Source organism: Phyllostomus discolor, chromosome 14, assembly GCF_004126475.2.
Source record: "Phyllostomus discolor isolate MPI-MPIP mPhyDis1 chromosome 14, mPhyDis1.pri.v3, whole genome shotgun sequence".
NCBI lineage: Eukaryota > Metazoa > Chordata > Mammalia > Chiroptera > Phyllostomidae > Phyllostomus > Phyllostomus discolor.
In genome coordinates, this window is record NC_040916.2 from 46,858,669 (window position 1) to 46,992,988 (window position 134,320).

The 134,320-nt window shown below is 43.0% G+C and overlaps 2 protein-coding genes and 1 long non-coding RNA gene across 11 annotated transcripts; 2 read left to right on the top strand and 1 right to left on the bottom strand.

Annotated features, from left to right (window-relative positions):
- The first annotated feature begins 1,737 nt into the window (after positions 1-1,737).
- On the top strand, positions 1,738-15,415 carry CELF3 (CUGBP Elav-like family member 3). Of its 9 annotated transcripts, none has more exons than XM_028502959.2 (14): positions 1,738-1,810; positions 2,587-2,692; positions 3,919-4,001; positions 8,913-8,961; positions 9,389-9,517; positions 9,653-9,732; positions 10,760-10,903; positions 11,065-11,206; positions 11,446-11,595; positions 11,936-12,001; positions 12,229-12,357; positions 12,624-12,767; positions 13,684-13,821; positions 15,325-15,415. In XM_028502959.2, the coding sequence occupies exons 4-13, from the start codon at positions 8,913-8,915 to the stop codon at positions 13,809-13,811; spliced, it is 1,161 nt and encodes a 386-aa protein (XP_028358760.1). In that variant the 5' UTR covers positions 1,738-1,810; positions 2,587-2,692; positions 3,919-4,001; the 3' UTR covers positions 13,812-13,821; positions 15,325-15,415. The 9 variants fall into 9 exon arrangements, 8 of the variants coding, with proteins under 8 accessions (XP_028358760.1, XP_035871773.1, XP_035871772.1 ...); XR_004900774.1 differs by lacking the exon at positions 1,738-1,810 and adding an exon at positions 14,579-14,640 and having other exon boundaries at positions 1,822-2,692; XM_028502936.2 differs by lacking the exon at positions 1,738-1,810 and having other exon boundaries at positions 1,822-2,692; positions 12,232-12,357.
- A 6,215-nt stretch (positions 15,416-21,630) lies between these two features.
- Positions 21,631-107,365, bottom strand: SNX27 (sorting nexin 27). The gene is made up of 12 exons (XM_028502593.2): positions 106,924-107,365; positions 72,068-72,299; positions 55,101-55,293; positions 50,459-50,523; positions 48,829-48,933; positions 45,265-45,343; positions 42,453-42,616; positions 37,977-38,066; positions 27,226-27,375; positions 26,758-26,886; positions 26,295-26,354; positions 21,631-25,409 (listed from the first exon to the last, which is right to left on the bottom strand). Exons 1-12 carry the CDS (start codon positions 107,229-107,231, stop codon positions 25,362-25,364), a joined length of 1,623 nt encoding a protein of 540 aa, XP_028358394.1. The 5' UTR covers positions 107,232-107,365; the 3' UTR covers positions 21,631-25,361.
- On the top strand, positions 77,504-97,377 carry LOC118498193. The gene is made up of 4 exons (XR_004900716.1): positions 77,504-77,514; positions 77,958-77,960; positions 80,896-80,902; positions 97,286-97,377. It is a non-coding gene; the product is annotated as an uncharacterized LOC118498193 (long non-coding RNA).
- Positions 107,366-134,320: the final 26,955 nt, after the last annotated feature.

The following is a 134,320-nucleotide window of genomic DNA, read 5'->3' on the forward strand; positions in this document are numbered from 1 at the left end:
AGAAGGACATTGGAAAGAAGGACATCTCTCATTCAGGGCTCAAATGAAGGTGCAGGAAGAACAAAGGACAGGCTTAATCACTCTCTGCATTCCCACTAGGAGCTTTTGATGTGAGAGAGAAAGGCATGGGCTCAGGAGCCGGGCTGCCTGACTCTACTGTCAGCTAGACCTCTTTCTAGCTGCATGAACTTAGGCAAGTCATTTACTCCCCGTGCCTTGATTTCCCATCTTTATTTATACATAATAATTGAATCTATGCCATAGGATGGTGCTGAGCTTTAAACAAGTTAGTAAATACGTAGCAGTTGGAACCATGCCTAGGGCACAGTAAATACCGTCCAAGTGCCATTACTATGGCTTCCAGGAGAGGAGCCTGCTTGCCATGACGGCTGAGGAGGGGGCTGCTGGGATGCAGTTGGGACACTTTTCAGACACACCTGCATCGCTGTGGAGACATTAGTCCCACTCTGGGGTGAAGCGGAGAATGACAGAAGGCAGTGTGTTCCACAAAAGCTTTCAAACCCCCGTTGGGGAGCCTCTGATGCCAGGCAAACCTCCTGCCCCGTTCAGGAGGTTTGGCGTCAGCAGATACTCCCCGAATCGAAGGGGATGAGTGGGCTCAGGGCATGGAGGGGCTGGACTCCCTCAAGACTATGAAGGAAACCAGTCATCCCTAATATCACTGTATAGGGGAGTAACAGCCCCCAAAGGTGCATCTCCCACCCCTCTTCACTACCGGACTCAATTAGAGAGTCCCGCTCAAGGAACCTAAGGGGAAAGGGGCACAACGGGGAGAAAAGAAGTAAGTAATTCGGCTTCCTTTGCCCTAAAGGACAGCGTGGCAGCTATGGTTCTTCCATCCGGAGGAATTGAGACTCTACTCTGTCGGAGGTTCTTTGCATCAATCATTTGTTTATTCAAAAAATATCTGTTAAGCACCTACTACGTATGATCAAGACACTGTGCTAGACACTGCGAACAGTAAAATGCTGAATTACACGTTGTCCTGGTCTTCAAGGAGCTTTCAAGTGAGAGCCCCCACCGTCACCACCGCCTCCCTGCCCACGCACTTATACACACAAACCCCCCAGCGGGAGAGAAGGGGGCGTCGGCAAATGCCAGCAAGATGTAGTTTTTCTTGGTTCCTTTTCTGGAAAATATGCAGTCCTCTCTCTGGATTCATCTCATTCGCCTCTCCCCCTGCCAGCACCCTTTCTATCTCTCTTCTCTGGGTCCCTTCTGCCCTTCCCCCCTCACCCCAGGCTCGGTGACCTGCTTCCCTCCCCAGTTACACATCCCTCCACCCCACCCCCCACCCTGACCAACTGTTCTTATACTATTTTCCTTCCCCTGGGTTCTTTCATTGACTCCCCAGTCTCAGTCTCCCCAGATGCCGGCTCTCCTCTTCTCCTCCCCGCTGGTCCCCTCTCATGGGGTCTTCTCTTCCAGCACCGGGGACAGCTCCAGCCCCCGGAACAATGAACCCCACCTTAGGGCTCCTCTATAAATTCTCCATCTTAGTGCCTTGCCCAACTCGTGACTGGGGAGTAAGATGGGGGAGGGGTTCTTATCAACGGGACCAGCTGCTCTTCTGGGGGCGGGAAGGGAGTCAGGGAGGAAGGCGATAGGAAGAGGGCGTGGCTCTTGTCTGGATTGTGCGTCCCTCTCCAGGGTAGGGAATTTGTATTCCACCCCTGAGACTGACATCACTGATGTCAGGGGAAAGAAGGTGGGAGTGGGGAGGGGGGTGTGGAGGGGGGAGGTTTTTGTTGAGGAGAGCGCGGCCGGAGAGCAGAGCTCCGGGACCCAGGTGACCGGGAAAGCAGACAGCCCCAGCAGCGGGAGCAGCCGGCAGCAGCCCAGGCCCGGGGACAGGGGTGGGGGCGGGAGGGGGGCTGAGGGGAGGACCTGAAGGGGGGCGGCAGGGCAGAAGGGACCCCCGGAGCCCTGCCGCCATCAGAGACCAAGCAACGGGAATCAGGGATCTTCGGACCCAGCAGAAGGATCAGCCACAGGGGAGGTGTCCTCTCAGGGAAGCCAACGAGAGCTCCACCTGCCCCACATCAGGAGTGCCCCCCCACCTCCCACCCTCACCCCCACCCCCGCCTCCGTGCTGACAACCACATCAGGCCCCTAACCCCTCAACCTCCATCCCCATTGCCCTACCCAGGCCCTTTCCCCCACCTCCAGCTCTCCTCTCAGCCCCAGTTCACAGCGCCCCTGATACCGCCCTACCCTTCAGGTCTTGGCCACACTGACCCCCATCCTGGGATATTTGCCAAACCTCTGGGAGGAGATCATTTGTTTGGGCTATGCCCCCTGGTGGCTTGACAGTGCCTGCCTAGACCCTTGACCCCTAGCCCTCAACTCCCTGGCCTCCTTTGTGTGAGAAGAGCTGCCCCTCCGCTCAGCACTGTGGTTGGGGGCCCGAGGGAAAGCCGGCCCGCTGGGCCCCTGGCGCCCACCACTTGCCTACTTGCTGGGAAGCTCCCCCTTGCCTTTGGGCCTCTCCCTGCTCCCCTCGGCCCCTCCTCCTGGGCCGCCCCAATGAAGGAGCCGGATGCCATCAAGCTGTTTGTGGGGCAGATCCCGAGGCATCTGGAGGAAAAGGACCTGAAGCCCATCTTCGAACAGTTTGGTCGGATCTTCGAGCTGACTGTCATCAAGGACAAGTACACCGGGCTGCACAAGGGTGAGGGGTCAGGCCAAGCTGGAGAGGCTTCAGGGACTGGGCTGGGAGGCTGGGGGGCTGGGGGGCTGGGGGGCTGGGGGGCTGGGAGGCTTTGAGGAGGGTGGAAGTAGCTGGAGGGATGGAGTGGCTGGAAAGGGCCAATCCAGAAGGAAGAGAGTTTCTGGGCTGAGAAGTGTGGTGGAGGAGTTAGAATAGGACTTAGCTAGGATGATCAGGGGACCCGGATGGAGGACTAAGGAAGGCTTCTTTGGGGGAGGAGTTGTCAAGGGGGCTGCAGAGATGTGGTTCCCAGAGATAAGGGGGTGAGGTCATGGATGAATGCGGGGAAGGACGGAGGAACAAGAGAACTGGTTTGGGAGATAAGGAGCTGGGCCGCCGTGGGTGTGTGTGCAAGACTGAGAGTCTTAGTAGCCTCAGACACTACTGGGACGGAGGTCAGGACACAGGGTCAGGCGCTCAGCAGGAAAGAGTAGACATGGACTGGGCAGGGTAGCTCCAGGACTAAGGAGAGGCACCTGGGAAGCAGGGTGTGAAGGACAAAGATTGGAGAAGATCTGGGAAGTGTGGGGGACTTGAAAGTTAAGAGCTGGAGGCAAAGAGAGGATGCACCTCGGACCTGTCCAAGTGCTGAGTGGCTCAGCAGGGTCAGGCCCAGCGTCAGGACTTGGAGAGTTCTAGGCACTGGGGTCAGAAGGGCCACACTGCCTTCTCCTCCACTGGGACTTCCACTGATCCTCTTCCTTTCCCTTCTCTATTCTACTCTTGACCTTCCACCTGCCTCCCAGAGAGATGAGGACATAGGAAAAATGGGAGAGGAAAGGGGTGATGATGACCAAGATGGAGGGAGGCGGAGGCAAAGAGAGAGGAAAGGAGATCAGCTAAGAAAGAGAGGAAACCACACCACATGCACTTGTCTGGCGGTCACATGTCCCTTCTCCTCCCCCCACACAAAGCCCATCTCCCAGCAGCCCCAGTGCTCTCCTGCTCCTATCACCACCACCGGTTAAGCCTCCTGGCCTCTGGGTCTCAGCTCCAGGCTCATCAGTCTAGAGATCCTCTGGGCAGAAGGTCACCCCTCTCTGAGACACTTCCCCACCCTAGCAGGTAGAAGGTGGCAAGAAATAACAAGTTCCCCAGACCTCAGCCTCCTGTGGGGGGTTCCTCTTAAGCAGGGGAGACCTGGGACTCACCGCCCACCGGGTCTCTCTGTGCCTGCCCCTCCTCAGGATGTGCCTTCCTGACATACTGTGCCCGCGATTCAGCCCTGAAGGCCCAGAGCGCCCTGCACGAACAGAAGACGCTTCCAGGGGTGAGTCCCGGCCTATCCAGGGCCAGGGGGCTGAGAAGGGCCTTAGTCGAGCCAGGGGGATCAACACCTTCCCAAGACACTGCGTATATTTGCCATCTCCTCTCATCACCGGGAAGTCCCTGTCTCCTTCTAGGACCCCTCTTTCTTGCTGCAGATGCATGCATTTCTTCTCACCTGGGGAGAAGTGGTCAGTAGAGGAAATGTGACCTTTGCAAGACATGGATGCAGCCCCTCTCCATTCCCCACCTGCCCTTGGGCAGCACTTTGAGGGAGAACTAGCCGATTGGGAGGCAGGGGGAGAAGCCCTTGGACACCAAGTGAGGGGCAGAGTGAGTGGAGGCACCAGGCTCTCTTCTTTGGCTATGGGGGAAGTCTGGCCGTGAGCTGGGGGAGGAGTGCCTGCTGCCCGAGATGGCCAGCTGGGGCCTGCTGGCCTGGCATCTCTGTGCTGGCTTCTGAGCTTGGGCAGGCTCACCTCATGTCACCCGAGGAGAGAAGAGCAAGGGAACAGAGCCATAGGGCATTAGGGCGCAGCAGGGCCTGTGTGGGCCTGGGCTGGGAGAAAGCCTGGGGGCAAGCACATCCTCGTGGGGAATCAGGCCCTGTCCCGCCAAGTGTGGCCTCAAACCTACAAGGTCAGAGCTCTTGGTCTCTTCCTCTCAGCCAGCCTTGCAGATCGCCCCGGCCTGGGCTGGCACGGGCAGGAATGAAGAGTCTCAGACACCTGCCCCCACCTCTGTTGCACCACCTGGGAAGGAAGCCCTGCCATTCACTTTTACTCTCTATCTTCTGTTGTCACTAGCTCAGTGGACCCCAGGAAGTACTTCCTGAGAGCTAACTCCCTGCATCCTTTTATCAGACGTTTTCTAAGCACCACCTGGGTGCTGGAGACACACCTGTCCCAGCCCCTACTCCTCCCCCCGGCAGGAAATGGAGAATGGGTTGATTCTCCATCTCTCCCTGGGAAGGCAATCGACAAAAGAGGTGGGGAAAGAGGGTGGGGGATCTAGGGAAATTAGAACTGCTTCCACCACTCCCGACTTCTCTCGGTGGCCCTCAACCGAGGAGCTGAGTACCGCTAGGGCAGCAGATCAACAGCCAGCTCCCTGCTGCTGCCCACTGTCTGGCCCCTATAAGGTGGTGAGGCAGCCCAGGACAGCCCTTGCTCACAGAGTTAAGGTCCATACATGTGTGCCAGCAAGCTTGGAGTCCCAGGAGCACGTGTGCGCACACACGCACACATGTGTGGGTAGCGGACAGTCAGGTGTGTGGGTGTGGGCCCACGCATCCCTGGGATGCCTGGTTCCTATCACTTCACATCGCAATTTCTTCTCTCTCCCTTTTCTCCCTGGTGGCCCCCACAAGTCAACAGTTTTCTCTCCACTGCTGTTTCTCTGTCTTCCTGTCATCTCCCCATTTTTCAGATCCGCTGCAGAAACCAGAGGGGTGAGGGAGGATGCAGCTGGGGGTGGGCATGAGCCCCAGGGCCCTCTGGGCCAGCTGGGGGCTGTCCCCCTCCAGCTGCGCTTGTGGCTGAGGCTGAGCTCTATCCTGGGTGCGGAAAGGCGCCGCCTCCCCTTCCGGAGGAAACCAGGGAGAAGGCACCCGGTTAATGATTGCCTAGCCTACCTCCGAGCTCCCGGGGCAGGCTGTCTTCCCTGATTTGGCCTTTGCCCCGAGAACAGGATGCAGAGGGACCTCTAGTAGGAAAGGAGGGGTCCCGTCCTCCAAGCGGGGCCCTTGCTGGAGGCATGGGGGGCTGACCAGGGCAGTCTAGGGAGCAGATATCTGTGGCCCTTTGTGTCCCCAGGTCTTTACCTGCCATCCTGGCATCACTGTTTCCCCTCAGACAGTGTGTGTGTGTGCGTGGTTGAGTGTGTGTGAGTGTGTGTGTACACAGTGTGCCAGCTCTTGCACAGTTGTGTTGGAAAGTTCTTCCTGCTGTCCAATCCGCATGCCCTCTTACTGCATGTTCTTTTTTAATGGGGCCATTCAGCCTTCTCACCTTTCTCTCCATCTTTGTCACTCCAGAACCTGGAAGGTGCCACCGTACTGGGGTGATGCTTCAGGCTGCAGAGAAAGGATGGGGGCTGGGCCTATGCCTGTAGAGCTCCACTTCCTGTCCTCTCCCCTAAGAGTCCCCAGAAGTGGCTCTGCCACAGGTCCCTGGACTCTGCCTGTGAGCAGGGTGTGACCTCCTGGAGGTGGTGGTGTGAGGGACTCCCTCTGGCCTGCCTTCCCCTCTCTACTTGGGCCAAAATCCCACTCTGGGGACATAGGACCCCCATCACCTATCTTGGGTGCCACACGGACTGTGGCCCCATAGAGAGGGCCTGTGTGTGGTGTGGGACACTGGGCGAGTCTGGAGCCAGGAGGGGCGGGGCACCAGGCCTGTGCCCGCAGGAGACAGGAGAGCTATTCTTGGAAGTGGGGTCTTTGCTATTGGTGAGAAGGACAGGGGCCTTACAAGTGACCCTGTTGGTAAGGGGGGTTCTCAGTAATACTTTGTTGGGGTATAAATAGCCCCTTCTTCTTTGGGAGGCCCTCAGGGAAGGCTTATCACCTGGTGGGTGGTAGCTAGGGAAGAGAGGCACCCAGGCTGGGTTGCTAGGTAAACAGGGCCCAGCTGGACTCAGGGGAGGGGGCAGGTGTGCCTGAGCTGAGCTAACAAAGACTAGCTTTCCCACAGGAAGTGCCAGGCCGGGAGGAGGAGGCTGGCAATGGGGCACTGGGGGCCACCAGGGGAGGCTGTCTGGGAGGGAGTGTGAGGGAACCTTCTGTCAGTGTGGTCTGCGCTGCGGCCTGTACACTCTTGTGTGCCTTTGTGCAAATCCGTATCAGCTGTGGGTATTTATTGATGTGCTATTTTGGGGCCTGGGAGCCTATGCGGGGAGGAACCCTTTCTCTCCAGCCCCCAGGTCCCCCATCCCCAGCTAGAATAGTAAATCCCCAGGGGCCTCTTGGGAAGGAGTTAGTGGCAAGCGTGAGAATTCCCCGACACTGCGACCCTGGTTCTGATTCTCGTGTGTGTGTGTGTGTGTGTGTGTGTGTGTGCACACTGAGGTGCCTGTGAGGGAACTTCCTGCTTGCTTGGGTGACAGTACAGAGCAGAAGGAGGGTGCAAGTCCAGGAGTCTGCGTGTCTGACCCCACTCCTTGCTATACACATCACACACACTCTCTCTCTCCTGAGGAGATTGAGCCTCGGATGGGATAATCCCAGATTGGTGGATGATAAAGCTGGAGGAGATTGGCGGGAGGATTTGTGTGGCCCCCTTCCCTACCAGCTGCTCTCATAGCCAGAGATGGGGGGAGCAGGGGAGGCCCATCAGTTGAGGTGGGGCTTAGATCTGATCCAGGGCTGGGAATCCCCAACCAGCAGAGCCCAGTTGGACCAACTGGCATAACGTGACACCCAGGAAGAAGGCCGGGTGTGGGGTGGGGGACTACCATTTCTGCCCTTCTCTGGGTTGCGTGATGACACACAGCTCTCCATGCCGGAGTGCTAGAGCTGAGGGCAACCTGGCCCAAGACCACCTGACCGAGCTGCTCCCCAGACGAGAGAAATGACTTGTCCGCGGTCACCCAGCTAGTGAGCGGCAGGGCAGCCCTGCGAGTCCAGTGCCTTCCCTGAGGGGAACTTGAGCTCTGCCCTCATCAGAGTGTGGATGGACAGTTTCTTTTGTTCGTTTGTTTTTGGTCCCCGGAACTAGGACTGCCGCACCTCGGGATGCGGGGTGACCAGGTGTGGCGCCACCGGTCTGTCCGTAACAGCAAAATAGTTTCAGACACGGAGGACTGAACCCGTCTGCTCCCTCTCCAGCTCCTAAGGTGCTCCCCACCCGGGATAAGGAAATCAGCCTGCAGGAGTCTCTCCCAAGTCTCCGGCCCGGGGCCAGGGTGGAGGGTGGCACTGGCGCGTCCGCGCTTCCACTGGAGGCTGAACAAAAGGGAGATGCCGCGGGACTCGGGAGAGGGGACAGCTCTGGAGGACTTCCGGGAACGGGGAGGATCTTGCAAGAGCACGGGACAGCAGTCCTCCTCAGAGCTGTCTCAGCTGTGAGACACCAAGGATTTATCTGGAGGGGGAAGGCAGAAGGGGCAGTAGGGCCCCCCGCAGGGCCAGCTCAGCATGCCTCCCTCCAGGAAGCTCTTCTGGGCCCCTCCCCCACTCCCAGCCCCCACCAAATCCTCCACCCCCAGCATACCCTGTTCCCACCCCCCTTCCCACTCCTGTGGGTGTGTGGAGCAGCAGAAGTGATGACGTCACCACGGTCGCCAGGGCGACGGGGAAGGATAAATCAGGCTGAGTGGGCGGTTGCCATGGCGTGCATTCTCCCGTTGCCACGGAGACTGGGCATCTGCTCCCTTTGTGCTGCCCGAGTGCCTTCCCCCTGGGGTCAAGGGATGTAGGGGGGCAGAAAGAGAGGCAGACACACCTCTAGGGGTCAGAAGGAAGTTGGGGCATCTGTGGGGTCTCAGTCTGAAGTCTTTCTTGGCGCTTGGTGATGGGTGGCCTCCGTCGCTCCTACTGTGTAGAAGAATTCAGGCCGCTCTTGTTGAATAGCCCACTGGTTGGGCTCTATCTCAGGACCCAGGTCCATTCTTGCCCTCAGGAGAGCAGCACCTATTCCTGGCTAAGTCATCTGGGGCCCCACCCGAGCCTGGTGCCATGCCCCATGAGCATCCTTCTTTACATCCTCTCCTTCCGCAGCCTCTGATCCTCACTGGTCCTGATCCTGAACAAATTTAGGCCCCTTCCCTTCCTTCCCACCAAATATTTAGAGGGCTAGAGAAACCTCTTGGTCCTGGGGTTTGCTCCCTCTTGCTTCTCTGCAGGTTCTGGCCTAGGGAGGGCTCTTGGGGTACTCAGGGGAGGTCCCCAGCAGTTGCCTTCTCTTCTCTCCTTCAGATGAACAGGCCAATCCAGGTCAAGCCAGCTGACAGCGAGAGCCGTGGAGGTAGGTTCCGTACCTCTAGATTCAGTCCCTTTCCCTCGTCCTGCAAGCCCAGGGCATGGAGTAGCTGTGGGGCAGCCTTTCTTGAGGAAGAACGTCAGATTTCCAAAGGGTTCCCAGTCAAGGCTGGGACAGGCATCAGTGTGACCAGAGGGGATGTTTCAGCCCACCGTGGGAATGGCAAACCCGAGGCCCAGAGTGGAATGCGAGCCCTTCAGAGCTGGGACAAGCCCTCTGTGTAACGATACCCCCTAACCATCACCTCTTTCACACCTAAAAGCCATTGGTCCCCAGGGTGAAGGGCTTGTCTGGAGCTCCAGGGAAGAGCTAAAGGTAGAGGGTGGGGTCTCTGCCCACCCCAAGCTGGACAGAACTGAAAAGCAGCCGGGAGGCCTTGAACATGCCCTTCCTCCTGTGCCCCATCCCCCAGAAGACCGGAAGCTCTTTGTGGGGATGCTCGGGAAGCAGCAGACAGATGAGGACGTCCGGAAGATGTTCGAGCCTTTTGGGACCATAGATGAGTGCACTGTGCTGCGGGGGCCGGACGGCACCAGCAAAGGTAGCCCACGCCGCACCTCCTCCTCGCTCCTAGGTCCTCGCCCTCCTGCCCCTGCACGGATTTCTTGGGTAGTGTGGACTGTCGGGACTTAGAGGTGAGCACTCATCCTTTCCTCCTCTCCTTTGAATTCTCTAGGCTGCGCCTTTGTGAAGTTCCAGACGCACGCCGAGGCCCAGGCGGCTATCAACACCCTCCACAGCAGCCGGACCCTGCCGGTGAGCCCGCTCCCCCCACCCACAGGCCTCTCCAGCCCCTCCTGGCCCACCCCCAGGCCTGGCTCAGAAGGGGCAGTCCATTCCCAACAGGGTCTGTGAATTTATTTGGATAGAATTTTCTGGCAGAAGAATCCAACCTCTTAGGGACACCTTCGCATTTCAAATAACATCTCCCTACCTCTTATCCCCTGTCCCTCACCCTCGGTCCAAATGCCCTCACCCTCCTCTCCTGCCTCCTCCATCCCTCAGCCCTCTTCTGGTCTCCCACCTCTTCTCCACCTTCCCATACCCCCACCCCCATTGGCTAGGCGTCAGGACACTTGCTTAGAGGCCCCACATGCCCGCTGCACATTTATTCTGCTGCCCCACCCATGAACAGTGGGCCAACTGACTGTCCCCGCGGGGCGGAGAACAAGCATGTAAACCACAACTCTCTGGCTCCCAGGGAGGTGAGCGCCCGCTAGCCTGAGGCTCTCCAGCAGAGGTCCAGCAGGGACTGAGCAGGCGCTTGCAGCATCGGGCGGAGAAGTGCATTTCAGATTCTAGGCTCTACGACTATCCTTGCAGATAGTTCCAGTTTGGTGTTTATTTGGTGGGAGCTGGTATTGAAATTTGAGGCTGCTTCCCCTGAGCGTGAGGCCTGGGGGTGGGGGCAGGAGTCCAGGTAAGGGGTGGGGTGGCAGCAAGGCATGACCAGTCTGAGATTAAGCACGCTCTGTGGCTGACCCACCCTGGGCAGGACATCTGGTTCCAAACCCTCACGGAGAAGCCAGGCATGCTCTCTGCCTTCCGGGAGCCCCTTCTCTTTTCAAGCACGTGGCTTCACACTCCTCCGCTCTTTCTGGTCTCCCGAACATCCTGGTGCAGGGGGAGGGAGAGATTCAGATCTGCCCATCTGACAGGGGCGCACTGATGGCTGTCCTCTCAGAGGCCAGCCCTGAGTGGTGGACTTGAGCCAGGTCCCGAGGGCTCTGAGGAGGAGAGACCCACCTCTGTCCCTCTGTCCACTTCTGGGGCCTGTGCCCAGGGTGCCTCGTCCAGCCTGGTGGTGAAGTTTGCTGACACAGAGAAGGAGCGAGGTCTCCGCCGAATGCAGCAGGTGGCCACCCAGCTGGGCATGTTCAGCCCCATCGCCCTCCAGTTTGGAGCCTACAGCGCCTACACCCAGGCCGTGAGCACTGCCCCGGGGTGCTGGCCCAGCCCATCCTCTCTCCTCCTGGCCTCCTGGGTCCTGCCCCCACCCTCCCAATGCCAAGGCCCAGGGTTGGACAGGGAGTGAGGCCAGGGCGCCAGGGGGCCTGGCCCCACTCTCCTCTCTTGCCCTGCCCCCAGCTGATGCAGCAGCAGGCGGCCCTGGTGGCGGCTCACAGTGCCTACCTCAGCCCCATGGCCACCATGGCTGCCGTGCAGATGCAGCACATGGCCGCCATCAATGCCAATGGCCTCATCGCCACCCCCATCACCCCATCCTCAGGTAAGGTCTGGGCGGGGCTGGGCTGGTGGGGATGGGGTAGGTCAGGGAGCTACCGCATGGTGGGGTGGGGACTGGGGCACAGGGCATGGTTCAGGGAAGCATGGTTGGGGTCCAGGAGGAGCTCAGGGGTCAGCAAGTAGCCTGTGTCCTTCCCCAGCCTGCAGACTTGCTGACTGGTTCTCTGCATTTGTGTGTATGTTGGCTCTTCTGCTCTGTTTCTGTCGCCTTTTCCTCCCCAGGAACCAGCACCCCTCCTGCCATTGCTGCCACACCTGTCTCCGCAATCCCCGCTGCCCTGGGCGTCAGCGGCTACAGCCCAGTGCCCACTCAGCCCACCGGGCAGCCTGCCCCTGATGCTCTGTATCCCAACGGGGTTCACCCCTACCCAGGTGGGGTTCTCTGCTGCCCAGTCCTCTCCCAGCCACCCCCCAGCCACCACTCCCCTTGCCGGCAGCGGTGGCACACACCTTCCGTCTCAGGGCTGTGGGTTATAAGGCTTTTTCCTGCTCTGTCACCTGGGCAGGGATGTCCTTTCCCATTCTCAGCCAGGGGAGCTGAGACACAGAGAGGCAGAGGGACTTGTCCAGGGTTGCACAGCCAGTCAGACCGAAGTCTCGCTAACGCCAGGCTCTGTGCATGTCTGCCCTCTCATCTCATACCCGAGCCCACAGGAGGCTCTCCTCCCCACCTGCCAGCCTCTGCTCTCACAGTTGGTGCTGCTCTCCCCAGCCCAGAGTCCCGCGGCCCCGGTGGACCCCCTGCAGCAGGCCTATGCAGGGATGCAGCACTATACAGGTGAGGAGCCCGCCTGGCCCAGGCGGGAGGGATGGCACAACCAGGAGGCAGGGGTGGCAACATGGAAAGAGGCCTGGAAGCTGGGTCTGGGCTAGCTCCTTCTCTGACATCTCTCAACCCTGCCAACTCCGCTGCCTGGGCCAGGGGCGGGGAGGCAGGGCTGGTGGGGAGGGCTGGGGCCGCAGGCATCTCAGGAGCCCCAGTAGCTCTCTATCTTGTCACCCCAGCAGCCTACCCGGCAGCCTACAGCCTGGTTGCACCTGCGTTCCCGCAGCCTCCTGCCCTGGTCGCCCAGCAGCCCCCACCACCCCCCCAGCAGCAACAGCAGCAACAGCAGCAGCAGCAACAACGAGAAGGTATGGCCTGGGGCCCAGCAGGGAGGCTTTGGGGACTGGGGTGCCCTTGTCATGGGCTCGGGACTCTCTTGTGCCTGATCTAAGTCCAGCTTTGACCCCTTGGGTGGGGAAGAAAGGGAGTGGGATCAAGGTGGCTGGCACCCTGGCCCACGTGTCACGGGCTGGGATTGCAGGGTCCTCCCAGGACCTGCTTTCCCTGGAGCCCTTACTCCTCAAGTGTGCCCCCCAGTCACCCAGCTCTTACTTTTGCCTCTGCTGCCACCCAGGCCCTGATGGCTGCAACATCTTCATCTACCACTTGCCCCAGGAGTTCACTGACTCGGAGATCCTCCAGATGTTCGTCCCCTTTGGCCATGTCATTTCAGCCAAAGTCTTTGTTGACCGGGCCACCAATCAGAGCAAGTGTTTTGGTAAGACTATGGTGACCTAAAGGATAAAATATGACATGACACATTTCTGCCAAACTCCAAATGAGAACAAGGTCTGATACACTTTAAGGCACTTACGGTTGCAGTGTGCCCAATATTTGGAATCCACATTGTCCAAGAGTCCAAAAATATTTTCCTTTCTCTTTATTTATAGATTTTGGGCGGGGGGAGGGGGTGGGGGTGAGAGGGAGACCGAGAGGGAGAGAGAGAGACAGACATCTATTTGTTGTTCCAGTTATTTATGCATTCATTGCTTGATTCTTGTATGGGCCCTGACAGGGGGTTGAACCCGCAACCCTAGTGCATCAGGACAATGCTCTAACCAACTGAGCTAACCAGCCAGGGTCTTTTTTTTTTTTTAACATACCTGGTATCTTATGCCAGCTGCTGCCCAGACCCACCTCCCCTCCAGAAAACCACAGGTCCATCTTTTCTCCTTAAAACCCAGTCAAACCCGTGCTTCCATGACGTCTAGAAGAGGCTCCAAAATGGGATGTTTGGTTTCCAAAAGGAAGGCTGAGGAGCCGGGCTCAGTTGTCTTCAGGTCTTTGCCTGCAAGACTGCTTCAGGGCAAAAGGGGAACATTCTTGTCCTCCCTGCTTCAGAGGTCATTTAGGGTCTGGAAGTGGCGCTTTCAACAGGCAGGTCAGAACCACCCAGGCTGAGGAAGGGGCTGCCCCTCGAAGGATGCTGAGAGGAGTGACCCCGCATGGGAGAGTGGCCGGGCTGCATTCATTCACTCTGCAAGTCAGTCAGCAACTACTACCGAAGGCCAGCTGGGTGCTGGGCAGTTTTCTAGGCCTTTGGGGACCTGCAGGCCATAGGGTGGTGCCGGGGAACCAAAGTGCACAGGAGAGTGAGGTGGGGCTGGGCCGGCCTTATGCCCCTGTCACCTCAGGCTTTGTGAGTTTCGACAATCCAGCCAGCGCCCAGGCTGCCATTCAGGCCATGAACGGTTTCCAGATCGGCATGAAGCGCCTCAAAGTCCAGCTGAAACGGCCTAAGGATGCCAACCGGCCCTACTGAGGGCCCCCAGGTGGGTCCTGCTCCTGTCCTGTGACCTCCAGCCTCCACACACTGCAGCCAGGGCCGCACTTGGACTACCTCCACCCTCTTCCGCCAGCCTCAGGGTGCCCTGACTCTGGTTGTTTTCCCACCACCCAAGTCTTTTCTCCTCCCCCCACCACACAGACTGACCCCAGAGAGAGCCAAGTGTTTACATATCTGTGTCCACCCCCGCAGTCCTTCCCCAGCATCTGTCTCATTTGTCTTGTCAGTGTCCATGTCTGTGTCTCTCTCTGGTTTTCTCTTGTGGGGGGTGTTGGAGTGGGAGGGTTTGAGGATTAAGAGGGCTGGTTTAGGCTGCTGGACCGTCACAGAATCCTTGGCTCCTGGAATCTCTATTCTGAGAAGTAGGGACATCAGGTCCTTGGCGCCTGGACTCCAGGTGATCTTCTTATGCGGCAGTGGACCCATGGGACGGTGGAGAGTGCCCAGAACAGACTGGGGGGAGCCCCAGCCTCAGGCCCCTCGGAGCAGCTTTGGCTCAGGTGGAGGAGGCTGAAATGCTGGACCGCCTATGACTTGCACTGAACAGGTCCCTCCACCCCACTGCCCGCCACCACCCCAGCCTCGTGGCCTAGAGCTGTGAGCTTTGGTTACTTTTATGTGTAATCTCCTTTGGACCAAACCCCTGAAAAAATACAACCCAAGAACAATATCCACATTTTCTGTTTCTCCCCCTTTCCCCCCAATCCTGGCTGCTTAACTCCCCCCACCCTGGGGGCCCCCAGCCCAGGGCCCGTGTCCATTGTCGGCCGAAGCCCCCATCCCTGGACCCCTGCTCCGGGCCCCTGTAAGTTGCATGGAACGAGCGTGTTGTCTTTGGAGCCACTTGTTTGTTATCTGGGGAGGGGGCTATGGAGGGAAGCACCCCCCAGCCCAGCGTCAGGGCCGGGGGCAGCTCGCGGGATGTGCTTGGCTAGTAGTGGTTGGTGCCCGTGGTCTGTGTTCTGTGCATTTCTCTCTGGCTTTCTTCGTTCCTTTCCGACGAGGAATGAGGGCACTCCCTAGGGCCCAGGGGTCTGACCCATGAGACTCCAGCCCCAGCCCAGCCCTGGGCTCTCCCTGGCCTGCTCCGCCCTCCCTTTGCGGATGCCCCTGCTCTCTCCTCAGAGTCCATCCCGACACGGCACCCCGCTCCTCCTCTCTCCGAGTTCCCTCTGCCTGCCTGTTCGCTGTCTCATTTCTTTGCCTCTCTCCCCCTCTAGTCTCTATCTTCTGGCCTTTCTTTTTCCCATGGGCTGTTTGAATATTTCCTTCCTAATATCTCTGGTTTCTCACATCACCCGTCCTCACTCCCATCTCCTCCATCCCTGCCCCTTATCCGAGGGCCGAGGGGTCGCATTGTTCAGTTTGGACTGAGGCATTTCTGCCGACCTGCCTTCCTGAGCCACTCCAGCTGCATCTTCCCCAGAGCCCGGACCTGCACCGGCTGCTGTCTTCCCCACAGCTTCACCCATGTTTCCTTCCTTCACAGGTCTGGAGGTACCACGGGAAGGGGCTTCTCACCCCTTCTTCCCACACCTGGCCCAGCCCTTTCTGCACATCTGCCCTGGGCCTCAGTTGGGCTCTGGGGCAAAAGCTGCTTCATGGCTCTGGGGCACAGGACGCCGGCCCACTCCCACCACCCTGCCTCTCTTCAAGGGCCTGTCTCCTCCCAGGTGCCCTTTTGGCCTTTGTGAGGGAGCAAGGAACAGGCTCGAAGGCTCCAGGGTATCTGCCTTCTGCTGGGGCTCCTCTGACGGGCCTTCTGCGCCCAGCTTTCGCCCGCCTTCCCCACCTGCGGGCCTGTTGTACCCGCGCAGCCCCGGAGGGAGGGCAGCAGATGCCTCCGACACCCTCCTCCCCCCACCCTCCTCCCAGCCTCTCCCCCACACTCGGGGGTTCTCAGAAGCTGGTTCTCAGACTCCCTGCCACCCTCAGCTAGAGGTAGGATATCCCTGAACCCTGGGCTCCCAGCCCTAAAACTCACTGCCTCCCCCAAGGGCCCCCTCTAGGGAGGGTGTGGGGGAGCCCTGAGGGCTGCTGCCGTTCTGCCAGACAGCCACAGAGACCCTCCTCCTTTCATGAGGAAAAGACCTCCCCGAGCCCCTGAAAATGTTTACAGTCTCTGCTGGTCCCCTCCACGTAAATGCCACCACCAGCCGTGCGTTATCCAGCCCGGCCCGCCCGGACGCTGCCATCTCTCTTTCTGGGAGTTTAGACAATGTTTCCCTTGGATTTTTTCTCTCTTGATTTCTCCCTTTGCTTTGGGGGTGGTAACTGGGTGTTTGGGAGGGGGGAAAGTGGGAGGGATAAAGGGGTTTATTACCTGATCATTTTCTTTAGGAAGAGGTTTTAGGGAAAAGAGATGGGGTGGGGGTGGGCGTGGTACGGGGAGACTGGGGAGTCAGTTTCAGACACTTCTCTATGCTTAACTTATTTATTTATTGCATTTTACTTTTAAAGAGTTCATCTTTTCTGTCTAAATAAAGAAAAAAATTAAAAACATCAAATAAGAGTCCTGGAAGGTGGAGGGTAGGGGTCTGTGCACACGGGGAGGAGGAGGGAGGTAAAGAGAGCAAGGGTTTGTTTTTTTGTGTTTTTTTAAAGATTTTATTTATTTTTAGAGAGAGGGGAAGGGAGGGAGAAAGAAAGGAGAGAAACATCCATGTGGGAGTGAAACATCGAATGGTTGCCTTCCACAGTGAAATTGGGGACCAAACCTGCAACCCAGGCTTGTGCCCTGACTGGCAATCGAGCTGGCGGCCTTTTGCTTTGCAGAACGATGCCCAACCCACTGAAGCCACACCAGTCAGGGCGAGTGAGGTTCGGGAGGGAAAACTACCAGGCAGGACCACCTCTTGCCTTTGAGCAGTGTCCGGGCCTCAGCCCCATTCTTTTGCCATCTGTGGGGCTTAATTCCACAACACTCCGCAGAGCTGGACACAAAGGGGAGAAAGGAGGCCAGCAGGCTGTCCTGTATCCAGCCCTGTCCCTTTGAAGGCTGATGTGCAGCCTCACATCCCGACCTCCACTGCCCCCTTGTTCACGGAGGTGAGCCGCCCCTGTCCTGGCCAGTGGGGACACCAGGAGCTAGCTGCACTACCACCGTTACTAAACATTTACTCTTAACAGGTATTCCTTCATTTAACCTGTCATCAACCCTGTGAGGCAGGAAGTAATTTTAACAGGGAAACGGACGCTCTGGAGGGTGACCGACCACCTTAGCCGCAGTCACGAAGTTGCAGGGGTCGAACCCAGTGTGTCACATCCTCAATCCCATGATGCTCTCCTCTCACAGGTTTAACTATCTGTTCTTTGACTTGAGGCAAAGGTACCAAGAAGCATCAAGCAGGCTGCAGCAGTGACCCCATCAAGCAGAAGGTGGACTAAATGAGCCCTAAGTCTGTCCAGCTCCTAGATTCTTCTCTGTGACTGCATTACGGCTGGGTGCGGGGGCTCACACAGGTGTAGTCTTTACGACTTCACGGCACATGGGCCATCTGCTTCTAGGCAGCTACCTGCTACCCACCTCATTAAGTTCCTGCTTATAAACCTGCTCACCTTCCCGCAGCCATCTGGCCTCAGGCCAGAGCTGTTTTGTAAGAGGATGTTTTTGCAATCAGCACAACCCACCCCATCTCAGCCCCATACTTTGGTCTTCTCTTAAACTGCCCAGAACTAAGAACAGTTTAAAAGAGAAGCAACACACAAAGTACTATAGAGACCTATCTGTGGATGCTGTTTTAGGAAGAAAAGTCTCTTGGATAGGTAGAGATCAGGGACAGGGCCTTACTCAGAAGGAAGGGAATCCAGTTAGGATCTTAGCCAAGTACACAGTGCCTGAAGTCTTAATTAGGAGATACAGGTGTTTGTGTGTGTGGTCAGAGACGGCAGTGTGTGTCGGGGGACAGCAGGAGTCAGTATCAACATCATTCTTTTTCCCTTGCGCTGTCTCACTGTGGCCTCACAATAGTTTCTAAGTCAGGACAGAAAGACTGAAGGGGCGTTCTAGCCCAAAGGGCACCTCCCAGGATGATTTCCTGGTTGGGCTTCTCTCGGGACCTGGGGGCCGGGATATAGCAAGCCTGGGCCTTTTCCTCCTCCTGGGCACCCTCCTGCACCCTCCCGGATCTCGGGTGGCCCCTCCCACAGACACAGAATTCTGACTGACTACACTTAGGGTCTGTCCCTGCTCATAGCTGCCCCCCCCCCACCTCACCAAGGCTGCAGCCAGCTTTTCTCCAGAGAAGCAGCAGATAATTGAGGTTGAGTGATGGGGATGAGGGAGACACAGGAGTCTTCTGGAAGAAACAAAACTACTGGGCAGGGATTCTTGCAGGGGTGGCCAACCTGCGACCCGCAGGCCACGTGCAGCCCAGGATGGCTATGAACACGACCCAACACATAATCATAAATGTACTTAAAACATTATGAGATTTTTTTGTGATTATGTGTTGCAATGCGTTTAATGTGTGGCCCAAGACAGCTCTCCTTTCAGTGTGGTGTGGAGCCACTGAAGGGTCGGACACCCCTGCAGGTCCTTTGCCAGCAGAATGTAGGAGCCCATCTGAGACAGAAAAGGAGGCTCCTAACTTGCTTGTATCAACACATTTTTCAAACATACTGGATTAAATATAGTAGGAAGGGTATGCTGGGTAGTTCTGTTAGCTATGGAAGTTCACTAACACCTCTTCTGAGCAGAAGGGGCCTCAGTAATAAAATGGGACAGCACAAGAAATAGGAAATGATGAAAGCAAAATGAAACTCAGCACCAGTTTCTCCTAAAATAATGAAGTTACTGCTCAAATGTTAATGGCAGCGTAAAGTGGGAAGGGAAGTAAGTCCTCGAGGCAGAAGAGTGGAGCTGTCAGGTTAATAGTAGGGACTTGGAGAAGCCTTCCAGTTATAGAAACAAAAAGGCACCTAGAAAAATATCCTCAGTCAGGGGGCCTACGGAGATGAGAGCGTGGGCGGGGCAGGGGGCCTGGAAACTGCTTCCAGGCATTCCCGTTCCCCATCTGCAGTTCAGAGCCTCGAAAATGTACAAATGTCAGGCAAGGAATCCCAGTTCCTTCGGGTCCACCCCTGCGGTAGCTTGAGCACCTCAGCCTCTCTGACTTTCAGGGATGCCTTTGTCTTCAGTTCTGCTAAAACTTCAAAGCCTTTCACAGCCGCAGCTTCCTGTATTGTGACCAAAGGAATCACCACCCATGGCCAAGCCTCATTCTCTTCTCCATATCTGAGAGCTTGAGTAGCCCTGATCCAAGCTCCTGGTTCTTAGAAGATTCTCATTCCCAGGCACCTTTTTTGGTTGATTCCCCTCCCTGACTCCCAGGGAGGGGTCAGCTTCCTCCCTGTTGCTGCCTGTAAACGGGGTTCCCCACAAGTATATCGCATCCTCTCAACTGCTTGATAAAAAGGACTCCCAACTACGTCTCTAATTTTTCCCCTGAACTCTGTTTTAAGCACCTTCCTCCTTCAGATTTCCTCACTAGTAAGTAGCACCAGCATGTACCCACTCAAGCCACGCTTTGATCACACCCTTTCTCTCACGTCTCCTACCCAATCCAACCGCAAAGCCCTACTGCTTCTCCCTACTCACGTCTCTCCACTTCCACTGCCGCCAACACTGTCTGCCCTTGCTCCCCCGGAGGCCTGCAGTGTCCTCACCGGTCTCCGCGTCCCCCTCCTGCTCTCCTACAGCCTGTTCTCCACAGAGAACAAGTATCTCCTACACATTTGTTCACACATAGTTACTGGCTACCTGCTCTGCCTGTTCACTGCTGCATCACCATCACCCAAAACTGCCCAGACCACTGGGGGTGTCAGCAAACGATTAAGAAACAACTTCTGGACATCTAGTTCTCGCCTGGGCCTAACTCATGTTATGGACCTGTCAGGTCGAAAGCTAAAATATTTTCTCTCCCGAAGTTCCAACCCTTATATACTTTGTCACCTACACATGAAACCTTGGGAGTCTTTTAGTCCTCTCACATGAACTTTGTTATTAAATCACAAGAGATTCACCTTCTGTAATTTTTCCCACATCCATTTGCCTCCTTTCAATGATCGCCGCCTCCAGCACTCACAGCGGTCTCCTAACGGATCTTCTGTGCATATTCCGAAACAGCAATGTTTCTAAACGGCAGCTGATTAAAAACAAAACCCTGTTCCTTTCCCTCTTCCCTCCATTCCTTTGTTGTTTTTTTTTGTAGAGCACTTCACCCTGGCAGTCAAGGGTCTTCAAAGCCTTATCTTCCATTTTATTATTACACAGTCTCCAAGTTCTAATCAAACAGGACTCTTCCGTGTTCATCTGGACAAGTTTGACCCCCCTTTCACTACCAGTGACTGGCGTCGGGCACATGTGGCTCCATCAGATTTGTTAAACACTTGCTCACTGAAAACTGGATCACACTCCTAGGGGTGTCCAACCTTTTGGCGTCTCTGGGCCACACTGGAAGTTGTCTTGGACCACACATTAAATACACAAACACCAACGAAAACCAAAAAATCTTCTAATGTTTTAAGTCAATTTACGATTTTGTGCTGGGCCACATTCATAGCCATCCTGGGCCGCATGCAGTCCACAGCCGTGGGCTGGACGCCCCTGCACCTCAACGGTTGACCTTCAGCACCACCTTCTTCCTGACGGTCTCCTTAACTGCCCTCTTCCAGAGGTCCCTCTCCCTTTTCTAGCCGTCACAGGACTTACACCTCCCACTGCTGTGGACTGTGGTCGTCTGTGAAATCTGAAGGCCGGCAGGACACTGCTGGCTCTGCTTTGTCTCTGTGGCGCATCTGACACAATGCCCCGTACCTGGGGGACCCACTAGATCAGCATTTACTGACATTAACTGCCATAGCTCTAAATCCAGAGTTTCACTTTCTACTTCTCTACGGATTCTTGAAGAGAAAAAAATTTCCCCCATTAGGGTGGTAATATTTATCAGATTCTAATTACTCAATATTGATGGGCTGAGTAAGAGCCAGAACAGTGTCTCTCCCTAAACTGTAAAACAAAACGTCAGACTTATCCTTGCTCTATGGTTTTCAACCAAGGAGAAAAGTACATGGTCAGGGGTTATAAAAATAATAAAAACAGAAAGGTTTATAAAGATGAGAAAAATGTCTGACGTAATACAAACGCGGAGCTTTCCCAGAGCAGATTCGGCCCAAGAACGAATAATGCACAGAAAGGAGTAAAACTCTGAAGAGCAGGTACTCGGGCCGCAGCCCCCGAGGTTGCTCTGTGAACGTGAGGAACGGGAGTGACCCTCATTCTCAGGGTGTGGGCAGCGGAGGCACTACCGCCGCCAGACCGCCTGTGCTCTGCTGGTGTGCGCCAGGGGTCATGCGTGCCCTGCAGTTCAGATTCCAGAGAGACGTCTTCTGAGCCATTTGAAAAATGACAGTGTGTATACATGTGGCTGGGGGGTCGGGGGATGAAGATGTGTCCCAAGGACTCCGCCAGGCTCTATGTACAACGCTGAGGAATCCTGAGAACCAACAAGGATTTGTGCAGGCTGCCACAATCAACTCTGGGACCTGAGGGAAGAGGAGGAATCTTCAGAGGAGCCACTGAACACAGAGCGTTAGACCACGGGCCTCTCAGCTTCTCCTTTTCTGGCCCTTCCCCATCGCCTGCCCCCCACAGACTGCCTCACTAGTTACTTGGGAGAGCTGGTTCAATGTGCCTTCCCATTTTCAGACTGACCATTCTAACGCAAATCTCAAAGGTCCCTTTTTACTTCTTCCCACACAACCCAAAGGACTTGTAGTCTAGGAAACCAAAGAATAGTTTCATCAATAAATCAATTTATTTAAAAGAATATGTTACAATTAATTACACTAAGTGACATTACCAAACAATTTTAGAGTGGTTAGCTCTAGAACAAGGAATGAAAGAAACACTGTTAGCCATTATGTGTCTGTGTATTTTCTCTTCACATTTCTTAAATCACAAATAAAAAATACAAGATACTGCAGTGAAAATACAATTAGAGTTTCTCTCAAATAAATTAAAAGAGTGCATGGCCTGGGGAAAACTGAAGCCCAGCTCACTGGCTTAAAAAGGGGGCATGATATAAAATTGGTGTCCAACTTCAGCAGTTGGCCACGCGCCTTCACCCAGTACCTCTCCCCTCTTCGGCCAGAGCCCTAAGCTTCCCACACACCTGCTGCTGTCCTCGTGTGGGTGAGGCCTGGTGTGATGTGCTCAGGTTTCGAAGAGGAAGATAGGAGATGGGACTGGAAGATGGGGCCCTAAAGCACACCCACTGCCTCTATTCTCTCTTTCAGCATTCAACCACCCCAGCCTGCACCCTCCAAAAGGAAGTTAATGTGACACAGTGACTCTGGTGCAGGAACCCAATGGCATGTTGGGAGTCCAACAGGCTAAATGGTTTCTACTGCTGCATCAATCCAGCCAGAGCACAATGGAGAGGAGGGAGAGCACAGCAGTCTCTCCAGGTCTGAAGAGTTCAGGTCACCCAGGATGCAGTCCCTTTTAAGAAAACTGCCTCTGAGGAGCCAGACCCATAAGTTGGCAAATTCTGAGATGAGAGAGCAGCGTCACCCCCTGTCAATGCCCTATACTGCTGCTCCAAGCACTGGGTCAGGAGCTACAAGAGGGGATAACCCAAAGCTACTGGCCCGGGTAACTAAAGGACAAAACCAGATGGGCCAGCATAGGGGTGTTGAACATTTATCTGATTCCTCCCTGAGAGCTCTGTCCAGGCCTAGGAGCTGCCCTGAGCACTCACTAGTGCTGAGCTTAGGCCCAGGGCAAGGGGAGGGCAGAAAAATGGAGAGCAGAAAAAAGTATAAAGAGCAGAGAGCCCAAAGCATGGCCTAAGGGAACCTTTCCACAGGGACAGGTTTCTCAGGGCCTGCATTTTCTCCTGATCCATAACAAACTCAAAGCTTTTACCAAAAAGGATTGAAACTGAGTGTGGAGGGGAGGACCATGGAGATCAGGGAAATTCTGCTGGCTCTGCTGGGGCAAGGCAGGGGGAAGGGAGAGCCCTTCCGTTTCCCAGAGACAAACTGCAACTGAAGCCTCCCTGGGCAGAACCCAGGACTAAGAAAGGTAGCAGGGATTAGAGAAGGGAAGTGTGGAGTAAGGAGGGAAAGGAGTGTCACACCAACACTGCTTCATGCAAAGAAGAGCTGGATCCTCTGGAGCTCCACAGCCCGAGGCCTCTGCCCCATCACAGGAGGCCTGCTGCGGGTGGGAGAGAAGGCGCTGTCCCCCGGGGCCGCCCCCTACCTTGCTGCAGCTGGGTGCTTTGTCAGTGGTACAGCTTCAAGTAGGGGCTGCTCCTACACAGATTCTGCCAATAGAGCACCTACCTAGGGGGCATTCACCCAGTCTCCAAAGCACCAAGTGAATTCTATGCCAAAAGGGGACAAAGCAGCACCTACCCACTCTAAGGGGCCTCCCTTCTAAGGGCATGCCCACTATGCCTCATATCCAGAGGTCAGCACTTGGGCTGTTGCAGGGCCTCTTGGATTTGTTCATTCCCAGCCCACTCTGAGGGAACGGGGCAAATTAATGCTATTTTTTATAGTTTGAACAAAGCTGGTGTCAAAAGCCTCTTTAGCATTTTGGAGTGGAAAATCATCATATCCTCTTTCCAGGGTCCTTTGGCTCATTATAAAATTCGTTTAAGCCAAAAGAAGTTAATCCTGTGTCAAAGCCTTCAAGTTCGGGGTCATTCTCTGCAACTTTAAACAATCAGCATTCATGCATTTTGCGCTCTGTGGTTTCACCTGGGTTCAGAGAAGCAGAGAGAAGACAGGATATCCTAATGATCCTACACTCCCCTGGGGCAAGCAGCTGCCACGATAACAGAGTGAGAGAGAGAAAGAGGCCTCACAACGATCTGCAAAAACAAGGTACAGAAAAAGAAACTTCAACCACCCCAACACTGGTCCGTGGAGTGGACTACAACCAACTACAGTTGCCTCTCAGTTAGACAAAACAGAAGATGCCACCCTGTGGAGGTTTTTGTTTAGAAGGTGGAGAAGGGAAAAAGAGAAGAAGGCTCAAAGATGTGTTTCAGCTGCATCTGAGCCTGACTCAGAGGCCCCAGTGCAGAATCTAAATACAGAGCCTGGGGGCTGAGAACGCTGCCCTGCTCTGGTCAGCTCTGGACCCTAACCCTGGGGTGAGCTCTCAGGTCTCTGAAGGTCTAACTGCAGGTCAGATGAGGAGCCCTTTAAGGGACAAAAGGTTTTCCTTCAGTCTCCTTTTAATTAAAAGTTGAGATCCAACCCAAATCAACCATATTCCTAGTGCTCCTTCCTGGGTCCTCAGCTGGCTTGGGATCCTGTCAGATCCCTCCCTACAAGCTGTTCGAGGAAGTCACAGAGAATATAAGAGTTATGGGTGGTTACTGGTCACGAATTGAGTAGGGAAAAGCTCATGTACACGGGGAATTTCTTCTTTGCCTTCCCTAACTAAGCCCAATCTTTGTGCCTAAAGGTATCAGCCTTAACTCTGGTCCCCAGTACTATCCCTGCTTCAGAAAAGGCAAGGAAATAGGAAATTAGGACCATGAAATGTTTCCGGTTCCTGTGGCATCAATCTCCTGAGCCCACCCTCCCCACATGCGAGGCCAGTTGAGGGAAAGCACACAGGGGCCCCAGTGAAGCAGGAAAGTGCGGAATGTGGGTAGAACGCCATGAGTGGGAGGGGTAGAGGTGGACCAGGAAAAATGCCTTGGAATTAAGAGTCCACACCAAGTGTGTAGACTCGCCCGCCCCTGCAGCCCTATTGCCCTTGAGGGGCACAGCCCTCTCCTCCCCAACAGTCCCTTGGAAGATAAAGAAACTATGCTCCTTGCAACTCAGACTCTCCAGTAACCCATGAGCCACAGTCTTCACTCAATACAAAAAGGGGGGAAAAAACCCAAGCAGATTGTAAACTTTTCGAGTCCTTCATGAGGAGAGGTATTTTCCCTGTATTTTTTTTTCCTTTTTCAAGTTTGTTTCAAAACAAAGAGAGCAAGAGAGAAGTCATGAATTCTAGTGAAAGGTGTGTAAAAACACAAGCTAAAAAAGGTACTGCCATCAATATGAAATTTAAAAAGAAATATATATGTATATACGTGCAGCTAATTTGTATATATATAGTTTTTACATACATACATATATATGTCTGAACAGTGCAAACGGATGGAGTTCATAGTTCCAGTTTTAAAAATATGGTACAAGGAGAGTCTGCTGGCATGAGGCCCAGGTGGAAGGACAAAGATACCTTTGGCGAGTTGGTTGGGCTTATTTCTTTTCCGACCTTAGCTCAGTTGACTCCTGGTGCTGACCAAAATGCTGTTTTCTACCGGCTCAATTCCAGAGACATGAGATTCAGAAAGATTATTAATAATATTTAGTTTAGGGCTTTTGAGTATAGTGACTTTTTTTCCTTTTCCTTCTTCTTTTGTGTTAATGGTTACTCTGTCTGACGTGGGAGACAAAAGGGGTAAGAGGATGGAGGTGAAGAGAAGGGGTGGGGACAAGGAGCGGCTAGGTGGCCACATCCCTCTGCTGTGACCTTGCCATCTGGAAAATGTTCTGAAAGGAAAAAAAAGGAAAGTTACAGGGAAGCCTCAGGTGTCCACACTGCCTCCCATTTGGAGACAACCGCTCAAACAGGATAAAAAATATACGACTGGATGATTTGATCTGACTGGCCGCTTCCCCTGGTACAACTCCCCATCTAGAATCATGGCCTTTTCAAGCTGGAAGGGACCTTGGCTATTCATCATCTGGCCCAGTCTTCCTGTTTTACATACGAGAAAAGATAAGAAAACTGGGCTCCCATGAGACTGATTTACCCAAAATCACAAGAGAAAAAAGCCAGGAGGGAATCCAGGTCTGGTTCCCAGAGCCCAATGTTCTTTCTGCTACACCAGGAATATACATTCTCATGTTCCTGGCTCCACCTGCTGAACCTCAGAAACATTTTCTTTGAGACTAAGTAGGTACTTATTCAGAAGATTCCAAATTCTGCTCCAGCACCAGCGTACACACACAGAGAGCAGTAAAGCAGGCGCAAACACCTGCCCCACCCCCACCCGTGTTCTCAGTTAGCCTGGACAGACTCTGTTGTGACTCATCCAGTCAGAGCGGCTAAAACCGAGGACAGCTGTCCTTCTGGGCCAGGAACAGCATGGAGGGTGATTTGATAAAAACAGGCAGAGGAGGGCCCGTGAAGTCACGAGAGATGGCACCAAAGGCCATCCTCCAGACAAGGGAAGAAGCAGGGCTTTTTACCGTCTGTTCAGCACCCAAAGGCTAACCCTCTCTGGAGGAGCACCCTGGCTCACATGGGATAACCAGCCTGACTGACAGTCCCAGAAAGACAGAGATGGTGAGGGTCCCAGGTCACTGGCCATCAGCCTATGCATTTAAAACAAAGAAAGATAAAAAAATCAATTCGGGATTATTTAGAATTACCTCTTTTCTCCACTTAAGCTCACAGAATACCCTCTCGAAGCATTCATGCATGTAATTGAACTGGAAAAAAAAAAGAAAGAAAAACAACATAGCAACACCCACTGACTTCTCAGGACCAGGTACCACAGGCCATGCCTTTGAACTTCTGCCCGCCAGTCATCCCACCTTCCACACTTGCTCAGCTCAGAAAAAGCCCTGACAAGCCCCACAAAACCCAGGCCTGGCTCATCCACTATTCTCTGGCTCCTTCTAGTGGTAACTGTGAGTCAAGCAGGATGGGAAACGGCCAATCCTAGCCAGGCCTAAAGGAAAGACAGGAAGAAGCTAGGGCTCTAGAATCCAGACAGCTTAGATTTCACGACCACTGCTATCTCTGCAGCTCTCCCCCACGAAGCACCTCATTTAAGGAGAACTTTAAGCCCAATCTACTTTCCCCAAGCACACTTTCCCATCTACTACTCACATATGGTGTGAAGATTTTAACCCATCGAGGCTTCTTCTCTCCTCGTGCATATTCAAAACAGAAGGCCATTCCTTCTTCATCTGTATCCCATCGCTGCATCTCATCCCACTCAAATGCTATTACCTGGTTCTAAACAAGCGAGAACGGGAGTGTTACATTTCGGAATGCTGGGGAACTTCGGTAAGATGGTTCTGAAGCAAGCAGCAGAAGAGAAACGAGTGGGGATGTCTGATCATTTAGGGGAAAAGACTGTGCAGAAGAATACAAGTCAGTGTAACACGTGAAGGTGGGGGTCAGTGAGAATCCAGGGCCTATTTATCCACCCCAGTCAAAACAGTTTCGACTCCATTATTCTTCCACCACCACCAACCACTCCCACCACCCGTGTAAGACACTAAAACAAAGTAAGTGAGTGAGTAACAATGTATCCCCAGTGTTCCGAGCCGCAGCCCCATGCTGAACTCTCACCTCCAGCTGTCCTTCTTCAGTGCAAGCATGAAGTTTAAAGTGCGTGATGCTGATAGCTGTGATAACATGCCCCTTCCTCCTGGAGTCACAGGCACAGTGGGGGAAGATGATTTCATTGTAGCCCTCACACGTTCTTAGCATGTTGAGGTACTAGACAAAGGAGGAAGGCATAATAGTGTTACTATGGAACTAGAGCTGCCAAGACGGCACAGGAACAGAGAGGACCTTCTTGCCCAACAACCTGAAGACCTTGCCCCTGGTCTCACGCCCATCCCTAAGTCGGGACAGAAGTCCAAGATGATTCTTTATCCCACTCCCAACCTCCAACCTCCCCTTTCTCTACTTAAAAGATAACACAGATGAAGTCAGCAGGTAACCAAAACTGCTAGGATTAGAAGGGGATTTACAGTGCGCCTCTGACTCTAATTTCACTGGTCCTAAGGGAGGGGAATGGAATCTATTCTTACAATTAAGAAAAGAGGCTCTCCCTGTATCCACTGAGTTGTGTGGAGGCAGAGGCTTGGGTGCGTTCAAGATTCAGCTGCACCCATAACCCACTGCCATGGAAAGGCAGGCACTGCAGGCGGAGGTGTAACGGACTTTACAACAGGTGCTGAAAACCACCCTCATCCACAATGGCCAAGTGCGCGGAATTCGCAAAGATGCCGAATCCTTAGACAAGCGCCAAGCCCGCCTTTGTGTGCTTGCACCCAACTGTGATGAGCCTGTGCATGTCAAGTTGGTGGTGGCCCTTTGTGTCAACCTAATTGAGGTGGATGACAGTAAGAAACTAGGGGAATGGGTAGGCCTCTGCAAAGCTGACAGAGAGGGAAAACCCCATAAAGTGGCTGGCTACAGCTGTGTGCTGGTTAAGGACTATGGCAAAGAGTCTCAGGCAAAGGATATATATCATCGAGAGATTTCAAATGCAAGAAATGAATAAACTTGGTGTTTGTTTCAAGAAACAGAAAAGAAGAGAAAAAGAAGAGAAAAGAGAAAAGAAAAGGAAGGGGCCTAATGTTTCTCCCTATCTCTTCTCCAGTCAGAGGTTACAGTGATCTCGGTGTTAATGATTAAGCTACCTGAGACTTTAAAAACTAGCCATTTTACAGAAACTCAGAGTTAATATGAGACTTGCTAAGGCCACAGGTAATAAATAGTAAGTGGGAAGCCAGGTTTAATTCTTGGTCACTGATCCTTTCTCTACTACTAATTCCCAAATCAGCACCGTCATTCTGTGAGTCTCCTTAAAAAGCATCTAGACCAAAATCAAGTTACGTGTATGACCGTCACAGGTACAATGCCACAAGCCTAATCCAGAGAGGTCTCTGAACCACTGACTGTTAACTCAGCAATTTGTCCCTTCTTTTCTGTAATTAAGGCTGGCCTCTCTTTCACTCAAATCACTATTTTAAGATAAGAGAGTAAAAGAAGACAAGTGGGAAGGAGACTAGAAAAGAAACAGGGAAAAGATGATTAAAAAAAGGCTCGTGGACTCTGACCTGGTCTCCTCTCAGGGAATGCCTGAGAAACAAGCAAATGGCCTCGCAAATCACACAGGAAGAGCAGGGCACATCTGGTGCCGTGCGTGGAGTGCTGGAGAGAAGACAAGGGCACGGCACCCTAGCAGATTTCAATTACAGGGCAGGGAGATCAGAACACAGCTGGAGAGTTGCCTTCTGCCTTACCAAGTGAAAAGAGAAGGACGGGGGCACAAAAAGGACCCTAGGCAACCTAAGGCTGGGTACCGATGAATGGCACCTAAGCCCACTGCCCCTGGCATCAGGGACTGGCCGGGTACTAAAGGACCCAGGGAAAAATCACAGCACATGCTCCCTACTTTCTGTTTATTCCTGCTTAGGTAAAACAGTAGCAACTTCAAAGGAGGAAAATCATTAAAGAGTCTCAAGAACATAGGGACAGGGTCAATTAAAAAGTGTCAGAATACTTCATTTGCATCATTTTTCTTCTCTCATTTCCCATTCCACCACTCTATTCCATCCCCCTTTATCACATCCTTCCTGAACCAGTGATAAATATGGATACTGTTTAGCCTTATTATTGGCACTACAAAGACAAAGTAACCCCCCGGCCACTATACTTTGATAAGTATGACAGGCAGTGTCACTGAAGAGAACTATGGGGTTACAAGAAGAAGCAAAGATTGGGGCAGGAAGCAGTACATGGAGGGGTGATCAAGAGCCTGGGCTTGCTTGAATCCTGGCCCCATCACTTCCTAACTGTTGGGCAAGTTACTTGAACTCAAGAAAATGACTAAATCCCAGGAGTCGCAGTTTCATCTTCTATAAAAAGGGAAATAACTAGACCTACTTTACACAGCAATTTGCAAGCTCTGCAGTATTTAGCACAGTATTTAGTGCACAATTAGGCATTCAATAAACTATATCTTAAAAAATAATTTTAAAGGCTCTGTTATCCTTTGCCAGAGGGCTCCCTCTCACTTTGCACAGCTTCCAGGCCTATTGGCTGCATTGGTAAGTGGCTTGACCCTGGGCTCAGCAAAGAGGAAGTTCTGTGTTCATACCACCTCCCAGCCTAAAGCCAGGGATCCATTTGTAGTTTTTGACAACTAAGCATTCTCTTCTGTACAGAATCCAATAAAAACTTCTTGTATACCCTGGTCAGTATGGACACACAGGAAGTTGGTTGGGTGTTGTCCCACCCACAAACCGAAAGGTTGCCGGTTCAGTTCCCAGTCAAGGCACATGCCCGGGTTATGAGTTTGGTCTCCAGCTGAGGTGTATGCAAGAGGCAACCCATCGATGTTTCTCTCCCCTTAACCCCTTTCCTCTCTCTCTCAAAGCAATGAAAAAATATCCTCCAGTGAGGGGGAAAAATGCCTTGTGAAATGATATGTATGTAAATTACTTTTAAAAACTCCAGGGAAAAAAGTAAATGAGTGAGACAAATGAAATATGAATGGTAGAAAGCTGAAGGCTGCTGAGGCTGGGTAATGGGTACCTGGTGGCTAAATGTATTACTCTTTTTAAAGATTTTATTTATTTATTTATTTGTTTGTTTATTGACAGAGGGGAAGGGAAGGAGAAAGAGGGAGAGAAACATCAATGTATGGTTGCCTCTCACGTGCCCCCTACTGGGGGAACCTGGTCTGCAACCCAGGCATGTGCCCTGACTGGGCATCGAACCAACAACCCTTTGGTCCACAGGTTGGTGCTCATTTCACTGAGCCACACCAGCCAAGGTTCAGCTTCTTTATATATTTGAAGATTTCTACAATATGGTAGAAGAGAGAAGTGCCCTGCAACCAGGCTTGCCTCCTAACACAGTCATCAGAAACTTTCTTCCTGTGCAGAGATGCTTAAGAACTCTGCAAAAGCCAGGAGAACACAGCCTCAAGGCTGGCTCTGCTCGCATACTTCAGTAAAAATGGCTTACACATAACATACCTGCTCAAAGTTCTCTTCTTTGAGAGGCACCCCTACTATTTAAAAACAATTCTGCCATATTCCTAATTGTGACTTTACCATATAGATTTTTTAAAAAAGAGAAACACGCTAACAAAGGGAGAAATTGGGGAAAGACATCAGAAGACATGGGGAGGTCAAAATGGTGGCATAGGTAGACATGGCTCATCTCCTCACACAATCACATCGAAATTTCAACTACAGTGTAGAGCAGCCATCACTCAGAACTGTCTGAAAGCAAGTTGAATGGAAGTCTGACAACTACAAAATTGAAGAGACCATATCCACCTAGACCGGTTAGAGGGGCATAGATGCGGAACAGGCTGGTCCCACACCCATGCGTGGTGGATAAAGGTTCAGAAGGAGTATTTTGGAAGTGAGGAGTCCCAGCCCCACGCCAGGTCCCCCAGCCCACGGTCACACATGACCTCACCTACTATGCCTCACTCCCTCTTGAGCTCCATGGGGTGACAGTGTGAAAGGCACCAGAAGGGCATGGGAGAAACAAGTATCTGGCATCAAGGAGAGCAGAGGGCATTGCCCTTTTCTGAACCTTCTCCCCACAGAGCCAGCAGTTTGGTGTCACATCCGAGACTCCATCAACATGGCTGACACTTATTTGCCCAGCCCTAGAGATCCCCTGAGACTCCACCCCACTGTTCCATATGAATGACTGGTCTTCGCTCATGCTTCACAACTTGTTAAATCATATCAAACAAGCAACCACTGGCCTCAGTTACTAGCAGCCAGGCAGTAGCAGCAGCCAGCCTAGATTCACGGCTTGACTTCTCCTGATAATCTGTAAACCCAGTGCAAGTAGCAGACATCTCAGATTGCTTTATAGCTCATGCAGGGTGGCCCAAGACAAAACACAAGTGGGGGCTGAACCTGGCCTATACTACATGGGAAACCCCAGAGCCTATGCACCCAATGGGCAGCTACAGACCACATCAGAGCACCACCACTCCGCCCCTACATAGTAGATCCTCCATGGAGGGCATAAGGTATTGGTCAGTGGTTACAGCCAGTTCTTACAGCTGACTGGCCTGGGTTAATTACCTCCCATTGATCTGCCAACAGCAATCAGGCTCAACTACAAAGGAGGGTGTACTGAGCCCACATAAAGGATGAAGTACTCAGCTTGGGTGATGGGGAAGCTGTGCCACTGGAACCTACAGCACACCTACTATATTAAGTGACACTACCAAGACATGGATTCAAGGTAGCTCTACCTAATACATAGATACAAATACAAGGGAGGCTGCCAAAATGAGGAGACAAACAAACATGGCACAAATGAGCAGATCAGAACTAAACAAAAGAGAGATAAGCAATCTATCGGAGTCTGTCAGATGCAGGGTTCAAAACACTGGTTATAAGGATGTTCAAGGAACTTAGTGAGGATCTCAACAGCATAAAAAATTCCAATCAGAAACAAAGGATACACTAATCGAAATAAAGAACAATTTAGAAGAAAACAACACAAGGATAGATAAAGCCAAGAATCAAATAAATGATTTGGAACATAAGGAAGCAAAAACCGACCAATCAGAGCAACAAGAGGAAAAAGGAATCCAAAAAATGAGGATAGTGTAAGCAGCCTCCAGGACAATTGCAAGCATTCCAATATTTGCATCATAGGGGTGCTAGAAGGCAAAGAGAAAGAGCAAGAAATTGGAACTTTCTTTGAAAAAATAATGAAAGAAAATTTCCCTAACTTGGTGAAGGAAACAGTCATGCAAGCCCAGGAAGCACAGAGATTCCCAAACAAGATGGATGCAAACAGGCTATTTCCAAGACACTTCCTAATTAAAGTGCCAAAGGTTAAAGACAAAGAGAGAATCTTTTATTCATTCATTCATTTATTTATTTATTTTTTTAGAGAGGGAAGGGAGGGAGGGAGAAAGAGAGAGAGAGAGGGAGAGAGAGAGAAACATTAATGTGCGGTTGCTGGGGGTTATGGCCTGCAACCCAGGAATGTACCCTGGCTGGGAATCGAACCTGGGACACTTTGGTTCCCAGCCCGTGCTCAATCCACTGAGCTACACCAGCCAGGGCAAAGAGAGAATCTTAAAAGCACCAAGAAAAAAGCAGTTAGTTACCTACAGGGGAGTTCCCATAGGACTGTCAGCTGATTTCTGAAAAGAAACTTTGCAGGCTAGAAGGGATTGGCAAGAAATATTCCAAGTCATGAAAAGCGGGGACCTATAGCCAAGATTGTTCTACCCAGCAAAGCTACCATTTAGAATCGAAGGGCAGATAAAGGAACTTCCCAGAGAAGAGAAAAAGCTAAAGGAGTTCATCATCACCAGACCATTATTATATGAAATGTTAAAGGAACATTTTAAAAAAAGAAGACAAAACTATGAACAATAAAATGCCAATAAATACATATCTACCAACAAATGAATCTAAAAAATAAACTAAACCAACAAGAAGAACATAGAATCATGTGTACAGAGAGTGTTTTGAAGGTTACTAGATGGGAGAGGGGTGTGGGGGAATGGGTGAAGAGGTGAGAGGATTAAGAAGTACAAATAGGCAGTTACAGAATAGCCATGGGGATGTAAAGTACAGTATAGGAAAATGAGTAGTCAAAGAACTTACATGTATGACCCATGGATATGAACAATGGTGGGGGTATTGCTTGAGGAAGGGAAGAGGGGGACTCTGAGTGGAGGGGGGCAAAGCCAGAAAAATCAGGAAAGCCGTAATAGCATCATCAATAAAATATAATTTTTTTAAAAGAAGAAATGGGGAGCTCTGTGTATCTTGAACTCTCTCTTTGTGACTTCTACCCAGGGTCTTCCCCTCTGCCATCTAGAAATAAAAGACACTGCTGTCACCCTCCCTTCTCTGATGTAGGAAAAAACATATGTTTTGGAGCCAGACAAAATGGGTTCAAATCCTAGTTCTGACAGGCTTTGTGATCTTGGGTAAGAATCTTCCTCTTGCAGACTCCGCCCCTCCTCTGCAAAGCGAGGATAGCACCTGCATGGTTGTTATAAGGAGGAAATGAGAATCTACACATCATGTCCAAAACAGTACCAAACACAAATGTGTCCTTCCCTCTATCCCCTTCAAATGAAAAAGCTGACTTAACCCTCCATATTCAGGAATGTAGTCCTTGAAAGTAAAGGACCTTCAGGGGACTTCCTAATGGCATAGTTCTAAAAATAACCTGAGTGGAAACTAAGGGCACCTGTGGCTTTGGTGAGGCAACAGAGGTAAAGTTTCAATGGGGAGACAAGGTTTTCTTTTCTTTTTTAAAAATATTTTATTTATTTATTTTTAGAGAGGGAAGGGAGGGAGATAGAGAGAGAAACATCAATGTGCGATTGCTGGGGGTCATGGCCTGCAACCCAGGCATGTACCCTGATTGGGAATCAAACCTGTGACACTTTGGTTCACAGCCTGCGCTCAATCCACTGAGCTATGCCAACCAGGGCTGGAGACAATGTTTTCAAGATACTCAGGCCAGGTAGTATTTCTCAGCTTTAACTGGGCAATCCCTACATTTCTGGACTTGCACAAAGCATGAAGAGAAGAAACACGTAAAGTTTTATATACACCCCAAATTTCTCAAAGAAAAGTGAATTTTTATTTTCAAACAGATTTGCATAAGAGTATAGCTAAATTTAAAACACAAAATTATCCTGTCCATTCTCCTTTCATATTAAATTTTGAGTAGTTAAATAGGGACCATAAATTAACTTCCTTGATTCACATACCACTCAGATGATGGCCCACATTAGGCCAGAAAAAAGGAAAGGTACAGCATGGGACATTTGGTGAATATTCAATATTTAACAAGGCAGGTAAATACAGAAATAGGACACATGAAAGCAGAGACTCAGGACTTCACAGAGCAGAACATTTGGGTGAGTATGTTGAGGTCCACTATGGAGAGCTCTGTTCTCCCGAACAACCTGCCAATGGTCAAACCAGGTGTGATATTGAAATAAGGACTTGAGAGGAACCTTGGGAGCCAACTCTCTCAAAACCCTAGAGTAGTGATTCTGAAGCAACTTAAATTTCAGAATCACCAGGGTGCTTCTGTACAAATCTTTACAAAAACTTCTAGATCCTGCTCTCGCTGGTATGGCTCAGTGGATTGAGTGTCTGCCTTCAAACCAAAGGGTTGAGGGCCAGGTCCCCAGTAAGGGGCACGTGAGAGGCAACCACACATGTCTCTCTCCCTCTCTTTCTCCATCCCTTCCCTTCTCTAAAAAATTTAAAACAAAAACAAAAACAAAAACCCTAGATCCTACCCACAGGGATTCTGACTTAGTTAATGTGAGATGGGTACAGACACCTGCATTGTGAGCAGCTTTACAAGTGATTCCCATAAAATTGATCTGAGACCATACTTTAAGAAACACCAACTTTCACATTTACTGCCTTGTGTGAAATCACTAAAAATTATGTTGAAACACGAACAGAAATTTCTTTTTTTTTTAAATTTTGTTTTATTTTTAGAGAAGGGGAAGGAAGGGAGAAAGAGGTGGAGAGAAACATTGATGTACGAAAGGAACAGATCAGTTGCCTCTCCCATGACCCCAACTGGGCACATGGCCCGCAACCCAGGCATGTTGCCCTGACCAGGAATTGAACTGGCGACCTTTAGGTTCACAGCTGGAGCTCAGTCCACTGAGCCACACCAGCCAGGGCCAGAAATTTCTTATTTGTCAGTTTAACGGTTGCAAAATCAGGCTACTCCAACATAAGAAAAACTTAAGTTCCAAATGCGTGCTGTTTGTGTGAGTAAAAAAAAAGAAATGCAAAATCTCTCTTGTATATTTCATTCTCAATCATCTATATTTGACACTTGATCTAACTCTGAAACAAAAACATTTTTGATCATATTGGATCTTATAAATTATGGCAAAGATATGAGCTGCCCTCTGTATTTGGAGAATAAGGAAACTTAGACAGAACTTATTTATCTACCAAGAACTCTGAAGTATTTTCTTAAGATTCTACTTGATAGCTGGCAACCTGAACAGTCCATTTTATAGAACAGACACTGGAACTCAGAAGTTTGTTGGATTGTTGAAGTCCTCTAATGGCTTGACTTAATCTTAGACGTATCTAGCACACTAAGTTGCTATAGAGAATGGTATCAAGACCTACAGCCTCTGGAAGGTGCATTTCAGTTGCAAGTTTCAAGGTACTGACCATGACAATTGACTAAGCTAATGTCTTTGAACACTAATAATTGAATACATGAAATTATACTTGAATAAAATTCAAACTCTGGTGGGATTTCTTTTAAAAAACCAGATTTTAAAATTATGGGGCTAGTACACACTTGTATATTGGCAGTAGGGTTTCAAGAAAATAAAATTCCATAAATATTTAAGCATATTTTATACTCAATTCCAGTGACCCATGGGAAAACACATCAATGTGCCAAATGCAATCAAGTTCTTAACTGGGTGATTCCAAGATACAAACTTGAATTTGAAAATGATTTTGTAATAGATTACCATGCTTGTTAAATTCAGATTTTTCTGTTTTGCTACAGAACAACCTATTCCTTTATCTAGCACCTAGTACTGTGCCTGGCACACATTTGGTGCTCAACATATATTTTTGGTTAAATGCATAAATAGAAGATAGCGTGTTTAGAGTAGTACTACATGTGTAAAAAAACCAATTATGTATTTTATACTGGTACTGTATTATCAGAGGCCATTATGAAATTACTTTGACTCTGTTGGCTTTGGAAAAGGCAAAGAACTACTGCACAGGTTGATAACCTTTAATATTAGGCCCTTTTCACCAAAAAGATGCAGATGTGTTGGTTGGAATCATGCATTAATACATAAAAGACAAGGCCATTATCTTACAGGACAACAAGTTGAGTTAAAAAACTGTCTCCCACATATTAAAATTCCTTTAAACAAAATTTTGCAAATTAATAGACTTAATTCTATTTAAAATATTTTTTGTTGCCTACTTCAGCCTATTGGTATGTAGAACATTTGGCGATGGTCCCCTGATCTTTGGCAGTTTACCTTTCATCATATAAGTGATAAATAACTATACCAGCAGACATAAGATTATGGGCTAAATTTCATTGCTGATTTGTATATTCTCATTCCAACTCAATTAACTTAAATGGATGAACATTCCCTCATAAAAAGTGCACAGAAGGTACAAAGAAATTCAAGTGATCCATAAGAATCATTACCAACACAATTACTGCCTTGTGTGAAATCATAAAAAATTATAATTGGAAAAATTTCAACTCCATGTGAATTTCCAAGACAGAAATTTTTCAATTCTATGAGTGAAAGTTTTGCAAGCATTCATTACAAATTTTATTTTTGATAATTTCCATCCTTGTATTTATAGCAGATACAAATTGAAAACTAATTTTAAAACATTTAAGGAATATTCTAGGCACCCTCTCCAAAAGAACTTCCTATGATGATGAAAATGTTCTATATCTGAGCTATCCAATAGAGTAGCTACTAGCTACCCAACACTTGAAATGTGTGTGACTGACAAATGCATCTGACGGATTGAATTTTAAATTTTATTTAATTTAAATACACTTAAAATTAAATTTAAATAGCCACATAAGGCTAGTAACTATCAAACTGAACAGTATAGCTCTAGGATTTCATACTAACTAAAAGCACTACTGAGCATAAATGTTTAAGCAACTGCAGAGGTTGAAGTTGTAAAAACACAATGATTTTACAACCACTGAATCACAACTAAAATAATTTCTGAGGCACAAAACCTACTATCAATTCTTATAGAATCTTATCTTTTTCATATTAAATGCTTTATACATCCTTTGTTTAGAACTTTTTCTATCAAAAAGAATTCCATTTGGTTATTATTAGTAATAAAGTTATAATCTATATATAGCAAAATAAGCTTTTTGTGTGTTAAAAAAAAGAACACAATGGACTTTATATCAAGGTCTATTTCTCCCTCCTTTAAAAAAATTTTTTTAAATCCTCACCCAAGGATATGTTTATTGATTTTTAGAGAGAAAGGAAGGGGGGAGAGAAAGAGAAAGAAAGAAAAAGAAACATCCACGTGAGAGAGAACCATCAGTTTGTTCCCTTTGGTACACATCCCCACTGGGGATGGAACCTGCAGCCTTTTGGTGCACAGGACAATGCTCCAACTAACTGAGCCACCTGGACTTTTTTTAATTAGTTAAGCCACAGACCAGGTTGTAACATCTTTCAAAAATGATGAGAACAACAGATTTAAGAGATAAGAACAACAGATTTAAGAGATAAGACATTTTATAAGGAGATTATAAGGACACAAACCTACCATGACCATTTTCCTTTGCTCGTACAGCTTCTGTAATTGGTAGGACTTTTCCTCTGCTTTGATGTAACCTTTTTTCACATCATCAACAGCCTGTCACCAAAACAAAGGCAGGGAAGAAAGCAATGTAAAAATCATCATCAAGTACATTCTTAATAAAAAGAGACACAGATTCATTTTCAGAATAACTCTTACCCAGATGGACCACCATCATCACCAGTGCACTCTGCCACATGGGTATATTTACTGGAGTAAGCATCATCTAAGCATGTACTCAACAATTGTTCTAGGCATGTGAGCAATCTGGCTTCTCATGGTAAGAGATTTAAATTTTGGTTAATTTATACATGTAAAACAATGAGAGAACACTAAAAGACAGCATATTATACTGGATTACAGGCAACAATGAAGTAGCAAAAATGTATGGTATAAATAATAAGATATATGCAGTCAGAACATGAGAGCTTATTGTTAATTATAGTTATCAAGGAAGGCTTGGTTGGACTCCAAAGGATAAGTTAAATAGAAGAAACTACTAGCTGAAGTCGGCTTAGGTGCATTCAGGAGACAGATGTGCCTGATGTGAATAAAGGGTTTATATTAAGGGACAATGAACGATAATGCTGGAGGGGCAGGTTAACAGATTAGAAGGATCCTAAAAGCAGGTACAGGATTTAGACTTAAGGACATAGAGAGCTAAAACAGCAATAAAGAAAAGTTTTTTTTTGAAAGACTGATTTACATATGAGTGTCAATGAATTAAGCTAAGGAAAGAATAAGACAGACATAGGAGAGACTGACGATGTTGTCCTACTTTAAGGATAAAGTGAAACAAGACCTTAAACTAGGGGGGCAGCAATTAGAAGAGAAGTGATACATCTGAGACCATGAACACACACACACACACACACACACACTCCCCAACAGGACTTGAAACAGGCATGAAGGTATTTAGATATGATATAATATGCTAATTCTAAACAACTGCTGATTCAGCTAAATAAAATATGCATCCCTTTCCCAAGTTCACTCCACCCCAAGAAAACATTTAAAATCAATGGAAGGAAAATCATCATTGGGAGAAAAAAAGAACACACAGAATCATTTGTCCCGGGCATTCAGAATCTAACCTCAACGAGTTACTGCAAAGACAACTAACTCTACGCTGGCATCAGGCAGGGGCCCACTTGAACTCTTATAAGAAGACTGCCAGCTTCCTTAAGGTAGAAATTATTCCCCACTCTTTCTAAGGGAAAAAAGCTATATAACAGAATGAGTTCACAATTGAAGTTGAAAGACTAGTTCAACTTCTAGGTCTGTCACTTACCAATATACACTTGAGTAAGTCACTTAAACCCTCTTAGTCTGTAAAACAGGAATAATACTCATCTCATGGGTAGACAAAATGAGATAATGGGTGTTAAGTAAAATATAGGTAAATAGTCACTATTATTGCTATTACCATCATTTAGCTGTTAATTTCTGAGAACCACACATGGATATTAACATGCTGCCTGGGACTGCCTAATGGAAAGATTATGCCCATTTCTCCCCAATCCTAGCCATACGAATGAGGGCTTACTTGGGCGCAGAGGAGCACAGTCAGGCGGTGGGGTCAGCTGCTGGGTAAGAACAGCCTTACAACGTCCTAAAGAACCTGAACCCTGTTTTTTTGTTTTTGTTTTTACCACCAAAAGACTTGACTACTCCAGGTCAAAGTAAACCAATCACTGAAAAGCTGGACAGAAGTAAAAAGGGGAAACAAACAAATAAATACTGGTCTATCTGTTTTGTTTCCCATGTAACAAATTGTTAGTTAAGGGGAATGGCTCTCTTGATGACCAAATAAAAATGCTACATTTGTTTTGTCCTTGCCCCAATACCTAGAACTGTGTGTGACTTGGAATAGCTCTTAAATGTTTGAATATTTCCCCAGGGCAGCAGTGGGTCTGAGTGAACTATTTTCACATGGGGCAGTAAAAACATTCTTTCTTCTCTTCTCTCAATTTCTAATCAAGATTATATTGCTTGACTAGTCCTGAGTAGAAGAAAAATATCATCACACCAGAGTCCTTTTTTTCTAATTTAAATTGTTTTTACTGAAGTGGAAGATGTACATACTTTTTAAAAATTATTTATTTATTCATTTTTAAATTTTATACAGAGGGGAAGGAAAGGAGAGAGGGAGAGAAACATCAATGTGTGGTTGTGTCTCGCACATTCCTTACTGGGGACCTGGCCCACAACCCAGGCATGTAACCTGACTGGGAATCAAACCAGCAACTCTTCACTTTGCAGAACAGCACTCAATCCACCAAGCTACACCAGCCAGGGCCAGGTGTACATAATTTTTAAAAATAACAATTATTACTAAAAGCCTCCTAATAAAAACAGCAACCTCCAATACCACAGCCTCATTCCACAGAAGCAACTACTCTTAAGCATTTTACCAGTTTCTTTTATGTTCCTTCCATAATTCTAAATGTCATACTTAGATGACTAATTCCAAACTTACAAATTTTAGGCAATATTGATTTGCTTTCTTATACCAAACACTCCCACTTCCTCTTCCTCCAACCTCTCAATAAAAATTACATCAATATTCAGTATTTATTACTGTAATCAATACATTATTGTAAGCACATAAACACTGTTCACAACTAAGTCATGTACTGGCCTATGACTTCCCTTCTTATACATATAGTTTTCTCTGATGTTAACTGCCTGCTGTTTTTGTGTGTAACTTTCCATGTGAGTCTCTCTGACTCTTACATAATAGCCAAACACCAAACTCCTCTCTGCACTCATTTTGTAAAAACTGTTGACAGTTCTCAGCTGCTGTCTCCTTTCCTGTTCTCTGTCTTTATAGGTTTATGCCTATGAAATTCTATTACTATTAATTTAGCAAGTCTTCAAGAAGGAGCAGCCTAAATATGTATTCACTCTGCCAGGTTTAGCCAGAATTTAAATACTTCCTACCATGAATTTCAATCTTATGAATTCTTTAAGGTAAAGGCTCATTATCATCATTATCATCTGTTAATTTCATCAACTCTAGGGTACATATTTTTTCATATTTTATCTTTTCTAAAATCAATGGTATGTCAGTTTAACTGGTAGCTCTTTTCTCTTTCTTAACAGCACATAAAATAATAGTGCATCTTACTATTGATGGCATCTTGGAACTGATGAAATACATTGGCAAATTACCCACCATCAAAATATGATACAAAAAATAACTAAAATTAAGTGAAGAGAAAAATTTAATGTTATTTTCCAAATGGCACAACTGTTTACTCAATCAAGCAAAAAAAATCACCTGAACCCTCCTGCCCTGTTGGGAATGCACAGCAGTGCAGCTGCACATGGAAAACAGCACGGCAGTTCCTCAAAGATTGTAAATAGAATTACATGACAGCAATCCCAATTCTGGGTATATTCAAAGCAGGATTTGAAGAGATACTGACACACACCATGTTCATAATAGCATCATTTATAATAGCCAAGAGGTAGGGGGAAAAGCCAATGTCCAGCCACAGATGACTAGGTAAACAAAGTGAGACACACACATATAATGAAATATTATTTTGCTTTTAAAAAGGAATGAAATCCAGTCTTTTGTTGTAACATGATGAGCCTTGAGGAGATTCTACTAAGTAAAATAAGCCAGTCACAAGAAGATAAATACTGTATGATTCCACTTACATGACCAGAAAACAGATCTCAGAAAAGCTATGCTGAGAATATACCCTATGCAGAGCCTGTACTCAACCCAGATATTCTGGCCCCCATTCCAACAACACGAGACTCTGCTATATATTCGTTAGTTACAGAGTCATAACAACATAAACACCGAGTAGTGATCTAACAAATATCATCATTTAGCCTGTATTAGGAAGATGGGAGAGACAAAAAAGATATGGTATTAGAGAGAAGGGGGATGAAGTGGAGCTAGAGCCTCATCTTTCAGTTGGAAATGCGGAGATACTGCCTGAATCTGAAAAATCAAATCGGAACAAGATAGTCAAGTTATAGCAGACATGGAGGTAAATATAAAACAAAACAAAACACAACAAAAACAAAACACAAAACAAAAACAAAGCTAAAAGAGATGAAAAGCAATTGTCTTTGTTGAGAGATAAAGCTAAGTGGGAACAAAGATCATTTTTCATAATAACCTGTGTAGAACTAACTATTTGATGCCTTAAACTCTATACATTTACATTTTGATAAAAAAATATTTGACATGGTATACAGCCACAATGCTCATTTTCTGTTGTTACAATAAATAAATAAATATCTTCAGGATATCTTCACTTCTTAAACATATATATCTGCTGCAAAATGAGATTTTACAAATTTAGCTAAGATCCAAGAGGCAAAGCAGGTTACCCAAGGACTCACAGTAAACTGGCAAATTACCCACTCCATATAACAAGAAAAAAAAAAGTCAGGCCTTTCCAGGATAAATTCACCCACCTGATGAAAGAAGTAGGTAACAGCAAGGTCATTGTCATTTAAGAGGATTTCTTCTTCTGTCGTAAAAAGCCACTTTCGAATGGTCAGGCAGGTGCCTGGCACAGCTGATGTGTAATTCTGGACGTAGAGTTTATGAGGAAATTCATTAGGTGCCAGCTTACGTACTAAAGAGAAGATAAAACAAAGAAAGCTAGAGTGAAAAAATATACAAGGAATTTCCCTAGTATAAACTGCGGATAAAGTATAAACAGGCAGGTGAAGAATGACAGATTATCATTAACCAGAACATCAGTTTAGGTCCATCACGGAGCTCTGCCTTAGGATCAAAATCACCATTTGTCTAGTCAAATCTATCCCTTCTAACTATGACTTGTGGCCAGCCATCTTCAAACTGACTGAACTCTATCACCTGAATGACATACCATTCAGGTTCATGCTGATACTGCAGAGACTTTAGTAGCTTTAACTACTACAAAGTTAATTAAAATATCTGATCCATTATCTGTTAAATTACAGTGATGTCCACTGAACATCTTTTTAAAAAAATTCTCACCCAAGGACATGTTTATAGATTTTTCTTTTAGAGAGAAGAAGGGAAAAGCGGGGCAGGGAAGCAACAGACAGACAGACACTGACATGAGAGAGAAACATTAATTGGTTGCCTCCCATAGACTGGGAATTGAACCCACAACCTTTTGGTGTACCGGACGACACTCCCAGCAACTGAACCACCCAGCTAGGGCTCCACTGAATATTTTTAAAGCAAGCATCTCCTCTTACTCAGCTGTGGTGCATTCAGAGTCTCTCATGTGGCAATTCTCAATGAACTGCTTTTATTGGTAAGAGCTGAAAGGCTCTCCCCACCCCACTCCCCAACTCTGAGACATTCATCAAAGTGAAAAGTATCTTCTGAATAAAAGTACTTCTCTCTAACAATGCAGATGCAGAATAAAACACAGCCACTTTTAATTTCTATATTGCTTTTCTTTGGAAAGGCTCAGGTTTTTTTTTCCTCTTCATGTTCACTGGCTTTAACACTACAAAAGACAGATTTAATTTCCTATTTTATTTATTAACTAAAGCTTAGAAAAGGATAAGATTAGAATCCGTGTCATGGTTCCCTAGCAATCCTTTGTAACATTTTTCTCTGCCTAGTTAGACTGCAGAGTTCGGAAGATACAGAATAGGAACATGGCTCCTTTGGGGGGAATCAAGTTGTCCTACATGGACCTGGGACAGCAAGACAACCCAAGTCGACCAAGTTGACCAAGTCTCTTCCCTTTTTGGGGATGCCATTTCTGACCTTAGTCCTGTGTGTATGTGTTGGGAACCACTGCCTGAATTCAGAAGCTATACGCCCCCATGGCTAAGGCTGAGTAAAAAGGCCTTACTGACATAAGCCACTAAGGAAAGAAAAACTTATCCCTCTTTCATATTCCCCTGCTTGGCCCCTGGAGGATGGCCAGATAGTCAATGACAGGTAAGATTCCTCAAGGGAGGCACAACCTAAGACAGGCACAGTCTTGAAGGAGCCATCAGGAAAGGACGTAGGGGACTTTAGAGAAGGGGTGACAACACTTTGTTATAGCCTGAGTCCTCATTCTATCTGTAAGAGGTCTCCTAATCTCTTGGCTGCCTTACTTCCCTGACTTAAGCCTAAAACAATGCCAGAGGCAGGTGTGGCCCTGTGCTGGAACAGGCAGTTCCCAGGGTGATCAGGCCTAAGAAAGAATGCATAAAATATTGTGAAACCTGCTTTGCTAAGAATGCCCTCAATTTAAATGTTAAGGATCCAAGCATAAAATGAGTTTGTTTCCCAAAGTTTTATAGCCCCTTGGTGTCACTCTAATTGACCCTGACCCAGAATAAACCCTTATAGTTCTTTGAATGTTATCTATTCCTTGATCATTACTGCCTGACAATGACTGATGCGCCTTATGTATATGCTCTGTATTCCTATGCAAACTAAACCCAATAAAAGCCCATTGAGAGAGAGGCTCAAGGGCTTTCCCCTCTGAGACACTGGTCAGCCTTTTCTTCCCAAGCAGATCATGTCTTGGCAGACTTATTCTCATCTGCGGCGGCCAGGGAAGCTTTGTGGGACAGAGCCCCCCATGTGTACGTACATACATATATGATGTAGAAAAGACCCATAAATGGTAGGAAATAAACTACAGGAAATCTGTCATTCAGAGCAAGCACTCAGACTTCCTCCCCTTTGTGGTCTCAATGCAACCAGTGTGACCAACAATGCCTAGCTTGTACAAAATAATATACAAGACAAGCTTCCTGTCATGATGCAATAAAATTTCCTAGGAAGAGGATATCTGTTTACAAAGAACTTAAAGATATGCATTCAAGCAATGGCTTTCAAGAAATTTATCTCTAACTCCTGAAAACAGAAAGCTATTCTTAAAAACTTACAAAAAGCATAAAGTATACTATTGTAAAACAAATTGTTGCTAAATAGAACATCCCCTCTTTTAAAGGCTGTTTTCACTGGAATATATTAATTTTGAACCTCTGATTTAAAAGAACCTCATGAAAGTATCTGCTTCAGCACAGGTGCAAGTAACTTGTACTGACAAAAGAGGAAAAAGGATCAACAGTGACCAGACAACCAGACTTGGACTGAATGGGATTTGCCTGGTCTGCTTGTTGTAGACTGTACTAATGAGAATCCCCCTAGTCTGCAAGCTCTTCTTCTCCAAGCAAATATTAATAGTTTCAGTCTGACAGCTTCTGGGAGCTTCAGTCTGACAGTATTAGAATAAAATACCCCCAAAACTTAATATTAGCCACTGGCACTTACCAAAGGAATGATTGATCACTTCAAATAAGGCAAAGTAATTCACTGTCGTACTGTCCATGCCCACCTTTGCTGCAATAGCCTGAAGTGTAAACAGGATAAATTAGTTAAAAAACAAACAAACAAACAAACAAAAAACTAAATCAGACAATGCTGTGGGAAAAAACTGATGTATGCACAGTTTTTCCCTTTCCCAGGAAAGGGAAAGAGAGGGTTTTGCCATCTTGGTTTCACATAAACTAAACTTATGGTCCATAGCTATTCTTTTTTGCATGTCTGTATACATGCACACATACATACATATGTATAAAATTAAATGGAAAAGAAAGCAAACCCTGTATTTGATCCAAACAACTATGATCTCTAAGTATGAGTCTTTCCCCTCCAATTCAAGCAGATAATAGTATCTCCTTAAATATCAGCATTCCTCTCTGAAATATAACTTCAGCCCACAAGGGTCTTTAACAGTACTTACAAAAGTGCTAGATAAGAACAGGTCTTAAGAAAAAAATAAATTCTTAAATATCCAGGGTTGAGCATTCAGCCTACATTTAATACAGGCTGTTAATGTGTACAAGATCTGTAGCTCTGGTTCTTGAGGTTAAAATACTGTATCAATTTTGTTCACACTTCACAAATTATTCTACTGATTAATCATTAAATGGAAAACCAGATATTATATATCTCCTGGTGAGAAGCAATATGAAGTATACAGTACCAATTATCAAAATAGCTGAACTCAAAATGAATCAAACCTCCAGAGAAAAATTCCATTAAAAAAAAAATATAAGGAGGCAATCCTGGACAGGTGGCTCAGTTGGTTGGAACGTCATCCCGTACACCAAAAGGTTTTGGGTTTGAATGCCGGTCAGGGAGCATACTGAGGTTGAGGGTTCGATCCCCTGTCAGGGCTCATAAGGGAAACAACCAATCGATGTATGTTTTTCTCTCTCTCCCCCCACCTTCCTCTCTTTCTGAAACCAGTAAACATATCCTCAGGTGGGGATTAAAAATAAAAAGAATTTTTTAAATGATAAGGAAACAGAAAGACACACTAAATGACACAAGTAGGTAGAAGAAACAAACAGATAAAATTTAGAATGTGGGACATTCCACAGGACACAGACCCAATTTCTGCAATAAAACAATGACATGGAAAAGAAAGCTGGGGAAGGGAAGAGAGACTGCTCTATTCTAAAACAAACATAAAAACCAAGTATGATATAAAGACCTTATTTAGATCCAGATTGTAATCAGCCAACAATAAAAATTTATTTTTTGATAATTGGGAAAATTTGACTGTCAGTTTATCATTAGTTAATACCAAGGAAGTAATGTTAATTTTGTAGGTTTGATAATGGCTTTGTGGTTATGTAAGAAGAATGTCTGTATTTTTTAGAGATGTATACTGAAATACACACAGGTCCAATAACATGAAATTTGCTTTAAAATATTTAAATAAAGGGAGAAAAAGAATATATCATACAAATGCAGAAAAATCTTCATGACTATTAAGTGAATGATGAACAGATAGAGGTTTATTGTTCTGTTCAGTTTTCATGTATGTTAAAAAGTATTTTACAATTAAAAGTGGTGCGGGGTTAATCAGAATCACTACCACTGAGGAATTCTGGTCAAGATGAAGGTGTAGGTAGAAACCCCTTTGTTTCCTTGCACAACCAAAAGGAGGATAACCACCAATCCAAAATCAATAAATAACCAGAAATGCCAGAAAATCAAACTGCATGGAACTCCAACAACCAAGGAATCAAAGAAAAAGTCAACCAGAACAACCAGACCAGTAAGAACCCACAGTGAGGCGGATAGGGCCGGATCAGAAAAACCGCGGCAAGATGGCAGACCATGAGCGTGGGGCTGGCTGAAGGCAAAACTGAGACTAAGAGTTGACTGTGGACTATGATGGTTGCTGCGGTGGGAGAAACTCCCAGTCTCACACGAGACTTCATTGGAAAGTGGGCTAGAGACGAGCAGCGAGCTGCACTGTTCCCCCCCTCTGGCCTCTCCCACACAGGCAGCACCGCAGTGCATCAAAGAGGGTTGCCCTGCTCCGGTGAATAACTAAGGCCCTGTCTCCTTACAACTTAACAGGTGCACCAGGACAAAGAAATATGACCCAAATGAGAGAACAAAGCAAAACTTCAGAAACAGAGCTAAATGATGAGGGGATAGCCAACCTATCTGATAGAGAATTTAAAGCCCTGGTAATCAAAATGCTCACAGAACTGGTTGAGCTTGGTCAAAAAATGAAGAAACAAATGAAAGATACCCAAAATGAAATAAAGCAAAATATTCAGAGAACCAACAGCAACAGGAAGGAAACCAGGACTCAAAGCAACAATTTGGAACAGGAGGGAAAAATAAGCATCTAAATGGAACAGAATGAAGAAACAAGAATTCAAAAAAGTGAAGAGAGTCTTAGAAACCTCTGGGACAACCTGAAACGTTCCAATATCTGAATTATAGAGGTGCCAGAAGAAGAACAGCAGCAAGAAATTGAAAACTTATTTGAAAACATAATGAAGGAGAACTTACCCAATCTGGTAAAGGAAAGAGACTTCCAGGAAGTCCGGGAAGCTCAGAGAGTCCCAAAGAAGTTGGACCCAAGGAGGAACACACAAAGGCACATCATAATTACATTACCCAAGATTAAAGATAAGGAGAGAATCTTAAAAGCAGCAAGAGAAAAGGAGACAGCTACCTATAAGGAGTTCCCATAAGGCTATCAGCTGATTTCTCAAAAGAAACCTTGCAGGCAAGAAGGGGCTGGGAAGAAGTATCTGAAGTAATGAAAGGCAAGGACCTACATCCAAGATTACTGTATCAAGCAAAGCTTTCATTTAGGATAGAAGGGGAGATAAAGTGCTTTCCAGATAAGGTCAAGTTAAAGGAGTTCATCATCACCAAGCCATTATTATATGAAATGGTAAAGGGAGTCAACTAAGAAAAAGATAAAAAATCTAAACAATACAATGACTACAAAGTCACAACTATCAACAAATGAACCTAAAAGAAAAGAAAACCAACAAAAAACAAAACAAAAACTAAGCAAACATTTAAAACAGGAACAGAATCAGAGAAATGGACACCACATGGAGGGGTTTCAGTGGCAGGGAGGAAGGTACAGGGAAGAAGAAGCATAATTAGTAGGCATAAAATAGACAGGGAGAGATAAAAAATGGTATAGGAAACAGAGAATTCAAAGAACTTATATTTACAACCCATGGACATGAACTAAGTGGGGGGAATGTTGGGGAGCAGGGCGGAGGGCAGATAAAGGGGAAAAATTGGGAAAACTAATAGCATAATCAATAAAAAATACTTTAAAAAAAGAAAAGAACCACTACTACCTAGGATATATATTGTATCTTCTTTAAAGGAGGACAAAGTAATTTTACATTAACAATAATAACACCAACAATAGTAGTTAACATTTAATAAACTTATGTGCCAGATACTCCAAGCACTTTTTATGTATAACTCATTTAATCTATCCTCCTTAGCTTTGAACCATGCAATGTCGAGTCTACTTGTTCAAGTTTACCTTACCTGATATACTTGGTCTGTAGTACTGTTCTTTTTAACCCTGACTGTAACTGTTGTTCCATCTGGTAAAGCTACTCTGAGCTCTACGTCAGACACACCATTGTAGTTCTAGGGAGAAAAGACACAGAGAAAGATTTATGACTCAGTATTCTTCATTCTCCTAGTAACACACTAGCTAAACAACAACCTAAAGATGGGATAGAAAGAAAGTGAATTCTAATGAAAATGAGAGAAAAGATACCTTATAAGTTAATACATTTACAAGTCATTAAGCTGACTTTAGGGTACAGCAGAAGTTAATCTTTTGAACAAGGAGGAAAGAAATATGTTGAAGTCAAAATGTTCACATTTTACAAGGGGAAATGTGTGAAACAGTCTAGATCAAACACAGATGAGATTTTTGGCCTATTTTCAAACATTAAGAGCTCACAAATAAGAAAAGACAAGTGAAAAGACCAGTTTCAACCAATATCCACTGAGTTCATGTTATGGTTAGGCATGTTAGATTGGCGCAGGTAGTACCCTAGATTCTTTTCTGATTCCTGAGATAATCATGACACCTTTGAAAGGAAAATGGATGATACTTACGAATAAGAGTTAGTCTGATGCCCAATTTTTTGTAGCAAAGAGTAAACAATTTTTATCCTCCTTAATTCAAAAGAAATCCTTTTTCATTGCTTTTGATGATTAACACATTCCTTTAACAGATTTTTTGACTTTGTAATTTTTATTAGAGACGAACAGTTATGTAAGAACAGGTCACCATCAACATTTACCATTAAAAAATACTATTCTTTTCCTAAAACCACCCTAAGCATTATTTTGTTAAGGCCCTTGTCTACAATCAAGTTATAATCTAGTTGTGAGAAGTCATATTCATACAAAATAATCTGTGGATAACACACTAGTATAGAAGCATCACATATTCACTTTTCTATCTGGTAATATTTATTAGTTTATTAAGCACCTACAATACCCCTGACATTGTGATAAGGCACTGGGAATATAAAGATGATCAAGACTTAGTTCTTGCTCTGGAGATCTCATGCACAGCATGCTGACCACAGTTAATGATACTATACTGTATACTGAAAAAAGGGTAGATCTTAAGTGTTACCCTAGAGAAGGAAGGAAGAAAGGAAAGAAGGAAAAGGAAAGGAAGGAAAGAAGGAAGGAAAAGGAGAGGAAAAGGAGGGGTAACCACACGATAAATATGTTAATTAGCATGATTGTGGTGATCACCATAATGTACACATATATCAAATTATTAAGTTGTACACCTCAAATATATACAATTCCTAACTGTCAATTATACCTCAATAAAGTTAAAAAATTATTTAGCTCTTACCTACAGGTAGCTCAAACTAAAACTATAAAGTAATAATCTGGTAATATGTATAAACATCAGAGAATGAGATAGCAGCAAGGTGATAACCATATGGTACTGACTGCAAAAGTTCTTGGTGGAATGAAATATCAATGACTTTAATAACAGGGAAGGCTTCAAAGAGAAGGTGGACAAAGCACTAGGTCTTGAGGGATAAGCAAGGCATATAAAAAAAGGAAGTTGAAAAACAGACATTTGCTATAATTGATATCTTTAATTTATTCTCCACCAGAATGAGCCACTTACCTCGTCTGATTCCGACAGGAATTCTTGCATGATGTCACTCTCACCAATGACTCGTATTGAGCATACTGTACAAAACAAAAATAGAATCTGGCATGAAGCTCTAAAAACAAGTATATAATGTCAAGTACATATCAAGGTTTAAGAGTAAATCATTAGTACCAGGCAATGCTGAGGTAGTATATCATACCTAACATATGATATTTTAAGACACGACAAATATTCCTATAAATATAAACTAAAATGGAGGAATAACAGAATGTATAAAAATATAGCTTGCAGAAAATATTAAATATAGCCAAAGGAAATCACCCAAAAAAGGAGGAATAAAAATTCAGTAAAACTTTGTCGTCTTGTGCAAACTATTAACAAGCTATACAACAGGGCATGGGTAAGGTCAATTAGAAATAAACCAAACACAAAACTGAAATACAAGAGGAAAAATATCTACTTGGCCTAGAAACAGGCCAGCCAGACCACAGACATTTTTTTATCAAAGTAATAAAAGTTCATTGTAGACTATCTGCAAAATACAGCAAAACGTTAACAAGGAAAAAAAATTAATTTGGTCATACTCAAATAACTACTACTATTCTGCATGCATCTTTCCAGATTTCATTCCAGATTTGTGTATTTTTTAAATTATATATTTTTTATTATGCTATTACAGTTGTCCCATTTTTTTCTCCCTTTGCCACCCCCCTTCCACCCTGTATTCCCTACTACCTCAGGCAATCCTCACTATTGTTCATGTCCATGGGTCATACATATAAGTTCTCTGGGTCCTCCATTTCCTATACTGTACTTTACATCCCTGTGGTTCTTCTGTAACTACCTATTTGTACTTCTTAATCCCCTCACCTCTTCTACCCATTCTCCCATACCCCTCCCATCCAGCAACCATCAAAATGCTCTCTTTATCCATGATTCTGTCTCTGTTCTTGTTTAGTTTTTTAGATTCAATTATTGAGAGATATGTATTTACTGCCACTTTATTGTTTATAGTTTTGATCTTTTTCTTACATAAGTCCCTTTAACATTTCATATAATAATGGTTTGGTGATGATGAACTCCCTTAGTTTTTCCTTCTCTGGGAAGTTCTTTATCTGCCCTTCGATTCTAAATGGTAGCTTTGCTGGGTAGAACAATCTTGGCTGTAGGTCCCCGCTTTTCATGACTTGGAATATTTCTTGCCAATCCCTTCTAGCCTGCAAAGTTTCTTTTCAGAAATCAGCTGACAGTCTTATGGGAACTCCCCTGTAGGTCACTAACTGCTTTTCTCTTGCTGCTTTAAGATTCTCTCTTTATCTTTAATCTGTGGCATTTTAATTATGATGTGTCTTGGAGTGGGCCTGTTTGTATCCATCTTGTTTGGGAATCTCTGTGCTTCCTGGACTTAACATGTCTGTTTCCTTTACCAAGTTAGGGAAGTTTTCTTTCATTATTTTTTCAAATAGAGTTCCAATTTCTTGCTCTTTCTCTTTGCCTTCTGGTACCCCTATGATACAAATGTTGGAATGCTTGAAGTTGTCCCAGAGGCTGCTTACACTATCCTCATTTATTTTGGATTCTTTTTCCTTCTTGTTGTTTTGATTGGTTGTTTTTTGCTTATGTTCCAAATCATTGATTTGATTCCCAGCTTCATCTATTCTATTCTTGTTTCTCTGTATATTGTATTTTATTTCAATTAGTGTATCTTTGTTCCTGATTGGAATTTTTTATGCTGTTGAGGTCCTCACTAAGTTCCTTGAGCATCCTTATAACCACTTTTTTGAACTCTGCAATTAATAGAATCTGATGAATTGCTCATTTCCATTTTGTTTAGTTCTTTTTCTAGAGTTCTGATCTGTTCTTTCATTTGTGCCATGTTTGCTTGTCTCCTCATTGTGGCTGCCTTTCTGGGTTTGTTTCTGAGTATTAGGTAGAGCTGCTATGACTCCCTGCCTTGGTAGTGTGGCCTAATGTAGTAGGTGTCCTGTAGGATGCAGTAGCACAGCTTCTCCTATCACCTAAGGTGCATCCTCGAGGTGTGCCCTTTTGTGTGGGCTTGAGTACACCCTCCTCTTGTAGTTGAGCCTTGACTGCTATTGGCAGGTCAATGGGAGGGATCTACTCAGGCCAGTCAGCTGTGAGTGAGGATTGGCTATGACCACTAACCACCAACCTCTGCTGTCTATGAAAGATCAGCTGTACAGGAGTGCGGTGGTGGTGCTCCAATGTGATCTGTAGCTGTCTACTGGATGGGCAGGCTCTGGAGTTACCCGTGTGGTGTAGGCCAAGCTCAGCCCCCACTCATGTTCTCCCCAGGGCCACCCTGCATGAGCTATAAAGCAATCTGAGATGGCTGCTACTTGTCCTGAGCTGGATATTTCCAGGTGAGGCCAAGCTGTGCATCTAGGCTGGCTGCTCTTAGTATCAGGCCTGGGGCCACTTAGCAAGACCTATAGGGCCTGGGGGTTTACTGACTCTGGATGTTGCTTGTTTGACAAGATAGCAAATTGTGAAACATGAGCCAAGACCAACCATTCATATGGAAAAGTCATGGTTAACAGTTTGTTTAGGCCCATAAATTGGGTGAGATGGAGTATCAGGGAATCTCTAGGGTTGGGCAAACAATGTTAGCCAGGTTGATGGAGTCTCAGATATGGCACCCAACTGCTGGCTCTGTGGCTCTGTGGGGGAAGGACTCAGAAAAGGGACAATGGCCTCTGACCACCTTTCTGTCTGGGCCAAAGCTGTCCCCCAGCTTCTCCTTGAGGCCAGACACTTCACTTCCTCCCTCTATGCTGCTGGTGCCTCTCATGCTGCTACTCTGGTGCTGTAGCTCAGAGGAGTGAGTATGAGTAAGTCTATGTGTGGGTACTTTAAGGGGGACTTCTTGGGACTCCAGAACCTTCTTCTACCGATTCCCTCACCGCTCTTTTTTTGCAGCCAGAAGTTGTGGAGACTTTTTTTCCTGGAGGTGGAACTCTGGACTGGGGGGCCTGGTGTGGGTTGCAACTCCTTGCTCCTGGGATACCATCCCAAATTTTTATCCACGTGGATGTGGAACCAGCCCATTCTGCCTCTCCGCCCCTCCTACCAGACTGAATGGGTGTGGTTTCCTTAATTGCGTAGCTGTCTGACTTCCATTCGATTCGATTTCTGATGGTTCTGGGTGGTGGTTGTTTTACATTTTAGTTGTAGTTTTGATTACAACTATGTCGTTTCGGGAGGAGGTGAGCCATGTTTACCTATGCCTCTATCTTGACCAGATGCACGGAACTATAAACATTTAAAGCCACTTGAGGGTAAATGGGTAGGTAATTTAAGTATTAAGCGGAGCAGATTTCCTCACCTCATCAATCTGAACTGCAAAACAACAACAACAACAACAAAAAGAAAGGAGGGAAGGAACAAGGAAAGCAGGCAAGCAGGTAGTTAATTGTTTAAATCTAAGAAAGTTAATTTCCTGATACTCTCATGAGGATGACAAATTACACTGATGATTTTACATCATTTTATTTTAAAAATATATAACATTTCTTATTTCCCAAGGGCTATGTTTAGAATCCATTCCAGGTTAGAAAAAAGCTAAAAACAAATGGAGAAGTCTCACTATTTCTATGGGGGAAGTAATTTTTCTTCAGGGATAAAAATCTCTACCAAAGTTAAAAAAAAATTCAACTAGGTCAATTAGTCCTTACATAAGGACACAGAATTATTAAATACCACATAAGACCATCATTCTATTAAATTAGTATTTTAAAGAAAAGCCAACTGCAGCCCTGGCTGGCGTAGCTCAGTGGATTGAGTGCGGGCTGGGAACCAAAGTGTCCCAGGTTCAATTCCCAGCCAGGGTACATTCCTGGGTTGCAGGCCATAACCCCCAGCAACTGCACATTGATGTTTCTCTCTCTCTCTCCCCCACCACCCTTCCCTCCTTAAAAAATAAATAAATAAAATCTTTAAAAAATTTTTTTAAATAAAAAAAAAGAAAAGCCAACTGCACAGATAGCAAAGCATGTTAACTCGATAATGTAGTGGGACAAGGTCTCTTCTCTGAGCTACAAAATGAACTATCTTATTTAAAACATTCTGTTATTTCACCCAACTGTCTAGATAAACAAATGTTTCAGCATCCATATCCACAGATTCCTTATGTATTGTTTGCAAGTCCTGAAATAACATGTAAGTTCAAATACTTCTACCTATAACCTGCATAGAACAAAGGGACTTTAGATTACCTACAACTCAATAAACCAATCTATGGAAACATGGCAAAAGGAATAAGGAATTTTCAAGTAGGATATGCCAGTGAATCACTTATTTCCCAAATCAGTTCAGCATGTTGATGAGTCAGTCTGTAATAATGTGTTTGCTGGAAAATAATATAACACTATAAATAAAGGTCCTTAATAGATCAAAAACTAATGATCATTTTTCTATAGTTGTTATGTGCTCAGTGAGTCAAGACAATAGGCTATTAATCACTGTACTAGACATTTCAGTCCTGGCTTCAAAGCTCAGACCACTCAACACCTATGGTCAGAAATCTGACTTACTTTCACTACTGCATTTCAGGAAACTTTGCTATGCAGTTTAAGAGTTGCAACATAAACCTAGACCCTATGTCTACTCAAGACAACACAATAGGCCGGTTTACCTTTTTCTAGATATTCTTCCAACCCTCGCCGGCGGGCATCTAATTGCTGTTCTGACAAAGAGAATGGCCACTTCCCTGGAAGTCGGGGAAATGTAAAGTTGGCAAACTCTCTCTTCAGGTTCTGGTGTAGGATGGCAAACTCCCGGTACCGCTTAGAACACAGCTGCCTCCCTGCCATGTAAACATTGTATACCTGGTGAGGGCAAAGAACAAAAAAACGCCTATTTACTACAAATTAAATCACAAAATCATCAAAAGTCAGATTCAGATTGATATTGGTGAGGTATATGCTGCTATACCCCTAATAGAGAATATGTTCAAGGTTACTGTAAAATTAAGACTTATTTTTAATAGACACGCCAGCAATTACACAAAAGACGGCTACTCCCTTAAAAGAGACCACAATCTTATTTTTGCTATTAAACTTACCCCCAACATACAGTTTTAAACATCTTCAAAGGCAATTATCAGCTTTTAAAGGTAGATTTTATTTTCAGAAAGCTAAAAGTCATTCAAAGCCAATGTGGTGAATATAGGGAATGAACAAGCACACAAATTTGGAGAGATATAAAAAGCTAGGGTTAATTTTAAAGCAATGTCATTGATATTTGTGTGTAGTCCAAACTTCCAAAGAAAATATCTGCAGATGATATAAGCAATAGTGATTTTTGTTATCAGATGGATTTTTGTAAAAACTCCTTTCCTGAAGTCAGGTCACCCTAGTTTTGCTCTTCTCCCTTCCATCAATAAAACAGGGTTAACAAGAAATTAAAGAATAAATGTACTAGAAGAATCTCCTCATAACAATAAAGTTACCATTGTCATGAAGAGATAGGTAAAAATGTTTATCTATTGTTGACAGGGGCATGCCAAGCTTCTAGAACAGGACCTGGCACGTAGTAAGCGCTCAGCAAATATCTGATGAAGAAATGAGTATGTGCATGTGCAACTGAGTATGTGGCCTTATAAAGAAAAGAGGTGGAATGCATAACTGAAAAACATCAAATAATCCAAGTTACTTTGTATTCTCAGAACATATCAAATAATGCAGAGATGGGTTTAGCAAAAATCATTCAGAGTTTTAAATGTATTCAAGAACAGGTCATCTATTTATATAATCAAGAGTTAATCACTGAGAACATATATACCAAAGCCTTTGCTTCAAGTTCAAGGAGAACTTTCCATGCTTCTGTGACTTAGGAGGTATGAATTAAATGCAAAAATAAAATAATTTACTCATTCAAATCTCCTCTCTCACAACTCTCCTCCTCTAATCCCTCCCCCAATTAAAAGCAAAGCCTTAGACTATCAAACAGGCTCCAGAGATGTGTATGATCCTGATCACTGAGTTTTCTTCCTACGATTATCATGCAAATTTGTAACTCATTGTAATGGATGACACATATCACCAAATATTGACATCACTGCTCTCTCCTAAAGGCAGGTAATCTCAAGAAGTCTCATTAAGTCAATCTGATCTTGTATACTTAGTTCTCAAACTAAACTTTCCAAATTTCTCAATAACATCACCATTCCTTTGCTTAAAAAGCAAGTCCACAACCCTACTGGCATTATAAAATCAGCCTGAGTGCCTCACACAAGGAAGGGAGGTAGGTAAGACTACCTGATGAAACTACTGGTTCAAAGATACTCTCCAATGTCTTTTTCCAAGATAGAGTACAGTAGGTCTTTGATAATGCACAGGGTGCATTTCCTCAATGGTAATCACTTGAGTAATCTCAAGTCCAGTAAAACAGTTCATAATAGAAAGAACCCTACAACGTGAGAGGCCTTTGTGACAATTTCAATAAGAAGCCCTAAAAATTGATTCAACTTACAGTTTCTTCATAAGGTGAAAAGAGTAACATCAAAGAGTCTCTTATCCCACCCCCCATTTAAATTTGAAGTCAAAGGAAACAAATATAAATAGGATGCCTGCTTGAAAGTTCAGTAATACTTTAGTGCAAGTAGACATGGCTTCCACAAGACTCAAACCATTTTTTAATTAACTGTACTTAGCAAATGAGAAACATACAAAAGGAGATCATAACAGAGACTGCTTTGTTCTTCATTTGCCCTTAAAATTAACCAAAATCTATTAGTATTCATATCCTTGGTTTGGACATGCTCATTTGGAAAAAAAGGAAAAGGGGAAAAAAAAAAAGACTGATTCACTTAGTCCCCGCTGAGGTCCTCCGCCTAAAAATCGTGAATATACATGGTCCATGAGAAATACAGTCTCATTACAAATGAGAATGTCTATCAAAAGTACATTCTCTGAACTTGAAGGGGAACATAATCAAATAGGAACTAAAGATATACACAGGCAGGCAGTGGTTCTGGAATATTTCCATCTTAATTTAAATCCTCAGACTGGTTTGTTTATACATGGAATTAGATGAATTTAGTCTGGCTTGCAAAAGTACATTGAATTTAAGAATCACTGGCCATTCTCTTCTCTGAATGACCACATCCTATAAAACTTCAAGTTGGAACGTGCAGACTTGAAGCCAGCTGTTTGAGGGTAGCAAGTTTCAGCTGCTTTGACATACTCTTTGCTTAGTTAAACCCCACTAAGAGAAATGGGATTAATTACGGCTAAGTATAAAACTTACCTGATCAGTGATCTAAATTTTGCCTCTGTATTCTGCAAGTCAAATTTGCAAAATTTATCTTTGAAATAACTTCAAAATTTCTCAATATGTAAATGTTAAAAACCCATTCCATGACATTTCTCTATCCTCATGACTTAGTTTTATAGAACGAAGGCCAGAAGACGGTAACATACATCCTTGCAATGAGCACAAATCACTGAAGGGAAAGCAATTCTAGTAATATCTGAGCTTCACAAAAAAAATGAAATCCTAGATGTCAGATATCTTGTTTTGCTGTCAGTTCCTTAACCTGCACCTACAGATTTCTTAAGGCTTTTAAATGGTAATCTCCCATATGTAGATTCTGAATATTATAATGTTCTCATTTTCTCAAACCTCTAGTAACCAACCTACAGCAATTGTACCACTGAAACCACAGAGGGAATCTCCTTATATACAATGCAAAAGTAATTAGAAAAAAAGTAAGTTTTTATTTTTTATTTTAATTTTAAAAGGCAGTTTAGTTTTATAAATAGGTTACATGCAGAATGAGACCACTTGGGACTTATTTTTTTCATTAGTCTCATCCACAATGTCATATATCTTTGTGGTTTATTCTGTTGTATATAACACTTTATTGTTTTGCTTCCTAAAAATCTGTTCTTCCACTGACAGGCATTTGGGTTGTTTCTGTGTTTTAAGTCTTCTGGGCATTTGCATACAAGCGTCCTGATGTACATGTGTAAGAGATTCTCCTAGCTATATACCTAAGACTGGAACTCCACAATATTTAGTCTAAGGAGATAATGCTAACTGTAGTCTAAAGTAGTTGTATCAGTTTATATTCCTTTAAGTAATATTAAAAAGATCCTCTTAACTTTTGTCAGTGAAATGGGTATAAAAAAATTTCTCACTGTGGTCCTAATTTACATTTCCCTAATTACTACTGATGTTGATTATTCCATCATGTATCTATTGTCCATGTGCCTCTTCTGTAAAAAACCTATTCATATGTTTTGCCTACTGTTATACTGAGTTTTTGTGCTTTGTTCATTGATTGTAGAGCTCTTCATATGTTCTCAATATAATTTTTTCATTTGTGTGTATTGTGAATACCTCTTCCTAGGGTATAATTGTCTTCTCACTTTAGAGTATCTCAATTTCAAGAGTCCAATTTATCAATATTTTTATGAGCAATGCCTTCTGTGTCTTAATTTTGCTATCCCCAGAATCTAAGAGGTATTCACCCATACTTTTTACTAAGAGGTTTTAAATTTTTGTCACTTAAGTCTTTAATCCATCTGAAATTGATTTTTCTATACAGTATGAAGTAGAGTTCTATTGGTATTACTTCAAAGCCAAGAGTTTTTAAAATTTTTTATTTAATTTTAGAAAGAGGGGAAGGGAGGGAGGGAGGAAGAAAGGAGAAGAAACATCAACCAACTGCCTCCTGCAAGCCCCAAGCTGGGGACCTGGCTCACAATCCAAGCATGTGCCCTGATTAAGAATTGAACTGGCAGCCTTTTGATTTGCAGGCTGGTGGTCAAGCCAGAGTCATAACAGCCAGGGCAAAAGCCAACAATATTTACAATCAAGTTTTACTTGAATTACCCAAAAATAAAAATATTCTGCTTTTATAGGGCAATCTGGGAACTTCTGGGTGGTTGGTAATTAACTTCTCACTGTAAACAACAAGAAAATTGGACACGCCCTGGCTGGCGTAGCTCAGTGGATTGAGTGCAGACTGTGAACCAAAGTGTCGCAGGTTCGATTCCCAGTCAGAGCACATGCCTGGGTTGCAGGCCACGGCCCCCAGCAACCGCACACTGATGTTTCTCTTTCTCTTTCTCCCTCCCTTCCCTCTCTAAAAAAATAAATAAATAAAATCTTTTTTTTTTTTTAAGATTTTATTTGTTTATTTTTAGAGAGGGAAGGGAGGGGGAGAGAGAGAGAGAGAAATATTAATGTGTGGTTGCTGGGGGTTATGGCCTGCAACCCAGGAATGTACCCTGGCTGGGAATCGAACCTGGGACACTTTGGTTCCCAGCCCGCGCTCAATCCACTGAGCTACGCCAGCCAGGGCTAAATAAAATCTTTTAAAAAAGAAAAAGAAAATTGAACACAATACAGGAAGCAACTATTTTCAGACAACAGGGAGCAAAAAACTGTGATCCATGAGAAAAGAGACAAGATGAGCCCTATCATGACCTAGGCTTTCTACCTAGAAGTAACTCCTAAACTGTGACAGAGACAGGAGCCCCAAATCAGAGTTCAGCAACTTCACTGAGTTGAGAAGGCAGAGACTGGAGTTCGGGAAGGCCAAAGCAGCTAGAATTTACAGGACACAGTACAAAAGAGGAAGGAGCTAGAGACAAAGCATAAGAAACCTGCATAGAATTTCCCTGAACTTTGGCTAAATAACAATATGAAGACAGAACTATTAACAGGGTATACTGTAAAATAGATAATTCCTATTGTTCAAAAAGGGTCTAGAATCATTTGACATCCCTCCAGCAAGAAGAGAGGCCTCCCTTGAGTCTGCATGGTATTCAGAAGAGAATTCAAAACGGCCATGCTTTAGGAGTGGGGCTAAATTACTTCTATAGTAAAAGCTACTTTAAACTCACTCTAAAAGAGCTTAAAAACACACCTCAAAAGGGTCAGAGTAATCTAATTAACTTAGCTGCATGCCAGCAAAAGAACAAAATAAAATAAACACTCTTCAAAGGAACATAACAAAACCTAACACCCAATAATAATAAATTCATAGTCTGTAATGTCCAATGAAAAAAAAAAGAAGCATAAAAATTTGACTTGCAACCAGGAGAAAAGCCAGTCAATAGAAACAGACTCAGAAGTGCCAGACACAAGAGAATCAGCAGATAAGGACATTAAGCAGTGATCACAGGGTGCTTCTGCTTCTGTTTAGCACTTGGGAAGCTGTAAGAACAGCAATCCCACCCCAGACATAAGAGAGTTCCTGCTCACTTGCATGTCTCTTCCATGGGTCTGTTCTAACAAGAATGACTAGGGACAGGACAAGAGAGTAGAGATAGTCTCCATTGGTAGTCTGGGCGTAAGGGAGGTGACTGGCAATTGTTAGTGAACAGATACAATGTATCATCCACTTCCCCTAGACCCTTCTCTTCTACTAAGCAAAAGCCTTAATACCTGGGGAATGAGCAGTGAACCCTCTCATTCAGGGGGCAAATACAAAGATCTGGGTAAAGAGAAAAAGTAACAGAAAATCAAAAGGAGAAAGTGGCCTTAAATGACAATTAGACCAAATGGATTTAACTGATATAATTAGAGCATTTCACCTCACAGCAGCAATGGAGTAGATGTTAGGCCACAAAACACATCTCAGTAAATTTAGGAAGACTGAAATCCCATAAACCATCTTCTCCAACAGCACAATGGTATAAAACTAGAAATCAATGACAAGAAAAATACTGAAAAACACACAAACACATGGAGGCTAAATAACATGCTACTAAGCAGTGAATGTGTTAATGATGAGATCAAGGAAGAAATGAAAAGATACCTTGAGATAAATAAGAATAAAGATATACCAACCCCAAACCTATGGGACACAGAGAAAGGAGTCCTAAGAGGGAAATTCACAAAAGTACAGGCCTACCTCAAGAAACAAGAAAATCTCAAATAAACAATCTAACCTTACATTTAAAGAAACTAGAAAAATAAAACAAAACACACAAACAACGCCCTAAGTCAGAAGAAAAAAAGTAAATAATAAAGATCACAGCAGAAATAAACACAATAAGAGTCTTAAAAAACAATACACACAAAAAAATCAATGACCCTTGGCCAGATGGCTCAGTTTGTTGGAGTGTTGCTCTGTACACCAAAAGGTTGTGGGTTCAATTCCTGGTCGGGGTACATATGGGGGGAACCAACTGACGTTGCTCTCTCTCTGTCACAAATCAGTAAACATATCCTTAAATGAGAATCAAAACAAAAAAAACATAAAAACAATGAAACTAACAGCTGGTTCTTTGAAAAGATAAACAAGATTGATAAACCTTAAAACAGACTCATCAAGAAAAAAAGAGAGGACCCTAATAAATAAAATCAGAAATGAAAGAAGAGAAGTGACAGACACCACAGGAATACAAAGGATTTTAAGAAAATACTATGAAGAATTGTATGCCAACAAATTGAACAATCTAGATGAAATGGATAAATTTCTAGAAACATACAATCTTTCAATTATGAATCAAGAAGAAACAAAAAATCTAAACAGACCAATTACTATCAACAAAACAAAACCAGCAATAAAAAAACTAACAAACAAAAGTCCTGGACCAGATGACTTCACAGGTGAATTTTATCAAACATTTAAAGAATTAACACCTATCCTTAAAGAATTCCAAAAAATTCAAGAGAAGGGAAAGCTCCTAAGCTCATTTTATGAGGCCACAATTTTCAATTCCAAAACCAGACAAAGAAAATTAAAAGCCAATACCCCTGATGAACAAAGATATAAAAATCCTCAACAAAATATTAACATGCACAATTAAGTAATGCATTACAAAGATTATACACCATGATCAAGTGAGATTTCTTCCTGGAATCCAATGTTGGTTTAAGATCCACAAACCAATAATGTGATTTACCACATAAACAAAATAGAGGATACAAAATCATATGATCATATCAAGAGATCAAGAAAAAACATTTGATAAAATCCAACATTCATTTATGATAAAAATTCTCAGCAAAGTAGGAATGGAGGAAATATACCTCAACATAATAAAGGCCATGTATGACACACAGCTGACATGCTCAACAAGAGAAAAACTAAAAGCATTTTCCTTAAGATCAAGAACAAGACAGTGTTGTCCAGTTTTACTCCTTTTACTGAACATAGTTTTGGAAGTCCTAGCCACAGCATCCAGACATAAATAAATGAATTAATAAATAAATGGCATCCAAATTGGAAAGGAGGAAATAAAACTGTCATTACTTGTAGATGACATATTATATACAGAGAACCCTAAGGAGTCTACCAAAAAGCTACTAAAAATGATAACTGAATTCAGTAAAGTAACAGGATACAAAATTAGTATTTAGAAATCAGTTGCACTTTTAAAAACCAATGAATCACAAAGAGAAATTAAGAAAATAATCCCAGAACTGCATCAAAAATAAAAAATACAATACCTAGGAATAAATTTAACCAAAAAGGTAAAACACCTGAACTTGAAAAACTGTAAGACACTAAAGAAAGAAACTGAAATAGATACAAATAAAGGGAAGCATATACTGTGCTCATGCATAGAAAGAGTTAACATCATTAAAATGTCTATACTACACAAAGCAATCTACAGATTCAATGCAATCCCTATCAAAATACCAATGCTATTTTTCACAAAACTAGAACAAATAGTCCAAAAATTTATGTGGAACCACAATACACCCCCAACAGTCACAGCAATCTTGAGAAAGAACAAAGTTGGAGGTAGCATATTATTTGATATCACACTATACTACAAGGCTACAGTAATCAAAACAGCATGTTAGTGGCATGAAAACAGATACGCACATCCATGAAACAAAACAGCATAGAAATAAAACGACACCCATTATGGTCAATTTATACATGACAAAAGATGCAAGAACATAAAATTGGGGGGGAAGGTGTTGAGAAAATGGACAGGTACATGCAAAAAGAAACTTATACCACCTCTTTACACCATATATAAGAATAAACCCAAAATAGATTAAATGCTTAAATGTAAGACCCAAAAGCATAGAACTCCTAGAAGAAAACATAGGCAGTAAACTTTCTGACATTTCCCTTAGCAATATTTTCACCGACATATATCCTCAGGCAAGGGAAACAAAAGAAAAAATAAACAAATGGGACATCAACCAAAATAATATTTGACAGCAAAGGAAACCATTAACAAAATGAAAAGAGAACCTACTGAATGCCAGATGATAGATATTCATTAATGATACCTTTGATAAGGGGTTAATACCCAAAATTTATAAAGAACTCATACTACTCAACACCAAAAACCCCCACAAACAATCTAATTAAAAAATGAGCATAGGACCTGAATAGACACTCTACCCTCCCAAGAGGACATACAGATAGCCAATATAGATATCTGAAAAGATGCTCAATAACACTAATCATCAGAGAAATGCAAATTAAATCCACAATGAGATATCACCTTATGACTGTCAGAATAGCCATCATTAAAATCAGCAAGAAGTGTTAGTAAGGATGTGGAGAAAAGGAAACCCTCCTATACCATTGGTGGGATTGTAAATGGGTACAGCCGCTATGGAAAACAATATGGAGGTTCCTCACAAATTAAAAAATAGAGCAACCTTATGTAACCCAATGATATTACTTCTGGGTATATAGACAAAGAAATTCAAAACACTAATTTTGAAAGACATACACACCTCTATGTTCATTTCAGCATTAGTTACAATAGTTAAGATACGGAAGCAACCCAAGTGCCCATCTACAGATGAGTGGATAAAGAAGATGTGGTATATATGTACAAAGGAGTATTATTTGACCATAAAAAAGAACAAAATATCACCATTTGGAGCAACATGAATGGACCTAGAGGGTATTATACTAAATAAAATAAGTCAGACAAGAGAAAGAACAGATGCCATATGATTTCACTTATATGAGAAAAATTAAGAACAAAATAGAAACAGACTCATAGATTCAGAGGACAAAGTGAGGGGTAGCAGATGGAAGCGGAGTAGGAAAGCTGGGTGAAAAAGATGAAGGGATTAAGAAATATAAACGGTAGTTGTCAAGACGGTGGCATAGGTAAACACAGCTCGCCTCCTCACACAACCACATCAAAAACTGCAACTTAAAACAACCATCATTCAGAACCATCAGAAATCAGTTGAATGGAAGTCTGACGACTATGGAACTGAAGAAACCACATCCATCAGGACTGGTGGAGAGACAAAGACATGGAATGGGCTGGTCTGACATCCAAAATGGTAGATTAAACTTCAGGAGGGGCATTTCAGGAGTGAGAAGTCCCAGCCCCAAGCAAGAACCCCAGCCCAGTGTTCCAGTGCCAAAAAGATAAGACCCCACAACTTCTGGCTGCAAAACCCAGCAGGGATTGAGTTGGTAGAAGAAACTTCTAGAATCCCAAGCAGTTCCTCTTAAAGAACCCACGCACAAACTTACTCAGACTCACTCCCTCTGAGCTCGAGCACCAGGGAGGCAGCTTGAAAGGCATCAGTGGCACTCAGGGAGTGTCTGGCATCAAGGTGATATCTCTCTCCCAGACAGAAAGATGGGCAGAAGCCATTGTTCCTTTTCTGAACCCTCCCCCCACAGAGCTGGCCACTGAGGGTCATATCTGAGAATCCACCAAACTGGCTAACATTATTTGCCTTGCCCTGGAGATGCCCTGAGATTCTGGCCCACCCAAGCTGTTAACAGTGGCTTACAGTGGCTTTTCCATATGAATGGCTGGTCTTCACACATGCTTCACAACCTCCCAAATCCTATCAAACAAGCAATAGCCAGCCTCACTAAGTCCCCAGGCCATGACCCTTTGCTAAATGGTCCCATGAATGGAACTAGCAGCAGCCAGCCTAGATTCACAACTTGGCTTTGACTAGGAATTTTCCAAACTCAGCACAAGTAATAGCCAACTCAGGTTGCTTTATATCTCATGCAGGGTGGTCCCAGGCAAAACACAGGGGACTGACCTTGGCATGCACCACTTGGGAAACCCCAGAGCCTGCGCACCCAGGGGATAGCTACAGGCCACGTTGCAGCACACTATGGTGCCCCTGCACAGCTGATCCTCCACAGAGAATGGAGGTTAGTGGTCAGAGGACACAGCCAGTCCTTGCAGCTGACTGGCCTGGTTAAACCCCTCCATTTGACCTGCCAACAGCAATCAAGGCTCAACTACAAGATGAAGATGTACTCAGCCCACACGAAGGGTGTACTTCAAGTAACAGCTGGGTGATAGGGGAGGCTGTGCCACTGGACCCTACAGAATACCTACTATATTAGGACATGCTGCTAATATAGGGAGTCATAGCAGCTCTACCTAATACATAGAAACAAACACAAGGAGTCTGCCAAAATGAGGAGACAAAGAAACATGAAACCCAAAAGAAAGAACAGGTTAAAACTCCAGAAAAAACCCTAAACAAAATGGAAGAAAAGCAATCTATCAGATGCAGACTTCAAAACAATGGTTATAAGGAGGCTCAAGAAACTTAGTGATAATCTCAATAGTATAAAAAAGATTCAGTCAGAAGTGAAGGATTCACTAATTGAAATAAAGAACAATTTACAGAGAAACAGTAGAGTGGATGATGCAGAGAATCAAATCAATGATTTGGAACATAAAGAAGCAAAAACCTACCAATCAGAGCAACAAAAAGAAAAAAGAATCCAAAAAAATGATGATAGTGCAAGCAGCCTCTGGGACAACTTTAAGAGGTCCAACATTTGAATCACAGGGGTGCCATAAGATGAGAAAGAGCAAGAAATTGGAAATCTTTTTGAATAATGAAAGAAAACCTCCCTAATTTGGAGAAGGAAATAGACATGCAAGTCCAGGAAGCACAGAGATTCCCAAACAAGATGGATGCAAAGAAGCCCACTCCAAGACACATCATAATTAAAATGCCAAAGGTTAAAGATAAAGAGAGAATCTTAAAAGCAGCAAGAGAAAAGCAGTTAGTGACCTACAGGGGAGTTCCCATAAAACCAGCTGATTTCTGAAAAGAAACTTTGCAGGTTAGGAGGGATGGGCAAGAAATATTCAAAATCATCAAAAACAGGGACCTATAACCAAGACTGCTCTACCCAGCAAAGATATCATTTAGAATGGAAGGGCAGATAAAGTGCTTCCCAGACAAGAAAAAGACTGGAGGGGCTCATCATCACCAATTCATTATTATATGAAATGTTAAAGGGACTTGTTTAAGAAAAAGATCAAAACTATGAACAATAAAGTGGCAATAAATATATATCTATAACAACTGAACCTAAAAAACAAACTAACCAATAAAAACAGAGACAGACTCATGGATCTGGAGAGCATTCTGGTGGCTGCCAGATGGGAGGGGGGTATGGTGGAATAGGTGAAGAGGTGAGGGGATTAAGGAGTACAAATAAATAGTTACAGAATAGCCACAGGGATGTAAGTACAGTACAGGAAATGGAGTAGCCAAAGAACTTACGTGCATGACTCATGGACATGAATAATGTGGGGAGATTGCCTAAGGGAGCTGGTGGTGCTGGGTGGGGCAGGCAAAGGGGGAAAATTGGGACAACTGTAATAGCATAAACAATAAAATATAACTTAAAAACCAATGGGTAGTTGTAAAATAGTCACAGGGATTAAAGTACATCATAGAGGTATGGTTAATAATGTTGTAATAATTATTTATGGTGATAGGTGGATACTAGAATTACTGGGGAAATAACTAAATTATTTAGTTCTCTAACTACTATGCTGTATATCTGAGACTAATATAAAATAATACTGGGTGTCAACTGTAATTTAAAAATAATTTTGGGGGGTCAAGATATGAGTAAAAGCAAAACCTCTTACTCCTGGGGAGAGTCTAGAAAGCACAGGGTGGGGGGAAAGTAGATTTATAGCTGTTCATATAGAAAATAACACAATAATTAATAACACAAGAATAAACTCTGTGTTTTGTGTACTCATAATTGTAAACCTACTTTTGCTCCACTCTGTATCTTAGGCCCAGGTTCCTATCCTGATCCTGTAGCAAAGAAATGCTATAGCCTGGGGACAGACAGGAAACTCTTTCTCAAGACTAACCAAAGATAAAGGGCTGACTGGCAGTGATAAGGAGGAAGGTACGGAAAACTAAGAAAGCCTCACCCTAAGACACAAGAACACAGGCCCTGCCTAAGACTTAGTCTGAACCAGGAAACACAGAACCAATCTTCCTCTACACAAATCTAGCCCAAGTAAATCTAACCCAAGTAAAAAGCAAGAGCAGTCTACTAGTGGGGTAGGGGCCAGAGTGTGGAGAGAGAGCCTGTCTAGGGTTTAGGCATGCAGGGTGGCTAAAAGCTGAGAGGGAGGGGAGAACAGATCACTAAGAAAACCCCTCCAACCCCAAGTACAATACAAGGTAGCCTACTGTTAGAAGAATTTAAAACCTATGGCACGATAAAGGTATTGATCACCCCTGGCTGGTGTGACTCAGTGGATTGAGTGCCAGCCTATAAACCAAAGGATCGAGGACTTGATTCCCAGTCAGGGCACATGCCTGGGTTGTGGGCCAGGTCCCTAGTTGGGGTCATGTGTGAGGAAACCAGTCGATGTATCTCTCATACATCAAAGTTTCTCTCCCTTTCTTTCTCCTTCTGTTCCCATCTCTCTAAAAATTAAATAAATAAAATCTTAAAAAAAAAAAAGAAAGAAAGCTGAAGTGGCTGTATAGTAATATTAGAGAAAGACTTCAGAACAAAGAATATTACAAGGGATAAAGAGAGATATTTCATAATGTTAAAGGAGGTAATTCATCAAGAAGTAATAGCTTCCTTATACATAAAGACAAACTGACAGAACCAAAGATTTTATTCAAGTTTTATTGTAGAAACTCCCTATAGACTAACCTTCCCAGTGATAACAATGACAAGGTCTGGACAAAATAAAACCAATTAATTACCTGAGGATTCTAACAGTAAACTAAAAGCAAGAAGATGGAGAGGGGATTCAAAACATGGAGCATTCCAGGAGTCTCCTGCTTTTAAGGGATTTTGCCCTGCTAGTGAGCATCAGTCACAAAGTAGCCTAACTTAGGCAACAAAAACTCTCATAGAAACCTGACATCTTTCTGGCTAGAGGAAAACAGGAAGGATTCTGGGGAATCATGGTTGCCACCAGGATGAGTGGAGAACTCAAGAGGAAAGAGAACCAAAGAAGAGAATCCGTTAATTCTGTGAATTAACATGCATCTTGGGCTGCTCCCTCCCTGAATGATATATACACAGGACAGTCTCAAAGTAGCACAGCAAAGGCTGAAAGAAGTGAACTGAGACTTGAAGGTGGAACAGCTTATAGTTAATTGCCAGACAAAACTAAAACATCAACATTCTTCACAGGAATATCACAGAACCCAGGATCTACGCACTATAACATTCACAATATCCAGGATACCATTCAAAATTACTCATTATACAAAGAACCAGGAAGATACTCCCCATTTTCATGGGAAAAGACACTAAACAAAGGTCAATCTCAAAAAGATGTAAATACTGAAATGTTCAGACATACAATCAATGGAACAGAATAGAGTACAAAAATAAAAGCACATATATATGTTCAACTGATTTTCAACAATGATGACAAGGTATTTCAATGGGGAAAGGATATTCTTTTCAATGTAAGCTGCTGAAACAACTAAATGTCCACATGGGAAAAAAAAAACCTCAACCCTTATATCATACGATATACAGATATTAACTCAAACTGGATCACAAATCTAAACATAACAGTGAAAAATACAATGCAGCCACTTTGGAAAAGCATCTATCATTTTTTCAAAAGATTAAACATATGATTTACTATATGACCCAGCAATTCTACTCCTAAATATGTATTTGCAAAAATTAAAGCATTATCCACACAAATACATGTACAGACAAGCTCATAGTAGCATTATTCCTAATAGCCAAAAAGCAGACAACCCAAAAGCTCATCTTGAATTCTGGGTGATATGTGCCAGTCACTGAAGGACAGATAAATCACATGTGGTGTACCAATACAATGGAAGGTTATTTGGCTGAAACAAGCTACAACATGGCTAAACCTTGAAAACACATATGATTTCATCTATATGAAATGTCCATGAGACGCAAACCTATAGAGAAAGAAAGCAGATGAGCAAGTTACCTAGGCTGGTAGGAACAGGATGTATGGAGGATAATGGCTAAATGGTACGGAGTTTCTTTTTGAGATGATAAAATGTTCTAAAATTGACTGTGGTAATGGTCACACAACTCTGTGAACATACTAAGAACCATCGAACTGTACAATTAAAATGGGCAGATTTATGGCATGTGATTCATATCTCAATAAAGTTATTACAAAAACAGAGAGCTAAAACTATAACACCTCTCTACAAGAAAACAAAAGATTTGTTCCCTCGGGTTAGACAGATTTCTTAGAACACAAAAAGCATTATCCATAAATGAAAAACACTTACCAAGTGGACAAACTGACAAAATTTAAAACCTGTGTTCTTTGAAAGACACTGTTAAAAATAAAATAAAAAGGCAAGCCACAGACTGAAATATTTTACAAATCACCTATCTAATAAAAGGCTTAAATCTAAAATACATGAAGAACTTTTACAAGGAAATATTAAGACAAACAACTCCACTTTTCAACTGGGCAAAACAGCTGAACAGATACTTCATCACAGAAGATACAAGAATGGCTATAAAGCACATGAAAATAAACTCATCATCATGAGTCACTAGGCAAAGGCAAATTAAAACCAGAGTGAGATACTCACTAGAATGGCTAAATTTTTTTTTTTAAATGAAAATACCAAGTGTTCAAGAAGTTATGGAGCAACTGGAACTCTCCCCTGCAGATGAGAATACAAAAATGGTACAGCTTCTTTGGAAAACTAACAACTTCTTATAAGGTTCAACCTACACTTACCACATGACCTTGCAATTCTATTTCTAGGTATGTATGTTCTCAAGAGAAATAAAAACCGTATGTTTACATAAATACTTGTACATTAATGTTATTTTATGGATGCTTTAGTTATAATAGCCCCAAACCGGAAGCAACCCAAACATATATCAAATGCATGGATCAATTATAGTAGATTCATCCAATGGAATACTATCAGCAATTAAAAAGAAATAAACTATTAATACATACAACGACATGAATTAATCTTAAAAGGACTACACTAAGTGAACAAAGCCAGACACAAAAGACTTCATATGGTCATTTATTTGACATTCCAGAAAAGGCAAAATATGATGACAGAAAGGTGATCGTGGCTGACAGGAGTGTGGTAGGTGGAGAGGACTTGCTGCAAAGGGACATGAGGAGACTTTCTGGGGTAATGAAACTGTCCTAGAACCATGTACATTTATCAAAACTCATGAAACTTGACATTTAACATGGGTTAGTGTTAATGCAGGTAAATTATGCCCCATAAAGTTGATTTTATAAAAAATTAATAATTTCATTCTTTTTCTGAAGTCTACAGTGATTCCCAAAGTCTTAGGTAATTTCCTCAAAGGTCTTAACATCCCATCTGCTCTATCTTAGGACCTGGCCTTGATTTCTACTTATTACATGCTTTATGATTCAAACTATAGCATCTCTGAAACACAAAACTCTAAATTTTGTGTGTAGGTTTCTGAGTATCTGCACGTCAGGCTAACATAAAACCTATGTGCTATTCATCTCCAGCTAAATTACAGATACAATCAAACGTTATTTGATCCTTCAGGAACTTTCTGGCTTCCTTGCTTGCTTTTCTCATCTCCCCACTAAAAAAAAAATTACCATAAATATCTAGTGGCTCATTCCTATATAGGGCACAAATATCAGCGTCAGAGACTACAACTTTAATCAGCAGGTCAGCTTTAAACACAGGTAATCTGTTTGCCAATATCAATTAGAACTCATTGCATTTTTTACAAAGGCAAATAAAGCATAGTGCAACCAAGTGAAAAATTAGATAGACTGGACTACAAGTGGCAATTAAGTTTTGAAGAACAAAGACATTCAGAAAAAGGGCTGGCACATATCACCCAGAATTTGAGATGGGCTCTTCTGTATATCTACAACAGTAACAGAGTGGAAATGGATAAAACAGTTCACATGAATTGCACTTAAAATATAATTAGGATCTTGGGGAAAACCAGAGTTAGAGTTAATCATTCACACAGGTATCTCCAAAGAAAATGAACAAGGTGTGGAGAGGACGATAGGGCATTTGTAGGTTCTGAAGTGGACAAACTGTATATTACATGTTTCAGAAGACACCACCTTTTGAAAATAACCTTGCTCTATAGCTCTATAGAGTCAACAGTGAGAGATGTAGCAACCAATAAAAGAACAGACAAAACTTAAAACCGTCTGGAATAATATGGAATTATGCTTAAGTTGAATAGAACTCTTCATTACTGCAGCTCACCCTCTGCAATAAATCAGGTTCAGTGTCTTTTATTTATGTGTAAACCCATCTTTCTGGTAGGCAAACTGATCTATGTTGTACTCATTTATTCTGGTGCTCTATTATATATCATAAATGATAACAGTGGAGGAAAAAAAGCTAGATGTTTGAGGGTCGAATTGGGCTGACACTCACCACAAACTTCTCACCATTCTGCTCCACATGTTTGTATGTGGGGACCGATATGGGCACTGCTTGCTTTTCTGTGTAATCATAAAATGATTGTCCCAACGAGTCGTCACTGGGATCTAGGTTATCTGCCTCATGAGGAGGTACAGATAACACAGTCAAGATCAATTCCTTCTCGCCTGCTCGGATCAGGTCCACCACCTGCTTGTGTGTCGCCCCCTCAACATTCACGCCGTTCCTAAGGGGAAAAAGGGAAAAAGACAATCCCATAAACCAGAAGGGTCCAAACACCTTGTATTTCCACCCTCCTGCCCCAACTCCAGTGTCATGTAGAATGAACCATGAAATCAAAAGATTAATCTGGTTCCAGAAGAGCTGCTTATGTTCTTAAACATCACATAAAAAAGTGTTTATGAACTTATCGCGGGGGGGGGGGGAGGGGAGTGGAAACAGGTGAGAGGACCTACCCTTTCTCTATGCTAGAATCCCACACACAGCTTCAAGAAAACAGAGGAAGGAGGGTGAAGCTGAGGAGGAAACAAAGCTTTTAAGCCAAATATTAATTCCCTTATCCCAAATAATCATGTGTATGATGCAAAGTGGTTTTTAATAATCCTGCCACTTGAACTGTACTTTGTCTTTTTTAAATGTCCTGGAGATTTAAAAAAGACTCTGTCAAAACAAATTTTCCACAAAATGCATTCCCTTAATTTGTAAAGACTCAAAAATATGACAAGATAATTCTTTTAGATTTATATCTGATTTCTCACATATCTTCAAATTAGTCAATTTAATTTTCTTTTATGACAAGTTGCATTATGTTGAGGCTTAACTGGTATATATTTTCATACACACTAGTTTCTTCTATCAATCAGTTTTTTTAAAGGCAAGGAGATAACCTCTGTAAAATTTCATTATCTGACCCAACTTTCTTTGTTCTCCAAATCACTTTTATTAATCTTTTAGAATTCTGTTTTTTGCTCTGTGCTATCTCACATAAAGCCCTGTGTTTTTAGTTTACACTAAAAAATACACATCGAAGGTTAATAGTAAATCAACTTACTCATTCTCCTTTCTGTTTCATTGTGTATAAAAGGCTGAAACTAGGAAAAGTATGAGGTTTGAAAGAACAATAATTTTGTCAAGAAAGATGCTGAGTCTAACAAAACTCACTCAGTAAACCCAACTACCTTCCCAGAATGCTGACCCAGCTTGCTGCCTCAGCAAAAATGATTAGTCAGCTAGCTGACCCAGAGGTTCCCTCCACGGCTGTCCCAAGAGAGTTTAGAAATACATACCTGGCCTTTAGTCAATTTGATAAAATCTTTTCTATTCTTTAAACTCTTTTTCACTCCTGTTCCAAACCATTAGAGTATTTCCTTCCTCGAAATGATGCTAAGTTTAGTAATAAGTCTTCTACAAACTTTTCAATCACTAGAATTGTCTTGGTCAGAGTCTGGTATCTGGAACATCCATTTAGATAAACAGAACAGGCAAGAAATTCCCCAGCTAGCCCCCTTCCTTATTTTGGGTTTAACAATCTAGCTGGTAAATTCAGCACTGTTGACATTTCACAACCTAAATAACTAGTACACACACTTATATCAGTAATTTTACAACTGGTTAGCTCTAGAAGAAAATAAAAGAGCTCCTTCCAGTGATGGAAATTGGGGCTTTCAAAATTTGGATCAGATCAGACTAGTGACCAAGTAAAAATGGTGAACTCTAATCACAGAGCAGGATGATTAAAAAAGGGAAAAAAGAGGCTTTGGAGATAGGTTTATATAGGTCCAAATCCTGACTCTGCCTTTTAATATAAGAATCAGTCTTAATCAAGTTATTTAACCTTTTTCTAGTGTTGCTTTCCACATATGTAAAATGGGGACAACAGTTAAGTCACTAGCAAGGTTGTTGTGAGGATTAATGTAAAATAAAACCTAACTTGCCTGAACACTCACATCAGAAGGTATAAAAAGGAAAGAAGTACTATGTACCACCAGCTCATTATGAAGACATTTTGGATAAAGGGTGGAAACCTAAAGTTGGGATCGTCAAAAGATTTCATCTAATTCTTTGGCCTTGGTAGTAGTTCTGAGAAAATGTTTTGCTAGTGGAAGAAATAAAACTGAAAAAGCAAAAGTTGGAAATCATCACAGAGAATTTCATCTATCCCTAGGGATCTTATCAAGCTCACAATGCTCTTGTTAATTTTTTTTTTAAACAAAGTGGGAACACTAACACTTTGAGATGGAACTTTGAGATGTATTTTATGTTAATACTATTTTATGAGATGCATATTTATAAAAAAAAAGTTTAAGAACTGATGCTCAAATCTTACTTTTAGGCTCCCTTATTTTTTTTCTATTAGAAGACTTTTAATCTGGGCTACTCTATTGATAGGGCTGGAGGTCAGTGAACACCTACAAAATCTGTATGTAAAATTGCACTTCTATGCACAGATGTATTTTTTCCCTGGGGACAGGATCCAGTTTTCATCATCTTCAAAAAGGAACATGTAATCTCCAGGAAGGTTACGAACTACTGCTTCCAATGCACCTCCACTCATTCAGTTTTCAAATTAGAATACATGACTCCTTGGGTTACTCACAGAAAAAAGCCCCAAAAATCATCAGAGAAACTTAAGCGAAGCTTACTCCAAGAGCAGCCAGGGAGTAAGGGAGCTTACTTAGGTTTCACTTCTGTATTAGGAAGACCAAGCTTCAAATTGGCTATCATTCCTAAAACCTCTTTAAAAAAAAAAAAGACAGAACTACCACTGTCACATTCTAAACACACTTGCTAGTATTTAGTTGATTCAACTACAGAAGGAATGCTTTACATTCCACGATTTAATATACAAGCTGGAAATTCCTTCATTCTTCACAGAACAAAATGAAGTCGGTAAAACCCCCAAGAATTAAGAGGCCTTTACAGTCATGAAAATGTTTATATGATTGCACCCTTTCTCCACAAGAATGCTACTATACCAGGCTCAAACTACGCATGGCCCAATTCGGATAATTCTGAAGACGTAAGTGTAAGCAAACTATTCAACAGAAATTCTGCAGTAAAAGGAATTTTCAGCAGCACAGACTTACAGTTCAAAGCATGGATTCTGGAGTCAGAGCGATTTGGCTTTCAATACATGTATACCATTTAACACATAAGACATTATTCAATCTCACTAAACCTTGACTTCCTAATCTATAAAATAGGGCTAATAATACCTATAGCTATCAAAGTTGTGAGAACTAAGATACAATAAAGCTCTAGAGAACATGGTAACCACTCAATAAATAGTAATTTTCACATAACAGGATTTGTATCAGCTATGCAAGTAAGTTAGTGGTATTCAGGCCTCCTGATAATATCAACCACCAACTCCCCTTGCCTCTCTTCTGTCTTTGCAACATGATCTAGTTGGAATTCATTTGAAAATAAATCATTGAGCTCTCAACCAATGATAATGGGGATCATAAGATGACCACTGCACCAGAGAACCACCAAGTCCTATACCACACAAAAGTACCTATGGTCCAGTAAATTCTACCCATATAGGCTTCTTCCACAAAGAAAGGCAAGAGCTTAAACACACTATCAAAAATTTTTCAACAGATATATGATTAAATACAGCAAATGTTAATTACACAATAGGTGACAGGTATGCAAATATTCCTCGTGCAATTCCTTCAAGTTCCCTGTATATTTGAAATTTTTTATAATAAAATGTGGGGAAGAGGGAGGCTACCAAAAAACTCCAACAATTCAACAAAATTTTATTTACTTAGGCAACTAAGTGATACTCAATTTACTGTGTCTTCGGCACTGTAAAGATACATTGGACAATCTTAATAAAATTCTCCTCATTTTTTACATAAGACCAAAATTTGGCCCATTTGGAAAAGATTTTAGCTGGCTAACAGGAGTGACTTTTAAAGTAGACTTTTAGTCAACTAAATTTAGCCAGCTGAGGAAATTGCAAAGGTAATATAAACACTCCCAGAAGCAGGAAAAAGCTAAATTGTCAGGATCTATTTCTGTGTAGTGCTTGTAAAGGAAGCTATACATAATGAAACTAGACATGGATGGAAACATGACAGAGCCAATCATCATATATATGTACCACAACAAGGAGCCATGCTAGGTGGTAAGCAGAATATTGTTTTGACACCCTATGGCATTCAAGAAAGTAACTAGGGTAATTAGTCCCTCAGAAGCAGCCTGTAAAAAATAAACAATGCATTCCTATAACTGAAAACAGTAAGATAAACCTTTCAATTTTATAGATTATGACACAGTGCTACATACCCACAAGAACAGTTCAAATAGAAAAGAATGACAAAGCCAAGTTTTGCTAGGAGTGTTGGAGAACTGAATTCTCATACATTGCTGATAGAAGCATAAAGCAAAAACAACCCGGCAGTTTCTTACAATGTTAAACATACATTTACTATATGAACCCACAATTCCACTCCTAGGTATTTACCCCAGAAAAATTAAAAGATGACCATACAAACAACTGTAGTTGAATGTTCGGTGAAGCTTTAGTCACAATAGCCCAAAACTGAAAACAGCCATATGTCTATCAACTAGAGGAGAACACTTAAACAAACTGGCATATTCATACAATGGAATTACTCAGCAATAAAAAGGACCAAACTACCAATAACATGGATGAATCTCAAAAACACACTGAGCAAAATAAATGAGACCGAGCCCTGACCAATGTGGCTTGGTTAGTTGGATGCTATCCTGAGAAGAGAATGGCCACTAGTTCAGTTCCCCATTTGGGCACACACCTGGGTTGCAGGTTGGGTAACTGGTTAGAGCACATTCAAGAGGCAATGGATCGATGTTTCTGTCCCTTTTTCTCCCTCCCTTCACTCTCTCTAAAAATAAAATCTTTTTTTTTTAAGTGAGACAGAAAAAAGTCTGAATGGGTCTCTACTTCTGCCCAAATTCAAAACTCTACAATTAAAAAGTATGCATTTGATTGTATTTAAATTAAGGCTCAATGAAGTTGATTTAAAAGTAAACATTACATATCCTTATTTATAAATATAAACTAGTAGTCCATCAGCATGAACCATAACCCTTATTCTACTGTTAGATTACTCTTAATTTTCTTTTTGCTTTTATGGACAATGCTGTTAGGAACCTAGGAGATGGATCCCTACACATTATCTGCAGCATGAAATTGTTCAGCTGACAAAGCACGTCCTTTTTCTTTCACCTCCCATATCTTCATGACAAATAAACCATTAATACTGGGTTGGCCAAAAAGCTCAGTTTGTTTTTTGTATTTTTTTTGGTTTGCTTTTTTTTTTCCAGTAAGTTGGCTCTAGTAGCATTTAGTTGTCTTTAACTTCATTTGAAACAATTTTGTTAGACTGTATTGTGACAGCTGTCATATCAGCATGCACTTAAAAAAACATCAAAATTGCTGAATTTTTGTGTAGCCATTTTAATATTGAAAATGGAACACATGACATTTTTGGTATATTATGGTTTATTATTTCAAGAAAGGTAAAAATGCACATGAAACACACACATACAAAGGATTTATGCAGTGTGGAGAAACTGCTGTGACTAAGCAAATGTGTAAAAAGTGGCTTGTGGAGCTTCACGCTGGAGGTTTCTTGCTGGACCATGCCCCAGGGTCAGGTAGACCAGCTGAAGTTGATAGTGATCACATAGAGACAATAACTGAAAACAATCAACGTTATACCATGTGGGAGATAGCTGACATACCCAAAATATACAAATAAATGAAGTTATTGGTGAAAATGAAAAATGTATCTTTTAAGAAACAAACTATATGAACTTTTTGTGTGAACCCATACCTTCAAGTCTTGCAAGCCTATTTCATGGAATAATGAAAATAAAATTAAGCCAGCTTGTTTTTACCCTTATTACTGCTTTCACTTTTGTCCTAAACTCCGATAAACTACAGGACACATATTTTGAGCCTACTATAGTTAAGAACCTCAGCAACAGATGATTATAAAAACTCAAGCCAAAGAGCAAAAGCACCTCTCTCAAGTTTATTAAGCGATAATGTGAGAGACAAAGTCAAATTTACTAAACACTGGATATAATTTAAACTTTGGTTTTAAGAAGCCCTAGATTGCTCTTGTTAAATTTTTATGCATTCAAGTCTATTAAAAATTTTCTTCTGACAGAGTATTTGTTTAGCCAAATACATAACATTATAAAATCTGTTAAAGATGTTGAGTACAATACACAAATGAACTATGTAATTCTTTAAAAATATTTATGAAGACTACAAACATGGAGAAGTCCTTAGATTATATTAAATGCAAAAGAAAGACTATAAATTAGGGTTTTTTTACATTTAAAATATAAAATATTGCTCATTGACAGCTCTGGGGGCAGTGGGAGGGGGTGGAGGGATCAAGCAAAAAAGAAAAAAAGAGAAAGAACTCATGGACACGAACAGTGTGGTGAATGTACGGGAAAGGGGGGGTGGGTGGAACTGGAAGAGTATATGGGGAATAAATGATCATGGAAAATACAATAAAAATGTAATAAATTTTAAAAAATACTCTTCATTGTGATTATGAGCACATAAAATTTTTTGCCCATAAAAAGGACAGTATGTGAAATATGAAAACAGTTGAGTTAGAGTGATTGGTAACTTAAAAAAATTAAGTTACATAATTATAAAAGTTTAACATAGTTGTTATATCTCTTCAATTACACAAAGGTTTTTCTTCTTTTTTAATATATTTTATTGATTATGCTATTACAGTTTCCCATTTCCCCCGTTTTACTCTCCACCACCCTGCACACCCCCTCCCACCCACATTCCCCCCATTATGTTCATATCCATGGGTCATACATGTAAGTTCTTTGGCTTCTACATTTCCTATATTATTCTTAACCTTCCCCTGACTATTTCCTACCTACCATTTATACTACTTATTCTCTGTACCTTTCCCCCTCCCCCCCTCCAACTTCCCTGTTGATAACCCTCCATGTGATCTCCATTTCTGTGATTCTGCTCCTGTTCTAATTGTTTGCTTTTGTTTTTGTTTTAGGTGTGGTTGTTAATAATTGAGTTTGCTATAATTTTACTGTTCATATTTTTATCTTCTTTTTCTTAGATAAGTCCCTTTAACATTTCATAAAATAAAGGGCTTGGTGATGATGAACTCCTTTAACTTGACCTTATCTGGAAAGCACTTTATCTGCCCTTCCATTCTAAAGGAAAGCTTTGCTGGATAGAGTAATCTTGGGTGTAGGTCCTTGCCTTTCATGACTTGGAATACTTCTTTCCAGCCCCTTCTTGCCTGTAAGGTCTCTTTTGAGAAATCAGCTGACAGTCTTATGGGAACTCCTTTGTAGGTAACTGTCTTCTTTTTTCTTGCTGCTTCTAAGATTCTCTCCTTACTTTTAATCTTGGGTAATGTAATTATGATATGCCTTGGTGTGTTCCTCCTTGGGTCCAACTTCTTTGGGACTCCCTGAAAATCCTGGACTTCCTGGAAGTGTATTTCCTTCACCAGATTGGGGAAGTTCTCCTTTATTATTTGTTCAAATAACTTTTCCACTTGTTGCTCTTCCTCTTCCCCTTCTGGTACCCCTGTAATTCGGATGTTGGAACACTTAAAGATGTCCTGGAGGTTCCTAAGCCTCTCCTCACTTTTTTGAATTCTTGTTTCTTCCTTCTTTTCTGGTTGAATGTTTCTTTCTTCTTTCTGGTCCACACTGTTGATTCGACTCCCAGTTTCCTTCCCATCACTATTGGTTCTCTGTACATTTTCCTTTATTTCACTTAGCATTGCCTTCATTTTTTCACCTAATTTGCCATCAAATTCAACCAATCCTGTGAGCATCCTGATTACCAGTGTTTTGAACTGTGCACCTGACAGGTTGGCTATCTCTTCGTTGCTTAGTTGTATTTTTTTCTGGAGCTTTGCTCTGTTCTTTCATTTGGGCCTTTTTTTTTTTTTTTTTGGTCCCTGTGCACCTGCTATGTGTAAGGGGAGGAGCCTTAGGTGTTCACCAGGGCAGGGAACCCACATCACTGCTTTGTGACACTGTATGTGGAGAAGGGGTAGAGAGGGAACAATGGCTCTTGCTCCACGCTCTGCCAGATTTCAGTCACTTCTCCCGCTACCCACAAGCAAAGTGGGCCCTTCTGGTGCTGATTCCCGGGTGTGTGGGCTTGTGTACTTTCTAGGATCCTGTGGGTCTCTCCACTGAACTCTCCTGTGAGGCTGGGAGTTTCTCCTGCTGCCGCCTCAACCCCCACAGATGTTTTCAATTGGTGGTTTGAGGCTTTATTTCCCTGTGCTGGGGCCCTGGGTTGCACAGACTGTCTCGCTCCCCAGGTGTTCCTCCTGGTTTACTGCACGTGAATGCAGGATGGTCCGCTCCACCAGCTGCAGCCTTGCCTGCCCCGCTCCACAATCCACCACTTGGCTGGGTCCATCAGCCTCCACTTTGCCTGAGTCCTCTCAGCCCAGGTGCCTGCCTCTGCCCCTCCTGCTGGTCTGGATGGACGTTTCTTTAACCCTTGGTTGTCAGACTTCCATACAGTTCAATTTTCTGTCAGTTCTGGTTGTTTTTTGTTTTTAAATTGTTGTTGTTCTTCTTTTGAAGAACAAGAGCAAGGAGGCACAGTGCATCTACCTACGCCTCCATCTTGGCCCAATTACACAAAGCTTTTAAAACAAACTCCTTACCTTCTGCACAAAATATTTTCTTGGGAATTTGGTGAAGCTCTGCAAATTGGAGAAAAAGAAACAGACCCCTGAGACATCACAAGAGAGACATTTCCTTTGACTTTTCACTGGTTTGTTACCCAGTTTTTGGGTCCAGCTATACCAGACACTAGACTATAAACTCAAGGACTGCTCTACTGAAATGTGAAGATAGGCCCTTTCCAATATTGCAGTTAAATATCTGACTGGCTTAGGTTGGCTCCTTTGCCTCTAACTCTGTCTTGCTATCTTACTTAGGCAAACAATCAAATCAGAATATTTTTATTGACTAAACTGTCTTTGCAATCATACAGTACTTTGCCCTGAAACTCAGGTTAAAAGATTCAGATAGGTATAAGCAATAAACATAAGGAAATGAAGCTTGAATGTGTCTGCACAAAAGTACCATTCTGGAAAACTAAATATCAACAATTTTTAAGAACATACAGATGGCTGATAGGTATATGTAAAGACTCAATGCTCACTAGTCATCAGAAAAATTAAAACCACGATGGGGCCCTGGCTATTACAGCTCAGTGGATTGGGCACAGGCCTGTGAACCAAAGGGTTGCTGGTTCAATTCCCAGTCAGGGCACATGCCTGGGTTGTGGGTGAGGTCCGCAGCAGGGGGTGCTCAAGAAGCAACCACACACTGATGTTTCTTTCCCTCTCTTTCTTCTACCCTTCCCCCCTCTCTAAAAAAAAATACATGAAATCTTTAAAAAAAACTCACAATGGGGTATCACCTCATACTTGACAGAATGGCTACCATCAATACATCTACAAACAAGTGTTAGTGAGGATGTGGGAAAAAGGGAACCCTTGTACACTATTGGCGGGAATGCAGTTTGATGCAGCCACTATGGAAAAGAGTATGGAAGGTCCTCAAGAAATTAAAAAGGAACTGCCTTATGACCCAGCAATTCTACTTCTGGGCATATAACCAAAGAAATACAAAACATTAATTTGAAAGAATATATGACCATTATATTCACTACAGTGATACATACAATAATCAACATATGAAAGCAACCCAACTGGTCATCAACAGATGAGTAAATGAAAAAGTTGTGGTACATATATACAAATGGAATATTACTCAGCCGTAAAAAAAAAAAAAAAAAGAAATCTTACCATTTGCACCAACATGGATAGACCTAGAGGATATTATGCTAAGTGAAATAAGCTAGAAATAGAGAAAGACAAATGCCATATGGTTTCACTCATATGTAGAATTTAAAGAACAAAAATAAATGAACAACTGAAATAGACTCATAGATGCAGAAACAGACTGATGGCTGCCAGAGGGGGAGGCAGGTTGGGGGACTGGGTGAATAAAGTCATGGGATTAAGAAGTACAAATTGGTAGGCAGTCACATAATCGTCACAAAGATATAAAATACAACATAGAAAATGTAGTCAATAATATTCCGATAACTAGTATGGTGCCAGGTGGGTACTGGAAATATTGGGGGGAACACTTTACAAAGTATATGATTATCTAACAACTATGCCATACACTTAAAACTAATACAAAATAATACAGAATTTAAACCGTAAGTGAAAAATAACACTTAAATTTAAAAAAACATTTTAGAATTTTGTTTTAGAAATAACATTTTGCATCATACATTCCAGAACACCTGCTTTATTGATAGGACAAGAGAACTACAACTAGAGAAATTAATTGGCCAAAGGGTTCTAATTGTTGGGAACTGCCCTGCCTGGTTTCAGGAGCTATAATCCCCCATGGCTAAGGCTGAGTGACAGACATCTGGACCAAAAGCCACTAAGGAGACAAGCTTATCTCCCTGGCAGGAGCGCTGCTTCTGCTCCTTGCCTGGCCCCCAGTGCTTGATTAGTTAGCCAATGATGGGTAAGATTCCCCAAGTGGGGATTCACCTGAGACAGGCATGATCACATGGAGGGCCCAGGGAAGGACTTAAGGGGCTGTGGAAAAAGGGGGTGATCGCCCCTCGCCCCTCGGCTTTGACAAAGCCCGAGTCCTCATTCTGCCTGCGAGACATCTAAATCTCCCACCTGCCTTTGTCTCCTCTGCCCGACTCAAGCCTGTGACAATAACAAGGGGTGGTGCAATCCACACTGGGGACTGCAGACTTCCTGGGATGATCAGACCTGAAAAAGGAATATGTAAAATCCTGCGAAACCTGCTTGCTTGCCAGACTGTCATCAACAAACTGTATCTGTATTCTTAATAAAAGCCCACTCTGGTGGGAAGGCGCGGCGCTCCCTCCTTAAGAGAGTGGTCGTTCCCTTCCTATTTCTCCACAGGACTCGGTAGTCTGTGTGTACGTTTCTCGTTGTCTCGGAGCATCTGAAGCATTTTTGCAATCTGCAATGTGACTACCTCATAAAATGTATGAGTTTTTTGTAAAATATGTTTTACTGATTATGCTATTACAGTTGTCACAGTTTTTTCTCCCCTTTGTTCTCCCCTGCCCTGTACCCATGCTTTCCACCATCATCCCCCTTCACCACTGCTTAGTTCATGTCAATGGGTCATACATGTTAAGTTCTTTGGCTTCTCCATTTCCTATATTATTCTTAACCTCCCCGTCTATTTTGTGCCTACCATTTATTCTTTTTATTCCCTGTACCTTTTGCCCCATTCTCCCACCTCCCCTTTCCCACTGATAACCCTCCATGTGATCTCCATATCTGTGATTCCCTTCCTGTTCTAGTTGTTTGCCTAGTTTGTTTTTTTGTTTTAGGTTCAGTTGTTGAGAGTTGTGAGTTTGTTGTCATTTTGCTGTTCATAGTTTTGATCTTCTTTTTCTTAGATAAGTTCTTTTAACATTTCATATAATAAGAGTTTGGTGATGATGAACTCCTTTAAAACTTTACCTCATCTGGGAAGCACTTTATCTACCATTCTATTGTAAATGAGAGCTTTGGTGGATAGAGTAATCTTGGGTGTAGGTCCTTTTGCCTTTCATGACTCGGAATACTTCTTTCCAGCCCCTTCTTGCCTGCAAGGTTCTTTTGAGAAATCAGCTGAGAGCCTTATGGGAACTCCTTTGTAGGTAACACTGTCCTTTTCTCTTGCTGCTTTTAAGATTCTCTCCTTATCTTTAATCTTGGGTAATGTAATTATGATGTGCCTTGGTGTGTGCTCCTTGGGTCCAACTTCTTTGTGACTCTCTTGAGTTTCCTGGAAGTCTGTTTCCTTTGCCAGATTGGGGAGGTTCTCCTTCATTATGTTTCCAATTTCTTGCTCTTCCTCTCCTCCTTCTGGCACCCCTATCATTCAGATGTTGAAATGTTTAAAGTTGTCCCAGAGGTTCCTAAGCCTCTCCTCATTTCTTCATTCTCTTCTGGTTGACTATTTCTTCCTTCTGCTCCCAATCGTTGATTTCAGTTCCAGTTTCCTTCCTGTCACTGCTGATTCTCTGTATTATTTTCCTTTATTTCACTTTGCATAGCCTTCACTTCTTCCTCTATTTTGTGACCATACTTAACCATTTCTGTGAGCATCTTGATGACCAGTGTTTTGAACTCTGCGTCGATAGGTTGGCTATCTCCTCATCACTTAGTTCTTTTTGTAGAGTTTTGATCTATTCTTTCATTTGGGCCATATTTCTTTGTCTTGGCACACCAGTTACATTGTAAGGGGCGGAACCTTAGTATTTGCCAGAGCAGGGCAACCCAGGTTGCTGCATTGTGGTGCTGTATGTGGGGGAGGGGCCGAGAGGGAACAATGCTTCTTGCTCAGCTCTTGGCTGGCTTTCAGTCACTTCCCTAACTACCCACAAGCAACTTGGGTTCTTCTGGTGCTGATTCCCAGGTGTGTCAGCTTGTATATGTTCTCAGACCCTGTGGGTCTCTCCGATAAACTCCCCAGTGAGGCTGGGAGTTTCTCCCACCACCATAATTCCCACACGTTTTTATAGCCAGAGATTTTGAGGCTTTATTTCCCCATGCTAGAACCTTTGGCTGTGCAGTTTGTCTCATTCCCCAGTTGTTCCTCCTGGTTTATCTGCATGCAAATGTGGGACTGCCCACTCTGCCAGCCACCACCTCTCCCATCCCATCCTCTAGCCACCACCTTGCTACGTGTCCTCTGCCCACACTGCCTGTCTCCACCCCTCCTACTGGTCTGGATGGATGTTTCTTCTTTAACTCCTTGGTTGTCAGACTTTCATACAGTTTGATTTTCTGGCAGTTCTGGTTGTTTTTTTGTTTTTAAATTTGTTGCTGTCCTCCTCTTGCCTGTGCGAGGAGACAAAGTGTGTATACCTATGCCTCTTTCTTGGACAGCAGTCCTGAGCATTTTCTAATAAATAGCTAATCTGGTCGACAATTTAAAAGCATAAATTATCTACATTACTTTTAACATTGCCCTGGTTGGCGTTGCCTGTGGACCAAAAGGTCATGGGTTCAAGTCCTAGTCAGGGCACATTCCTGGGTTACAGGCCAGTCCCTGATTGGGAAGCATGCAAGAGGCAACTGATTGATGTATCTCTCACACATCGATGTGTCTCTCCCTCTCTTTCTCCCTCCCTTCCCCTCATTCTAAAAAGAAAATAAAATCTTTTCTAAAAAATAAGTAAATTACTTTTAATGTTAACTTACAGCATATAAAAAATGAGATGACTATATAAAAAAGAAAAATCCTTCCTTTTGGAAAGCAATTTTCACTGGTAATGTACATTTAAAGTCATAAAAATGTTCATTCATATTATTTCAACCCAAATGGCATTACTGAGAATTTATCCTAAGGAAATCATTGAAATGTGAGCTCCATGAGGGCAAGAACTTTACAGTGGTATGTAGACCTCTCAGGTATTTTAAAAAACAAATGAAATAATCCTGAATTTTAGAAAAAGTAGGCACAAACATATTCATCATTATTTAGGTTGTTTCTGAATGTGTTATTTTTTGTAAGCCACCATTAGGGATAAATGGTCAAGAAAATTACAGCACAATAATCTGATTAACTATAAAGCATCATTTCAAATTATAAATATGAACAAAATAATCTAGAAATATTTCACCCAATGTTATATCAAAAAGTGGATTATAAAAATGCAACATCTAAAACACAACATAGGAGAAAATCTAGGTGATGTTGGGTATGAAAATGAGATTGCAGATACAAAAACAAAAACAAAAACACAATCCATGAATGGAAAACTGTTGAGTCTTATTAAAATTAAAAACCTCCTCTCTGAGAAAGACACTGTTAAGAGAATGAAAACAAGCCACAGACTGAGAGAAAAGACTTGGAAAACACATATCTGATAAAGGACCTGTATCTAAACTATACAAAGAACTCTTAAAACTCAACAAGAAAACAACCCAATTAAAAAATGGACAAAAGATTTGAACAGACACCTCACCAAGGAAGACGTATGACAGCAAATAAGCATATGAAAAGTTACTAAACATCATTCATCATTAAAGAATTGCGAATCAAAACAAGATTATCACTGCATACCTACTTGAATAGTTAACATTTTTTTAAAAACTTAGTATCAAATATGCTGTAAAGGTGTGGTGCAATAGCAACTCATTCAGTTTTGGTACGAATGTAAAATAATACAACCACTTTGGAAGGCAGTTTGATAGTTTCTTAAAAAGCTAAACATAGTCTTACCCTAAGATCCAGCAATCACATTCCTGGGTATTTACCCTACAAAGTTAAAAACTTAAGAGTCACACAAAAACCTCCACTGGATGTTTATACCAGCTTTATTCATAATTGCCTAAAACTGAAAGCAACCAAGATGTCCTTTATATGTGAATGAATAAACAAACTGTAGTACATCCACACAAACAATGGAATATTTGGCTATAAATAAAAATGAGCTATTCACCCTGGCCAGTTAGCTCAACTGGTTACAGTATCCTGATATGTCAAGGTTACAGGTTTGATCCCTGGTCATATAAGAATCAATCAATGAATACATAAATAAGTGAAACAACACATTAATGTTTCTCTCTCTCTCTCTCTCTAAAATCAATAAACAAATTTTTTTTCAAAAGTTAGATATCAAGCCACAAAAAAGACAAGAGGGAACCTTAAATACATATTGCTAAGGAAATAAAGCCAATATGAAAAGGCCACATGCTGTATGATTCCAATTATATTCCATTGTAGAAAACAGAAAGATCTGTGTGTTGCCAGGGGCTTGGAGGGAGAGAAGGATGAGTAAGTGAAGGACAGGGGATTTGGGGGACAGTCTGATTATTCTGTACGATAATGAAATGGGTGCACAATGCATCTGTCAAAACCTACAGAACTTTACAACACAAAGAGCAACCATAATGTATGCAATTTTTTTTAAAAATCAGCTAGTACATTGGAGGAATCCCAGACTATAATAAGAGAATCTAACTTTATTTCATATGTATTTCAAGCAACCTCACTGAAGTGAATGGGGAGAGGAAGCACAGACCTAAGTAATTGAAAATGAATGAATTCTGCAAAGCTAAAGACAAAAGAAACTGTATGTAAATGCTGTATTCATCAGTAAAGTTATTTCCCACAGGGGTACACATTGCTATACATGTATATTGGAATTGAACAATTATGTAAATAAATGGTGGATGTGGGAAGCCAAGTTTCTGGCTGTGTGGAAATGTACAAATCAGCAAGGGGTGGGGGCTGAAACAACCCATATGGTAATGCAGTAAAGCCATAGACATTAATAAGAACTCATGTTTAACTTAATACAGATACAAATGGTTACATACTGAAATATTTATAGATATATGTACATGGTAGGGCAAAAGTAGGTTTACAGTTGTTCCTATGGAAAACAATATAATAATTAATAAATAATAATACGAGAATAAACTCTGTTTCACGTACTCACAACTGTAAACCTACTTTTGCCCCACCTTGTACACTCCTTATATATAGGGGTTAATATTCACACCCATCTCCTTGCTCTGTTAGCTGAGAGCACTGAAAAAAAACTATACCCTAGTAACAACAACCACACCTAGAGTCCAGGTCTTAGTTTTTAATACCATTCTCTAATAAAAAGAAACAGCCCTTTGGAGAAATGGCTGATTCTAGGACCGGGGCAGGAAATACATGGATGAACCTTGATCATTTTGTAATTCCATAAAGTAAGGAAGTACTCAAAAACAAAACGAACCCACACACTGATGGGGACATAGTAAAAAGGCACAGGAGCCAACTGAAAGAGCTACCAATGGCAACAGCTAGAACAAATGGAGCAACAAAATAAAGCAGCAGTATCATATTATATATCCCAAAGTGTAAAATAAATATCCATGAGCCCACACTGATAGAAATGACTGAATAAATGAATACACGAGCAGAAGAGACGTTCTTCTATGCTGAATTTCAAAACAATCATATAGATACTACACTTCAAGGGAGGGGAGCACAAACCCCAATCCCTAAGTGTGGACTGCACACAGTGACTCCTATCCAAAGGGTACAGTATGAAAAGTAGAGAGGGGATAAGGAGAATAACTTTACAGTGAAGAAACCTGACAAACACTACTTCAGCCAGATGGTCAAGATCAATAGTAAGTCATAAATCATGATGACAATACATGTCCTTGCTCTGAGCAAATGAAAATGGTACTTCACCTCTGTGATCTTCCTCCCAAATAAACCAAAACCCCAGTCTAATCATGAAAAAATAATCTGACAAATTCCAATAATCAGGCATCCTACAAGATACCTGACCAGTATTCCTCAAAACTGTCAAGGTCATCAAAAAACATGGAAAGACTGACAAGCTGTCATAGCCAAGATGAGCCTACGGAGACCTGACAACCAAATGTAATGTTATCCTGGATGGGATCCTGGAACAGAAAGACATTACAAAGGATAAAAACTAAGGAAATCCCAATAAACTAAGGGCTTAGTTAATAACTGTCAACATTATTGTGTATGGTATGAGTGGCAAAGGAATATATGGGAACTCTCTGTACCATCTGTTCGATTTTTCTGTACATCTAAAACTGTTCTAGAAAATAAAATCAATTTTTAAAAATTAGATTATAACTTGTATATAAAAGTATGACTTTAGAGAACCAACCATTTAGGAAAACATATTTGCCAATGATACCTCAGACAAGGGTTTAATCTCCAAAATATGTAAAGAATTTATACGAATTCACTCTAAGAAGACAAGCAACCCAACTGAAAAATGGGCAAAGAACTTGAACAGACGCTTCTCCAAGAAGGACATACAGATGACCCAGAGACAAACGAAAAGTTGCTCAGGTATCGCTAGCTATTAGAGAGATGCAAATTAAAACCACAATGAGATACCACTTCACACCGGTCAGAATGGACATCATAAACAAAGCAACAAACAACAAGTGTTGGAGAGGTTGTAGAGAAAAGGAAACCCTAGTACACTGTTGGTGGGAATGCAGACTGGTGCAACCACTATGGAAAACAGTATGGAATTTTCTCAGAAAACTAAAAATGGATCTGCTTTTTGACCCAGCAATTCCACTGCTAACATTATATCCTATGAACCCTGAAACACCAATCCAAAAGAACCTATACACCCCAATGTTCATAGCAGCACAATTTACAATAGCCAAGTGTTGGAAGCAACCTATGCACCCATCAGTAAATGAATGGATGAAAAAACTATGGCACCTTTACACAATGGAATTCTATGGAGGGGAGGGGAGGGGAGGGGAGGGGAGGGGAGGGGAGGGAAGGGAAGGGGGAAGGGAAGGGGGAAGGGAAGGGGGAAGGGAAGGGGGAAGGGAAGGGGAAAGGAAGGGGGAAGGGAAGGGGAAGGGAAGGGGAAAGGGAAAAGGAAAGAAAGGAGGACAGAGGAAAGGGAAGCGGGAAGAGGGAAGGGAAGCGGAAAGAGGGAAGGGGAAAGGGAAGAGGGAAGAGGAAAGGGAAGGGGAAGGGAAGGGAAGGGAAGGGAAGGGAAGGGAAGGGAAGGGAAGGGAAGGGACTCCTACCCTTTGCAACAGCATGGATGGAGCTGGAAAACATTATGCTAAGTGAAATAAGCCAGGCAGTGAGAGACAAATACCATATGATCTCACCTTTAACAGGAACCTAATCAACAAAACAAACAAACAAGCAAAATATAACCAAAGACACTGAAATAGAGAACAGGCTGACAGTGACCAGAGGAGAGAGGGAAGGGAATTCAAGGAAAAAGTGGAATGGTTTACAGGAACAAGTATAAAGGACATATGGACAAAAACTGGGGGGTGGGGTGGGGGGGGTGGGCATGGAAATGGAGAGAAGTGGGGAAGGCTGGGGGCGGGGGCCTGGGATGGGAGTAAAAGACAGAAAAATGTACTTCAACAACATTTAAAATAAAATAAATAAATAAATAAATAAGTATGACTTCAACTTCATAAAAAAATGTGTAAATAAGCCCTGACTGACGTAGCTCAGTGGATTGAGCACGGGCTGCGAACCAAAGTGTCGCAGGTTCGACTCCCAACCAGGGTACATGCCTGGGTTGCAGGCCATAACCCCCAGCAACCGCACATTGATGTTTCTCTCTCTGTCTATCTCCCTCCCTCCCTTCCCTCTCTAAAAATAAATAAATAAAATCTTAAAAAAAAAAGAGAAGCTTTAAAAAAAATGTGTAAATAAAAGACAGCCAAAACACCAAAAGTAGTTTTGTTGTGGTGATAAGATGACGCATGAATATTCTTTTCCTTTTCCTTGGTCTCCAAATTTTCTCTAACATATTTATATTACTTTTATAACTTAAAAAATGAATTTTATACCACTACACACCTATTAGAATGGCCAAAATCCAGAACAATGACAACACCAAATGCTGACAAGGATACAGATTAAAAGTAAATGTCATTCATTGCTGGTAGGAATGTAAAATGGCACAGTCACTTTGGAAGACATTCGAACAGTTTCTTACAAAATTTACATACTCTTGCCACATGATCCAGCAATAATACTCCTCGGTATTTAGCCAAAGGAATTGAAAACATGTTCACACAAAAACCTGCACACAGATGTTTACAGCAGCTTTATTCAAATTGCTGAAACTTGGAAGCAACCAAGATGTTCTTCAGTAGGTGAATGAATAAAGGGCCTGTGGCAGATCCAGACAATGGTGCATTATCCAGCACTAGAAAGAAATGAGCTATCAAGCCATGAGAATACATGAGGGAAACTTAAATGTGTATTACCAAGTTACAGAAGACAGTTTGGAAAGGCCATACACTTTATGATTTCAACTATATGACATTCTGGGGGAGGCAATATTAAGGGGACGATAAACAGATCTGTGGTAGCCAGGGTTTGGGGAGGAGAAGGAACGAATAAGCAGAGCACTGGAAATTTTTATGACAGTGAAACGACTCTGTGTACGATAATGGTGGGTACACGTCATTATAAATTCGTCCACACAGAATGTACAATACCATGAAAAAACCCTAAAGTAAACTACAGACTCTAGATGACAAAGATGTGTCAGTGTAGGTTCATCAATGGTAATAAATGTACCCCTCTGGGAGGGGTATTTATAATGGGAGAGGCAATGCATGTTGAGGGGGCCGGAGGTGTGTGGGAAACCTCTGTGCCTTTTGCTTAATTTTGCTGTGAACCTAAAACTACTCTAAAAAAAGAAAGCCTGTCAAATTTTTCATATATTTTAAAAATAAAAAAGGAAATACACACACACACACGTGTATGTATACTTCAAAGGGGATCTACCTGTTGTCAGACACTAAAATTCACGATTCCTTAGTGAACAGTTCAAAACAAGATAGAGTAAGCTGTTTTTCTGCCATGAAAATCAAACCAAGATCTGAAATCTTCAAATCAGACAAATGCCATAGCTTTAAACAGTTAAACAGTACCTTATTTTCACTTAGGAAACTAGATTCACAAAATAATTTCACTAATTGCCATTTATCCCTATTTCTTTCCCTGCCACCAACTAAAAAAAAAAACAAAGAAATACCTGGCCTCTCTTCAGTTATGATTTAATGTAACCATTTTCTAGCCTGAACAAATGCTAAATAAATACAATTGAGCAGAAAACTATTAATCAAAGTTGTATGTTCTCAAAATTACAAATAGTTTGCCTTCTCTTCTTGGTTTTTTAAGATCATTGTCATATATTGTAAAAATTCTGACAGACTATTCTTTACCAGAAAAAGAGAATACAAAAAAATAAAGTGTCTTGACTCAAACTATAGCCAAAAAATAAAAATGAAAAAAATTTCATCTTATTCTAAGCCTCATCTTTAGCAAATGAAGGGAAACAAATGTTAATTACATGTATAGACCAGATTAAATTTTTTCCAGCCGTAGTTCACAAATCTTCCAGTGACTTCTTTTAAATATCAAAAGCAAAATCAACGTTTATACCAATATTTAAACCACCTACATCCAAAAATTTAACACTGAGCAAAAGACAGTATTAATGACAATGAAGTATGGCCCTGGCAGGGCTGAAAGATTGCAGAACTATATGTCAATTAGCTTCTGGTCTTCCCCAAGAGGGAAAAAGGAATAAATAACTTGTCAAAAGACCTGCTTACCATCACTCCAACTTGTTACCCTTGGCTGGGTGTTCTAATGACAAAGAATGCTGCCCAAGGCAGGAAAAGTACGAACAGGCTTATCTGTCTTTCAACCTTAATACCTCCAGCTAGAAGCAACAAGGGTTTATTACTTGGGCAGAAGGACTGCTAGGTTCCCCAAACCTTTAATTCCAAGGCAATCAGTTTACAAATATAATCTACACAGGTAGATTTACTTCTAAATAAACGAATCATATTTGTCATTCAGGAAAAAAGTGTACTAAGGCTTAAGGCTTTAAATTTTTAAAAATAAATATAAAATAGCCCTGGCTGGCGTAGCTCAGTGGATTGAGCGCGGGCTGGGAACTAAAGTGTCCCAGGTTCGATTCCCAGCCAGGGTACATTCCTGGGTTGCAGGCCATAACCCCCAGCAACCGCACATTGATGTTTCTTTCTCTCTCTCTCTCCCTCCCCCCCCTTCCCTCTCTAAAAATAAATAAAATCTTTAAAAAAAATAAATATAAAATTATATTCAACTATTTAGAAGAAAAGTCCACTTGTTTTAATCATCTGTAAAGCCGAAGTAACCACTGGTCACCAAGAATAAAAACAAACTTGTTCATCTCCCTCCTAATAGAATACAAAATTCCAGTCTTAGCATGCTTTTTCAAACAGCCTGCCATATTAAAATTAATAAGGCTATAAACCTGTGTTCCAGGGTGCCAGGGCACACCTAGTTTATACCTGTTGTCCTGGCATAATTAACAGGCCCCTTTCATTTTCAGAAGTGTCAATAAACTACACAGTCCTCCTAGTTTTAGTACATTTTGTTTCTGGAAGATTTCTGTTAGGATATACATAGTCCCTGGGCACTTGCATTTACTGTGTGTAGATAACTAAGGGCAAAGAAGTGCTTAGGGGACTTGGAGAATTGCTCTAAGTTTATTCATCCTGTGGGGTCGGGGAGCTGGGTAGCATCTTCATTATCTCACCCTCCCCTGGGTCTACTCCAATATTGACATGGGCTGTTATCTGCTGGACTCCCCACCAAATCATAAATTTCCCAAGGGCAAGGACTACTACATATCATTCAGCTTTCCATCCCCGGTGTCCAATCCTGCAGTGGTCATGTAGTAAGCACTCATTACATATTTTCCCTGAATGAATGAAAAAACATTAAGGCTAGCAAACAAACATAATAATGGTTTCCCCTCATGCACTTGCATAATCTCATTCCTCATTTTTAATGTTTATATTAGTGTCACTATTTAAAGGGAAATATTAAAAACATCATGTAAGCTCTACATTTTCAAACTTTAATATTAGTGATCATTTTGCTTTCTATTATGGGAAATAGCAGAAATAATGCTTACAAGTAAAATCTGGCACTTAATTATGAAAGCAATTTCAAAGTAAAGTATGTTTCTTATTCAAATATATTGGAAAGTATATTGTTTCATTAATTTTTATATATAACACTAATTCCAAGGATAGTAAGAAATAAATATGTTGACATTTAAAAAGCAAGTCTTTATTTCAAGTGAATTTTGGGAGTAATCTATTGTAATTACACAGTTTCATACCATGAAAACTAAACACACCACACTTAATGAAAAAATGTAAGCACAGTGGATTTCCTCATATGATAGAGGCTAAAGAATTACCAGTAAGGTCTTACAAGGTTCTGTTACTAAAACTATAAAAATATTGACTTATTTTGTTTTGATAAGATTTATTTTTCAATTTTTGACTTTAAAAACTTGATCAGCATATAATGACTTTATGGTTCTATTCAAATGTAAGGCTGGATGTGAAAATGGGTTACTTTATACTGTGGGATAATAAATGTTAATTATGGGTAAGAGAGTTGCTTATAGCCATAACGGTTTCCCTAACCTGTCTTACTTACTTCCCTCTTATGTACAACCTTAGTTGGCAAGTCCGGTAAATTACCAAAGAAGAAATTTCACTTTTTAAATTTCTATTTCCCTACTATTTCTGAAGTACTATATAATGTGATTAAAAGAATGATTCCTTGTGTGATCTGGTAAGTTTGTTCTGGGGTGACAGCCTGTACCCTGAATCTCAATACCCATTTCCTAAATATTCGTTTAGCCTCTGGAGGTATTATAAACTAGTGTGAAGACAACTGTTAATCTATCACTATTACTAAAAAAAAAAAAAAAAAGCAAAACCTAACAAACCAGTTCAAAATACCATCCTCTGATGAAAAGAGGATGAAAGACAGTCTATAAAAATTAATAACAAGAGATATACTTTTGAAGGGATATGGTCCTTTGTCAATCAGATATCATCCTTTAATTCAAATGTGGGCAATTTCTTTTGGAGGTAAGGAACAAAGACTGCAGTTTCTGTAAATTGTAGTCTATTTCAACATGCTGAACAAGAAGAAAGGTACATAAAACCTTTTCTGAATCCCCAATATAAAGGACAAACTGGATAGGACAGAGAAATGTAGAATAATCTATCAGCACATAACACATAAAGGAAAACTTCAGTGTCCTATCTCTTAAGATTCAAAACACCAGGTAAAGAAACTCATTGCCAGTCCTGGCTGGTATGGCTCACTTGGTTGGAGCATCTTCCCATAAACTGAAAGGTCACAGGTCCAATTCCCAGTGCATATGCCTGGGTTCTGGGTTCGATTGGGTTTGGTCCCTGGTTAGGGTACCTACGGTTGCAGCAATCAGTGTATCTCTCCCTGCTTTGGAGGGGGGGAGGGGTAGCTCCACCCACAGAGGGCCCCTCCACCCTCCATGGATGAGAATAATTCTACCAAGACATGATCTGCTTGGGGAGGAAAGGTGGCCAGTCTCTCAAAGGAGAAGCACCTTGAGCCTGTTCCTCAGTGGGCTTTTATTGGGTTCAATGTGCACAGGAATACAGGTAAAACTCATTAACCATTGTCAGTAAAGATCAAACAGTAGATGACATTCAAAGAACTATGAGGGCTTATTCTGAGTCAGGGTCAGATAGCTAAAGGGCCATAAAACTTTGGGAAACAAACTCATTGTATGCGTGGACCCGTATCAGAAAACTGAGGGCATTCTTAGCAAAGCAGGTTTCACAATATTTTATGCATTCTTTCTTAGGCCTGATTGCCTAGGAAACCGCCTGTTCCAGCACAGGGCCACACCTGCCTCCAGCATTGTTTTAGGATTAAGTCAGGTGGGGGAAGTAAGGCAGCCAAGAGATTAGGAGACTTTTTACAGACAGAATGAAGACTCAGGCTATGTCATAGCCGAAGGGTGAGAGTACATTACCCCCTTTTTCTATAGCTCCCCAAGTCCTTCCCCGAGGGCCCCATTGTGACTGTGCCTGTCTTAGATCAACCCTCCCTTGAGGAATCTTACCTGAAATTGGTTAACCAGTCATCCGCCTGGGGCCAAGCAGGGTGAGTTAAAGGAGGCAGAGGCAGTACCCCTGCCGGAAAGATAAGCTTTGTCTCCTGAGTGGCTTATGGTCCCAAGGTCTTTTTACTCAGCCTTAGTCATAGGGGGTTACAGCTTATGAAACCAGGCAGGGCAGTTCCCAACATCTCTCTCTCCCTCCCTTCCCCTCTCTCTAAAATCAATAAGCATGCCCTTGGGTGAGGAGAAAAAAACAAGGAAAAAAAAAAGAAATTCACTGCCCTTTCCAAGTAAAGACAAATGCAGGTTACATATCTTGAGAAAACAGGCCCCAAAAGTAGTTTTTTAACCCTACCAAAATCAAAATGACCATAATACTGGATGAAAAGAATTAAGTAACCCTGCAATGGTATATTTAATAGACAAACTACACTGATGACAAATTACAAACATAAGGGATGATTAAACGGATTAGGAAAATGGAAGAAATTTCCAAAACTTTCACAGAGCTCACCACATTTTCCAAGATCTCTAAATATTAAGTTAATTAATCTCCCAACTTTTAAAACATATTACAACTAGACATAGCTACAACTAGACAAACACATGGATATAATAGTACTATAGTATTTGGGGGCTGAGGGGACAACTTCCTGGTTATTCTCACTGTATAGTTCTGTAGGAGTAATCAGCCTTCTGAATGCAGCTGGGAGAATATCCACACAAGCAACTGACTCTCTGCAGACCGCTCTGTTATTTGTCCAAAAAGAAGTAAATTAATTACTTGTGTTTCAAAGTCCACAGAATACATAGATTTGTCATGCTAGTCTTTATTGAGGTCTGACATTAGAATCTGCAGTTTCAGATAGTTTAAGCAAAAACAATTTTTTTTTTCTTTTGGAGGGACTGGTTCTTTATTTTAAAAAACGCTTGTCAATTTTCAGTATCAAAATAGCTGCACTATTGGTTTCTCTTTCTCTCAATCGGCCCCCAAAGAGACCACACCAAAGGTGAGGACATTTTAAGCCAGGAAGCTGCAGGATGCGAACCTAACAGACCTCACAGAAACCTCACCAATGGGGGGGGGGGGGGGCGGGTACTGGGTAAGGAAAGAAACTTAAAGATCAGCACACTGCCAGCCAGAGTTTTCACATCCAGATGGAGGGGTCAGTGTGTCCCAACCCCAAAGAAGCAAAGTTCAAAATAATACAAATTTAAAAACAGTTTTGTACATGAACTATTCAAGCTTTCTCCAGCACTAACTGATGTAAAGCACAACGAGATGGCACTTTTAGACACAGCACCTTCAGAGGTGTCACCACCCAGAAAAGGGTGATGACATGATTTCATATGGCCAAATCAGTGGCAAAAACATAATTTTCTTTCTTTCAAGGAGGCAGGAGGCAAACAACTGGTCACTTCAACATAAGGGGCATGTGATCCATTTTGTGAACCACTGAGAAGGGGGTAAAGATAGGGCAAGGACTTGGTGTCACACAGAGGTCTCACCATTTTAATTTGTTTGGTCACTTCTGATTTTTTTAAAAAATTGCCCCCGAACACCTTAAAGCTAAAACCTGAATATCACTTTTTTTTTTTAATTTTTATTTTTTGCTGGGGGCGAGCAGGAGCTAACTTCTCCTGGAATCATCTTTCCAGTTTGGCAGGTACTCTGCACAAAGCAATGACCCGCCCCCCCCCACCCCATAGTGGAGTCCTTCTCTGGGCTCTGTTTGGCTCTCAATAAGGTAGACCCTTCCCTATTTCCCTCCTCTATGGAGAGGGCAATATGGATGAAGCTGAAAAATTACCTTCAAAGAGTGAGAAAGGGATTAGACTGCTGCTTGAGAACTGTGGAATTATTTGGAATGAAAATCAATTTTTAGACTTCCAGCCAAGATGGAGGCATAGGTAGATACACTTTGCCTCCTTGCACAACCAAAAGAAGGACAACAACAAATTTAAGAACAAAAAAATAACCAGAACTGCCAGAAAATCCAACTGTATAAAAATCTGACAACCAAGGAATTAAAGAAGAAACATTCATTCAGACTGGTAGGAAGGGCAGAGACGGGCAGCTGGGAAGGAGAGGATGCACAGCAAGGCAGTGGCTGGAGGACTGGCTGGTCTCACATTTGTATGTGGATAAACCAGGAGAACAACCAGGGAACAAGACAGACCATGCAACCCAGGAATCCAGTGCCGGGTAATAAAGGCTAAAACCTCTGGCTGTAAAAACCAATGGGTATTGCTGTGGTGGAGAAAATGCCACGGAGAAACTCCCAGACTCACAGGGGAGTTTGTTTGAAAGACCCACAGGGTTGTACAATGTACACAAACCCACCCACCCAGGAATCAGCACCACAAGGGCCCAAGTTGCTTGTGGGTAGTTAGGGAAGTGACTGAAAGCTAGCCAAGAGCTGAGCAAGAAGCATTGTTCCCTCTCGGGCCCCTCTCCCACATTACAGCACCACAATGCAGCAACCTGGATTGCCCTGCCCTGGCAAATACGTAAGGTTCTGCCACTTATAACGTAACAGGTGTGCCAAGACAAAAAAATGTGGCCCAAATGAAAGAACAAATCAAAACTCCACAAAAAGAACTAAGCGATGAAGAGAGTCAACCTATCAGATGCAGAGTTCAAAACACTGGTCATCAGGATACTCACAGAAATGGTTAAGTATGGTCACAAAATAGAGGAAGAAGTGAAGGCTATGCAAAGTGAAATAAAGGAAAATAATACAGAGAATCAGCAGTGACAGGAAGGAAACTGGAACTGAAATCAACGATTGGGAGCAGAAGGAAGAAATAGTCAACCAGAAGAGAATGAAGAAACGAGGAGAGGCTTAGGAACCTCTGGGACAACTTTAAACATTTCAACATCTGAATGATAGGGGTGCCAGAAGGAGGAGAGGAAGAGCAAGAAATTGAAAACATAATGAAGGAGAACCTCCCCAATCTGGCAAAGGAAACAGACTTCCAGGAAACTCAAGAGAGTCACAAAGAAGTTGGACCCAAGGAGCACACACCAAGGCACATCACAATTACATTACCCAAGATTAAAGATAAGAAGAGAATCTTAAAAGCAGCAAGAGAAAAGGAGGGTGTTACCTACAAAGGAGTTCCCATAAGGCTCTCAGCTGATGTCTCAAAAGAAACCTTGCAGGCAAGAAGGGGCTGGAAAGAAGTATTCCGAGCCATGAAAGGCAAAGGGACCTACACCCAAGATTACTCTATCCAGCAAAGCTTTCATTTAGAATGGATGGGAGGATAACGTGCTTCCCCGATGAGGTCAAGTTAAAGGAGTTCATCATCACCAAGCTCTTATTATATGAAATGTTAAAAGGACGTATCTAAGAAAAAGAAGATCAAAACTATGAACAGAAAAATGACAACCAACTCACAACTCTCAACAACTGAACCTAAAAAAAAAAAGAAAAAGAAAAACTAGGCAAACAACTAGGACAGGAATGGAATCACAGAAATGGAGATCACATGGAGGGTTATCAGTGGGGAAGGGGAAGGGGGAGAATGAGGGAAAAGGTACAGGAAATAAGAAGAAATTTTAGGTAGAAAATAGACAGGGGGAGGTTAAGAACAGTATAGGAAATTGAGAAGCCAAAGAACTTCTATGTACAACCCATGGACATGAACTAAGGAGGGGTGGGATGCTGGCAGGATTCAGGGTGGAGGGGAATAAAAGGGAGAAAAAATGGGACAACTAGAATAGCATAATCAATAAAATATACTTTACTTGAACAACAATTAAAAATATCAAAATGACAATAAAAATCATTGAATAAAAGAATTTTGGCAGTCAAAATGTTTTAAAAATCATTTTTGAAAAGAAGTTTTTACTAACAATGGAAGTTTCTTGAAGAAGTTCACATAAAGGTACTCAAATATAGTTCCTTATTCTGCAACTTTTAATACCTTTGAGAGACGTGTATCTCCTCCATTATGAGAACATTATTTAGTTAGTAGAAAGCAATAAGTAATAAACCAAAGAGACTACATACATACTACCTAGTATTTGAGTAATATAATACCTCAAAAAAAATTTTATAGTACCCCTTATATTACTGAGAGGAAACAAAAATTCAGTTTGTAGTCACCATCAATTCTTACTTATTTAAAGATCTTTGAAGGAATTTTGAAAGTAGACCACAGGTATAAATCTTAGTACTGTATTAAGTTCCCTGTCCTTAGTACTGTATTAAGTTACTCCCAACTACATGCTGAATGCAGAAACAAAAGATATAAATTAAAGAAGGCATCGTCACATCAGAGGAGCAGACTTGGAAGAACAGACAGTTAAAACAGCGCATCACAGGTAAGGGGTAGCACAAGGAGGCTTGCAGCATATCAAGATCAAACTTACCAACTGTAAAAACAACAGTAAGTTCAGCCATTTAAAAAAATAACAGAAAGAGCCCTGGCTGGTGTGGCTCAGTGGATTGAGTGCTGGCCTGTAACCAAAGTAGTTGGTTTGATTCCTAGTCAGTGTACATGCCTGGGTTGTAGTCCAGGTCCTCAGTGGAGGGTGCGCAAGAGGCAACTACACATTGGTGTTTCTCTTTCTCCTTCCTTTCCCCTTTCTCTAAAAATAAATATATAAAATCTTTTTTAAAAAAGGGCTCTTTAAAAAATAAAAAATAATAATTTTAAAAACAATAAAAAATAAAAGAGAAAGGAACATTTCAGAAGCTGGATTGGGCTGTGAGGTAAAATACATATACAACGAAAGGCAGCCAGCCCCTCACCAGCTGTTCCCAACTCTGGGTGTTACGGCTCAGTTGTCCTTCATTCCCTTCTTTATATAGTACAAGACAGCCCAAGAGACTAGATGCTCTGAAATTCTTCTAACAGTAATTTTTCTTTGGCCTTGGAAAATATTCAACCTCTTTGGGTAAATAATTAAATAAAAGCTAATTTTTCACAGGGAGTCCGGGGTACTAATACACATACAACTATATTCTGACCTCAGGAACAGAATAAAATCTGAACTTCTTTAGCACTGCATTCAAAGTCCTTTTTGATCTAACCTCAAGCACAGTTGTCTACAAACAGCAATTTCAGGTTCCTTATAGGTATCCTAAGAACTTTTCCTCCCAGTTTCCTGAGCCAAAAATCCGCCCCCCTTCTCTGCCTACTGAAATTATACTTGTCCTTCAATCACAGATTTAAAAGGCCTCTATGACCTATCTACCCATCAATTTTCTCAAGCATATTCACTCTTTCTTCTAAACTCCCATTGTTTTTCATTTATCTCCATTATTTCATTGGCTTCACACACAGTAAACTGCTTACACGTACCTTCCCCACTGCAGTGTAAACTTCTTAAGGGCAGGGATGCAGGCAATCTGTGACTCGCACAAACCCAACAGCACTTCACACAGTTTGTGCTTAATTGTGGGACCAGACTGAATATGCTGTGATATTAGTGGGCCAACAGCAGAAAAGTGAAGTCCTAAATCACTGTTTTTCAAACAGTGGATCACAACCTAATGAGTCATGAGATTCATGTAGTGGACCACCACCACCATTCAAAAAAACAAAAACAAAAACAAAACAAACCCCCCCAAAAACACTAAACAGACTAAAAAATACCAGAGGGTATGCATGATAGCAGTAAATAGTTTTGTGAAACTTGTTTCTGGTGCTTTTTTGTATCTATATTGGGTTGTAATACAAAATGTATCTCTTAACTGTGAATTGCAATTAAAAATATATTTTAAAACTGCCTGAATATTTTTTTCCAAATGTGGGGCTGGAATTGTGCCACCCATATATAGGCTCTTACTGGACTGCCCAAGTGAAGCACAGAGAAGTCATCTATATAACTGACTGTTGAAGAAAAGAATGACCCTAACTGGCTCTAGCCTAAACCACCACAATATCCTTTGTGCCAGTAATACCGCCATTGAACAAATGAATTCACCACAGATCATGTTTCCAAAGTATTATGCAGTGATCACAAGTTATTTATTATACATGTCTGCTTGTCGACTGAGTCTCTCTGCTTATCTACCAGATCATAACAATTATTCCCAAAGGGACTTACCTTAAAAATATAATTATCCTTAACAGCATGGTAACAAACCCTCACCTGAAACTAGTCAGTGGTGGACAGAAGAAGAATTGTTCTTCACAATAACTTATATGACCCAGTCAGATCTTCATTATTACTAACAAAAGATCTTTTCTGTTCACAGCCATGATGTAGAAGTGATTTCCAAGGAGATGATAATGCTATTTTCTTTCTTTTTTTTTCCTAGTCTCAAATTTAGTTTTATTTGTTTGCCACCACAACTACCTATGGAATTAAAAGATTTTCTTTGGGTTACAATTATGATTGTCATGCTCTCTTTGCCAATAACCAATAGATTAAAGACAGCAACAAGTAAGGACATAGAATGACTGCTTTGGTTCCCTATCACCCACTTAATTTAACAATAGAAGAGACAGGGTAAGTAAAGATGTAAGACGATTACACTTCACAGTAACAGAACCAAAGCTCAACTGCTATCCAAGCTAACAGAGATGTGACTGAATTTTAAGAATTTTAAGTGACTTAAATTCTTGATCATACAAATTCCTTGATCAAAAACCATGATTTCAAACCATTTCCAAAAACTAACCTAGAAAATCTGAGCCAAATAGAATAGAATTCTGCTACAATTAAGAAAGTAGCTCTTCAGAAAGTACTTAGCAGTCAATGTTACATGAATCACACTTAACTCGTGAAAATACTTCTTATGGCAGCAACCTGTTTTTATTCAATCATTATCAAGCTCCACATAAAGGAAGAAAAAAAAGAATGCCCATGAGATATTTGTAAGTTATTAAAATTAACTTTCAATAGTCAAATACATGGTGATAGGAAAACTAAACTTTGGGTGGTGAACACACAATGCAATAATCAGATGTTGTATTATAAAATTGTACACCTGAAACTTACATGTTATTAACCAGTGCCACCCCAATAAATTTAATTTTTTAAAAACTCAATAAACAAATTTATTTACATATGTATGGCTTTAGTTTTTCTTATGGTTTAATTTTAACAAGGTAAAGTTGATGGATATAGAGGAAAAAGACATAGACTCTCTGACTAGCATAAATATAGTATCATAATTTTGAATGGTTGCAAGCCAATCTTAGGATTCCATGCTTATGAAAGACCACAATACCCCAATGCCAAAGAGACAAATAAACCAGCCAACAGACAAATCTAATCCCTCAAAAATATACAGTACCGTATCCATAACCACTGCATACTTAAACCCTCCTAAAGGCATCTCTCTAGAAATCAATCAAGAGCCCTTGGAACTGCTTTAACCTTAGGAAAATTAACCTGAAGTTAAATGTTACTTCACATACTATATAATTAGTGCAAAGATATACTTATTTTGGTTCTATTTGTTGAAAGCATCCTTCACTCATTGGCCTCCAGGTATATACACATCAAAAGGAAGACACTCAATATATGTTACACTGGGGAGAATTACAAGGTGGAAACTAACATTGCTAGTCAAGAAACATTCCACGTGCAGTAAATTCAGTGCCCAGGGCGCCTGTTCTTACTCCAGTACCAAGCCCTCCAACATGACTCTTTCCCAAACGAGTCAGTATCTAGTCAGTTTGGAAGGGAGAAAGGACAAACTGAACCATAGTGAATTTAGTTTAACAACTGTTCCAAGAATCAATGAGGACAGGACCTTGGTAAAGACTTTGAAATACAAAGAAATTGATGCTCTTCCTTTTGCCTAAGCTTGTATTGCCTTAAATCTCAAGTTACTCTGCTTTTTCACACCTCTACAGTTGTCCAAACAACTGCAATATATGAAAAATTGGAATAAAATTATTTGTGCACAGGAGGAAAAGATCCAAACTAGGAAAGAGTCTTGGTTAAAAAGGCAATTATCAAGGTCCATACCTTTGACTTCATACAAACTACATCTACATAACAATAATCTAACTATGCCTAACCCTGACCCCACTTGGCACTTAATCAACTTAGAGAACTTTCCTGGGACAAAAGAGGTTAATTTAAGGAACTTGGGTGAGAGAGAAAAAAGCTCTAAGGAATGCTGCCTAAAGAATGCTTTAGGAAAATTAGTATCAACCTCACCAAGATCAACAAGTAGCGGACACAGATATCCCTGAAGAATCAATCATGTCTGTTTGCTTGCTGATTTCCTTCTCTCACTTGAAAACCTAAGGAAAAGATGCAGACTTTGTTTGGAAGAAGGGAAGGAAAGAAACTGTATGCAGCTGACCCCTGAAGGTAGAGGGTAAGGGAACCGACCTCTGAGTATTCGAAAATCCACATTTAACTTTCAACTTGCCAAGAACTTAAGTTTTCCCTCAGCATCCTTGGGAGTTTGGTTCCAGAACCCTCCTCCCCGCACAGATGTTAAAATCTGAGGATGCTCAGGTCCCCTGTATAAAATAGTGTGGGTCAATGCATGCAGCCGGCCCTCCACATCTGCAGATCCCAATGGCAGAATGAAAACAGTACAAGTACTTATTGCATATAAATGGACCTATGCAGTTCAAACCCTGATGTTCGGGGTCAACAGTAGTTGAGGTCTCAGGGAATTCAACAACTAGCTTGGTTTTGTACTGCAACTCTCACTATTTCCACTACAGTAGCAGAGAAACTTCAAAGTTTTAGAAATCAAAATACAGTTGGAAGGTGAGTAACCAATGTAAAGAATATCATTACAACCTCCCACAGAAAGGTTCTCGAAGCAAAAAGTGCTCTCTTTTGCCCTGCCCAATAAAAGAAACAAAGTTCTCTACTCGCCACCAAGGATGTGTCAAAATGCAATGTTTTTCCCTGTGAAAAGGAACAGACCTAGGCTGGAACCTGGGCCTGAGCAAGCCCTGTCTTAGGTCATCTGAGCAAGCCCTTTATAGCACCTAGTGTACATCTGGACTCTGCTGCAAAAACCACAATAAAGGCAAGAAGCCAGCAACTATGTTAGTTGATATAGATATATTATATATATATGAATGAAATTATCAATCACGTTAGCTGTAGTCTTCTACAAAATTGTTTTAGTTTAGTTCCTTTAGCCCCTGCAAAGTGTAATAACTTTATATTTTAAATAAATATTTTATTTTTATCTTCGCCTAAGGACATGCTTATTCATTCTAGAGAGGGAGAGGGAAGGAAAGAAACATCGATGTCAGAGAGAAACTTCGATCACTTGCCTATCACACGCTCCTGGATCAGGGACTGAACCCACAACCTAGACATATGCCTTGACCAGGGATTGAACCTGCAGCCTTTCAGTTTACAGGACAACACTCTAACCAAGTGAGCAACACCAGCCAGGGCAATAAAAATAAAAAGCTGGATCCAAAGTTAACTCTCAAAACGAAAGGAAAATGACAATTCCAAGTGATTCTATCGGAAGAAAGTATCAGCCATAGAATTTGAGTTATTTAGAAAGAAAAGAATTAGGTGCCCCAGTACAAAGCAAAGGGTCACTATTGTACTCTATATCTGAATGCCCTCACCACCAAAAGATTAAGAACATTCTGTTAAAGTAGGACATTAAGAGAAAAAGAAAGCATCTATTTACAGGAAGGATAGAGGAAAGTTAGATTAATAGCTCCAAACACTTGCTTTTGTGAGCTACTCTTTTTTGAGGTGGAAGGTAAGAGGAAATAGAGTGAGTGGATACCACAGAATAAGATCGTCAAGGATAAGGGCAGGAGGGGGCATAGTTGAGTAAGAAAGTATGAGCTCTTCTATATGCTCATCTTCAAGATCCTATTCTCCTCGAAACCTCAAGCAAACCTGCTGTTTTACTAGAGGAAAGTCTGCAGGTTGTGAAAATCATAATTAAAATAACATTTACAGGAAATGAGGAGGACTTCATGAGAGCACTGAGGAAGAGGGCAGAAGAGTGAGAAAGAATACACAAGACAGGTTCAGTAAGGAGAGAGATACGACACTGAAGGCTACTGAGAGGAAGATGTTGAGAGCATACACCACCTACCAGCCAACCAGCAGTCACTATGTACATTTTAATAGGATGTACAAAAACACAAATGTAGCTCCTGGATGAAGGTTGTGGAGAAGGTCTGCACAGATACCAGAGACAAGGCAGCATCTTGCCCCAGCGTTAAGGGATGCAGTGGGCAAGTAAGGATGAAGGAGCACACAGGGGTAGGGACTGAGTAGGTAAGAGGATGGATTATAATAGCAGCAGAAGGAAGCTAAGACAGGCAGGAAGAGAAAGCTATCCAGAGGCGAGAAAGAACAGGATAAAAGTCAAGCGTGGGATCACAAGAGGATAGAGTAGGAGAGGGAATGGCAACAGCACACCCGAAAATGTGGGGAGGTCAAAGACCCAAACGGGGATTGTCATTGTAGACTGAAACAAAAGTATGTGTGTGGCGCAGGAGTGAACATAGGGGACAAGAGGGATGCTCTCGGAGGGATGTGATGAAGACACTAGATCCAACATCATGGTGTAATATGGAGACTACTGTGAAGACAAACTACAGTGTCAAAGGCCCCACCACCACCACCGCCACCAAAACAAAACAAAACAAAAAAACCCCGCAAGAGTCTGCAAAGAAGGTATACTAGCAGAATGAATACAAAAAGGGAGGGAGGAAAGGGGCACGCTGAAGGACAGAAAAATGTATAGGGGATGCTTAACCGTAAGGAGAGGGTAACTAAGGAAAGAAAAGGAGTGCAGTGTGGAGGTCTCCGGAGGAAAAGCAGGAGACCACCGGAGGTTCTGCCTACTCGGGCCAGGGCGTAGAGGCCGGTCCCCAGGGGCTGAAGGGGTGGTGGGGAACAACTCTGCTGCTGCAGATGAGGACTTGGGGATGACACACGGGGACGGGTCGGAAGGAGATGCTGTCAGTGGGCAGCAGAAGGTTTATCAAGAGCAAAGCGAGGGGCGGCAAGGAGGGGTAAGCCAAATGCCCAAGGGGGAGGCAAAGGGGTAGAAAAGACGCCAAAGGAATGCGGGCGGGGGCCACAGCAGTAGGGGCGCAGAGAGAGACATCCACTGAAGACTGAAGGGAGCGAGGTGGGAGGTGCAGAGGGCCGGGGTGTGGGAGGTGAAAGGGTCAGCCCCAGGCGGTGCAAGGCCTGAGGCAGCCGGGGTCCCGAGGGCAGGTTCAGGGTTGGGGGGAGGTGCGGCCTGAGGGTGACAGGGGTAGAGGGGACGTGCGCGGACAGGCACAGGGGACGGGACGGGGTGGGGTGGGGCGGCGGGCAGCCCCGGATACTCACACTTCCAGAATGCGGTCCCCCTTGCGCACCCCGGCGCGATCGGCCGCCCCCCCGGGCAGCACGGCGCTCACATGCTGCAGCGGCGCGTACAGCTCCCCGTTGATGCTCCGCAGCTGCCCGCCCTCGCTCACTTGGCCCCGCACGTTGAAGCCGTAGCCGGACTCGGACTTGACGATGCGCACGACCCTTGGGCCGCCGCCTCCTCCGCCGTTCCCGGCGCAGTGGAGCCCAGAGCCCCCGCCACCACCGCCACCTCCGTTCCTGTGAGGGGCTGCGGGGTGAATCCCTTCCCCGTCCTCGTCCGCCATCTTGGAACAGGCGAGCTGTGTCCCCGCCCCCCTACGCCTCCACTGCCCCCCCCAACCCTCGTGCGCTCTGGCCCTTCGCAGCAGCTCACGCTCCGCCGGCCGCTGGGTCCGAGTGGGCCGGGGAGCTGCCGGCCGGGGTAAAGGGAAGGCAGGGGGCGGAGGGAAAGTGGACGGTGCACTGTGGGGCCTCCTGGGAGATGTAGTCGTTGACCGTGGGGGCCGGGTGGGTGCTGGGCCAGCGGAGCTGAGGTTTCGTGACGCAGTTCGGGAGCAACGCCTGCTGGATGTTGTAGTTTGTCGTTTAAATTCTTAGGTGTTCAATTTGTTGGGTGGTGAGAGTGTGGCAGACTGATTTAGCTGTTGATGTGGTGCACCTTCCCACCCCCCTTATTTTATAGCCTCTAAAACAATAATATTAGGACAGGTGAACATTTGTGATTCAGTACAATCGTAAATTATAACGAATGATTTGCTCAGTACCTTGTTCACATACATTATTTTATTTCATGGCCCCATCAATCTCGTGAGACTACTGGATCACGAATTAGTTTCTCTATTTCTTACATTAGGAAACTGAACCTTAGAATGCCCAAAGTCATCCAGTTATTACATAACAGGAACTAAGGACCAGTTATGTTTGTGCAACTTTCTTTTCCTGTATTGCAACTACATAAAAACTATGCCCCAAATATACAAAAAATATATATATATAGAAGACACTATGATCTCAGTGATTTAAAACTAGGTATTAAAGTAGCCATGTAATTTCATTTGAGCAATGATTTTTGAAGTTACCTCTATTTCTAATTCATTTTGTTTTCCCCAACACCATAGAAGAATTACTTGGAAATGGCAGCAATTCATGTATTTTCACTACTTACTCAAACACAAACTTAACAGATACTGCCCAAAATGCCTGGGAAAAGTAAGAAGTGCAAGAGCAAGTGCAAAAATAATGTAAATATCAAGGATTAATACTCAAGACTGGTATTTGATTTTACCCTAGTGGCAGTCCAATAAACTAGTCTGTTACTGTTTCATGGGTGTTGATAAAAGACACAAGATTCTTGGGTCAGAGACAAAGGACTCATAACACCAGGAGCAACATAAGCTTCAGAATGTTTGTGTCAATTCCTCTTGCCCTTAAAGTTTCACAGGGATGTCACAAAAGGCTCAGATAAATGCTTTGCCCTTTGTAGATTTGCGTCATGGCTAAGGAACACTGAGCTTTGGGAGCCTGCCCTTTCATAGGATGAAGTAAGCAAACCTGTTCTTTGTCCTGGAGGAAGACATTACTTCATCCCTCAGTTGCTCACTATAAACACAACCCTAAGCAATGACCCTAGAAAAGAGAAGCCTTGAATTCCTGGCATTCCCAGGAAGATGGGTAGAAGCATGAAAGACCCTTGAAGGACCATCTGCCTCATTATTACCATGTGCCAAACACTATACTAAGCCTTTGACATATGTAATCTCATTTAATCCTCACAGCCCAATAATATCCCTATTTTACAAATGTATGGATAGGCATAGGGAGGTCACACAGCCAATAAGCAATGAATCGAGAAGAAGCAACAGGGACACAAAGTTAAAAGACAGTAAAAGTTAACTTACAGAGGTCTCATGACTTACAGAAACAACAAGAAGCCCCCCTGAAAAGAATTTGTGAACTATGGAAGGATTTTCAGGAATTGCTCAGGGAAAGGGGAAAAAAAACAACAAACAGTAGAATAATTAAGGCATCTCACAAAATGAGGGATGAGGATTCAATGTTATTACATTAGAACATAAAAATTGCTCAGTGGATTGAGCATGGACTGCAAATCAAAGGGTCACTGGCTCCTTTCCCAGTCAGGGCACATGCCTGAGTTGTGGGTCAGGTCCCCCAGTGGGGGCTACATGAGAGGCAACCACTCATTGATGTTTCTCTCCCACTCTTTCTCCCTCCCTTCCCCTCTCTTTAAAAATAAATAAAATTTTAAAAAAAGAATATAAAAATTAATGTGACCTTATAACCAACCTAATGAAGGATTTTGATTAATTGCACAAATATGGGAATTAATAAAAGTTGGAATAAGAATTGTGCTCCAAAATAATGACATTTTGGTTGAACATGAATCATTTGGTTTGAACTTACCCACTAAAGCACAACATCAGAAAAAGGAAAAAATGAGCTTCCACTAAAAGAGCTTTTTAAAAATTTGTGTATTTGACAAAAATGTACTGAATGCCTGCTCTGTTTTAGGGTCTCTAATAGTATCTAGGGATTCAAACATCAGTAAGATGATATCTACACACTCCAAGAAGGGCAATGTGACATGGTGACACTTAATGTATTTTTTGGGCTTATAGCACTTCCCCCCCAAATTTGGGAGGAAAATGGGGGTATGTCTTATATTCCGAACACAGCTTACCTGGCTCACTGTGGGGGGACGGGGGTGGCCCATGTTATTTATGTTATAAATATTTTACCGCATTTTTTGCTTCAAAATTTTTTTCCCTAATTTCCTCCTCTAAAACCTAGGTGTCTTACAGTCTGAAAAATTCAGTAAGTGAATTCATATACTTCTCAATCTAGGGGTTCCACTTTCAGGAGTTCATCCTACTCTCACACTTGCACATGTGCGAGATGACCTTTTTGCGAAGTTAGTAATTGCAGTATTGTTTGTATTCACAAAAGATTGGAAGTAACCAATGTTCATTGGTTAAATTATGATACATCCCCAACAAAAACGGAATAACTAAATAAAGAATAAAGAAGCTGTTTATGTACTGAAATGGAATGGCCACAAGGATACTGTATGTAATTAAGTGACAAGGAAGTGCAGCACAATCTGTAGGACACGGTAATGTCTTTGTATGAAAGGGGGACCATAGATATGTTTGTGTCTGTGGAAATATTAACAAGAAACTGGTAACTCTGCCTCTGAGGTAGAGAACTGGACAGCAGAAAATGGGATGAAGTGGAAGGGAGATTTTTTGTAATTTCTGAATGTTCGGACAGATGAATATGTTGCCTATACAAAAAATAAAATATATAAAAGCATTTAGAAAGGATCAGATTGGAAGAAAAGGTGATCAGAGTGTCTATGTCAGAAAGTAAGCCCTGGCTGGTGTGGCTCAGTGGACTGAATGCTGGACTGGGAACCAAAGGGTCAACAGTTCCATTCCCAGTCAGGGCACCTGCCTGGGTTGTGGGCCAGATCCCCAGTAGGGGGTACACAAGGGGCAACAACACATTAATGTTTCTCTCCTTCTCTTTCTCTCTCCCTCCCCCTCTTTCTAAAAATAGGTAAAGTAAAAGCTTTTTTTAAAAAAGAAGACATCGTGATGGGTCTTGGGAACTCACAATCTAGCAAGAGAGTCAGCAGGAAAAAACGCAATTATAATACAGACCTTGGCACTCCTGAGTAATGAGAACTGTGATAGAAACCTACATAAGTGACTAAGAGTGTGCTTAGGAGGGGTCTTCAAAGTGAAACAGCTAGGCTGAGTAATCATAAATGAGAAGAGTTAGTAAGGCAGAGAAGGATGGTGGTAGAAGGGCATTTCTGACAAGGGGAACAGTGTATTCACACTGAGATGTGGAACAATGTGATGTGGGGTGAAAATAGCAAGTGGTTCAGTAGGACTGGAGCAACAGGAACAGGAGGAAGTGGGCAAGGGAGTGGACAGGGGAGGTGGGCAAGAATCAGATCTGAAGATATTCAACATCATGCCTAGGGGTTTGAATTTCATTCCTATTAGGCACTTCTAAATACTTTTAAGCAAAACAGCAGTATTATCAAATTTGTGCTTGAGAAAGTTCATTCTGCAGTAAATTTGGAGAACAAAATTAGATAGAAAGACCAGTTAAGAAGCAATTGCAGTGATTCAGATGAGAATTGATGAGATTCAAACTAGGGCAGTAGTGATGGGAGGGGAATTCCCTGGAGAGAAAGGTCATAGCCACCACTTAGATCTCAGGCATGAGGGTGGAGAGGAAAGAAATGTCAGACAATTCCTGACTTGATCTGTGGTTTCCCCAAGACCAGGCCTGGAAAGGAAGAGGAAGAGGTTTGCTGAGAGGATAATGAGTTCAGTTTTGGGTATGTTGGATTTGAGGGTCCTACAGGAGATCCAAGACGAAATCATCAGCAATGGGTCAGACACATGGGAGAAAGGGGAATGGGCCAGAACATAGAATCTGAGAGCCATTGGCTCTGGGTTATACGCAGGGCAGATGAGAGTCCCAAGGCAGAGTGTATAGTGAGATGAGAGGAGTGCCAAGGCCAGATCCCAGAGAATGCCCCCTCTGTCCATTAAGGAGACTTTAAGAGAAAAAGGGTCAGGTGAAAGAGGAGTCAGAGAACTGGGAGACCGAGAGAGAGGGGCGTCTTGGAAGGTGGTGAAGCTGCTTTTGGAAATAGAACCTGGAGAGTTAGCAGAGCATGTCCCATCCAGGAGCTTATTTAGTCCTCACAATAACATGTAGATAGAAGCATTCACAAGAAGCTAGGCTCAGATAACCAGCAGGCCCCAATCACACTGCTAGTTAATAGCAGAACCGAACCTTGAACCCAAATCTTTTGACAACAGGCCAAAACTATCTCCACTATGAAGCTTCCTTTCAGTTAAAGAAAAAAGCTTCTCCTACCCTTTGTCATGTATGAAGTCAGCAGGTTTCAATTACCTTTTTGTGTAGGAATTATTTAGGTGAGAGCTCCCTCCCTGCACCTTTGCTTATGTCCTTTGGTTCTAGATGTCTTGTCTCCTCTCATTCACTCTTTGCTGGCCTAAATTCTACTCATTCTTTAAACTCTAGCTTTAAAAGTCTGTACATAAAGCCTCCCATGAGGATTCTAGTTCACTCTGACATTCCTCGTTTCTAAATTCCTTCAGCAAATACACCTTCCAGTGACACCCCCAACAACCCCTCAGGCATGTCATGTGTAATCTCCTCCCTTGAGTCTGAGCAAGACTTGTGACTTGCTTCTAGGCAATAGGATATGGCAAAGGTGATGATGTGTCACTCACGTGATTACAGTCACATTACATTACACTCCCTAGCAGAATGGAGCAAGAGAGTTTCCTGCTGGCCTTTAGAAAGAAGGCTGCCGTGTGAAGGCCTATGGAGAAGCCTCCAGCAACTGAGAGTTGCCCCCAGCTGACAGCAAGAAAGTAGGACCCTCAGTCCTACACCTGCAAGAAATTCTGCCCCAAAACACATGAACTTGGAGGAGGATACTGGGCTCCACTAAGAAACACAGCTCAGCCAACACCTTGATTGCAGGACTGTAAGACCCTGCAGACAGCCCAGCTAAACTGAACCTAGCCCTAGCCAGGCAACTCAGTTGGTTGGAACACCATCCCACACACCAAAAGGTCATGGGTTCAACTGCAGTCAAGGTACAAGGTTGTGGGTTTGATCCACAGTTGGGGTGCATACAGGAAGCGACCGATAGATGTTTCTCTCACTTTTTCTCCTTCTCCCCCCAACCCTGCCCCTTCCTCTCTCTAAAGTCAATAAATATATCCTCAGGTGAGGATTAAAAAACAAAACAAAACAAAACTGAGCCCAGACTCCTGACCCACAGACACTGAGATAACCAGTGTGTGTTGTTTTAAGCTGCTAAATTGGTAGTAGTTTGCTACATGGCAATACAAAATGAATGTAACTTCTATTGCAGTTATGGTCGGTGCCACTCCATTTAGACCATAACAACTCAATAGTTTTACTTTTCCAATCTCAGCATAAGCATCTTGAAAATGAGGAACTTGCCACGTGTGACTTGTGCCCTCCAAGTGTATGAGAAGCACAAGGGAAGGAGTTCAACAAATGTCAACAGGATGTTAGTCCTGCAAAGGACTGTAAAGTGGCTAATAACACCTGCTGCACAGGAACATTGTGGGGATCAAATGAGTTATGTGGAAAACACCTAACATAATGCATAGCACCTAACTTTTAATAATACTTATTAAATAAAAATCACATCTAGACCTATTCCCTCATTGTGCTGATAAAGAAATAGCTCCCTCCACACCACCATGCAAGAGAAGGTCATATACATAAAAGAAAGCTTGCTGGGTAGACTATAAAGAATAGCTGCTATAGGGCTCTGGCCAAGATGGAGGCGTAGGCGAAAACGCTTCACTTCCTCGCACAACTGAAAGAAGGATAACAGCCAATTAAAAACAAAGAACAACCAGAACTGCCAGAAAATCATTTGCCTGGAACTCCAACAATCAAGGAATTAAAGAAACATTCATCCAGACTGGCAGCCAGGATGGAGAGGACGTGTGGCAAGGTGGTGGACTACGTGGATGATCCCACATCCACTCGCAGATAAGCCAGAAGGAAAAACTGGGGAGTGAGACAGACCAGGAAACCCAGGGTTTCAGCATGGGAACCTAAAGACTCAAAACCCCTGGCTGTAAAGTATCTGTAGGGGTTGCAGTGACAGAAACTCCCAGTCACACATGAGAGCCTGTTGGAAAGGCCCACAGGGTCCTAAAACATACACAAATCCACCCACCTGTGAATCAGCACCTGAAAGGGCACAATCTGCTTGTGGGAAGCAATGGAAGTGAGAGAAAGTGAGACAAGAGCTGAGCAAGCAGCATTGTTCCCTCTCTGGCCCCTCCCCCATAGACAACACCACAACACAGTGATGTGAGTTGCCCTGCCCTGGTGAATACGTAAGGCTCCACCCCTTATATGTAACAGGTGTGCCAAGACAAAGAAATATGGCCCAAATGAAAGAATAGATCAAAGCTCCAAAAATAGAACTAAGTGATGAAGAGATAGCCAACCTATCAGATGCAGAGTTCAAAACAGGGTAATCAGGATGCTCACAGAATTGATTGAGCTCAATAACAAAATGAAGGAAGAAATAAAGGCTACACAGAGTGAAATAAAGGAAAATATACAGGGAACCAGCAGTGAAGAGAAGGAAACCAGGACTCAAATCAATGATTTCAAACAAAAGGAAGAAATAAACACCAACTGAAACATAATGAAGAAACAAGAATTAAAAAAAAAAATGAAGAGAGACTTAGGAACCTCAGGGACAACCTCAAAACACTCCAACATCTGAATCATAGGGGTGCCAGAATGAGAAGAGGAAGAACAAGAAATGGAAAACCTATTCAAACAAATAATGAAGGAACAGTTCCCCAATCTGGCAAAGGAAATAGACTTCCAGGAAGTCCAGGAAGCCCAGAGTTCCAAAGAAATTAGATCCAAAAAGGAACACACCAAGACACATCATAATGAAATTGCCCAAGATTAAAGATGAGAGAATCTTAAAAGCAAGAAGAAAGGAGTTACCTACAAAGAAGTTCCCATAAGGCTATCAGCTGATTTCTTAAAAGAAACCTTGCAGGCAAGAAGGGACTGGAGAGAAGTATTCGAAATCATGAAAGGCAGGGACTTACATCCAAGATTCCTGTATCCAGCAAAGCTATCATTTAGAATGGGAGGGCAGATAAAGTGCTTCCCAGATAAGGTCAAGTTAAAGGAGTTCATCATCACCAAGCTCTTATTATATGAAATGCTAAAGGGACTTATCTAAGAAATAGAAGATCAAAAACTATGAACAATAAAATGACAACAAACTCACAACTTTCAACAACTGAACCTAAAAAAACAAAAACAAAAACAAACTAAGCAAACAACTAGTACAGGAACAGAACCACAGAAATGGAGATCACATGGAGGAATATCAGTGGGGAGAAGGAGGGGGAGAAGAGGGGGACAAGGTACAGGGAATAAGAAGCATAAATGGTAGGCACAAAATAGACAGGGGGCGGGTAAGAATAGTATAGGAAATGGAGAAGCCGAAGAACTTATATGTATGACCCATGGACATGAACTAAGGGGGGCAGGGAATGCTGGAGGGTGGGTGGGTGCAGGGCAGAGGGGCATAAAAGGGAGAAAAAAATGGGACAATTGCAATAGCATAGTCAATAAAACATTTTTTAAAAAATAGCTTCTATAGCCCTGGCTGGGTGGCTCAGTTGGTTATGGCATCATCCCATTGTGCCAAAGTCGCAGGTTCGATCTCCAGTGGGGACACACACAGGAAGCAACCAATGAATGCATAAATAAGTGGAACAGCAAATATTCATCTCAAAATCAATCAATAAATTAATTTTTTAAAAAGAATAGCTAGTATAATCTACCACAGGTTTAACCTAAGTGAGCATTTATATCTGCTTAGTGTGTAGTTATAATTATGTCAGTTTCCTATCAGCATTCTGTAGTTGTAGAATTTCAAAGCCCTTCATCCCATCATCTGCATCTCATGTCCTTGTCTTGCACTTGGCTACACACCACTTCTCTGACTTTGGCTGGGTTTCCCCTTGGGAAGAGGATCTCTGGCTCTTATAGCTACACTGACTGGCTTTTTTCTGTCACTCCCTTCCTCTACACTTTGCTTTCATGTTTCAAAGGGCCATTCCCAACTGATGTTTTTCACTCTCCTTCCAGTTGTGAATCCCTAGGCAATTGCCCTCTGTGAGTCACCTGTATCACTCATTTTTCTCCATGCCCACCTTTTCCCCCTCAGAATCAAACTCAGTTTTCCAGGGGTCTTGTCTTAGAAGTTACCTCCCAGAGCTAACAGTTCAGAAACAATGCAGTAGGTTGGAAATCTCATGACCAAAAAAAAACAAAATAGGGATTCCATGTCATTAGCATCATCCAGTGGAAATAGGTGGGAGACTTGGATCCTCTGCATTGGTTCCTGTTTAGCTTTAATTCTTAATATGTCTTTTAATATGCTTTTGGCTGCAAGTACAGAAAATTCAGAAGCATTTTAAACAATAAGGAAATTTATGATCTCGCATAAGTAGCAAGATTAATAGTGGGTGTTCCAGAGTTAGTTAATTCACCAACTCGTTCATACCATAAAAGATCCAGATTTCTTCCACCTCTATCCTCTGCCATCTTCACTGTATTATTTGGGTTGTTTGGATAGTTCTTCTCATGGTGGCGAGGTGGCTGCTGAGATCCAGGCATCACCCACACACATGGCCACCACATTGAAAAGCAGGGAATAACAAGTTTCTTCTTGTGTCTGTTTGTGAAAGCAGAGAAACCCTTTTTATTTTTATTCTATTTTCTTTTTTAATTTATTGTTGTTCAGTTACAGTTGTTCTGCCTTTTTCCCTATTACTCACCCCTACCCCAAACCCCCTACTCCCATTGTCCATGCCCATGAGCCCTCTATTCATGTTCCTTTGCTTGCCCCTTCTCCTTCTTTTCCCCATTATCCTCCTCCCCATTCCCCTTCTTTCCCCCATTATCCTCCTCCTCCATCCCCTCAGGTCACTGTCAGTTTGTTCTTTATTTCCAAATCTCTGGTACTATTTTGCTTATTTGTTTTGTGGATTAGGTTCCACTTACAGGTGAGATCATATGGTATTTTTCTTTCACTGTGCATAATGCTCTCCAGATCCATCCATGCTGTTGTGAAAAGTAGGAGTTCCTTCCTTCTGCTGCTAGTATTTCATTGTGTAAATGTACCGGTTTTTTGATCCATTCATTTGCTGATGGGCACTTAGGTTGTTTCCAGCACTTGGCTATTGTAAATAACACTGCTATGAACATTGGGGTACATAGGTTCTTTTGAATTAATGATACAGGATTCTTAAAGTATAGGCCCAGCAGTGGGATCACTGGATCAAAAGGCAGTTCCATCTTTAACTTTTTGAGGAAATTCCACTGTTTTCCACAGTGGCTGTACCAGTCTGCATTCCCACGGCGTATTAGTTCCCTTTTCTCCACAGCCTCATCAGCACTTATTGTTTGTTGATTTCTTAACAATGGCCATTCTGACTGGTGTGAAGTGGTATCTCATTGTGGTTTTAATTTGCATCTCTCTAATGGCTAGTGATGCTGAACATCTTTTCATATGTCTCTGGGCCATATGTATGTCCTCCTTGGAGAACTGTCTATTCAGGTCTTTTGCCATTTTTTAATTGGATTGTTTGTCTTCCTGGAGTGGAGTCATGTGAGTTCTTTATATATTTTGGAGATCAAACCCTTTCTGAGGTATCAATAACAACTATGTTTTCCCATACAGTTGGCTCCCTTTCTGGTTTGTTGATGCTTTCTTTAGCTGTGCAGAAGGTTTTTAGTGAGAAACCCTTTTTAGAAGCCTTGCATCAGTTTTCTCTCATGTCTCATGCATCAAAAGTGTACCCCCCGCTGATCCCCTAAACCAGCCATTGACAAAGGAACTGAAATCACTATGGTTGATTCAAACTAATCAACGCTCCTGGGCTAAGAGTAGCCATTTCCCTATGTGCATAGCTTGCCAGTGAATCAAAAACAAAACTGGGGCTCTGCCAAAAGAAAGAAGGGGTGGGGGGGAGGGAGTATGGGGAGGATAAATTTGGATTAAGCAGCCAATTGTATCTGATGCACTTACTTTTCTTCAACTTGGTTTCTCCAACTATAGCCTAGAGATGGTGACACCTACTTCATGTATCTGTGGAGATACTTCAAGAAATAAGATTCTGAAGGGCACACTTATGAAAATATTTTAATTAGACAACAGTGAGGCAAATGCTATAGCATGGGTGGACCTTGAAGAGACATTATGTTAAGTGAAATGAGTCGGCCACAGAAGGACGAATATTGTGTTCCTGCTACATGAGGTTCCTGGAGTAGTCAGACTCATACAGAAAGTAGAATGGCGGTTGTGGGGGGCTGGGAGGAAGAGGAAATGGGTAGTTGTTGTTTAATAGGGACAGGGTTTCAGTTGGAGAATATGAAAAAGTTCTGGAGACAGATGACAGTGATGGTCACACAACAGTGTGAATGTACTTAATGCTATAGAATTGTACACTTAAAATTGGTTAAAATGATTTCATGTTGTGAAAATTTCATCACCACAAAAAAATGAAATAAAACAATGAGGCTATTTCAGATATAGTGAAAAGGAATGGTGCTAAACTTGAAAAGTGTACAATATAAACTCACGGTTCCAGTAACTGTAACGTCAAACTTTCGTCCACGTTAACTTGTGGATGGTAACTGCTTCCAGCCTCAGCTGTCACTTCTTTCCCAGGCGTGTGCCATCTCCCGCTCACTCCTTAAACCCATTGTAACAGGGTGCAGCCAAGGGGGGGCCCAAATAGGGATTTGGAATGGGGTCCAGAACTTGGTGTCCAGGAAATATTAGAAATATATATATATATGATGTCCTCGCCCCCACAAGTCTGAGCTGGGGGATGGGATGCATGGAGCAAGGCCATTGAAAGTTGTTTTTGAATAGCAACAGTTTTGCAGATAACGTCTAGAATCGTCATTTAACATATCTATAACCTTTAACTGGTTTCGTGGATATGTTAAACAGCTGTGGCCATGCTTTGAGACAAGGGAATGGGAGTGACTTCAACCCAGGATGTGACTGGGAGGCAACTCCCCCCCGGTTACAGAGCCTGTGTAAGAGCTTGGAGATGATTGGCTCCACACCACAGGGCCACACCTGCCGGTGTCACAGGTGGGCACAGGTAACCAGGTTCTTGGTGATCAGGACAAAGAATTGAACCAAACACCCAGAGTTTATAGCAGAGAACATGGGAGCAGGCCAACTCCAAGCAGACATTGACCTCATGGGCTGGGGGGACTCTATTCTTATAGAGCAGATCCTTCCTGGCTAGTTTCAGTGGGCTTTTACTGTATATGTACAAGTAATAGTACAAGTAATAGTTTTACTGCACATTTAAAGCTACTGCACATGTAGTATCCCATGATTTCCCTAATTGGCCACCAGGGAAGAGGGTCCCACAATGCTACCGAATTGATCCCCCTTTTTCTTGGTGTCCCCCTGGACTAGGTTCACCTTTCCCTAAGCCAGAGAATTATAGCTCTCCATGTTAGAGATTGGTGAAAAGGAGAGAAATTATTTATTCAAGTTGTACAGACTTAAGAGTAATGACTTAATGTCTTCATCAAAATCCCCAAGTCCCTTAAAACACCCACAAACACACACAGTCCTTCCTTCCCCTCTTTGCCCAGTCTGGGGTACCGTATCTCAGGAAAATAGAAGTCCATGGCTCAGGCAGTCCCCGGTTCTTCCCAGTAATCCGTGCTCAGCTGGTAGGCCTCCCTCGGTTTCCGGCACCATCAGCTGTGTTGCCGGGATCTCCAGCTAAAGCCAAGTGGTGATTCTCTGCTGAAGCTGTGTGGTGATTCTTTGCCAAAGCTGCATGGTGATTCTTCTCATGGCTGCGGGGGGTGGGGGGGATTGGGTCCCCACTCTGCCAAAAGCTCGTGGTTCTCCTCACTGCCACAGCCTCACGGCACACGGTCCTCTGTGCACAATGGATGACCGCAGCCACGTGCTTCTCTTCAATGGCTGCCAAGTCTGGGTTTAAATCCCGCACCAGCCTTCCTCTGCAGCCCCATTTCCGACTCCTCCCACAATTGGCTACACTTGCCAGCACTCCCATATCCTTCCAGCTTTACTGGGCTGCCATCATGAGTCTGGGCAGGGGTGGCCCCATGTCGTGGAGCCAGTCATCTCCAAGCTCTCACGCAGGCGCTGTTACTAGGGGGAGTTGCCTCCCAGTTACATCTTGGGGGGGCGGGGTGGAGTTCCTTCCATCCCCCTGGCTCAGAGCATGGCCACAGCTATTTAACATATCTATGCAACCAGTTAAAGGTTATAGATGTGTTAAATGGCCAGGCTAGAGGTTAGCTGCAAAGCTGTTGCTATGCAAAACAGCTCTGAATGGCCCTGTTCCATGTGTCCCTTCCCCCAACTCACACCTGTGGTGGAGGGTGAGGACATCCTATATATCTTTCTAATATTTCCTGGACACCTTGGGTTCTGGACCCCATTAAGAATCCTTCTGCCCTGGCTGGCGTAGCTCAGTGGATTGAGCGCGGGCTGGGAACCAAAGTGTCCCAGGTTCGATTCCCAGCCAGGGTACATGCCTGGGTTGCAGGCCATAACCCCCAGCAACCGTACATTGATGTTTCTCTATCTCTCTCTATCTCCCTCCCTTCCCTCTCTAAAAATAAATAAATAAAATCTTAAAAAAAAAAAAAGAATCCTTCTTTGGGGGGCCCCCTGGCTGCACCCTCCTACACCGGGACTTACTATGGCAGCCCAGCTGGAAAAATACAGTAATGCTGGCAGCTGTGGCCAATTATGGGAGGGGGCGGAAATGGTGTGGCAGAGGAAGACAGCGCTGGGATTTAAACCCAGGCGCAGCACTCACACATTGTCTTTTTGGGGACCACACAGCTTAGGCAGAGAAGAACCGAGGGTCTTTTTGGGACCACATGGCTTGGGCAGAGAAGAACCATGGACTTCTATTTCTTTTTCTGAGATACGGTACCCTGGACTAGGCAGAGGGGAAAGGAAGGACTGTGTGTTTGTGGGTGTTCTAAAAGACTTTGGGATCTCAATGAAGACATTAAGTTATCACTCTTAAGTTTGTATAACTCTTTAAAGAAATAATCCCTTTCCTTTCACCAATCCTTGGCATTGAGAGACGTCTCTCCCTGGCGGCGGGCAAGGCGAAACTAGTACAGGGTGGGGGACCCCCGGAGCACAAGGGTGGGTCCATTCGGTAATAGTATATTGTGCACCTCCCCCCCCCCCCCCCCCCGGCCGGTCTGTTCTGTAACACCATGATTGTTTTGACCAAAGTGCAGAGCAAGACATTCCACCCCCAAAATGCCCTGCAAAGGAACCTTCTGCGCAGAGTAGAACCAACTGCCACTCCCAGTGACATTCCTCTTGAAGGTTACCTGCAGTTGTCTTTGTTTCTATAGGGTAAGTGGAGGCAGTCTGGCTTCCTCACCCAGGTGTCTGGGTAGCTCAGGGAAGCAGTGTTTCCGTAGCCTGGGAGGGGCCTGATAACCAGTGTTCTCACCGCCTGGAGATGGGTCTGATAAACTGTTCCCATAACATAAAGTGGGCTTGCATACGCAGAATTATGTTATGTAATGTTCTGGCAGTTTGCCTGCTTTGTTCCCCTCTAGTACTTAAACAGGTAGGGACTCCCCGCTGGGGGCGATGATGATGAGAGAGAGACACACAAGGGGACCGGTGTCACAATGGGTACCACACTGGGGTGCAGGGGTCACGACATGACACATGCAGATAGACTCACAGCTTCCAGCATGCGTGGCTCGCCCACCTGTGAATAAAGGCATCCCAGATATCCCAACAGCTCTGTGAATATTTTTCCGTCTGCACGAATACCATGAACCTGCCTGCCCTTGAAGGGTGGCGACACAGTTTCCTAGTCCTCTTTCAGTACAGCTGGCTCTCCCACTTCCGTGCCATGAGCCCTGGGGACAAGGAGGCAGACAGGAGACTAAGAGCCAGAGAGAAGCACAAGCACCAGCGGGTGTTGGCAGCTTTTGCAAAGTCTATTTACTGACAACACATATGTACTAATATTTACCGATCCCTCAGATGTTTGCAAATGAGGCAAAGCTGTGAGGAGCTGTGCAGAGAAGTGGCAACTGTGTGTCCAACACCAGCACCCTGCTCCGTGGGCCAGGTCACTCCATCTGAAGCTACCAAAGCCCCCCCTGCCCATGTTTGGTGCCCAGTGCAGAGTTCTTTCACATAAACTTGAAATCAGGGGTCTCTATTCATATTTAATCTCCTCATTCCAGTCTATTCCAAACGATATCATGGGTTATAAAGATCTTTAACATGGAACACCCAGCACTCCCCTGAATTTACATCCTAGGGTTAGTCACACTATCTCAAAGTTTCTCCTTACGTTTGGCCTTCTGTGATTAAAACAGAGTCTGGGCAGATGGTGTCCAGCGAGAATGATGTGTGGCCTCCAATGTACAAACACTGCATGCTAGCAACCGGGCACTCACTTTCAATTTCTGACACAAGGCAAGAGCCCCAGGGCTCCCCCCAGAAATGATTTTCTTTTGTTCAGTGATCCTGGTCAATCACCTTGCAAAACACCCTGCTGTTTACAGAAAAAGGAATCCATTTTTGTCCAGCCGGCATTCACTTAGTACCCACCACAGGCCAGGCACTGGGCTGGCCCTGGGGACACAAGATAAAACCTCAACCCCTGCTCTTTAGGAATTCTCTGGTCTGGGGGGAGAGGCAGATGCGAAAACAGTTACTCTACAGTGTGGTAAGTTTTGTACCAGCTGCTTTGGGAGCACTGATGAGTAATAATTAACTTTAGGGGGAAGACTTCACCAAACAGTGTCATCTGAGTGGGTTTTGAAGGATGAGCAAGAGCTTGCTAGAAGGGTAAGGCAGGGGAAACAATTCCAGGCAGAGGGAACAGCATATGCAAAGGCAGAGAGGTAAGGAAGTTAATGGTGTGTTTTGCAAACAACTGGCAATGTGTCAGAGGTCCAGAAATGGGGCCGGAGGGGTAAGATAGTGAGCAGCTTACTCCCGATCATCACCTCTCCATGGCCCTGGGGGAGAGGGGCAAAACGGAGTGAAGCTCTAGCTTTCTTGCTGGTGAATCACTACATCTTTCTACATAAAGTCTTTGTTCTGTGGGTGTTCCAGATCTTTTGCAAGATTATAATCTACTAATGGAAACTGTCTTCTCAAGCAATCAAGGTTTTTTTTTTATTAGAAAAGGCCCTTGGACAGGTCACCTGGAAACCTTTGAGCCATTGTGTGACCTGAAATGTGGTGTTTACTGATTAGAACTCTGAGGAGCCTGCCATTTGATAGAGGAGGGAACGGGGCTGGAAGAGGTGAAGGGCGCACCCCGTCTCATCACGCAGGATGAGCCAGGCCTGCAGCCAGCCCTCCTTCCCACCCTCACTGAGCCTCCTCTCCTTCCTTTCATACCCTTACCGTGCGCAGGCTGCTGCTCTTCACTCAGTAAATATATGATAATTCTGGTTATTTCATCCTCTCCAGGGGAAAAAAAAATTAACATATGGCTTGTCTGAGCTTTCTGGAAACTTCCAGAACCAATTCTTTCCAGAGTAAGGGCTTATTAAACAGGAGCAAAATGAACTGAAACTTTCCAAGGAATTCTAGGAAACGCCGGTCTAACACAGGAGGCTTACAAATGAGTTTTTAAAATAATCTCTCAGCCTGCCTGTAGGCAACTTAAACTAAGACAGGGATATATTTTTCAATTTTTTTCATAACATATTTACTCTCCTACAATCCAATTTCTTTTTAGTTCTGGTCTTTTACCTTTCTGGTACTAGACTTAATTTGCAAAACTGCTTCCCTGTCTCAACCCACCCAACCTGGCTTGGCTGCCCTTTGCCAAAGAATTGAGTTTGTGGCCCTGGCTGGTGTAGCTCAGTGGCTTGAGTGCCAGCCTGTGAACCAAAGGGTTCTCGGTTCTATTCCCAGTCAGGGCACATGTGAGAGGCAACCACACATTGATGTTTCTTTCCCTCTCTTTCTCCCTCCCTTCCCCTCTCTCTAAATAAATAGAATCTTAAAAAAAGAAGAAGAAAAAGTGAGTTTGTGACTGACAACAGGAAAACTCCAGGGACCCAGGCCAGGTGTGAGAAGAGAGCCTACTTGTCTTTTTGGGAAAGCTTGGCCACCTGGCCAGGTGCTTGAGGGCCTGCTGCCCTCTTGTGGCTGCAACCTGTGGTGCAGTAGTTCTTAGCAAATTTTTAAAAACCCTCTTGTTTTCAGGTTCACTGGCTGACTAAATGTGCTCTGGTGTTAAGCAACCCAGTCCCAGAGCTTCACTCTCAACGCTGTGACCTATAACCTCACAGGGGTGGCGATGGTCAACACAGAGCCTGCGTGAGGGTCACATACAGCGTGTCCGGTACACAGCAGACGCTGACAATGCTAATTATTGTTAGGAAATATTTTTGAGCGTCTAATTTGCTAAAGGTATAGGTTAGGTTCCCCCACACTTGCCCCCCGCCCCAGACCCAAGTCATTTCAGAGCTGAAAGAGACTTTATCCAACCCCATATTTTGGCTATTTTTTTTTCTAAGAGAAGGAACACGAGGATCAAAGACATTAAGTCTTGTAGCTGAGGACATACCCTAGTTAGAGAAGTAGCCTGGAATGGAACCCCCTTGTCCTCCTGAGAAAACAGGGAAGGGGGAGGAAGAGGCAGTTGTCACTTGAAATTTAGAGACACGATGGCTCTAAAGTGTGACAGACTGGGTAAGGCAGGTGAGCCGAGAGTTTCTGGTGGAATGGTGGGCTTCTCTCCATCAGTCAGTGACCCCTCCATCTTCTGCTTCCTAGGGAGAGCTGCCTTATCAGTCCACACAGGCCTTGGATAAGGACCATCTCTTTGCCTTTTTGAACACCTTCTCGTGCCAACAACGCACCTATGCAGTGTAGGAGATCTAGATTCGTGCCCAAGCTTCAACCCTGAGTAACTGGTCCTCTCATCCCCACTTTTGGGCCCCAGTGTTCTCACCTGTAAAGTGAGGGAGTGGGATTGGATGCTCTCTAAGGTTTCTCTTAGCAGTTATTGTCTATGATCGTTTTCTCTTGGCCTACAAATATTTGTTGGCACTATCGGACGGCACAACTTGAGGGTGGAGTCTGTAGCTTTTCCTCTTCACATCCCTTTAACAAATTAGATGCTTGAAAATATTTCCTACCAATCATTAGCATTGTCAGCGTCTGCTGTGTGCCAGACATGCTGTATGTAAACCCTCACACATGGCTCTGTGTTGACCATCGCCACCCCTGTGAGGTTATAGGTCATGGCACTGAGAGTGAGGCTCTGGGACTGGGTTGCCTGTGACCAGGCCCTGTTTCTTCTGTACTTCCTACCTGTGCACCCTTACTCACTCCAGGTATTAATGTCCCCATCTGTGAATGGGAATTAAATGGCAGTGCCTGGCACAATGTAAGTACACAGTAAGTGTTGTTATTAGGGAGACGTTATTACTTCATTTTATGGAAGTGGACATTGAAGAGGAGAGAGATTAAATAACTTTTCCAAACCAGCAAGGGTGGTAAATGACAGATCTAAGATTATAAGCAAGATCCAAGCCCATGCTGACTCTGTAAGCTCAATGCTACACCACCTCCCTATTGTTGAATGGCTAACTAAATGCAAGAACGAATGACTAACTGAACAAAATTCTTCATTACTGATGGCAGTGCTAATAGTTGGCATTTGACTCTTACAAGGGGAGGATGTTACTACTAAGGATCTGCCTCTTCCTCACTTTCTGGAACAAACTGAATAGATTAAGACAATTCCTAAAAAGAAAGAGGTAAGTACCCTCTTCAGCAAAGAAGAATACAGGTTTGTTCTAAAACAATGAGGGCTTACTGAGCATGCTCTTTGCGGCAGTACTAGTGCCTGGCACCCTGACCTTTAAATGCTTGTAACCCAGTTAGGGAGAAAAATATGCAGTGCCTAGATTGTGTTATAACTATTGCATCCTAAAACAGCGTGAAACAGATTATTTGTGTTAGTTGAATTCAGAAAGGAAACACACACCACGGGCTTGGGAATTCTGGGGAGGCTTGCTGGAAGAGGAATTCAAGCTAAGTCTTTTTTTAAAATATATTTTATTGATTATGCTATTACAGTTGTCCCATTACTCCCCCTTCATTCCCCTCCACCCTGCACACCAAGCATGAGTAACTTTCTTTGATGTTATTTTTTATACTTTTCTCTCCATCTCCTACATCCAGTTGGTCACTCACAAAAGCCTATCTGTTCTTTCTAAACGACTCTCACACCAGCCCTTTACCTTTAAGTCCAGTGGCCATTACCACAGTTCAGTCCCTCATTACTTCTTACCTAGAGGCATCCTAACAGCCTATTAACTCTTTAAAATTGTCTCTTCGCCCACAGCCTTTATTTTTTTTCAGTATACACTATCCTCCTCTTTTGATTAGCCTTCTTAGTTTATCATGTCACTCCTATGATTCATTAATTCCTCCTTTCAACTAATAATTTTGAACATTTACTGTGTGCCAGGTACCATTCTTCTATGTACTAAGGATGCAGTGTTGAACAAGACAGGCAAGGACAATCCCTGCCCCCTGAAACTTACATACTAGTTTCGAAACACTCCGTTGGAGACCTGCTGCTTTCAAGATTAGAGTCCACACTCCCCTGGCAAGGCCCACCTTATTCGGCTCCCCCTCCCCGTAACTTCCCACCGCTTTCCAGCAGAATTCTTCAGCTGGGCTCACTGCCCTCCACACACACCACCGTTTTCTCCATCTTTGTAGGCTGACCTGCCCAAACCCTTCAGGGCCTACTTAGAGCTCCCTGTCCTCCCCGCTTTCCTCTGACCTCCTCTGACAGCACTGTTTGCCTCTTTCCTGTTAGCATTTTACATGCTGCATTGTCATTCACCTATTCTACCTGGTGGTGTTTTCCTCCCACCCACCTGACAAGATTGCAAGCTGCTAGAGGGCTGCAACACTGTTCTATATTTTTCTTTAAAAATTAAAAAAAATATGTTTATTGATTTTTAGAGAGAGAAGAAGGGAAAGAGAAACATTGATATGAGAAAGAAACATCAATTGGTTGCCTCCCATAAGTGCTCTGACCAGGAATCTAACCTCCACCTTTTGGTGTACGGGATGATGCTCCAACCAGCTGAGACACACCAGCAAGTGCCATTCTATATTTTTCCATCCTGACCTGCCCTAGCACCTGGCACAATATTGTGCAAATAAGAGGGTTTTTTTCTCCTTTCCTCCTCCCTCTCTTCTTTGTTTCTTCCTAACAATAACTACTAACATCTGTGAAGCCCTTTACAAAGTGTTTTCATGAACATTATCTTCTACATGCAGCACAATACCCTTGTATCAGTTATCAATGAATATTTAATGGGTGAATAGGTCAAAAAAGAAAGGCATTTCAGGTGAAGGACAGAACACCAGCAAACATACAAATACAGAAGTGATCCCAGCATGAACAGTGTGGGAGCACAGCCCTGCAGGAAAGAGGAGAGTGAACCCTGGAGTGAATTTGGAAAATGAAGAATAAAGGAAACAAAAATCGAACAGAAAAACACATCCCGCCTCATTAACGTGGTTAGCAGTTAGGTGCCTGTCTTTCTCTCTCTCTCTTTCTTTCTTTCTTTCTTCCTTTCTTCCTTTCTTTCTTTCTTTCTTTCTTTCTTTCTTTCTTTCTTTCTTTCTTTCTTTCTCTTCCTTCCTTCCTTCCCTCTTTCTAAAATATGTTATTGATTTATATAAATACAGTCATTGGCTTCTTATTCCAGCAGTTTGAAAATTAAATAATTTTATTTTATTAAAATGTAGTTGACATACAATATTTTACTTATTAGTTTCAGGTGTATGACACAGTGATTCCACATTTATAAACCCTGTTAAGTGATCCCGCGATAAGTTTAGTGACCATCTATCACCGTACAAAGTTACTATGTTATTGACTGTGTTGTACCTCTTAATCCCCTTCACCCTTTTTAAAAAAGATTTTATTTATTTATTTTTAGAGAGAGTGGAGAGACAGTGGAAAAGGAAGGAGAAAGAGAGGGAGAGAAACATCAATGCGTGGTTGCCTCTCCTGCGTCCCTGCTGGGGACCTGGCCCACAACCCAGGCATGTGCCCTGACTGGGAATCAAACAGGTGAACCTTTGGTTTGCAGGCTGGCACTCAATCCCCTGAGCTACACCAGCCAGGGCCACTTTACCTTTTTACCCATCCTCTCATCCCTTCCCTAGTGGCAAACATCAGTGTGTTCTCTGTATCTAGGAGCCTGTTTCTGTTTTTGTTTTTGTAGATTCCACGTATAAGTAAAATCATATGGTATTTGTCTCTGACTTATTTCACTCTAGGTCCATCCATGTTGTTGCAAATGGTAAGATTTCACTTTTTTATTGCTGAATAACATTCCATTGTGTATAGATACCACATCTTCTTTTTCCAGTCAACCGTTGATGGACACCTAGGTTGCTTCCATATCTTGGCTATTGTAAATAATGCTGCAGTGATCATAGGGCTACATATATTTTTTCAAATTAGTGTTTTCATTTTCTTTGGATAAATACCCAGAAATGGAATTGCTGGGTCATATGGCTTGCAACCTACTTTATTCCACCTAATGCGAAGGCCCCAAAGACAGGATCACACGTGTCTCACTCACTGTCATAACACTGCCTGAATCCTCAGTCCAAGGCAGAGCAGCCTGCACAGAGTAGGCGCTTAATAAATATGTGCAGAAAAAAGTATATGAATTTGAGGAACTTCCGGCTAAGATGGAGGCATAGGTAGATACACTGTGCCTCCTCGCACAACCAAGATAGGGACAACAACAATTTAGAAACAGAATAACAACCAGAACTGACAGAAAGTTGAACTGTATGGAAGTTGGACAACCAAGAAGTTAAAATAGACACATTCATCCAGACTGGCAGGAGGGGCGGAGTCAGCAGCTGGGCACAGGTCACGGCACGGAGAGCAGAGTGTTGGGACCGGGTGCGTAAGGCATCCTGGGCGCTCAAGACCGCAGCAGAAGGACCCTGAGTGCACAAGTGGCAGCTGGCAGACCCCAGGAGACCCAGTGAGGTGTCAATCGTGCAGCAAGGCACTGTGTGCAACCCAGGATCACAGCACTGGGAAACAGAGCCCTGGGGCATTGATTAAAAACACCTGTGGGGGTTAAGGCACAGGGAGAGACTCCCAGACTCACAGGAGAGGTTGTTGGAAAGTCCCATGGGGTGCACATGCCCACCCACACGGGAATTGGCACCAGAGGGGTCCAATTTGCTTGGGGAAAGTGGCAGAAAGGACTGAGGTCCGATGGAGAGCGGAGCAAGCACCCACATACAACGTCACAACCCAGTGACTGAGGTGCCCTGCCCTGGTTAACACCTAAGGCTCCGCCCCTCAACATAACAGGAGCGACCAGACCAAAGGGGAAAAAAAAAGATGGCTCAAACAGAATGAAAGTCCTAGAGTCAGTACTTTTAAGCGACCGAGAGATAGCCAACCTATCAGATGCACAGTTCAAAGCACTGGTGATCAGGATGCTCACAGAAGTGGTTGATTTTGGTCACAAATTAGATGAAAAAATGAAGACTACAATAAGTGAAATGTAGAAAAATGCACAGGGAACCAACAATGATAGAATGAAAGCTGGGTCTCACATCAATAGAGTGGACCAGAAGGAAGAAAAAACATACAATCAGAAAAGAATGAAGAAATAAGAACTACATTTTTTTGAACATTTCGAAAAAATGAGGAGAGGCTTAGGAACCTCTAGGACATCTTTAAATGTTCCAACATCTGAATTATGGGGGTACCAGAAGGAGAAGAGGAAGAGCAACAAGTGGAAAAGTTATTCAAACAAATAATAAAGGAGAACTTCCCCATTCTGGCAAAGGATATAGACTTCCAGGAAGTCCAGAAAGCTCACAGAGTCCAAAAGAAGTTGGACCCAAGAAGGAACACACCAAGGCACATCATAATTACATTAATCAAGGTAAAAATGAAGGAGAGAATCCTAGAAGCAGTAAGAGATAAGGAGACAGTAACCTACAAAGGAGTTCCCATCAGACTGTCAGCTGATTTCTCAAAAGAGACTTTGCAGGCAAGAAGGGGCTGGAAAGTATTCCAAGTCATGAAAGGCAAGGACCTACATCCCAGATTGCTCTATCCAGAAAAGCTTTCATTTAGAATGGAAGGGCAGATAAAGTGCTTCTTAGATAAGGTCGAGTTAAAGGAGTTCATCATCACCAAGCCCTTATTATATGAAATTTTAAAGGGACTTATCTTAGAAAAAGAAGATAAAAGACATATATAGTAAAATGACAGCAAACTCACAATTATTAACAACCATACCTAAAACAAAACCAAAAGAAACTAAGCAAACAACTAGAACAGGAACAGAACCACAGAAATGGAGATCACATGGAGGGTTAGCAACAGGGGAGTGGGAGGAGGAGAGAGGAGAAAAGGTATGGAGAATAAGTAGCATAGATGGTAAATAGAATATAGACAGGAGGAGGGCAAGAATAGTATGGGAAATGTAGAAGTTAAAAAACTTATGACACATGGACATGAACTAAAGGGGGGAATGTGGGTGGGAGAGGGTGTGCAGGGTGGAGGGGAATGAAGAGGGGTAATGGGACAACTGTAATAGCATAATCAATAAAATATATTTTTTAAAAAAGTATATGAACTCTTATCTTGACAGTGATCTAGAAGGAATTTAGTATTTTTATCCATTTGTTTGAGCTTTCCAATAAAAATGTTCCCTCTTCCTCATATTTGCCACTGATTCCTTATTCTTTTGGCTTTCTTTAGTTTTTTAATCCAGAAGTTTTACATTTTTATGAACTAAAATATTTTCCTTTATGACCTTTATTTTTTATTGTTAATTCTTCTAAAATGTATTTATTTATTTTTAGAGAGAGGGGGAGGAAGGCAGAAAGACAGGGAGAAAACATTAATGTGAGAGAGATACATTGATCGGCTGCCTCTTGCAAGTGCCTGGACTGGGGACTGAACCCTGAACCCAGGCATGTGCCCTGACCAGGAATTGAACCGGCAGCCTTTTGTTTTGCCAGATGATGTTTAACCAACTGAGCCACACCGGTTAGGGAACTTTATTTTTTTATTGAGATATAATTGACACATACCTTCATGATCTTCAATACTAAAATTATGAATGGATCTTCTCTCAGAGCTGCTATTCAATTGTATTTTCTAGTTTTTCTAGTTAAGTTGTAATATGTAATTTACCAGAATTTATTTTAGGTGTATGGTTTGAGGTTTGAGGTTTTTGGTTTTTGTGTTTAACATTTACCCCATTGGTTGCAATGCTCCCTTTGTCCTTTAAAAACATTTCTATGAAATTGGCTCTGTTTTGCCTAGCCAGTGTGTTAAACTGATGTATAGGTTTATAATGTTTTACTTCTGTCAAGGCTAATAATACTCCTCCCAATTAAACTGCCTTCAAAAAAAGTTTCCCATCTCTCCTATTTATTTTTCCAGATGAATTTAAAAAATAATTATATCTAATTTTAAGGGGACTCTATTGAGATTTTCACTGTAATTACACAAAGCCTTAAAATAAATTAAGGAGGAATTTTTAATTTACAATTTTAACTTTGCCATCCAGGGAAGTTTTTCTTCATATTTCTCAACAAAATAGGGTCACTTTCTTCATGTAGATCATTTACCCTCAAATAAAGCTTATTTCTAGGTATCTTATATTTTAGGTTGTTTTCTAATTGGGATTTCGTGGATGGTATTCTTTTGCTTTTGAGCTGTCTCCCTACAAGCACCACCGGCAGGTCTGAGCTGCTCCCTCTGGAGCCCGACGGATGAAAACTGCTCCTTCCTCACGGCAAATGTTCATCTCTACAGAGACTGCTGTTGTGCTTCCCATCAGCCTCCTTTGGTCCCGGCTAAACAACCCGCTGATAGGATGGAAACTGTAGCTGGGAAGGCTTCGAACGATGCTGGTGAGGAGGGCAGATTTGGGGCAGGTTAGACGAGGGGGCGGACCGGTGAGAACTGGCTTCTGCGGTAATCCAGGTTTAACAGTGGCTACAGTGAGTCTGTGAACACGGAAAGGGGAAAGTCTGAGACAGGTTTCAAAAGAGGAAACACTGGGACATGTTGACAAATGGGATATAAGGGATAAAGGAATGGAAAGAAGAGTCGAAGGTGACTTTAAAATTTCTAGTTTGAATCACTGAAGAGAGTGATTTCTATCCACTGAGAGGAAGTGAGAGAGATCGGCTGTGGGAGGTAGTTCAGGAGCCAGTCCACTTAGGTTCTCCCGAGATGACTCCTGACCCTGAGATGACCATATAGCCGAGGAGAGAGGTCTGTGCTACACATCAGTTTTGAGATCATGAAATATACATATATATGTGAATGAGGGGGGACCCCCCCAAAAAACAGAATTATCTTCTATAGGGTGGGCCCCTTGTAGTACAGGGTTCCCCTGCTATGGGAAAGTTCTAGGAACCCACCTGTATCAGTGTACCAGCTGGCGTTGTGAGAGGCTGCACTGGGTCTCAATGAATTTTTCTGAAGACTCTTTCAGTATGTTTGCCCATTTCATTGTGGGCAATTCACCAGCACACCTGCCCACACTGCATAAGTATTCAGCAGTTTTGACCAAAAATGGCATCACCTCTGTGCCCCACCTTCCCTGTTCACCTGACCTCATCCTGCATGACTTTTTTTTTGTTTGTTTCCCCTGATGAAAAAAGTCCTCAAAGGGAAACAGTTTGCCAATGTGGAAGAGGTGAAACAAAAAATGGCAGACTCACTGAAAGGCATCAAAATCAGCAAGTTCAAAAACTGTTTTGAGCAGTGGAAAAGTCTCGATAGGTGTATTGCATCAAATGGAGAGTACTTTGAAGGTGGCTGAAATTTAAGCCTGAAAGAATAAACACATTTTCATAAATAAATTCCAGGGTTTTTTTATTCCCCCTTGTATATTTTGGTATCTGCCCCTAGTTCCTAGCATAGAGCTCCTAAAGTGCTTGTAATTTCCTACGTGACAAGAACACTTGGAGCATCTTTTGTTCTAATGAGCAGACTCTGGGCAGGGTCCTGGATGGGGGCTGGTCACCCAAAAGACCAAGCCATGAACAGAACCTTGGAATGTTTAGCCCTACCTGCCCCATCCTCCAGAAAGGGGAGAGGTGCTAGAAACCGAGTTTCTAATTGATTGTACCTACATGAGAAAGCCTCTCTGAAATCCCAATAGTATGAGGTTCAGGCAGCTTTCGAGCTGATGAACCACAGCGGGGAGGTGACACACCCCACGTCCACAGGGACAGAAGCTCCTGCATTCAGGATACTCCCAGATTTTACCTTATTTATCTCTTCATCTGGATGTTCACCTGTATCTGTTAACACAGCCTTAATGAACTGGTAACTATGTTTCCCTGAGTTCTGTGAGCAAATTAATCAAAGTCAGGGGAAGGGAGGGTCACAGGAACTTCTGATTTGTAGCCAAGTCGGCTGGAAGTTGTTGGTAACCTGGTGATCTACTCGCAACTGGCACCTGAATGGGGGGTGGGGTGCAGCCTTGTGGGACCGAGCTGTTAACCTGTGGGGTTGATACGGTCTCTAGGTAGACAGTGTCAGAATCAAGGTCAATTGTAAGACACACAGCTGATGTCACAGAGAATGGTGTGGTGTGTGTGTGTGTGGGGGGGGGCCCGCAAATATTTGGTGACCAGATGTGCCAGAAGTGTTCGTGTGAGTCATAAGTATAGGAGGCACACAGGTAGGAAACCAAGTTTTTTCTAAATACCAGTGTTTTTCAAATTTTTCCCCCCACAATAATCTGTTTTACACATCTGGCCAGTTGACACACAGACACGCAGATAGATATAAAACAGAGAGAAGGGGCCCCAAACTCATGCAAACACAAGTGAGAGGGGGAAAGGCCTAGGTGTATTCAGCACTGAACTGATAAAATCGTGAGGATGAACGACTTTCGTCCCCGCCCCCAGCTGTCTGAGGTTCTGTGGTCTGAGACTGGGTGACCAACACCCTGTCAGGAAATTAATTACCCTGGGATCGAGGGGAAGATTCCAGCAGAAAAGCCACACACGTTTTAGAGATGAAAGTTGGTCTCCCTGCCAACCCCACAGAGCACACGGAGCTAGAAATTGCTCACCTTTGAAAAACATCTCCTTTATCCTCGGCCCGGATAAGAATTTTCCTTGGAGAAGGGTGGTGGCAGGGGGTGGGGCAGAGGGTATACAGAATATTTAGGTGTCCAACTTTGAACTGGAACAGGGAAGATAGGAAATAATTTCTCCATGCAAAGCTGGAGTCCTAAATTAAAGTGCGGAAAAGAGGCCAAGGGCCCTGGGCTAACATCTGCTGGCGGGTCTGAGCCTGAACCAGCTCAGGCCCCAGCTCCACCGCGCTTGGCTCCGAGGAGCTCAGGAGCTCAGGGGATTATCAGCGGCCCCACAAAAAACAGCAACACAACTGGAAGAGCTGATTAAAGAGGAACACCGCTTTTCTTTCCCTGGGGACATTACCTCCTCGGTCAATGATCATGTCAGAGCATCTTTCCAGAGTAAACCTTGGAACGGTTCATGGTGAAAGGTTCTTTTACATAGAGATGAATGTGAGCAAATCAACTTTGGTTTTAGAAACTTAGTTTTTAAATGTCTCAATGCACCACCTGGTTGAAATACCATATC

What these genes read in the sequence shown, in the direction of transcription:
- CELF3 (XM_036015878.1), top strand. Translation starts at nt 2,548, where the DNA reads ATGAAGGAGCCGGATGCCATCAAGCTGTTTGTGGGGCAGATCCCGAGG. An exon ending in ACAGCAGCCGGACCCTGCCG is followed by an intron (nt 9,733 to 10,759) that starts GTGAGCCCGCTC and finishes GCCTGTGCCCAG; the next exon opens with GGTGCCTCGTCCAGCCTGGT. An exon ending in GCAGCAGCAACAACGAGAAG is followed by an intron (nt 12,358 to 12,623) that starts GTATGGCCTGGG and finishes GCTGCCACCCAG; the next exon opens with GCCCTGATGGCTGCAACATC.
- SNX27 (XM_028502593.2), bottom strand. Translation starts at nt 107,231, where the DNA reads ATGGCGGACGAGGACGGGGAAGGGATTCACCCCGCAGCCCCTCACAGG. An exon ending in GGAAGAATATCTAGAAAAAG is followed by an intron (nt 50,524 to 55,100) that starts GTAAACCGGCCT and finishes TGTTTTGTACAG; the next exon opens with TATGCTCAATACGAGTCATT. An exon ending in TCCTGTCGGAATCAGACGAG is followed by an intron (nt 48,934 to 50,458) that starts GTAAGTGGCTCA and finishes TTTTCTCCCTAG; the next exon opens with AACTACAATGGTGTGTCTGA.